The sequence below is a fragment of the Nannospalax galili genome, unplaced genomic scaffold (assembly GCF_000622305.1).
Source record: "Nannospalax galili isolate Female #2095 unplaced genomic scaffold, S.galili_v1.0 scaffold117, whole genome shotgun sequence".
In the NCBI taxonomy this organism is placed as follows: Eukaryota; Metazoa; Chordata; class Mammalia; order Rodentia; family Spalacidae; genus Nannospalax; species Nannospalax galili.
The window spans coordinates 1,212,994-1,320,917 of NW_008341422.1; the positions used below are offsets into that span (position 1 = coordinate 1,212,994).

Here is a 107,924-nt window from a genome sequence, read left to right on the forward strand (position 1 = left end):
AGGCTTTGGTTTCCCTCCCCACAGATCACTTCCCAGTGGAGGCACTGGTCTCCCTCCACACAGATCACTCTCCAGGGGAGGCTCTCCTCTCCTTCCCCATATACCATTTCCCAGGGGAGACTTTGATCTCTCTTTCTTTCTCTCCCTACAAGTCACTTGCAGACAGGTCAGTTTTAAATTTTATTACCAAGTATCTCTAGGCAGAGATAATGTTGAGGCAACACTAGGAAACAAACTAATATATAATTAAATTTATTAAGAACTTTCTGTGTGCCATGTTCTCTCTGCTTTACCGTTTTTCCCTCACTCAATGCTCATAACTCTTTAAGGTTAGCAGTGGTACTTTCCAAATAATTATTGGAATTATTAGTGCAGAATCTTTAGCACAGAACTTATGCAGATTATACTACTGGCTTATTGGCAGCACAGACTTATATCTGTGTTAGTATAAAAGTATCTTAAAAACTATATTACATGTAGTTTTATACTAAAACTATATATAAGTTTATCTGTATTAGTATAAAAGTATTAAGGTGCAGAAATTATTAGTACACACAATAGTATCTGGGCTGGAATGTAACTCAGTGGTAGAATGATCTCCTGGGGGGCAGGAGAGAAAGAGGGAGAAGGGGAGAGGGGAAGGATGGTAAATAGTATCAGAATAATTATAGTGCAGACAGTATTAGTACAGAAAACAGGATACATATGAGCATCATAGTATAGAAATTATATTATAGTATGGAAATTCGCAAGACTATATGAGACTGGCAAGATGGTAAAGGAGCTTTTGCAAAGCTGAAGACCTGAGTTCAATTCCTGAGATTTCCTGGAGGAAGAAAGAACCGACTCCTGTGAGCTGTCCTCATGTGTGTGCGTGACTCAAACACTCACACACAGAGACACACAGACAAATTAATAAATGTAATTAAAATTATTTTTTTTAAAAAGGAAAAGAGCCAGGCATGGTGGCACATGCCTTTAATCCCAGCACTCAAGAGGCAGAGGCAAGTGGATATCTGTGAGGTAGAGGCTAGCCTGGTCTACATAGGGAGTTCCAGGCCAGTTGGGGATATAGGGAGACCCTGTCTCAAGAAATCAACAAAACAAAAAAGGAAAAGACGATAGCATAGGTATTACTATTGGCTCTATTTCTTTTTCAGAAAACAGGCTTGCTTACAGAGTTTGAGCTGTTATCAAAATTTACAAAGTTAGGGGCCAGAGAGCCAGCTCAGTGGGTAAAGGCGCTTACTGCCAAGGTTTATGCTTTGAGTTCAGTCCTCAGAACCTACCTATAAATTGTCTTCTGACCTCCATCTGCACACTGTGGTACACACACACACACACACACACACACACACACACACACAAAATGAATTAATACAATAAGTGTAAAAAAAAAAGGTTAAAGAGTCAGCAACCTTCCCATCACATGAAATGAGTTACTTTTTAACCACAGCAGGGCATACCCATCCCTACATCCTTTAGGCACAGGGAGAATATGGGCCCTGGGACCATGAAGAACTGCAGTTCTGAAGGAGAAACACTCTAGGTCCTTTCTGGTAACCCAGAGCCTTTGGTGAAAATAGGTAAGTAATTGACCAGGGAAATGTTCATGCATCTTGTGTTAGGAAGAAAAGAAACACTAAAAAAGTTAGAAATGAGTTTGAGCTATGTTACTTTTGACCTAAACTCAAATAACAGGTGTTTCTATAGTCTAGATGTTTTTTAAATTTATTATTTATTTATTTATTAATTAATTAGAGTCCCTTGTTTTAGGAAGATCAGGTCTTCTTCAGCTAGCAGCAATCAGTTGCCAACATTCCTTTAGATAATATTGGGGTCTGCTGTTCATTTTCCCAGTTCTATGCTGGGTTACTGTCTGCCTGAGTTTGCACTGTGGAAGAGGGAGTGGAGAGATTGTAAGAGCCAGGGAGGATGGGCATGAACATATGGAAATAGAGTCCTACAAGCTCCTGGGAACCTGCTCATATGATTCTATGGCATAGGTGTTAGCATATACAAGTCCCATGCAAACCTGGGCAGCCTAGATTTTTATACTAGGCAATTTAGTTTCTTTTCTGGTGGCCTTCATAAAATATTTTAACAAAAGCAATTTAAGGGAGAAAGAGTTTATTTTGGCTCACAGTTCAAGGGCACAGACTATGATGGTGGGGGGGTCAAGGTGGCAGGAGCTTGAAGCAGCTGCTCACAGCACAGTCATAATCAAGAAGCAGAGAGTGATGGATGCATGCATGTTCAACTCATTTCTCCCTGCATAGGGAATGTTCCAGCCCTCAGTTAAGATGGGTCTTCACACATCAATTAATGTAATCAAGATAATCCCTGCAGGCATGCCTAAGGCCTATCCAGGTGATTCTAGATTCTGTCAAGTTGATAGTTGATGCCATCACACCATTCTTTTGGCTTTGACAGTTACACTGAGATATACTAGCTTTATGGTTGTTTTATCCAGGAATGAGGCCAAACTGCAGACTCAAGGGTCAGCAGGGTGGAACTGGATCACAGCACAGTCTGGGTTTCATGGGGAACAGCTACTGTTCTGGACACACCAGAAGTAGAGGCTTTTTAAGTGAGGAGCCCAGAGCTGCATAAAGAAGACTCAGGTGAACACTCACCCACAGCAGAAACAAAGATGCAAGTAGGCGTCTTTCCATGGATCCTACTGTAATTCCATAAAGAAAGGACAAGCAATTCAGAAGAAAGCGCGAACACAGAGTGCAAACAGAGCAAATGTTATCAATGGGAACCTCAAACTCAGTGCACATGTATCCACTTCTTCAGAGTAGGGGAAAGCCCAGCACTCTGGATGCCAAGGAAAGAGGACCAAGAGTTGGAGGCCAGTCTTGGCTGCATAGTGACTTCCAGGTCAGCCTGGGCTAGGCCTGAGACTTTGTCTCAAAACACAAAAATTAAAAAAATCCCATCCTTTTCCCCATGTGGGAACCTCTGCACCTAGAAAAACCAATTACTCCAATGTGCACATCTAGAGTGTGCCTTTCAAAATCGACTGCTGTTTTTGCTTGAGTGGCTGGAAAAAAATGTCAAGAGAGGATTCTGGAAGAGTCCCAGGAGAACCGGAAGTGTGCAGGAGAGGCCGGGAGGTCAGCCTCTGGGAGGGCTTCCACCTGGGGGTGGTTCTCTGCTCCCTGTGCATGGAGACCATGCTGGAAAAGGGACCAAGGCTTGTGATTGGAAAGGGCGACCCGGATCAGTTCGCTGGTGCTACGTCTGGCCCTGTTTTGGCCTTAGGGTGCCCAAGGATGTTGAAAAGGTGTGCTGGGAACAGAGAATACTCCAGGAAGCTTGGGCCTGTGATGCAGGTGTGCTTCATTGTGAAAGGAAAGCTGTTTCTTCTGGTCAGACTCCACGTTCCTCCCTTGGGGGTTGGTTTTCAGAGCGTTCCCAAGAAATAGTGCTACAGCCAGGGTCCTTATGGTACCTGCTCACAGCTTGGACAGGTGCAGGGATGCACCTGGGTATGGCGAGTTGGGCGAGGCAGACGGGAGACCTCAGGCCCCGCTAGACTTGCCTCCACTGGCCTTAAAGATTTATTTGTATTTTTATTTTTAACTATGTGTATACTACTTGGGTGAAGGTGCCCACAGATGCCAGAAGAGGGCATCAAATTCCCTGGAGCTGGAGTTACAGGCTGTTAGGAGCTACCCAAGGTGGGTGCCCAGGACTAAAGCCCGGTCCTCTGGAAAAGCAACAAGCGTTCTTAATAGCTGAACCCTGAGCCCTTTGCAGAGAAAATCAACCAAAAACTAAGAAATAAGGAAAACCAGGGAAACACACTTCCCTCATGTTTTAAACATATTACCTCGGTGAGGCTTGGAGGACCAGGTGCAGATCCAGAGAAGAGGGAGGAGTCCACCCACTCTGTGAGTTTGGTTACACTCACAGCTCTCTTGGGAGCCACTGCCCACCATACAAGACTAATCCAGTGATCTACCCAGGCTAGGCCCAAGACAGATGGTCTGGTGGGAAGCAATAGCTAAGGCAGGGTAAGAAGTCTGGGCACCAGCTAATTTGAATAGTCATTAAGCTGTGGGTTATAGGGGCTGTCCCTGATTATCAGGTAGTTGGCCCTGGGGCAAGTAGGATGGCTGTGTAGTGACCTGTGGGTGTGTGATAGCTCACTAATGGGCACAGTTGGGACTTAGCTGACCACTCATGAAGAGGAACTGAGTACTCTAGTTAGAGCCTCCAAACTGGATAAAAACAGCATAAAAAAATTGGTCAGGCATTTGGCACATACTGTTCGGGGTCCGAAGAATCCCCTAAATTGGCCACCCAGATACTGAGTCTCAGTAAAAAGAAGCGCTTTATTGAGGCCAACCGGCTGGGGACATAGACAGTCTCGGGAGCTGTACTGTGACCCTGAGCAGTGAAAACATGTGGCTTTTAAGCATGAAAACCACAAAAACCACAAAGCAGGGGATTTCTATAGAACCCACACACAGAAGAATCAGGAAAGGATTTGAACAATCTAAGGCTGATTTCCAGAGCTTTTACCTATACAGCCATTGGCTAGCTTACCTGGGGCAGAACGTTCTTTCTCTTCTGCCCCAGACCATTCCCATAGAAACCATAAACAGATGTACCAGGAAAGGGTTTGAAAATGGAGGGAATTTCCAGAGTCAGGCAGAGGGCAGCTTTTTTTCTCAGAGGCCAGGGAGGGGGTTCTGAGGGGCACTGTCCTTCAATACCTGTGATCCCAGTACTCAGGAGGAAGAGGCAGGAGGACAGAGTTCAAGGTCAGCTTCAGCAACATGGCAAGACCCTATTTCAAATAAAATAAACAGAGGCATTAATAGCACATTTCTTTTTTAAATTTTATTTATCATTTTTATTTTACTTGTATGAGTGTATTGCCTATATATATATGTAAGTGCACCCATGTCATGCAGTGCCCATGGAGGTCAGAAAAGGGCATCAGATCTGCTGGAACTGGAGTTATGGATGGTTGTCAGCTGCCATGTGGGTGCTGGGACCCAAACCCAGGTCCTCTGCAAGAGCAGTTGGCACTCTTAACTGCTGAGCCATCTCTCCAGCCCCTTTTTCTTTCTTTCTTTCTTTCTTTCTTTCTTTCTTTCTTTCTTTCTTTCTTTCTTTCTTTCCTTCCTTCCTTCCTTCCTTCTTTCTTTCCTTCTTTCTTTCTTTCTTTCCTTCCTTCTTTCCTTCCTTCCTTCTTTCTTTCTTTCTCTCCCTCTCTTTCTTTCTCTCTTTCTTTCTTCTTTTTTTTTTAAGGTGATATAAACCTGGGAAAAATGCATAAGTGTCCCTACATAAGCCTAAACTTACAGAGTTCTAACTTACTATCTGCTGTTCAATATTTTGACATGGAAGAGTTCTTTTTAAGCCTTTGGGAGCCGGCTGGTTCCATTGCCTTCACAAGCTATTTGCAAGTTCTTGGTAGCTCGGTTGCCCTTGAGTGACAGAGAATTCATCCACTTAGACCAGCCCTTCTGTACTTTGTGCTTACTAGAAACATCCAATACCAAAGATCAGGTTTTTTTTTTTTTTAATGTATGTGTATGTGTGTATATGTCTCTCTGTGTGTGTATGCTGCATGTATACAGGTGCCCATGAAGGACAGAAGAAGGTTCTGGAGTTACAGGTGGTTTTGAGCTGTCTGATGTGAGTGCTGAGAACTGCACTTTTTGTTCTTTCTTCTTTCTTTGTTTTTTCTTTTTGTATGTATGTGACTCACAAATGTGTGTGTGTGTGTGTGTGCGCGCGCGCATGCATGCACGCATCCATGTATGCTCAGGTAGAGGACAGAACAGGACATCTGTATCTTCCTCTATTGCTCTAAGTCTTCTCCCTTGAGACAGGGTCTTTCACTGAACTGGAAGTTTACAGTTTCAGCTAGGTTGACTGACCAATGGGTTCTAAGGATCTGCCTATCTTCATCCCTAATGCTGGGGTTACAGGTACTGGCTTTTTACGTGAATGCAGGAGATTTGAATTCAATCCTCATGCTTACAGAGAATGTACTCTTACCCCATGGAGCCATTTCGCCAACCCCCTTGCCTTCTTTTTTTTTTTCATTTCTGTGTCCCAGTTCATGGAATAGTACTACCCACAATCAGGCTGGGTCTTCCCACCTCACTTAACTCAACCTAGAAACTCCCTCCAAAATGCCCAGGGATGTGCCTCCTAGATCCTTTCAAGTTGACAATCAATATTAAGCATTAGAGAAAACAGCTCAGAAAGTGTGAGGGCATGCAGGCAGGACACAAAACAGAAAAGGAACAAAGATCAGTGACACTTGCATTAAGGACAGTCACCACTGTGTGCAACCAGGTTTCAGTCCTGCTGGGCCCCTACTGGGAAACCTTGTGCTACAAATTTCACCATCCCTTGGAAGAAGAGGAGACTGGGGCTTTTAGCCTCTGCCTTCTGTCCAGATTGGCTGAGAGTTGACCTGAGGGAGTCACCCACAGTTATGAGGCTGTGACTAAGCAACAGTGACAACAGACTTGTGTGCTGGAGAAGGTGCTCTAGCAGAGAAGTATAAAAAGCTGGGGTGTAGCCTGAACCACAGCAGAGATTGAACCCAGACATGGACTGAGGGTATCCAGGGCCAGGTAACAGCATCACTGGTTACAGTCCCTCCTGAGAGCTGCTGATAGCATCTTCATGTCCCTTTCCATCTCTCTCCCTAGCCGCCCTCCCTCCTCTTGAAGCAGATGAATAGTAGTTACCATATGCCGAGCACCAGGTTCCTATAAACCTTTTGAATCTGCATTATGATCCTGTGAAGCTGGTATGCCTTAGCTGTGATGCTTAGAAGAAGAATCATTTTAAGAGTGCTGGAATTGTGACTGGGCATGTGGCTCAACTGATACAGTGCTTGCTTGCCATGCACAAAGCCCTGGGGTCTATCTCCAGCACTGAATAAAATCTGGCATGGGGATGCACATCGTCAAACACCTGGGAGGTGGAGGCATGAGGATCAGAAGTTCAAGATCACTCTTGGCTTCATAATGAGTTTGAAGCTAGCCTGGGCTACATAAGACCCTGTGAAGAAAATGAAAATAAACGAGTGCTGGAACTGTGCTATTTTAAAATATCATTAATGCCAGAAATCCCATCTTTTGCAACTATTTGAACTTATGGTGAACATTTTTAGATACCAACTTAAAAATATATGAGGGGAACATGACTTTTCAAAATTGTTTTTTTGAGTAAGCAGCCAAAGACTTTCTAAGTTACCATCCTAGACTTCTGTCTGTCTTCATTGGGGGATATCCCCAGAATTGCTACTGAGTTTGGTGGGGGCTGGGCAGGGGGTTTGGTAAAACAGTTAAAACACTTTGGTGGTTTCCTTACAAGGAACCTGGGAAATAAATTTTAAAAAGGAAAATCAAAATGAGGAATGCTATAGATAGAAAATGCATTCAGCTCTGGAAAGATCCAGATGGATGGGTACTGAGTATCCAGGCTATGCCCGCCAGCACCAATGTTCTGATTCAGTCCTAACGGAGTCCGGATGCTGAGTCAGTGGCTCAGAGGCATCCCATCCATGTCATTGTGCTTGTTTGATTTTCGTAATGTTGCATTTTTAAACTCTTAAGTGTCAAATTACACTGTGGTCAGTAGTAGCTCCCCCTTGCCCTCCCAGAAGACTCATTGTACTTTACCGTAAAAACATGGGACAGTTTGTCAGGCTGACCAAAACATAATTGCATAAACTTCATCGTGTAAGTATACTGAGGGCACAAGATGAACCTCAAGGTCCTTCGAAGCCTGTGCTGATAGATGAGCTTCAGGGGGGCAGCAATAAACAGTGATAGTAGCAAACCTACTATATGGGGCTGGGGATGTAGCTCAGTTGGTAGAGTGTTTGCTTAGCACGACAAAGCCTTGTTCAACCTCTAGCACTATGTGAACTGGGCATGGTAGTTTGTAGGTATGTGTGTATGGAAGTCAGAGGTCAGCCTCAGTTGTCATTCCTTAGTCATTGTCCACTTTATTTTTTGAGATAGGGTCTCTCACTAGGACAGAAGGTTTGTAGATTACATTAGCCTGGCTAGGTAGGAAGCCCCAGGGATCCTCTGTCTCCATCTCCATAGTGCTGGAATTACAAATTCACAACACCACACCCAGCTTTTTATATGGGTGATAGGGATTGAACTCAGGTCCTCATGATTATGACAGGTATTTGCCAACTGAGCTATCTCCCCTCTTCTTCATATAGGAAGAACACACATATTTCTTTCTGGCATTTCATGGAATTGAAAGTGTGAGCAATGTAACTTACTGCTTTATTATTCTTTCATTGCTATCCAGTGGTTTCTTGCTTTTGTTTCCATTGAAAACAAATAAATAAGGGGCTGGAGAGATGGCTCAGTGGTTAAGAGCATTTGCTTTGGGTGGCCCACAACTGCGGGTAACTCCAGCTCCAGGGGATCCAATGCTCTCTTCTGGCCTCCTCAGATACCTGTCTGCATACATATCTGCATACACACAGACACAAACACAGAATTTAAAAATAATAAAAATAAATCTTAAAAACAAACATATAAGCAAACAAAGAAACAAATCTCTACCCAGCAAAACAAGAAATCTCTCAAGGGTAGGGGGCCTTGCCACTTAAATATGTTTTGGGTTTCATTATTCTATCCCTTCCCCCTTTGAGCTGACCTCAGAGAAATTGCCTTGTGTTTGCCTGATTGATTCATAGTTTACCTGAAATGATGGTCTAGGGACTCTGTTGCAGGATACAAATGGACGCTCATTCCTTAGGGACTGTCCACTAAGAGGCAGGGCAAACATGTTCCTGCTGGGAAATTGAGATGCAAAAGGCAATATAAGCAGGAAACACATTACTTACCTGCAGATTTTATGCTGATTGGTAGTTCCAAGAAGATGCCCTTGTAAGTTTATGTGACAAGGACAAAGTTTTACTTGCAGTGACCATGGTGACCCTATGTAGGTGGGGGGACAGCCTTCTGAAGGTTTATAATGCTCTGTCTTCCCTCCTGCGGCTGTGCAAATTAACTTCATTGTCTAATAAACTTAAAAAACTCTTAACTGTCTTACCTGAGTGAAGGTAAATAGTAAATGATAATTTTGGAGGCTCTCTTAAATGAGCACAGATGAGTTTAATGAAAAAAAAGAAAAGAAAAATCAACAGCCAAACAAACATATTTCATACTGAATAGCAATTGCATATTGTTGCATATGGAATGTCAATCTAGAGAGAATTTCTCCCTTTTTAAAAGATTTAAATTTTTATTTGTATTTATGTGTATTTATGTACGGGTGGGTACCCACAGAGACTTGAAGACGGCATTAAGCTGGAGTTGCAGGTGGTTTTGAACCATCTGACACAGGTGCTAGAAAGAGCAGCAAGAGCTGTCTCTTCAGCCCCAGATTTTCCCCTTTGTTTCTACTTTTTTTATTTTTATTTTTTTTGGTCTTTTTGAGACAGGGTCTCCCTGTAGCCCCAGCTGTCCTGGAACTCACTATTTGGACCAGGCTGGCCTTGAACTCACCGAGATCTGCCTGCCTCTGCCTCCCGAGTGCTGGGATTAAAGGTGTGTGACACCACGCCCGGCTCTACATTTTTTAAAAATCTCATTTCTTCCCAATGTATAACCAAATTGGTAAACACTCATAAATTCCCAAATAGCATGGCAAACTGAGTTTCTTTTATGGCACAAAATTCTAGATACTTCCCAGTGATTCCAAGGACCAGGGCTCCTAGACTAGAACCATAGTTTCTCATGAGGAGGCCAACAGGGTCTTACTGTGTTGTCCAGCCTACTCCACAACCCCTGGGCACAGCACTTCTCCTGCCTCAGCCTCCCAATTAACTGGTTGAACATACATGCCACCACTTCCTCCAAACCAAGGTGCTTGAAGTCTGAGCTCTGCCAAGTTCCAGTGGGCTAACTTCTCCAGGCCAGTATTTATCGAACTTTAGCATGTACATGAACCAGTGGGGACTCTCATCAAAATGCACATTACATTACGATTATGTTAGACCTGGTGTACAGACTGCTCTTGGGGGACAATAATCTAGAGACAACTGGTGCTCAATGGAAGGCCATCCCTGAGAGGAGAGCTTTGCTGCAGATGCTTGTGTGGCAGCAGATGGGTCAGGGGGTTACGGAAGACTTGGATGGCCTAGCTTTAAAGGCAAGACAAGCTGGGAAGAGGAGACTAGAGGAAAGGGCAGCCCTAAGCATAGGAAACAGCGCCTGACTGGGAGCTCTCCCTGGTGCTGTTTCCCAAGCCCGCATTCCTCTCTGGAGATGCACCCGACTGTCTGCTCTTTTGCCTGAAGTGGCAATCTAAATCCTCACTTGTATCAGTGGCCAGTTTGACCCTGCTGCCTGCCTATACCTTGTATTTGGCCTAAACCTCAAATCTTTGGTTATGCCTGCAATGAAGTATTAATTTGTTTTGTTAAGACAGAGTCTCATTATGTAGCCCAGGCTGGCCCAGAACTCTCTTTTTCCTACCTCAACCTTCTGAATGCTAGGATTACAGGCATGTGCCACCATGCCTGGCTCAAATTTGAACTTGTTAAGTCCTTACTTTGGAGATAGATTTTTCTAAACCTTCAAGTCTGTCTATGTATCTACACTTCAGTTTGGTGCCATTGACTATGTGATGGTTAGTTTCACTTGCCAACTTGATACAACCTAGAATAACCTGAGAAGAGAGTCTTGATGAAAGATTGCCTAGATCAGGTTGGCCTGTGGGTGTGTCTGTGATGAGATGGGAAGACTCAGCTTGCAAGTGGGCAGCACCATTCTCTAAGTTGGGGAAGAGTAGGAAAAACAAACCGAGCAGTAAACACACATGCTTGTTTTATTTCTCTGTTCTTAACTGTTCATGTGATGTGTTTGTTTTGAGACAGGTTTTCTCTATGTAACCCCTGGTTGGCCCAGAACTCACTTTGTAGACCAAGGTGGCCTTGAACTCACAGAGCTCCACCTGCCTCTGCCTCCCAGGTACTGGGTTCAGATGTGATGTGACTAGCTGTTTCAAATTTCTGTCATACTGATGTCCCTGCAGTAATGGACTGTAGTCTGGAACTGTGGGTAAAATAAGACCTTTCTCCTGTTAGTTGTGTTTTATCACAGCAACAGAAATGAAACTAGGACTTCAGAAAGAGAAAGTGAAGTTCAGAGTGGCCAATTTCATAAACAAAATACGGCAGAGGCACACAGTGTGTGCCTTAAACATAACGGGTAGACAACACATTCTTCTTATTGTTAGCAATATTGAGATGAAATTTACATAACATTAATCTTTTTTTTTTTTTTTGGTCTTTTGAGACAGGGTCTCCCTGTAGCCCCAGCTGTCCTGGAACTCACTATGTAGACCAGGCTGGCCTTGAACTCACAGAAATCTGCCTGCCTTTGCCTCCTGAGTGCTGGGATTAAAGGCGTGTGCCACCATGCCCGGCCCATAAAATTAATTTAATGGCATTTAATATGTTCACATTTCCACTGAGTTACAAGATATTTTTATTTATTTTGTGTGTGTGAGTGGCAGGGGTGAGGGTGGGGTGGCACACTGTGTGTGTCACAGTGTGTCTGTGGAGGTCAGAGAACAACTTTTTGGAATCAGTTCTCCCCTTTCACTGGGTGGGTCCCAGGAATAGAATTCAGGTTGTAAGGCTTGGCAGCAAGCACTTTAACCCTATTTCCAGCCCTTAATGCATATCTTTTGAAAGCTGTTTGAAGTTGAAGATCACTTGGGTAACTCATAAATGTCTGCCATTTGCTAAATTCACTAGAGAAATTAGTATCTCTTACATTTGTAAGTCATTTAACTGCATCCATGAATATTTCAAAATTTTGTTATTGCATTTGCTTATATTGTTATGTATTTATGGAATGCTTCCTATATACCAGCATATATTATATATACATATGTCTGTATACACACATATGTGCACCTTATGACAGCTTAATAAGATAAGCATTATTGTTGACTTTTGGCAGAAAAGAACATTGAATTTTGGAGGTTTTAATGAACTTTCCCAAGGACACATGGCTACCGCATCTAAGCTGAGGTTTAGTTGAAGCCATTATGACTTTAAAACTTGTCTCTTAATCATAACACAATAATGCATTATTTGAACACAGACTTATATGTGACATTTATGAATTATGGGTAAGTTAACCTCTCAGGAAGCAAAAATTGAATATATATATGTATATGCTCAAGATTAAATATTTGGAAACAAGAATGAGAAGAAGCTAACAAAATACCAGAGATGTTTACAGAACCATTCAAAAGTAAGAAGAGTTTTTGCTGAAAATGCATTTGTTTTGAGACCATGTCTTCCTATGTAACTCTTGCTGGCCTAGAATTCACTGTGTAGCTCAGGCTGGTCTCCGGCTTACCACAATTCTCCTGTCTCCACCCCCACTCCCAAGTGCTAAGATGACAGGCATGTGCTTCCATGCCTGGTTTCTGTTTACTGTTTTCTATTTAAAAACATAACAAAGTGAACTTCTTCTGAAGCTGCACCCTCGCTTTCTGGAGACCTTCCTATTTTCTGCTACTTTTGTCAAAGTGTCTAGATGGTGTTGTCTGTGCTGAACACATTCCCATTCATCTCCTGTATTTTTCTCAGCCCACTCGAGCAAAACCAGAGCCCCCAAGATCCACAGAAACAAATGAGCTCTGAGTTTCCAAATCCTTCACTCACTCACTCACTCACTCACTCTTGTGATCATATCTTCTGAAACTCCTCAGCAGCCTTTGACCCAGATGACCACTGGGTCACACCTTCATGGAAATTTCTTTGGCTTCTATGTCACCACACTGTGTGTGTGTGTGTGTGTGTGTGTGTGTGGTGTCCTCAGTGGGCCTGTAATTCACTATGTATCCAAGCTGGCCTCAATCGCCTGACCCTCTAGTCTCAGCCTCTACGTGCTGGGATTACAGGCATGCATCATCAAGCTGCCTTTGTTATCACACTCTTCATGTTTTTCTTTCAATGTATTCACATATGCCTACCTCTGAATCTCTTTTCTGATGATGGATTATTATCTTTTATTCTTTATCCTTTCCTTTCCTTTTTTAAAGCTCAAGATTGAATCCAGGTCCATATGCATGATATACACACCTTTGCCACAAAGCTATACCCCAATCTTTAGTTCTTGGTTCTTGATTCCTGAAACCTCATTCTCCTTTCTTTGCCCAAAGGGCTAGTTCTGAGCCCCACATATTTCTCCATGTCATGTCTTCCCTACATGATCACATCCAATCCCATGGCTTCAGGTTCCTCATGCAATAATGCCAATCAAAGGTTGACTTCTGTCCACCTCTTTTGGAAACCTCCAAGTTAGAACTAGCTGTCTGCTCCTTCTTTCTTCTTGGAAATGTGGTAGTTAATCTTGTCAGCTTGACCAGATTCAGCAACTTCACAGAAAAGCATCTATGTTTCCCAGGGGTTCTGGTTCCTCCAAGGGGTGGGGCCTGCTGCGGAGAATTGACTGTGGAGAGTTAGCAAGAAAAGGAGGGGCTGGGTAACCGGTAGCAGCCTGGTGTACTCAAGGACAGAATGGCCTGGCACTTACGGACCTGGGGTGAGACTGGTGGCCCCTGAGGCATGGGCGAAAGCTAGTGATGACTATGGCGGTGACGCAGAGCTGTGTGGTGCAGAGCTGAGCAGTGCAGAGCTAGTCACTGGGTGCTCATTTCTTTGTAAGTCACTCCCTGCCCCCACGATAATAATAAATGCACATAAAGATATGTTATATGGTTTGCCTGATAGTGCAAGAGACCCAGAGAGAACTCTGGCAACAGACTCTCTGGGTGTGTTTATGAGGGTCTTTCCTGAAAAGTTTAACTGAGGAGACTCACCTTTGATGTGAGCACCATCCTATGGGCTAGAGTGTGTGTGTGTGTGTGTGTGTGTGTGTGGTGATGTGGGTGTGAACATATGTGTGGAAGCAGATGTTTGGAAGCACAGAGTGTATGTAGAGGCCAGAGGACAACCTTGAATGTTGGTTCTCAGTGTCTTCCATCTTTTGTTTGAGACAGGGTCACCCATTGGCCTAGAACTTTTCCAAGGAGGCCAGGCTAGCTGGCCAGTGAGCTTTCAGAGATCTGTCTGTCTCCACCACTGTCCATCTCTCATCTCTTCATCACTGGATCACAAGCACACACCAGCCTTCTGAGAACCTGAGTTCTCAACTTCTGAGTTTTCAACTGAGCCATCTCCCCAGGCCTAGAACAATTCTCTCTCTCTCTCTCTCTCTCTCTCTCTCTCTCTCTCTCTGAGACTGCCTGCCTCTGCCTCCCAAGTGGTGGGATTAAAGGTGTGTGCCACCATGCTTGGCTCCAGAGCAATTCTTAATGCCAAGGGTTTGAAAAATATATATACAAGTGCACTTGGCTCATCTGTGACTAGTAGTCATGATGCACTGATTGGTTTAATAAATAATCATTTGTCACTATAATGAGAAAATGAAGGGAAGAGAAATATAAGCAGCAGCAGGCAGGCTACTACAAGGCAGGCTGAGCACCTTGTAGACAGCAAGATCCTGTTCATCCTCCCTAATCCTGAAAGACTAAGAAACATCAGTGTCAGCATGTCTGACTTTATGAACTAAGTACATGTATTTCTTTGATGCAAAAAATTTAAAAGAAAAAAATCTGGAGTTCTGAGGGAAATTCAGAGAGCATTTTAACAGAGCATGCTTTTGGTATTTGAAATTCCTCTGGCTGTTTATTTAAGAGCCCCCTCCTGCCTTTCTTCTTGGGACACAGTTTCTGTATTTCTATTTTGGGCACACTCAGAATGTGCAGGTAACCAACCATGATTCCTTCACTTCACAGTGGCACCCGGCAATGTCTTAAGAGGACTTTAAGACACTGATTTGAAAACTATTTTGCTCAAAAGAACATAAACCTCTGAGTACATAGCAAATTGTTCTAAATATATTTTAACAACTTCTTGACAAAAAGATATGGTTTTTACATCCGTTTTGGCCCATTAAAATAGAATCATCAAGGTTAAGTCCATTTTATTAATAAAAAAATAATTTTCCAGATACAAGGAACGTTCACCTAAAGAACGATTTTTCTCTGTGGAACAATAATAAGCATTTTATAGCAAAGAAAAAGACAAGTAATTTCATTTTAGTTAGCTTTTTATAAGCATTGCGAATACAAAGACAACTAATCCTTTCCTATAACTTAGATAATTACAGTAATTACCTGCTGAAGGTCTATTCTATGGGTTGCAATGCAGTGGATGTTGGAATTTAGAGTTGAAGACTGAGAATCAAATCTTGACTCTACCTTCAGTGACTGGGTGATCTGAGCAGGTCTTCTGTCCTTTGAGATTCAGTTCCTCATCTGCGGAGTGCCTGGACCAGGTGAAGTCCTCATGGAGCGCCTGGACCAGGCAAGGCCCTGTTTTAGGCATGAGGGACCCAGTAGTCACAGTGTAGTGTGCCATGTGGAGACTGCATTCCTGGAGGTGAAGGGTAAGAGTGAGGATAGAGAAGGGGAACGAGAGCCCATCAGAAGGGTTCTTTTACTACATTTATTTAGTGTATGTGTATGTGTGTGGACACAAATGCTGCACACGTTTGGCGGTCAGAGGACAACTTGTAGGACTAGTTTCTCTCCTTCCTTCCATCATGTAAGTCCTGAAAATTGAATTCAGGCCATCAGACTTGGCAGCAAGCATCTTTACCCACTGAGCCATCTTGCTGACTTTGCTGAACATTCCTTTCTATTTTTATTTTGTCTTTTTAAGGTAGGAGCTGACTTGGAACTCACCATGTAGACCCAGCGGGCCTTGATCTCACAGAGATTCTCCTGCCTATGCCTCTTGAGTTCTGGTATCAAAGGCAAGTGCCACTATGCCCCCCTCTTTTTAAAACAAGGTCTCATGTAGCCCAGGCTGGTCTTGAAGTCACTATGTAACCACAGATGACTTTCAACTCCTGATCCTTCTACCTCTATCTCCCCACAAAGTGCTGGGATTATAGGTAGGGACCTCCTACAATGCTTGGCTCAAGACTTCATGCCAAGCAGGGGATAATACATAGGCAGACAAAGAAATTTTAGGTGGTGGTCAAGAGCAAAGGTAAGATAAAAATAGCTGCATGGTATCGACTGGTTTGGAGCATGGCTATAGTTTAGAAAGGATGGTGAGGGTGGACTTGTTTCATAAGATGGTTGGTACTCAGATAACACCCAGATGACCTAAGACCAACTATGACAATTTAGACCCTAAAAGAATGGAATTTCAGGCAGAAGGGATGGCCAGGGAATAGAAGGGCCTGGCATATATTTGAAAAGGAAGAAGGTTGGTATGGCAGAAGTTTAGATAGAGGGAAGTAAGGCATACTAGATGTATTTATTTGTTTACTTGGTTGGTTGGTTTATTGAAACAGGGCCTTTAATTATCAATTAAATTTTCTTTTATGTATATGAGTGTTTTGCCTGCATGTATGTAAGTGCACCCATGTTGTGCAAGGCCATGGAGGCCAGAAGAGGTGTTGGATTTCTTGGAACTGGAGGTACAGACGCTTGTCAGCTGCCATATGGGTGCTGGGAACTGAACCCATGTCCTCTGCAAGAGTATCCAGTGCTCTTAACTGCTGAGCCATCTCTCCACCCCCTGAAACAGGGTCTTATGTAGCTCAGGATGGCCTCAAACTGACTATGTAGCCAAGGATGACCTTGAACTTCTGATTCTCCTGCCTCTAACTCCCAAATGCCAAGATTACAAGACTGTTCCACTGTACCTAACTTACTAGGTAGATTTAGAAGACAGTGTATGTTTTTGAAAACTACAGTAATAATTTTGGAAGCTGGGTATGGTGATACACATGTGTCATCCTACCACTAAGAAGGCTGAGGCAGGAGGATTGCTGAAAGGAGGCAGTCAGGTCAGTCTGGGTTCCATAGAGAGACCCTGTCTCAAAAAACTTAAAAAAATTAGTTTTCGTTTTGTTTGAGATAAGAAATTGCAAGATAGTTTAAGCAGAGGTTTGCATTTCAAATTTACAGAGAATTAGCAATAATTTTAGTCTGTGTCACTGAGACCTCCAAACAAGAATGCTTTGACTTCTAAGGACAAGAATCACCAAATTCTGTCTCCATAAATAAACTAAAGAAGATGAATCAGGTTTAATTAGACTTTGCTCCTCTGATTGGATTTGGGAGAAAATCAGTCAAGGGAAGCTAAACCCCAACTTCTGGTGTAGGAGATTTGCGTAGAGGTCTGAGTGAGGACCACGCCCACTTATGATGCGGAGGAGAGGGAAGGCAGGTGGAGGGGAACCTCAGAAGGCAGAGTCTGGGCCAGGGGGAGGCACTAGGGAGGCAGCCTATTTTCTTCTGATGATGTTTCGAAATCTTTCTGTTTATAAGAACAAGCCAAATACCTGAAGTCAGGGATGAATGATTGATAAGAATTGGTGAGAGCCACTGGCTCCATGGCCCCTGCTGGCCACATTCATCCTTGGAGATAATTCAGTTGGAGAAAGAATGACTTTAGCTGGCAGTGGGAATGGGGATGACAGGACAGTAACCATAACCAGTCCCACCTTCTCCTCAGCACCAAGTACATAAGCAACGTCCCTGTTTTTCAGTGCTGGGGATTGAACCCAGGGCCGTATGCATACTGGACATCTCCCTACTCCCACTCTGCCCCCTTTTTTGGAAAAAGAATCTTATGGTCTCCTATATTCCATGCTGACCTCAAACTGGGTGTATAGCTAAGGATGATCTTGAACTTCGGATCCTCCTTCCTCTACCTTCCTAGTGCTGGGATTGCAGGCAAGTATCAACATACCCAGTTTAAGCAGTGCTGGGATGAACCCAGAACTTTGTGCATGCGTTGTAAGCACTCTACCAAAAGAGCTGCAACCCCAACATTCTCCCACCCCCTTTTTTGATAGATTCTTTCCGTATAGCCCAAGCTGGCCTCGAATTCAAAACAAAGAAGCAATTCTCCTGCATAGACTCCCAAACACCTAACCTCCCTTCTGCTGGAGTCACAGGCATGTGCCACCATGCCCAACTCCTCTCTTCCTTGTTAAGGTACTTAATTTAACTGAATCATTTAGGTGGGGCAAGAAGTATTCAGATAAACAAGGCAGAACCCATTCTGTGACAATGCCACCCACTGCTTTTGGAAAAGACCTTGGAATTTGTTTTAGGTACAGCCCAAAGTGACCCAGGGTACCAGGCGTAGCACACATGTCTGGCAAGGACATTGATAAGTACAACAAGGAAAAGAGGTGGTTTGGGGTGTGGCTGACACCAGGATGTGTAGAATTGTTCCAAGGCAAGCAGCATCAGTAATAAGGGGAGTGAGTCAGGCAGACTAATTACCAAATTCTGTCTCTGTGTGTAAGATGTAATAGTTGAGCTAGTATTAGATAGAGACTGTCACACTGCTGACTAGGTCTTGGGAGAAAATAATAATATTAAATTTTTATGTTAGACACATTAAATAATATAGTATACATAGTGAAGATATCGTTCAAGGGTCTTTTGTGAATGGCTGTCTTTGATCTGCATTAGAGCCCAGTGAAGTAGAAATCACGTTATCCTCAGTTTGGAGATGAGGATTCTTAGTCAGAGGGAAACTAAACAACTCGCCTGAGCACAGACAGATAGTTACTGACACCTGCACAGCATGAGCTCCCTTAGGGGAAAGAAGAAAATGTCATCTTATAATTTATGTTTCCAAAAGGAAGAAAAAGCTCTTTTCTGGGTTCACCATGATCACTGCTTTGTACATGACTGAGGGTCATACACACTAAGGTAAACGCTCTACCAGCTGAACTACACCCCAGCCCACCATTCCTGCAGCCTGTCTGCATTGCCTAGGGAACCTGTCTGGCTCCTGAAGACAAGTAAAGTGCATTCAATATGGGGAGGGGGGACCTGAGGCCATTATAACTGAAATTTATCTTTTTAAGAGCAACTGTATGGTATTAATTTTATTTTGTTTTAAGTGCAAGGTTTTTATTGACTTTTTAAAAAATTTATTATTATTATTATTTTTTTATGTGTATGTATGTATTGCCTGCATGTAGGTAAGTGCACCTGTGTCATGCAATGCCACAGGATGTGGGTACTGGGATTTGAACCCAGGTCTTCTGCAAGAACAACCAGTGTTCTTAACCGCTGAACCATCTCTCCAGCTCCCTTTATTGCATTTTTTTTTTTAAAAAAAGGGTCTCATACAAGCCAGGCTGGTCTTGAACTTGCCATGTATTTGAAGCTGACCTTGAACTCCTGATCATCCTGCCTCCACCTCCTAAGTGCTGGGATCACAGGCTTGTGTCACCATGACTAGCTGGTATTGTCTATGATTCTATTCTCTCTCTCTCCTCCGCGACCTATTTGTCTGTTTTTTACTGGAGATTGCACCCATTGCTGTGCACACATTAGGCTCTAATATTGACTTATACCCCTAGCTAGCCCTATTAAGATTTTTATAAAGGGACTGTAGAGATAACTCAGTGACTAAGAGCACAGGCTACTCTTCCAGAGGACCTAGGTTTGGTTTCTAGCACCCATACGACAGCTAACAACTGTCCATAACTCCAGTTCTAGGGGATCTGATGCCCTTTTCTGGCATTCATGGGTATTGTGCACATGTGGCGCACTTACATGCAGGCAAAATACTTATATACATAACATAAAAATAAAGAAATAAAAAAGATTTTTATAAAGTGCATTCCTCCATATGCCTTTTGTTGGCAAGAATGCAACTTTCTTTTGAGACAAGATCTCCAATACCAAGACTGATTCTTGAATTCCCTATATAGCTGAGGATGACTTTGAACTCCTGATCCTCCTGCTTCCACCTCCCAGGTTCTGGGATTATAGGCATATGCCATGATGCCTCAAGTATATAGTGCTGGGGATGGAACCCAGGTCTTCATGCTCACTAAGGCAAACATTCTACCAACTGAGCTACCCCTCAGCTTATCATTCCTTTTTGTTATTGAGCAGAAGTTAATGCTGTCTCCCAGTTTTCCTACATATGAATATCACTGTCCACTGATGCACATCTTGGAAAAACAGCCAAAACAAAAGTGACAGACTGTGTGAGACCTCATTGCCTAGACTGGAACACATGACTGGTCCATGAACAGCACATCACCAGACTGGATTGAGCTGATGCAGTATCAAACCATCAGAATTTAGAGACTGTCAGTTCAGATGGTAGTTTTCTGAAAGCTATTGGAGGGAGGAAAAAGATTTTCCAAAATTGGTGTACAATGGAAATTTTTATAGCACTTCCTTGATACGGAATTGAATTTAGGATGAGTCCATTTTTTTGTGGACTTATTTTAGAATTTCTGGCCACAAACTCCAGGGGAGAAGTCTCTGTCTCAATAGTAAGTCATATTATGCTATCTTAAGTCTCAGTTATGTGTTATTTAAACACACCCTGAGGCTGAATCTGCCCTCTTTTGTACACCAGCAATTATGTAAGTTAAGACATAAATACCCCATGGAAGGATCTTCTCAATATTTTATGCTTTCTTGGCTGCTGGTGCTTCAGTTGTTGCTTTAAAAAAATCCTTGTGAGATGACTAGATACCAACAAATGCATACATAAAACATAAGTTTGATAGAGTTAATTAGCTTCCACATGAAAGGAAATCATTAGCAAAATAACTACTCAGTTGTAGTATATTCAAAAGTTAAAATCCATTATGTTTACATATAAAAGAGGAATAAAAGAGAATTCCTTAATTGTGAGATGTGAGATTTAAAAAATGAAAAAGAAGTTGGGCATGGTGGTGTGCGTATTTAAGCCCAGCACTCCGGAGGCAGAGGCAGGCAGATCTCTGCGAGTTTGAGGCCACCCTCATCTACATAGTGAGTTCCAGGCCAGCTGGTCCAAAGACAGCTTTTGGTACTCAATTTTCTCCTCCCACCATGTGGGTCGTAGGGATCAAACTCAGGTTGCCAGGCTGGGAGGCAAGTGCTTTTACCTTTGGAGCCATCTCACCAGCCCTAAATTAAAACAAAACAAAACAAAACAAAACAAAAAACCATTTACTTGGGCTGGAAAGATGGCCCAGTGGTTAAAGAACACTGACTGTTCTTACAGAAGACCTGGGTTCAAATCCCAGCACCTACATGGCAGCTGGCAACTGTCCATAACTCCAGTTCCAGAGGATCTGAAGGCCTCTTCTGACCTCCACGGGCACTGCACAACATGGGTGTACTTACCTACATTCAGGCAATACATGCATATACATAAAATGAAAATAATAAAATGTTTAAAAAATACATTTACTTATTTTGTGTATGTATGTGCACACACATTTGAACATATGTACATATGCCACAGTGTACACATGGAGGTTGGAGGACAGCTTTTGAGAATTGTTTGTCTCCTTCCACCACCCGACACGAGTCCTGGGGTTTGAACTCAGGTCTTTAGGCTTGGGGGCAAGTGCCTTTACCCATTGAGCCATCTCAGCAGTTCCCAGGATTGGCTCCTTTGACAAACTACTTTTAGCAACCTCTGCTAGCATAAAATAATTCTGGATAAATTGTGGTTTGAAAAAAAAATCCGTTTCCTGTAATGAGTTACAATAAAAGCAACTCTAGAAAAAAGGGCACTTGATTGTAGTTTATCTTCAGGGGTAGAAGGATGGAAAGAGACTAGGGCATGTTTAAATCACTGTGTATTAAATGTTATCCTCTTAGGATTCAAAACAAATGGCCTTAAAAAAAAAAGGAGGTCAGAAGTGGGAAGTAGAAGGCCCAATTTGAGACTGTTTTGAAATGTCAGGACTGGTATTGAGGCAAAGTTTTGCCTCAAGGTTTTGAAAAAAAATTAAATGAAAAGTTTTTATTTATTTATTATTGATTGATTGATTGATTGTTAGACAAGGTCTAAAAATCACTGTGTAGCCCAGACTGACCTTGAATTTGTGGTCTCTTACTTAAGACTCTTGACTGCTGCAATTGTAGGCATGTGCCACCATGCTTAACAAATGAATATTTTAAAATTTGGTATTTTATGTTAATTGGTAGACTTTTAATAAGGAAATTAATGCCAGCCTAAATAGAGGGGTGTATGCATGCTAGAGCCTCCCATTTTGCAGGAATTCCTCTTCCTTACCCTGGAGTGTGGAGGGGAGCTTGTGGTAAATAAAACTGTGCTTTGAGGGTCATCAGAAGCTGCAAGTTTCCTGTTCTATGGGGTTTCGCTTCAGGAATGTAAGGGCCCAGTGTTTTCTCCTTAGAATTCAAGAGTGGGAATCTTGAAGCCTTGACTACGAGGGTCTGGCAGGAAAGAGCAGTAGTAGGGCAGGGGTGGAGTGGGAAGGAGGGAGGGGAAATGAGATGGACAGGACTATCATGTGTGCACCAGAGAGGCACACTTTCCTGGGAAAGTAATCTGAGGGAACAGGTGAAGCATTTTGAGCCCATCTCTGGATTCATCATGATGGGCTCTGGGTTTGAATGAGTGACTTATGGTAACACCCTCATCCTTCCAGACATGTGATGAGTAATGTGCTTCAAATATGTGTGTGTGTGTGTTGTGTGTCTGTGTGGGGGTGCATGCAAGAGTGTGCAAGTGCATGTGGACCTCAAGTGTTCATCAGACCTATCTCTTTTAGATGGTCTCTCCTTGGCCTAGACCTCACCAAGTAAGCTAGGCTGGCTGACCAGTGAGTCCCAGTGTGCCTGTCTGCACCTCCCCAGCCCTGGGATTACAAATGCATACCAACCATCATGTCTGGCTATGTGGTGTGGTGTGGTGTGGTGTGGAGTGGTGTGTGTGTGTGTGTGTGTGTGTGTGTGTGGTGTCGGTTCTGGGGAACAGATGGGAACAGGCACCCATGCTTACAAAGCAAACACTTTATAGACTGAGCCATCACCTTATCTCCCACATATATATTTTAAATGGTGGAAGGTCCCCAGGAAACAGTGATACTGTGATTCATCTGCCAGAAGATTCCATTCAGTATGTATTTACAGAGTGCATATCACCCACCAGGTGATATGGAAAAAATAATCATCACGCTAAAGGAATGATGTTAGGTCAGATTTCCACAGGACAGGACTCAAGGCTATGATCCTTCTGGTGCCCATGGCGGTTTCACTCCTGTCTGAGTATTTGGTCAATGTGTGTCAGGATGCACTCTCCGTCTCTCCTCCCCTTCCTCCTCCATCTTCATCTTCTCCATTGTGTCTTAGAGCTAAGTGTAGTTTCTGGTACTTGGCAGGTATTCAATAAATTATCCTTGTGTGTGTGGTAGTTATTACTTTACAGGCGAGGAAACTGCAGAACACCAAAGAACACACACACACACACACACACACACACACACACACACGACTGCGGGAGCGAGGATTCCAAGACAGGTCTGAGTGATTCCACAGCCCACGTTCTTTCCAGCTTCCCCTGGACTGCGGGGCTCAGGTGGGTGGGGAGCCAGACAGGAGCACCTGCACTGGTAAGCGCGAGTCTCTACGCAAGAGCTCTGAACCAGACACAGTGAGGCGGGCAAAGGTGGGATCTCCCTCTCCGCTCAAACCTCGCCCACGGAGAGGAAGCAACGTCGTGAGTGGATCGGTGTCTACGTCCTGCTGAGAATCCAACATCGACGGGGGGGGGGGGAGGAGTTAAGACTCTGTGAGCAAGGCAGAGGGAGGGTGGAAGGAGGGACTGGGAAGGAAAGCGTTCTTCCTAGTGTGTCGCCCGGTGAGACGCGGTCCTCTGTCCCGGGTCCCGGATCCGTTTGGCACTGTCATTTCTGCAGAGCCACTTGACGACCCGAGGTCCCTTCACCTGCGCAGGTGGGGCGTCGGCACCGGCTGTTTTCCTGAAGGCGGTCGGATCGCATAACTTCTCCCCAGTTTGAGGTGGGGAGGGCACATAACTCTTTCCATGGGAAGCAGGCTTAGTACCCAAGGGATGCTAAGATCTTGGGAAGGGTGACGGACGGCGCTGTACCAGGATGGCCAGGACCTCAGTAGGCATCCTTTGGCACCGCGTCCAGGTCAGCCCTTCCAACAACAGGGCTGATTATCCAATAAGCGAAATCCCCACCCGCCAACTGCTGGCTGCGGGCTGGGTGGGAAGCAGCGGCGCCGAGGGAGGCTATTTCGGGTGTGGGAACGAGGAGGGAGGAGGGGCGCCGTCAGGCTGGGCGCGGGTGCGCGGGGAAAGCCTCCAGCTCGGGCTGCCACGGCAACCGCGTCCAGGCAACGCGCCCGGAAGCGGCTCCAGGCTGCGCGCGCCCTGCGGTGGGGGGAGCTACGAACCCGGGGCCGGGCCGCGCGCGGGGCCGGGCGGCAGGAGCGCGCTGATTGGACGGCGCTCCCCGCGGCGCGCGGACCCGCAGCCGGGTTCGCCCCGCACAGCCCGGCGCCAGCGACCACCGCACCCAGCCGCCCGCGAAGACATGGGCAGCCGCGGCGCGCCGGATCCCCGCGAGGGTGAGTCCCAGAGGGATGCCTTCCCGGGCGGGCTTTCTCCCAAGCAGAGGATGCTCCGGCAGGGATGGTAGGGACCATCGATGTGACCTTGGAGCAAGCACTTAATAATGGGCGTGCGGTTGGGGCGAGGGCGAGCTGCGCGGGGCTCGGTGACATGCTGGGGCCCAGAGGATTAACTGCATGCTGACGCTCAGGGCTGAAGTTGGTCACAGAGCACAAGTAGCATTGCATCTTCGCGGGGGCTGCATGCTTGCAGACAGGCAGAGGCCCCCGAGGGACTGTTTTGGAGCGAGCTGAGGGTGTGCAGAGTTTGCCAGGGATAGGGGCTAGTCAGTCATCCCATCACCCAGAGCTGAGTGACCTTGGGTGGGTTAGACATGCTGCTTCCCCGCTGCGGGCTCCGATTCTCACCTTCGAAAGGAAGGCTCTTTCCAGTTGTATAAGGCTGTTAGGCTTGTCCTGTGAGTGAGGAAGGGTCCCAAGTACGTCTCAGCAGGGGCTTGCGCGTGTGAGACTTAATCTTGTTTATTTGGCAAGGGGTTTCTAATGAACTGGCTCCCGAAGTGGCAAGACATGCTCTCATTTTACGGCAGATGATGGAGAGAACAGGCGCTGGTCCAGCGTGGCTTGTTAAAACGCACAGATTAAAATCCCTTCGGTGTTCTAAAGTCGTGAATAGAATCAGGGCGGAGGCTCGGGTGCTTCTTTCCTGTAGTTGATCTAATAGGAAACTTTGTGTTTGTACAGGTAAAATAAAAACCCAGTAGTGGCAGGCAGCCGCAAATTAAGTGAGTCATTTCTTCAATGTTCAGGAGCTCTGAGTGTGTGTGTGTGTGTGTGTGTGTGTGTGTGTGTGTGTGTGTGTGTGTGTGTGTGTGTGTGTGTGTGTGTGTGTGTGTGTGTGTGTGTGTGTTTTGTTTGCGTGTGCGCATGTGTGCACCTAGCTTGAAGTCTGCATGCCAGTGTTAGAGATTATTTCATAGGAATAACCAGAAGTAATGCTGGACAGATTTGAATCTGCTGGAGAATTTCTTCAAGTTAGGGGACAAACATTTGTAGTTGGGGGGCTGGTGAGATGGTTCAGCAGGTGAAGGTGTTTGTGGCCAACAGTTTGATGACCTGAGTTTGCCCCCTTGAATCCACATGGTGAAAGGCGAGAATTAACTCCCGAAAGTTGTCCTCTGACCTCCACAGGCACACCGTTGCACACACACTAAATAAATGACTGTAATAAAAAATAAAAGTTAGGCATTTGAAGGTAAACATGTTCTTTATCCTAAGATTTGCACGTGTGTGTAAGATATACATCTATTCTTAGCACTGGTATAGACAGGGAGGCCCTTTTCCATCTTCTCCATCCATAAACTTCCCCTTCCTCCATGAGGGAAGAGAAACGCTCAGTGTTCCTGTTCCAGGATCATAGAGCTGTCTCTGACTTCATGCTCCATGGATACTCTAATGTTCACTGGAATGTGATTTTATCTGTGTAAAAATGTGGGACGGGCAGCAGAGTGTTCAGTTAATAAGTGTCTGCAAGCTTATTTTACCTCAGGTCTCAGTACTCTTGAATGGTTTGCATGTTACAAATCTAATTAACATAAAGATAGAAAAATCCTTACTGTCCAAGAATTCAGCCTCCGAGCCTACAGCCCTTTAATGGACTATGTGTCCTTGCCCTTGGAACCTCCATCAGCAAATGATTCATTCTCCCGCCTCTGCCGGCCTCTAACCCAAGTGTCTATTCTGCCACTCACTGCCTCCTTGTTTGCATCCTGCAGCCATATGCCTGTTTTTTTTTTTTTTTTTTTTTGGTCCCTGAATCCATTTCTTTCTCTTCTTGCACCAGGCTTTGAACAAAACAACTTCCTTCAGAGCATTCCTTGCTGCGCTCTCCTGGAGAGAGCTGGGATGCCCTTCTCCTTGCTCCTTAGGGTTGTCTCTAAGTCATCAACCTATCACCATTCAAGTCTCTTAGAACAAATGCAGTACTGTCTGCTCAGCCCCAGGGCCAGTCGTCTTGTGTTTCTGCTTGGTTCCTCTGAAGCCTGGTGGCCCTACAGAATCACCTGGCACAATTTGAAAAACATGGCTAATTTAAACTTTCTCAAATATGGCAAATGAGAATCATCAGGGTAAGGTGAGACTAAAAAAAAAATAAAAAAATAAAAAATCCCTGTTTAAGAAACAAACTTTGGGCCAGTGAGATGGCTCAGTGAGTAAAGGCACCTGTTACTAAGCCTGGCAATCTGAGTTCAATCCCTTGAACCCACATGGTGGAAGAGAACTAACTCCTTGCAAGTTGTCCCCTGACCTTCACATGTACACAGTGGCATGTACACAGCACTTCCCACCCCACCCCTAAACGTACATGACAAATAATTGGTTAAAAAAAAAAAGACACTTAAAAAGAAGAACTGGATGAACTGTCGGGGAGAGAGGAAGAAGGGAGAAAGCAGAGCTCACTGAGTGGTGTGTACGCTGGGTGGTGTGCATGCTGGGTGGTGTGCATACTGGGTGGTGTGTGCGGTGTTCAAGGAGCCTGGGGAACCTCTATGCTTGAGGCTGTGAAAGAGTCATAAAGACTCTTGAGCAGCTAGTGTCCCTCTCATCTCTGCTTTGCCTCTTGCTGGTGACTTTGGGTTTATATCGAGGCTGTTCCATTTGCTGACCTTGAAGTTCCTCAACTTTGACACCTATGGCTCAGCTCACACATCCTCCATGTGCTGAGTCCTGAGAACTCCACTTTTAAGAACGAGGCCTTGGACATCTGCCTCCTTGATGGGTTCCTTCTGCCCTGTGTCTGGATGCATCCTTAGGTACTGGCCCTGTCATCCCTGCGGTTGCAATGCTTCAGCACATCCGCAGCTCCACTTCACCCTTGCAGGTTACCAGCTGTGGAACCTGCAATCCTTGGCCTTGACATGCTGACATCTCCCATTCTAGTCTCCAATCCCCAAATCACCCTCATTATCTGCATTTTCTTCTTCTGGCTTGCAAAACTATCCTGGTGAAAGTAACAGGGACCTTCAAACTGGTTCTGTTGCAAATTCATGATGGCTCTAATTTCATAAAGGTTTTGTGTTCCAAAAGAAAAGACTCCATCTTTTTTTTAACTCTGCTTCCACTTAGCGGCTGTGCCACTGCTCTCTAGTCCTTACATTCCAGGGTGATTCCCTTTCAGAAAGATGGAGGATGACCACGCTCTCCTTTACTACCCCCACCTCAGTGCAAATCCCTGCTGTGCCCTCCTTAGTGTCTCCAAATATTTTTTCTTCCCCTCGTCCTTTATTTTCTTGTTCTGAAAGTTCAAGAGCTTCTTCTTGTCCAGTTTAGCCCACATATATCCCACACTCTGTTTTTTCTAGACTCCATTCCTTCCTGTCTGCCCCCTCCCTCCTTTTGGAACTTATTCCATTTTTTGGGAGACAAGGTCTCTCTGTTGCCCAGCTGTCCTGGAACTCACTTTGTAGACCAGGCTGCTTTGATCTCAAGAGAGATCCGCCTGCCTCTGCCTCCTAAATGCTGGGATTAAGGTGTGCGCCACCACATCCACCAGGCCTTGTTCTAATTCTAATTTCCTTCTTGCCTATCTTTGCTCCTTCCTTCCTCTGGCCCAGCCCTCACTACACTCCAATATATATATTGGAATATACATATACATACATATATGTGTGTGTATATATATATATATATATTCAAGTCATCCTTCTTAAAAGAAATGGTGCAGGAGTCTCCATTCTGTCTACTAGAACCTTCTCTAGTGGAGGATGCCATGGCAATCACTAGCCACATGTGGTTAAGAGTTCACAAAATGTGGCTAGGATGACCGAGGACCTAAATTTTTATTCCTTCATGTATCTGTTTTTGAGACAGGGCCTTGCTGTGCAGCCTGCATTGTTCTTGATTTCACAGTCCTCCTGCCTTGGTGTCCTAAAGGCTGAGATTACAGGCATGTGCTATCTCACCTTGCTTGGAACTGAATTTTCAATTATCTGAATTTTTAAAAATTTTTATTTATTATTTTTATTTTATGTGTATGCATGTATTACCTGCATGTAGGTAAGTGTACCCATGTCGTGCAATGCCCACAGAGGGCAGAAGAGGCTCTCGGATCCCCTGGAAATGGAGTTATGGACAGTTGTTAGCTGCCATGTGGGTGCTGGGATTCGAACCTGGGTCTTCTGCAAAAACGGTTGGTGTTCTCAACCGCTGAGCCATACCTCCAGCCCCCTCAATTATCTGAATTTTAAATGAACTTTAAACTCAACTGCAGTAGCCACAGGGAACTGTTGGCTATTGTGTAGGGCAGTGCTGAATCCTGACCAGGTGCTGTGTTGAGCTCTGGGTTCTGAGCACTTACCTCTTGTGACTTCCCTCATCTTTCTGAGGAAGCTGCCTCCTCACAGGGCTCCCGCAGCGGTGTCCTGGCCTCGGATCTGAGCCTTCCCTCTGCCTCTGCTCCTTGATCCTTGCCCTGCTGCCCTCCTCCTGGGCCTTTTTTGCTGTCTTTGTGGCCCTAGCTCTCCAGGTCCCACTCGTTCTTCACTTGGCTCCTTTCTTCCTGGCCTCTGTGGGGATTCTGTGTTTGGTCTTTTCCTCTTCCTTGCCTGGTTTCCTCTCTCTTCTCCCTCCCAGCCTCCCCCCCCAGCCCCCCAGCTTAGAGTCTACCTCCCAGTGCCCCAGTGGGAGCTATGGTTCTCCCCATCTCTGTGAGACCAGCACTTCTTAATTCTGTTTTGTGGACAAAGAGACTGAAATAGAGGGACATTAGAATTTCAAGGCAGGGCTACTTAGGAGCAGAGCTGAGGAAGGAGACTGGGCCACGCCACCCCACCCCACCCCCAGCCCTATTTTCAATGCTTTTGCTCAGGCCACCTGACTCCCTCCTAACTCCATTCAGAATTTGATACTGCAAGACCTATTTTATCATCCTGACTTCCCTAATCATTTACTTCCCTTTTAAACTTTTTTATGTTAAACTAATTCAGATTTACAGAATGATTTAAAGAATAATTTGAATAATTCTGATATCTCTTTCAACCATACTCTATAAATAATAACTTTTTGCCACACTTACTTTATCTTTCTGTCACATTCTCCCACTCTGTCTTTGCATCTATTTGTGGATGTACATGAATACCCTCCTGTATGTGCATAGACATGCATGCAGGTTGTAACTTTTCCTGAACCATTTCAGAGCAATATCGATGTGCCTGTACTGTCCCAAATACCTAAGTGTACATTCCTTCTTAGAAAGGGTATTTTCTTATACAACAGTTGTCAAATCAGGAAATTAAGTTTGAATCATTGCTGTTATTTAATCTACAAACACTATTCAGGTACCCTGAGGAAAAGATCTTTTTAAAAGGCTTTTTTTGGTTCAGGATCCAATATAGGCTTTAAACATTCCATCTATTATTGTACATGTGCATGTGCTTTAGCACACATGAAGATCAGAGGACAGCTTTTGTAGAGTTAATTCTCTCCTTCGACCTTTAGGTGGGTTCTGGGGATTGAACTTAGGTCTCTAGGATTGCTTGTGTGCACAGGTACAGGTGCCACTGCTCTCCTGTGAAGGCCAGAGGACGACTGGCAGGAATCAGTTCTCTTTCCACCATGTGGTGCCCAGGGATTGAACTCTTGGTCCAGGCTTGGTGGCAAATGCCTTTACCTGCTGACGTATCTTTGATCTCACAGAGATCTGTCTCTGCCTCCTTGTGCCCAGAATGAGTGTGGAACCCTCAGACCCTTGCTGTAGCCCAGGAGCCAGGTGGCCATTGGCACAAATAGGATCTTATAGCAAAGTGGCGGATTGTTTGGGAAGGTCTTTCTTTTTTAGTCTCCTTTTCTCTCTTTTTTCCTTCCTTTCTTACTTTATTTCTGTGGTATGTATGTGGGTGTTTACATGTGTATGTGTGCACATATGTGTGCAGGTGTACACATGCATGTGGAGGCCAGAAGTTGACATTGGGTGTCTTTCTCAATTGTTCTCCACTTTATGTGTTGAGGCAGAATCTCTGAATTGAACCCAGAGTCACTGGTTCGGCAGTCTAGCTAGCCAGTTTGCTCTGGGGATCCCCTGTCTCTTCCATTCTCCCTAGGTTCTGGGTTACAGGTTGGCTGCTTTGTCACCTGCTCTTTATGAGCATGCTCAGGATCTGAACCCAGATCCTCATGTGTGCATAGCAAGCACTTTACTCACTGAAACATCTCCCAGTCCATCTTCTTTTTGCGGGGGGGATGGGTCTTCGTGTAGCCCAGGCTGGCCTCAAACTCACTATGTAGTTAAGGGTGACCCTGAACTTCTGATCTTCCTGTCTATAGCAGTTGAGTGCTGGGATTACAGTTGTGCCTCTCCATACCTAGTTTTCTGTGGTACTGGGAATAGAATCCAGGCCTTTGTTCATGCTAGGCAAGCACTCTACCAACTGAGCTACATCTCTAGTCCTTGAGAAGTGGAATCGGTGTTTTGCCCTGGTGAGCTCTTAATTCAGGATATATGACAAGACAAAGAGCATGTTTGATTGAAAAAAATGGAGAAACCCAACTGCATTAAAAATGGCCCATTTGGTTCTTCACACCCCAAATGAGCAGCAGAATGTGAGAGAAGAAATTTCTATTTCCTCCGTGGAGCCTGAGCCACCTGTTTCCTTCATTGTCTGGCTTCTCTCCCTCTTCTCCCTCTACCCTCCTCTCACCCCTCACTCATTCCCTGGTCTTCCCTACTTCCCAGCTCCTTACCCTCAAGACCTTGTTCCCTCTTCTCCCTAGCTTAATGGTTTTAGTTTTTGGCTCTTGGATGCAGGTTTTCTTTTCCTTTGGGAAAAGCAGCTAAGGTTAATGGAATGTTCAAACTCACTGACCAGTTCTGGTGTACGTAACTGAGCAACTCTGTGTTTAGAGAAGCCGTGGGATAAGACAGATACTGAAGAGATGCTGTTGGCAAGCTGATCTCCACATAGAGAGCTGGAGCTCTGAGCAATCAGAGCAAATCCCCACACACACAGACTGAGGTGGGTGCTGATGCAGAGTGTCTCTGTCAGGTTCCAGCCAAGCCTGGGGACACTGGGCTGGGGACAGTATGCCTCCATGGGACTTCTTGTGGTTCAAGAGGTACCTTAAGTTGTCAGCCCATTATCAGGGAGAGCAAGGCAGAGCAGGTCCATCATGCTGGACAAGAAGCACTCTGCTTTACTCTGGGACCCTCTTCACAACTGTCTTTTCAAAATTTGTATTCACATATATGAATTATACATAATACTGGATTTCGTTATGACATTTTCATGCATGCACATAATGTATTTTGATCATATTCACCCCCTCATTACCCTCTCTCCTGCTGACCCCCTTCCTCTTTCTAGATATTTTTGTGTCTTTTTTATTTCTCTCCCTCTCTTTCTCCCCTCCCTCCCTCCCTCCCTCCCTCCTTCCTTCCCTCCATCCTTCTTTCCTTCCTTTCTTCCTTTCTTTCTCTTTCTTGACCATATGAGTTTTATCAGGGTTGTATGAGTGAAGGTTTGTTTACAGGAGCATGGATACCTTACTGGTGGTTACACAACGAAGAAACTGCCTCTCCTGTCCCCACCAGCCCCCACCAACCATAGATCCTCAGAGAGAAGCAGGGCCTGGCGAGTGCCTCAGCTCTCCAGGACAGTTGTTGGCTGGCCCAATCTTGTACAGGTCTTATATAGCTATTCACAGCTGCTGTGACTTTAAGTGACTTTAAGAGTGTGACAGCCCACAGTTAAAACAGCCCCCAGGCTGTCATGTGATGAAGTCCTGCCCTACCATGTGGCCCTGGTCACATGACCTCCAGTGCCTACCTGCAGAATCAGCCATGAGCTTACAGCTTGGGGTCTGGCTGGGCCATGGGGTCCCTTTTTGGGCCCTGGTCTTGCTCTTGGCACTGGGGCTGTCCAACCTCCAGGTCAGAGCCCACAGAGTTTTAGACCCTGACTTTCAGGAAGAGTATTTTGATCAATATCTGGACCATTTCAACTTTGAGAATTTCAGCAACAAACCTTCAGTCAGCGGTTCCTATTGTCAGACAAATTCTGGAAGAAGGCTTGGGGCCCATCTTCTACACAGGGAATAAGGGGGACATCTGGGCCTCCGCCAACAACTCTGGCTTCATGGTGGAACTGGCTGCCCAGCAGGAGGCCTTGCTTATCTCTGCGGAGCACTGGTACTATGGAAAATCTCTTCCATTCGGAATACAGTCCACACAGCGTGGGTGTATACAGCTGATGACCATGGAGCAGGCACTGGCTGACTTTGCTGTGCTGCTCCGGGCCTTGCAGCAGGACCTTGGAGCCCAGGATGCCCCGTCCTTTGGAGAGAGTTATGGGGGGATGCTGAGCACCTACACGAGGATGAAGTACCCCCACCTGGTGGCTGGAGCGCTGACAGTCAGTGCACCTGTTGTAGCAGTTGTAGGCCTTGGCAACTCCTATCAATTCTTCCGGGATGTCACAGCAGACGTCTATGACCTGAGTCCTAAGTGTGCCCAGGCTATGCAGGATGCCTTCTGGCAAATCAAGGACTTCTTCCTCCAGGGAGCCTATGATACCATCAACCAGAATTTCGGCACCTGCCAGCCAGTTTCCAGCACCGGGGATCTGACTCAGCTTTTTGGGGTTTCTTGGAATGCATTTAATGTGCTGGCCATGATGGACTACCGATATCCTACGACTTCCTAGGGCACCATCCTGCCAACCCTGTTAGGGTGGGCTGTGAACGACTGCTGAGTGAGGACCAGAGGATCATGGGTCTGTGATCATTGGCAGGGTTGGTCTACAATTCCTCTGGCATGGAGCCCTATTATGACATCTACCATCTATACCAAAGTTGTGCTGACCCCACTAGCTGTGGCAATGGCTTTGACACTAAGGCCTGGGACTACCAGGCCTGCACTGAGATCAATTTGACGTTTGACAGCAATAATGTGACAGACATGTTCCCTGACCTCACGTTCACCAATGAGCTCTGCCAGCAGTACTGTCTGGATACATGGGGAGTGTGGACCCAGCCAGAACGGCTGCAGACCAGCTTTTGGGGTGGTGACCTCAAAGCTGCCAGCAACATTATCTTCTTCAATGATGACCTAGACCCCTGGGCAAGAGGTAGAATCTAGAGCAACTTGAGCTCATCAGTCATTGCTGTCACCATCCAGGGGGAGCACATCACCTAGACCTCAGAGCATCTAATCCAGAAGACCCAGCAGCTGTGGTGGAGGTACGCAAACTGGAGGCCACTTTCTTTCATGAGTGGGTAAAGGTAGCCAGATGGAAACAGTAGCCAACAGTGCCCTGAGGGCCTGGGCCTAAGAGCCAATACTCTTCCAGCTAAGACCAAGCAGGGCTCAGAGATCCCTTGTTTTATGTGAGCAGCTGTGGCCAGGCAGACTGCCCCGTGTCTGAGGGACTGTCCAGATCCATGGTGGCCTGCCTTAAGCAACAGGCTGGTAGATGGAAGGAGTTGGATAAATGTCTTGTTTCCAGGCCAAGAAAAAAAAAGAGTGTAACAGCCATGTCCTTCATCGTTTACAGAAGTCTGCATCCACACCCTTCCCCTCTTCTTCCACCCCTTACATTCTTTCCACCACTTCTTCTGAGATGTTCCTTAACCCTTGAGGGGGTAATAATGATGTCCCATTTATGAGTAGTCATTGAACAGCCAATTATTCTCAATGCTCAGCAGTTACAAGTGTCTGCATTCACTGCTGACCCACGCCTTTAATCTCAGCACTCGGGAGGCAGAGGCAGGCGGATCTTTGTGAGTTTGAGGCCAGCGTGGTCTACATAGTGAGTTCCAGGACAGCTGGGGCTACAAGGAGACCCTGTCTCAAAAAGACAAGACAAAGAAAAGAAAAAAAAGAAGCTTCTCTGACTGAAGCTGACGCCACACAGACTGGCCTGGTTGTTGGCTTTTGCCTGGACTCTCCTTTCCTGGCTCCTGGGATTTTCACAATTCTTCAACATAAAATCAGACAATTTTTGGAGAAAGAGGAAACTCATTTGCTTTTTACTGTTGCATGTTGTTGGCTCAGTAGTTAATTGATATCCGTTTATCTTACTTTATTTTGTGGTGCTGGGAATTGAACCCAAAGCCTCAGACATGCTAGGCAAGCATTCTACCATTGAGCTACACCCCCAGCCCCTTCGATCTTTTAGAAATGTAGTTTTCGGTGATAATGAAACCATCTATCCATATATCATCACCTCTTTCTGCTACGCCAGGAAAGCAACTGAGAATGTGTTGTCAGAAGCATCAAAAGGCCTGAGTGTTTGGTTGTTGAAGTGAAAGTCAGCCTCTAGGCTGGTAAACAGCAGAGATGGCGGGACCCGCAGGGTCCTCCATCTGGGTCACCTCCCCCACTGACTGGGGGCCAGCCCAGCCCCTTAGGGCTTGCGATGATGGCATCCTGTACGGATGGAGCTGCTGCAGGAGGGAAAGCAGAGATCTTACTGCTGGAGCTGAGTATGGCTTAAATAAAGAGCATGTTTGTGTGGGAGAGAATGTGTGGGGGCTGCTTTTTTGCATTATGGAATTCTTAAAATTATTTAACCGGGAAGATGTTATTCAGGAGCCTCTGGTGCTTTCAGCTTGTTTTTTGTTTATTTCAGATTTCTTTTCTCTCTCTCTCTCTTCTCCCTCTCTGTCTCTCTTTTTTTTTATTATCTGTGGCAGATCACAAAAGCCCTCCCCTCCGCTCTCTAAATAGTTTTAGTATTAGTGTGTTGAGCTGTAGATAAGAGGATCTCTCAAAAGGAGATTCCCTGGTTAGCCAGAGAAAGACGGTCCTGCCCCCGGAGTGCCAGGAAAAGGGCACAGGCTGGGGACCTGGGATTTCTTCCAAGGCCACACCAGTAACTTTATTGTTAGAAAGTCATGCAGGGTAGAAGCCCAAAGTCACGACCAGCCTTCTGCCTGCAGGAGTATAGAAGTCATGCCTTCCCTCCTGTGGGTGAACCCTCGTGCACTGGGGGTGTAGGTAGAGAGTTTACACCCGTTTTGAATAATATTTTTTCACTTCTTGCTGTTGCGCTTGGCAGATTCCCTTTTTAACATTTGGTGGTGTGCCTTGTCTAATGCTGGAAGAAAAGTTGCCAAATATAGCTGTTGATAAAAAGTAATATTAAGACACTTCTCTTTGGGTGTGGGTGCATGTATGCAGGAGCACACGGGTCCTCTGCAAGGTGACCTGAAGCTGTCTGCCAAACCCTCGGCTGGAGGGGCACCTCGAGTCAGCCACCAATACATCAGTTGGGCAGAACAGCTCAATAATTAAAATGCTGGGCCTTTCCCAGTTAGAGAATCAAAAGGCAAATGGACTCCTTTCTGAGCATCTGTGAAGAGACACGAAGCCTGGCATCATAGGGTATGTGGTTTCCTATAGGATGTGGTCTCTTTGGCCCCAGAGCAGTTCAGTTGAGAGGCATAATCTACGAACAGTTCAAATAACAGTAGGAGATTTAAATAGCATTTCAAAATAGCTGTTATTAATAGACAAGAACAAAACCAGTCTGTTTTCGCAGGGGTTCTCCTAAAAAGTGTTAGCATCATTTTGAGCTGTGGAGGGTAGGCTAAGGCAGTGTCAACTGACTGCTCTGTGGGCTCTCAGGGTTTGTTTGTGAATCCGACCCAACAGAGACCACTTGCTATATTGGCTGGAAGACCAGTAAAATGTTTTAAGCATTCTGGGCCTTTTTTTTTTTTTTTTGTCTGAGACAGGGTCTCATGTAGCTAAAGATGACCTTGAACTCTTGAGCCTCTTGCTTCCTCCTCCCGAGTGCTAGGATTACAGTTCTGTGCCATCACACTCAGTTTATGCTGTGCCAGGGATGGAACCAGAGCTTCTGCATGCTAGGTTAGCACTCAACCGAGCCGCATCCCCAACCCTCTGAAACACAATTTTATGAATCAAATACAATCACCCCTTACTTGTCTAACTCAACAAGTTCCCTTTGTGAATGTAACAGAGTTGAGGGAAATAAAACAAGTTGTTTGAAGTGATCACTCAGTTCCCGGAACTGAGGTTTTTGGAGTGCTATGTGGTAGAGCCCTAGTTCTGCTGTATCAGTGCCACATGCCTGATCCCCATGGGCGTAATCCAGGCCACAGCCACAGCTTTGATGACGACACCAGGCTCAAGCTTCATAATGTGCCCACAATGGAATAAGAGGAAGGTAAAAGCTGACAGCGCATTTGCTTTAATCGAGCCGTACTATCTTTTAAACCCAGAATGGGACTTTTTTCTGTCTCCAGAGCCTTAAGCCAACAGTTTCTACATACGTTGTTGTTTGTTGGCTCATTGTTTTATCTGAGAAGTGCTCACTGGAATTTTCGTAATGGTGAAAATAACAGTCTTATGAAAAGTATTCTGAAAATGAGAACAGAATAAAAATGTACTTGCTGGGGGCTGGAGAGCTGGCGCAGCGGTTAAGAGCACTGACTGCTCTTGCAGAGGACCCGGGTTCGATTCCCAACACCCATATGGTGGCTACAAACTGTCCTTGACTCCAGTTCCAGGGGAATCCGAAGCCCTCTTCTGATGTCTACGGCATTGCACGACACGGGTGCACTCACATACACGCAGGCAATACACTCACACACATAAAATAAAAATAATAAAATATTTTTAAAAATGTACTTGCTGCTACTAATTACATTTTGATATATTTCTTTCCATTGTTTTAAGATTTATTTATTCTTTTTTTTCCTGTGTATGAGAGTTTTGCCTGCAGGTATGCATATGTACCATGTGCACAAAATGCCTACAAATACCAGAAGAGGGCATTGGATCTCCCAGCACTGGAGTTACAGAAGGTTATGAGCTACTCATGGGTGCTGGGAACCAAACCCAGGTCCTCTACAAGAGCAGCAAGTGCTCCTGACCACCGAGCCATCTCTCCAGCCCCTCTTTCCACTGTTTTAAAGGACTACTATAGAGCAGAGTGAGATGGCACACACCTGTCATCCCAGAACTCAGCCAAGGCAAAGGATTGAGAACTCAAGACCAGCTTGGGCTACATTGCAAGTTCCAGGAAAGCCTGGACTAAATAATGAAATCTTGTCAAGAACAAACAGGCAAGATTACTATAATAATTCATCTAGTACTTGAATCTTTGACTTACCCTTTCCAAGATGGTAGAGGCATTTCTCATTTTGGGGGGAGATGTAGGATTGAGAGAATGTCAAGGTGTTACAGATAAATATTAGATACCTCTGACACTGGAGTTTCACATTTTGGTGTGAGGATGCACATGGCTTGTAGGCCACATAACATCTTGATGGCTCACAGGTTTCTCTAGGTCCACCTCACAACCGCCATGCTGTCTCTATCCCTGAATATGCTTGGTCAGGATATTTTTTTCCAGATACCAATCACCTAGTTTCCAAACTTCTGATCCTGGGGAGGCCAGGTGAGCTTCCCACTGAGAAGAAAACTGGATGCGATTCTTTGTGCTATCCTGTTGTCTGAGCCTTGTGGGGATTTAGGGAAAAGTCTGGCTGTTAGTGGTGGCCCTTCCTTGGACTGGTTAAGCTAGATATATTGGCTTTGGAAATAAGGCTTCCAAAGAGGCCTGAGTTTCGCAGTCCTCCTCCTCACACCAAATGAAATGATAGCCTAGATCCTAACCATCCACACCACAAAAACCACCCCAGTGATCTGGCATGGGAGGAGTAGAGTAGGGTGTGAGAGACAAAAGGAAGGGGGATATGGCTTCAAAGGTATTTCAAGTTGGAGGCTGGAGAGATGCTCAGTGGTTAAGAGCACTGGCTGTACTTGCAGAGGACCCAGGTTCAGCACCAAGCACTGACATAGTAGCTAATAATCATCCATAACCTCAGAGGATCCAGTGCCCTCTTCTGGCCTCTGTGGGCATTGCATGCACAAGGTGCACTTATATCCACATAGGCAAAGCACTCATACATATAAAATATAAATAAAAACAAATTTTAAGTAGTCTCAAGTTGGGACTGGGGATGTAGCCCAGCTGATAGAGTGCTTGCCTCGAATGCACGAAGCCCTGAGTTCAATCCCCTTGCCCTACATAAACCAGACATGGTAGCACACGCCTGTAATGCCAGCTAGTACTCAGAGGTGTAGCAAGAGGATCAGAAGTTCAAGGTTATCTTCAGCTACATAATGAGTTCAAGGCCAGCTTGGACTATATGAGACCCTGTCTCAAAACAAGCAGATGAACAAAACAAACAAACAAACAAACAAACCCCTCCCAAATAGCCTCAAATCTGTGAAAGTGTCCATGCATTGAAAAAGGACCCAGGGAGGTCAGATAGGCGAGGGAAGAAGGGCAGGTAATTATTGGTGTATGCACACAGCAGGACAGTGATTGACTAACCCTGGGGTCTCCTGTTCCAGACATCTGTGCCAGGCCAGGTTCAGGTCAATTTCTCATGATGGGGAGGGGGAGGAAGAGCAGGTAGGACACTGGTGGCAATGGCAGTGGCAATAGGTTTACAGGATCTTTAAAACTCCCAAGATAAGAGTGTCAGCGAGATGGCTCAATGGTTAAAGGCACTCACCTCCAAGCCTGATGATCTGAGTTCTATTCTTGAGATGCATGTGGTAGAAGGACAGAACCCTCTTTTGTAAGTGTGAGCATGCACACACATGCATAAATGTAAAAATAGCCCCCCCCCCCAATTCCCAAGTTAAAATAGCTCATTTTTTTGAGACAGGATTTTTTTGTGTAGCCCAGCTGGCCTGGAACTCTTTATGTAGACCAGGCTGATCTGGAAATCACAGAGATCTGCCTGTCTCTGTCTCCCCAGTGATGAGATTAAAGGTGTGTGCCACCATGCCTGGCCAAACATCTAACTTTTAACAGAAGTGTATTTAGTATGCTGCAAGGAAAGGCAGGCTAGGTAGTAGCAAAAAATCTAATTTTTTTCTTTCTGAGAGAGTCACATGTAACCCAGGCTGGCCTTGAACTTCTTTCTGCCTCCACATTCCAAGTGCTGAGACTACAGGTTATGTGTCATCATACTTGGTTAAGTGGTGCTGGGTGTCAAATCTAGGGCTTCATGCTTATTAAGCAAACACTCTACCAGCTGAACTATAGCCACAGCCCACAAATATCTACATATTCATGCCATCTACAGAGCAAAACTCTGGTTTTCAGATTCTGATTATGGTTTATTTATTTCTTACATTTATTGTTATTGTGGGGTACTTCACCAGAGAAGACAATTCAGACACAGAAAATTACCAAAAAAGAAAGCCTTTATTAGCAGGCCAGCAACTACACTGGGCATTCGAGTCCCAAGTGCAGTCCTGAGCCATCTTAAGGGCAAGCTTTTATACAGAAAAACCACATCTGGAGTGAAAAGTTTTAGTTTCTAAGCATTTCCATAGCTTAGGGGTGGACAGCCCCTCTAACAATCACTATTCTGCAAAAGCAAGCCAAGCATGAAACACAGAAGCCATAAATCTGCAGTTAGCAGGAGCAACGAGGAACATGCTAACTTGTTCTCTAGGCAACCAGAGGCCTGCTGATGGGTTTTCAAACTCATACCTTGGTGCAGCTGAGCCACACCTACCTGTTCCCACACCCTGGGCCAACTGCCTTTTAGTTTTCAGAGGCTAGATTCAGTCTGAACTCCAACTTGGTGTAGCTATGGTCAAGAAGGTGCCTTATCACATTGTTTACATTTATTTATTTATTTATTTATTTATTTATTTATTTATTTATGGGGGTGCATGCCTGACCTGAACTCACTATGTAGACCAGGCTGGCCTTGAACTCACAACGATCCACCTGCCTCTGCCTCCCAAGTGCTGGGACTAAAGGCATGCGCCACCACGCCCAGCTATTTATTTATTTTATTTATGGGTGGGAGTTGGTTCTATCCTTCTAGTTTGTGGGTACTAGGGATTGAACTTGGGTCATCAGAATTGGCAACAGGCACCTTAACCCACTAAACCAGTTCACTGACTCTGTGGTTTATATAATAGTACAATTTTTAAAAAATGAAGTCTTGTTATGTAGATCCTCCTGTTGCAGCCTCCAAAGTGCAGAGGCATGTTCCACCATGCTAATTTCATCGTGCTTGACTATTTTGGTGTTTTTCTATGGTTTTTGGTGAGTAAGTGGTGTGTGTGTGTGTGTGTGTGTGTGTGTGTGTGTGTGTGTGTTTTGAAACAGTGTCTCATGCACCCAGGCTGGCCTTGAACTCATTACATAACCAAGGATGACCTTGAACTCCTGATCTTCTCTTCTACCTCCTAAGTGCTAGGATTACAGGTGTGTACTACCACACTCAGCTTGTTTTTTTCTTAAACCTTAAAATTATAGTTATCATATAAATAATACCTCCATGGTTACTTCATGGTTTGTATAACCATTATTGTTAAAACAGCTATTAATATTCTGATAAATAGCTATGAATAGCTTTAATGAATGGCTGTTGTTATTCTAATTAACTGCTTTAATACTGGACACTTTACCTGTAGCCATTTATGGACATATTAGCATCTGGGGCTGGAGAGATTGTTCAGTGGTTAAGAACCTGTATTGCTCTTGAACAAAACCTGAGTTTGGTTCCTAGCACCCACATCAAGCAGCTCACAACTCCCTGTAATTCCAGCTGCAGGAGCTACAACCCCCTCTTCTGGACTCCTGCAGCACCTATACTCACACACGCACATACTTACCACACAGACACATACACATATACACATAATCTAAAATAAAATACAATTTTAAAATATTTTATGTATAGTTTTTATTATTTTTATGTGTATGACTGTATTGCCTGCATGTGTGTAAGTGCAGCCCTGATGTGCAATGCCTGTGGAGATCAGAAGAGGCTTTTGGATTCCCCTGGAACTGGAGTTGCAGACAGTTGTTAGCCACCATCTGGTTGCTGGGAATTGAACCCGGGTCCTCTGCAAGAGCAGCCAGTGCTCGTAACTGATGAGCCATCTCTCCAGCCCCAAAATATAATAAATGTTTAAAAGAAATATTTGCATCTAGTTAAGGTCACATACTAGGTATGGATAGAATGCTTTAAAGGTAGAGACGATGAAAATTATTGTTTTTCTTTTAGGATTTTTGTTCGTTTTGTTTGAGACAGGCTCTCTCTGTAGTCCCAGTTGGTCTGGAACTCACCATGTAGACTAGGTTGGCCTTTGTCTTACAGAGATCTGCCTGCTTCTGCTTCCTGAGTGCTGAGATTAAAGGCATGCTCCATCATGCCCAGCCTCTATTTTAATTTAATTTAGTTTAATTTTTATGTGTGTGTGTGTGTGTGTGTGTGTGTGTGTGTGTGTGTGTACATAAGCATAGGTGCCCACAGAGGCCAAAAGAGATCCCTTGGATCCAGAGTTGCAGGCAGTTGTAAGCCACCAGTGTGGGTACTGAAAACCAAACTCAGGTCCTCTGGAAGAGTAGAAAGTGCTCTTACCGCTGAGCCTTCTCCAGCCCCCAGGTTTTGTTGCCATGGAATTATAGTTTTGTGGGCCTAGGAACCTTCAGGCCAAGACTGTCCTTCGCATGCCCTGGAAACAGACAGTTGGGCTGGCCTTTGAATTCTTGATCTTTTTAATTTACTTACATATTTTTATTTTATGTGTATGAGTCTTTTGCCACTTTCATGCAATGCCTGGGGAGGCCAGGAGAGGGCATCAGATCCCCTGGAGTTATTAGCAGCCATGTGGATGCTGGGAGCTGAACCTGGGTCATCTGCAAGGGCGAACAGTGCTCCTAACTGCTGAGCCATCACTCCAGCCCATGAACTCTTTCTTGGTCTTTCCACAGTCTTCATTTATTTTAAGTGGGAACAAAGGCTAGGGATGTAGCTCAGTCGGTAGAGTGCTTACCTAGTAGGCACAAAGCCTTGAGTCTTAGTCCCAGTAACACAAAAACCGGGAATGGTGGCTCACACCTTTAACACTAGCACTGGGATGGTAGGGGCAGGGGAATTACAAGTTCAAGGTCATTCTCAGCTACATAAGGAGATGGAGACCAGCCTAGGATACATAAGATCCTGTCCCAAAGCAAAAAAATCAAAGGGGGAACAAGATCATAAATATTGATAAATATTAAGTTTTAAAGTAAAACATACATGTATCCAAAGCTTCTGTAATTCTGTGTGATCCCTCTATCTCCTGCTCAGAGTATTGGTGGTTTGGTTTGCTGTTGGTCATTTATGTATTCATCTTTTACATGGTATGGGCTTGGTGTATTATCCAGCATATTTTTAAACCTTTAAAAATGGCACCATAGGACTGGCGAGGGGGCTCAGTGGGTAAAGGTGCTTGCCGCCAAGTCTGACAATCCCTAGGACTTAAATGGTAAAAGTCCCATGTAGGAGTTACCAACTCCCACAAGCTGTCCTCTGACCTCCACTCACGCACCCCACCAAATACAAATAACGAAATAAATAAATGAAAGCACAGGCATCACGGTCTGCCTCCTTCAGCTTCATCCCACATCTTCCTGAGATTTACTCACATTGGGACTGGTGACTGGCTCAGCTGCTTCCAGTCCTGTCTGCTCATTCCTTATGTGACTATATCACAAGGCATTCAGCCAGTTTGCTACCTTAAGCATTCTCGCACATCACCTCATGAACAGCTGGGAGCTTCCTGAGCGTTCCCTAGCAGCGGGATTCCTGGGCCGTGTGGTTCGTGTCTTCAGCTTCACTAGATACTCGGCGCCGCTGTTCAGAGCTTGGTGCTGATTCCAGTCCCCTTCGGAGCCCCCTATTGCTCTGTATAGACTGTCAATAGTTAATCTTATTAGACTTTGTTTTACCAAGCGATGGGAAGAAACGGTATCTCTGTGGGAAATCAGACATTTTATAATTTGTTCTCATTGCAAGAGCAGAGCCAATGGTATGGGAAAAAAAACTAAAGTTTTTAACCTTTCTTCAATATTCTTATGTTTTCTCAAGGAAGTCTATGAGATGGCTTCACAGTTTGATTATCAAACAATTTCTCTCTTCCTAGGGAATAGCGCTACAATCTGTGTGGTTTGGTGTCTGAGTTGCAGCTGACCACAGCTGCCCCCTCAGCACAGGTGAGGCCAGTTGTGCGGTCTCTGGGTGTGCACTATCACAGGGCTGCCCACAGTGGAGGGGACAGGATTACATGGAGATGGACACAATTGTGGCTGGGGTTAGGGGGTGACCTCATGAGTCTGCCCACGGATGAGTGCCACGTTGAGCTCTCAGTGTCCTCATCCTGGCTAGATCCTCAGTACAGCAGTGCAGGCAGAGACGCTCAGGCTTCCCAAATTGGACTTACTTAAGGCCACTTCCCATCATGGCATCATTCCAGTACACAGTCACACTAATGAAAAGTAGCTGTCGGCTAGACTGTGGCTCTGTGCCAGTTCCTGCTTCTCTCCTTTAATGCACGTCTGAGAGGAAGCTCAGAGATGTACTTATGAGTACAGACCAGGACAAGGGAGGTGAGCAGTTGTCTTTTATCTGTATGTGTGTGTGCATGTGAGTTCATGTGTGTGTATGTGCATGCATGTGGAGGCCAGAGGGCAATGTCAGGAGCCTTCCCCAATTGCTCTCCACCTTATTCCTTGAGACGGGGTCTCTCACTGAAGCTGCGGCTCCCAGTTTGGCTAGGTTGGCTAGCCAGCAAGCTCCAGGGATCTGTTGGTTTGTCCCTCACTACTCCTACCCTGCCCCCTTGCCCAGTGCTGGGGTACAGCCTATGCCTGGCTTTTGCTAGGGATCCTATGGGTACTAGGGATCTGCACTCAAGTCTTCATGCTTACACAGCAGGCACTTTAATGACTGAACCATCTCCCCAGCCCCCGTGAACAGGTCATCTGAATGGCTAATGTCATTAGCCATGGCCAGGAGAGCTGCAACCATGTCCCTCCATTTTAGAGCTCTTCCTCTGCTCTGGGTTCTTAGGAGCTTGGAAACACTGATACATTTGTCTCTTTTTGTTGTCAAGAGTAGTGACAGCTATTCATAAGGCCCAAGCAAGGAGCCTTCCTTGAGACTAGGAGTTCATGATAATGTGGCAATATATGGAGAAAAAGAAATTTAAAACAGGAAGGGAGGAGGGAGGGAGGGAAGGGAGAAGTTAGGAATGAAGGCGTTAGGAAAGAAGAAAGGAAGGAAGGAAGAAAGAAGGAGAGGAGGAAGGAAGAAGTTAGAAAGGAAGGGTTACAGCTCAACGGTTTCTTTCTGCTTTTTTTTTAAGATTTAAAATATTTTTTGCATACGAGTGTTTGCCTACATGTATGTAAATGCATCTGTGCGTGCAGTTCCCATCAAGGCCAGAAGAGGGTGTTGGATCCCCTGGAACTAGAGTTACAGATGGTTGTTAGCTGCCATGTGGGAGATGGGAACCACACCTGCTTCCTCTGGAAGAGCAGTGCTCTTAACCTGAGCCATCTCTCCAGCCCTTTTTTGGTTTGTTTTGAGATGACATCTTACTATATATCTCAGGTTGGCTCGAAACTATGATCCTCCTGCCTCACTCAGCCTTCTAGTGGTGGGATTATAGGTATGTGGTACCACACCAGGGTTCATCACTTCTTGATCTTTTAGATCTCATTATCAAAGTCTCATCTTGAGTTTTGAAACTAGCTTGGGGGCTAGAGAGGAGGCTCAGCAGTTTAGAGCACTGGCTGCTATTGCAGAGGACCTGCGTTCAGTTCCCAGCACCCACATGGCAGTTCACAACTATCCATCATCCTCCAGGAGAGCCAATGTCCTCTTCTTGCTTCTGTGGGCATTGCATGCATGTGGTGCACCTACATACATGTAGGCAAAACACTTATACACATAAAAATAAATAAACAATTAAAGCATGATCATAGGCAGGATTTCTGTGTGAGTGTCCACCAGTGAAGAGCTGGTTAACTTTGTATTACCTCTAGCCTGTGGAATGCTGTTGTGTCACACTTTTCCTGGAGAGATGAGACAAATGTCTATTTAATCCAGATAGGGAACAGATAACAGACCAAAGCAAGGTTACCACAAAAGTCGGGCTTAGTGAGCCAATGAGCTTATCAGGGTTACTTACTGGACTATAGGTGAAGGATTACTTACAGGAGCAGAAATGGCTCAAGGGCCGCTGCATCAACCAAAGCTCACCCTAGAATGGGTGGTGGCTCAGGAGGCTGGAACCCTAGACATCACTGCAAGACTTGCAGGCAGCTCAGTAGGTTCCTGGAGAGCTTCTCTTATAGGCAGCTCAGCTTGTCTCTGTCCTCTTACTGCTTATATGACCTTGGGGAGTTAGGTGACCTGAAAACTGGGTGGTTTCAGGGATTTCCTGATACATCTGAATTGTTTGCCTCCAGAGTCTTAACAAATCTCCTTTAGAACTTCCTGGGCCTTAATGAGCTTTGAAAGAAATTGTTACCCAACAAATATGCAACCATTAAAATGATGTAGGAATGGGGGGATGTAGCTCAGTGGAAGAGTTCTGGCCTGGCATACACAAGGTTGGAGACTGGTCCTCAGCATAAAAAAAGTGTTGTGCATAGATAGATTGACATGGAAATATGTTCATAATATAGGGTCAGGACACTTAGGGTTCATTTCATAATTTTAAAAGGTAAATGTATGTATCTTACAGAGTGATTATTTTTCTTGCTTGTTTTGGTTTTTTGAGACAGGTGTAGCTATACAGAGCAGGATGGCCTTGAATCCTGAAGTATGTCCTTCCTCAGGCTCCGGAACCCTGGGATTTCAGGCATGTACTACCATGCCTGGCCTGAGAGTAAATTTTTAAAAGATGTAAATTGATAGAACATCCACAATTTTCAAGAGTCAAGTCTCACTTTATTCTTTTTTAAAAGACTGATTTAGTTTTTACTTGTTTTTCTTTTATATGTATGTGTTTTGCCTGCATCTAAGTGTGCCATGTGATACAGTGCCCAGAGGCCAGAAGAGGGCATCAGATCCCCTGGAACTGGAGTTAACCATCATGTGGGTGCTAGAAACTGAACCCGGGTCCTCTGCAAGAGCAGCTAGTGTTCTTAACAGCTGAGCTGTCTCTCCAGCTCCCAAGCTAGTATTTCAAAACTTAATTTGAGACTCTGATGATGCCACCTCTCCAGCCCCAAACCTGCACCACTCTAAGCACCCTTCTCCTGTCTTCCAGCACAGAAAGGTCAGACTGTAGTGTGGAAAGGAGAAGGAAATAAGGGAGACGAGACAGAGTAGGAAGACAGACAGTGAAATGGAGGCTAAGAGAAAGGCAAGTGTGGGATCAGCAGCTGGGAAAAAAAAAAAAAAAAGGTGAGACAGGAGGCTGGAGAAGGTAGAGAGCGCACTGCAGGAGAGAGGACAGGAAGGATGGTCATGCCTCACCAGGTCCGGTCCCCAGCTGTCTGGAGTCTTCAGTTCCCTGGTATCTGGCTGCGTCCACAGCTGAGATAGCTCTCCCCTGGTTGAGCTTGTGTCTGTCTGGCCATTCTCCACCTCACAGTCCCTTGAACTCAGCTTCCTGACCACCCTCCACAAGTCCCACCTCTTTTCCTCACCTTCAACTGCTCTGCACCCTCTCCTTCCTCTTTGTTTTGTTTGTCTTTTTGAGACAGGGTCTCCCTGTAGCCCCAGCTGTCTTGGAACTCACTATGTAGACCAGGCTGGCCTTGAACTCACAGAGATCTGCCTGCCTCTGCCTCCCAAGTGCTGGGACTACAGGCGTGTGCCACCATACCTGGCTCCTCTTTGTTTTTAACTAGAGAAAATAGTTTTTTGTTTGTTTTTTTTTTTAAAAAAAAAACTACCTCTCGGCTGGAGAGATGGCTCAGTGGTTAAGAGCCCTGGCTGTTCTTGGGTCCCAGTACTCACATGGTGGTTAACAACCATCCATAACTCCAGTTCCAGGGGAATCTGACACCCTCTTCTGGCCTCTGTGGGCATTGTATGGAATGGGTGAACTTACATACATGCAGGCATAACCCTCATACACATAAAATAAAAATAAAGTTTAAAAAAAAACACTACCAAATTCCAACCACTTAATTCATAAATCATTTGCCTATTTTAGAAATATTTGACACTAAGCATAACACTAACTTCATTTTTACATAATTGATATCCAATTTTCAGTAAAAATATCATTTTTTTCTGGCTAAATTGATCTGAGTTCAATACCCAGGACCTACTTGGTAAAAGGAGAGAACCGACTCCTGGAAGTTGTCCTCTGGCCTCCACATGTATGCTGCTGTGCACCACCCCATAAATAAACAAATAAATGTAGTAAAAAAAAATAATAAGGGGGCTGGAGGGCTGGCTCAGTGGTTAAGAGCACAGAGTGCTCTTGTAGAGGACCTGGGTTCAGTTCCCAGCACCTACATGGTGGCTAACCCCTGCTCTTATTCCAGTTCCGGGAGATCTGATACCCTCTTCTGGCCTTCATGGGCATTGTACACATGGTTACGGTCACATACATGCAGGTAAAACATTCATACACAATAAAATAAAAATAAATTTAAAAGATAAATATAAGAATTAGCACTAATGTCTCCTTTTGTCACTAAAATATTAAAAAAATTCTGGGGACAGTCCCCACAGACATGCCCACAGACCAACCCAATGTAGGTAATCCCTCACTGAGACGCTTTCTCACTGATTCTAGATTGTGACAAGTTAGCAATTTAACCGTCACATTGTCACCGCTTGTACTGGAACAGGTGCATATGGAGAGGAGTGACCAGACAGGAGGCTGGAGGAACAGGTTGGGCTGTAGCTGAGAATAGGTACAGAGCTCAGGTTGGAGGATCAGGAGCGAAGCTATGATGTCACCTCCCCATTCTCTCATCACTTCTTCCCTGGTGGGGCTGCTGTTCAGGGAGAATCAGCCACTCTCCTTTCGCTCCTCTTTTGTTACAGTTCATACAAGTGACCCCTTACCACACCATTTCTCTCTCTCTCTCTCTCTCTCTCTCTCTCTCTCTCTCCTCTGTCCATGCAAGTGCACGTGGAGGCCAGAGGACAGCTCTGTCTACCTTGTTTCTTTGTGCAGAGTCTCTCACTGCCCTGGAGCTTGCCAAGTAGGCTAGACTGACTGGCCACTGAGCCCCAGGGATCCACAGTTCCTGCCTCCCCAGTGCTGGGGTTTTAAGTGCTCACTACCACACCCAGCTTTTCTATGTGTTCTGGGGATCATGCATTTCCTGATGAGCTGTCTTGACAGACTCTCATCTCACTATTTTATGGTGAATTTAATTGTCCTCCTCTTGACAGAAGGGATTTTTTCCTTTGCCTTTTGTGATGTTTAGTGTTAATTGTCAACTTTACAGGATTTGAAATAACCTAGGAGACAAACCTCCAGGCACATCTGTGAGTGGTTATTTGGGCATATTTGTGAGGGGGCTGTATTGATTTTGTTAGTTGAGTAGGTTTGGGTCCTGGACTGTATAAAGAGGAGAAGGTGAACAGAGCACAAACATTCATGCGCTCTGCTTCCCAACTGTGGATGCAATGTGACCAGCTGCCTCACGCTCCTGCTGCTTTGCCTCCACCATGATGGGCCTTTGAGCCGAAATAAACCCTTTGTCCCTGTGTTGCCTTGACAAGGTATTTTATCACTGAGGTAGGAAAGGAAACCCAGATTCCTGGATAGTTTACGTGGCTACCTAATAGATGCTGAGTGTGTTTTGAGTTGGACTACTTTGTTGACCGATTATCTCAACAAAGCTACCTTAGAAACAGATATTCTGTGATTCGGAGTAGTGACATTTCCACACTGGCTTAATTCTACTCCATCTAAATGGTAGAAATTCTTATCTCTGACATCTAAGAACTTGTTGAGCATCATAGCTTGTTTGACATGAGTAACTTTTTTTCTTAAATGTTTAAATTTTGAAGTTCTTTGTCTAGGAAAGTGAAATGTTCAATTTTGGAAGTCTAAAAATAAAACCCTAGCAAAATGATGCCAAAACAATGATGTCAATCAGAAACGCTTTCCAAATCTAGCGTGGGAATGGGGGCCACCTGAGCATCAGAGCCAGGTTGCCAGGCACTCATTGTTTGAAGCCAATTAACAGTGGGATGGAGAGAGCTAAGTACTGAAATCTTTGTAAAACCCTCCACTTTTCTAATGAGTTGTGACAGTCAAATGTTCCACATATGTTAAATTCTGAATGAATAGTTATGTTTTATAATAAAGTTTTAATGAAGAGTATCCATCTGATTCTCCTGGTTTATAGCCTCCCCCAAATCAGCTCTCATTAAGCATGCATTGTTTTAAATTTAGATTCATTTAAGATAAGCAATCTTATTGCTTACTGAGATCAAATTCACTAAGGTGGTTTATTGCAATTTTCTACAGAGAAGTACAAGATTGAATAAATCTATTAAAGAAATTGCCTTCGGGGCTTAGGGTGCTACTCAGTGGCAGAGCACTTGTCTAGCATGTGCAAGGCACTGGGTTTCATTCACTGCAGAGAGGGGGCTGGGGGAATTTGTTTCTGGAAAAGTTATTTTTCAGGTTTGAGATGCAGTTGTGGAATGAGGAAATTTCTGGAAACTGTTTGACAGTCCTCCTTGCTCCCTCTTACAAGGATTAACAGTGTTCATTTCAGAAGTATTTTGATTTTGCAAGGCTCTTTCCTCCTTCTTGGGAAGCATTTTCTGTTCATTTCCTACTTAACATCCAAAGCATTTACTACGATAACCGATCATATCTTCGCAGCTCATGAGCCCCTGAGTATCTTAATCAGGTTTTGAGGTCCTTCAAGTTCTTGCTATAAATGGATCAATAATTTAGCACTTATTTTTTTCAACAGATATGAATTATTAAAAAGAAAATGGCACAGTGGAGCACTGCATTTCCTTCTCTTCCCACTGAAGAAAGGCATACTATATGGAAAATATGCATCTAAGGTACTCTTCTCCTTCCCACCAATCCCAGGAGGGCTGCTAGTGCTGTGAGGGTCATCCCTGAGGAAGCCTAAGACGGCTGCATTGTAAAAGAATTGTTTTGTTCAAGGGTAAGATAAGTGTTATCGTGTCCCCTCCCCTGCTACCATGGACCACTTCATAACTCCAAGAGGCAGAGATTTCACAGTGGCCCTGCAGTAGGCCTGAACTTCCTGCCAACAGTAAAATATCACAGTGGAGCTTGAGGCTAATGTCCCTGTTGACCCTTTGAAATCAGAAGCTGCACATCAGATGTGTGTGGGAAAACATGGACTCACAGAAATATATTGGTTCACAGAAATTATTGCACAGCCCCCATGATCTTAAGTACTTTCTAAATGAGCTGTCAGCTTTAAAGATGGGGTGATCTTATATCCACCATTCCTGGCTCATTTTGAAATATCAAATGGTCTTTTTAAAAAAGGCCTTAGTCCCAGACAGTCCTTTACAGGCAGAACAAAATCATGACTCCCTTGAGAAGATTCTAGTTCTCCTAAGCCCCAGCCTCCCCCAGTTGTATCCTGTGTGGCACATGTTCCTCAGTAATATAAGCACTGGAGTCTGTGCTCCAGAGGAAGGAAGCAGGTCCACAATTTGTATTTCCTTCTCTGCAGGAGTCTTAAATCTGGCTTGAAAAATGGTCTTTTCCCAATCAGTAACCTTGACAACATGGCTTCTTTCTGTAGGCGAGTGAGGACCATGCCCCGACACAGCCAGTCCCTCACCATGGCGCCCTACTCCTCTGTGAGCCTGGTGGAACAGCTGGAAGACAGGATCCTCTGCCATGAGAAAACCACGGCTGCACTGGTAGAACATGCCTTCCGCATCAAAGATGACATTGTCAGCAGTTTGCAGAAAATGCAGAACAAAGGAGGAGGTGACCGCTTGGCCAGGCTGTTCCTGGAGGAGCATATCAGAAACATAACTGCAATTGTCAAGCAACTGAATCGGGATATTGAGGTGAGATGTGCACAAGGCTAGACCACATGAGCCCCAACTCTCAAGCAGGAGTGCGTGTGTGTGTGTGTATGTCTGTGTGTGTGTCTATGTGCCCCAACTCTCAAGCAGGAGTGCGTGTGTGTGTGTGTATGTCTGTGTGTGTGTCTATGTGCCCCAACTCTCAAGCAGGAGTGCGCGTGTGTGTGTGTGTGTGTCTGTGTGCCCCAACTCTCAAGCAGGAGTGTGTGTGTGTGTGTGTGTCTGTGTGTGTGTGTGTGTGTGTGTGTGGTGTACGGGTGTGTGTGCCCATGGGTGGGTGCACTTATCCATGGTGGCATATATAGAGACCAGAGGTCAACTTTGTGTATCTTCCTCTGTCACTCTCCCCCGTCCTAGTTTCATTTCTGTTGCTGTGATAAAATGCCTAGATACCCAGACAAAAAGCAATGTAGGGGACAGAGGGTTTATTTCAGCTTACAGTTCCAGGTCACAGTCCATCACTGTGGGAAGTCTAGGCAGGAACTTCAAACGGCAGCTGGTCACAGCACATCCACAGTTGGGGGCAGAGAAATGAATTGCGAGCATGCTGCTTGCGTGCTGCTCATCGTGACTTCCTTCTTATCAGCTACCCACAATGGGCTGGGTCTTCCCACATCAATTAATTTAAGACTACCCCCCACAGATATGCCCACGGCCAAGCCAATGTAGACAACCCCTCACTGACACACTCTTCCTAGGTGATTCCAGGTTGTGTCAAGTTGACATTTAAAGCTAACCATCGTGCCGCCTTAGTTTTTGAGAAAGATGTGTCTCACTGAACCTGGAGCTCGTCCACCCAGAGGCTAGGTTTGCTGGCCAGCAAGTCTCAGGAATCTGTCTGTCCCTTCAGCACTGGAGTTACGCATGCATGCTACCACACATGTCTTTTACATGGGTACAGAGGACCTAAACTAGGGTTTTCATCTTTGCACAGCAAGCACTTTACCACTGAGCCATCTTACCAGCCATCCTACTTTTTGTGTCATAGTCTTTCTGTGTAGTCCAGGCTGGACTTGAACTTGCACCTTGCAGCAGTCCCCTGCCTCTGCTTCCTAAGCTCATATTCTAAGCAGACAGCTTGTGTAGTGCATTTATACCTGGGCTGTCTGTCTTGTCCATTTTTTAAAAAGATATTTTGAAACACAGTCTTAATATATCCCAGGCTTGCCTTAAACTCCCTATGTAAGCAAGGATGACTTTGAATCCATGCCTCTGCTTCCTAAGCTCATATTCTAAGCAGACAGCTTGTATAGTGCATTTATACCTGGGCTGTCTTGTCCATTTTTTAAAAAGATATTTTGAAACACAGTCTTAATGTATCCCAGGCTTGCCTTAAACTCCCTATGTAAGCAAGGATGACTTTGAATCCTGATCCTTTTACATCTACCTCCCAAGTGCTGGGATTACAGGTGTGTACCATCATGCACAATGTTATCCAGTGCTACACAAACACTCTACCAACTGAGCGACATTCCTAGTTCTAGGTTTGTTTTGAGATGGGGTCTCGTGCATCCCAGGATGCTTTCAAATTCACTATGCAACCAAGATTGAACCTCCTGTCTCTACCTTCCAAGTCCTGGCATTAAGAATGTGTACCTTTATGCTCTGTCTTGTCTATTCTTTAAAAAACATTGTGTGTGTGTGTGTGTGTATGTGTGTATACACATGGTGCATGTGTGGAGGTCAGAGGGCAACTTACATGAACTGGTTCTCTTCTACTTTGTGAGTCCTGGGGCTCGAACTCAAATCATCAGGCTTGGCAGCAAGCACCTTTATCCACTGAGTCATCTCGCCTGCCCTTCCTTGTCTATTCTTAATGATCACCAAGGAAACTGCACGAGTATCCTGGTTATAATAAACTTATTCTGGTACTTGATGGCAATGACTACCAGTGTTATTTGTGTTTAATCTAAATTTGCTTTGATGGTTATTAAATCATTTGTTTTGTTTGGCTCTCAATGGAGACGGAGATCTAGACAACAAGTTTCCCTGCAAAAGCCCTTGTCTTTGAAGACAGCTATTACATCAATTACTGGGTCAGCCTTTGCTGCTCCTCACTGAATGTTCCTAGGCCGTGATGATGATACAGCGTACAGTGTATTATCCAGGAAGCTCTGGCATTTGAAAGGCTTTGCAGACCCTTCTTTATTGCTCCGTTTTGTTCTGACATGGGTCTAATAAGGGCTCAATTTTGTCTATTTTTAGAATTTGTGAGTTTTCCTGCTAGTTTTTGAGGAACCACAGGAGCCAGAGGAACCATGCAATTATTTCAGAAAGCCCAAGATCCAGCAAGCAGGGCCTGGGCTTTCATTGCTGAACAACGTCAGTATCTTTCAGGTGTGCTTTCTAGCTACGTGAATAAAGACCACAAGTCTAGCTGGAGGGAAACCTTTGCTTCCTGTCTTGGGGATTGGGTCTTAACTATGGTCCCATTACCAGATTTGTATTTTTTTGTCTGTTTGTTTGTTTTGAGGCAAGGTCTCACATAGCCCAGGCTGGCCTTGAAGTTGCTACATAGCTGAGGGTGACCTTGAACTTCTGATTTTCCTGCTTCCACCTCCTGAGTACTGGGATGACAAGTGCTCACCACCACACCCAGTTTATGCAGTGCTAGAGATAGAACCCAGAGCTTTGTGCATGCTAAGCAAGCACTCTACCATCTGCGTTACGTCTCCAGCCTCTGGATTTGTATTTTTAAAGTAGCTTTATTGAATATTTAAACACCACAAAGTCTACCAACTACTGTACAATTAAATGATTTAAAGTAAATTTCTAGAATTATACGACCATTAACACTATTTACTTTTTTAAAATCACCATTCCACATACCAGAAAATATATAGGAACCTTATTCCCACCCTACCCTCAGGCAGTCATTCATATATGTTCTTTCTCTCTCTCTCTCCTTCCCTCCCTTCTGTCCTCCCTCCCTCCCCCTATCCCTCCCCCTTTCCCTTTTGAGATAGCATCTTATGTGGTCCAGGCTGGCCTCAAACTCATTATGTAGCTGAGAATGATCCTAAACTTCTGACCCTCCTTACTCCTCTTCCCAAGTATTGTGATTATAGGAGTACACCACCACACCTAGTTTGTGGGGTGCTAGAAATGGATCCAGGGCATGGTGCATGCTAGGCCAGCATGCTGCCCACTGAGCCACATCCCAGCCCTACTTTCTATCTTTATGTTTGTCTTTTCTGGATATTTCCCCAAACTGGAATCAAGGTGAAGGTTTCTGACTCTCTCAGATAATTTTCTTGAGGTTCAGCCATGTCCTCCCATGTCTGATACCTTCTTTATGTCTGAATACTCTTTCCGTTGTGTTTATAACCCATCCATTTATTGATGGACATTTAGAGTGGTTTCGGTTTTGGATTTATTTATTTTTGTTTTATGTGTTTGAATGGTTTTTCATGCATGTTTGTAAGTGTACCCATGTCATACAATGCCTGTAGAGGTCAGAAGAAAGTGTTGTATCCCTTGGAACTGGAATTATAGACAGTTGTTAGCTACTATGTGGGTTCTGGGAACTGCACCTGGGTCTTCTCCAAGAACAGCCAGTGCTCTTAATTGCTGAGCCATCTATCCAGCCATACTTTTATTCTCTCTCTCTCTCTCTCTCTCTCTCTCTCTCTCTCTCTCTCTCATCTCTCTCAGACATATGTGTGGGTGCCCACAGAGGCTAGTAGAAGATGTCAGATTCCCTGGAGCTGGATTTGCCTGATGTAGAAACTAAACTTAGAGAATAACTCCCCAATTCTCCTTTCCCAGCTCCTGGAAACCTCTATTCTAGTGTTGTGTGATTTACATATTTTATCTGCTTCATATAGTGGAATCATACATTTTTTTTAACGGTGACTTATTTCAGTTAGCATAATGTTGTCATAGAATAACATTGTAGTGCATTTCAGAACCCATTTTTAAATGAGTTTAAGTTTTTAAAGATTTTATTTATTTTTATTTTATATGTAGGAGGGTTTGCCTGTGTGTACATAAGTGCACCATGTGTGTGCATTGCCCATGGAGGCCAGAAGAGGGCATCACATCCCCTGAAACTTGAGTTAAGGATGAGTGTTAGCTACCATATGGGTGCTGGGAACTGAACCCAGTACTTTGCAAGAGCAGCCAGTGTTCTTAACCACTGAGCCATCTCTCCAGTTCCCAGTTTTTAAATATTTTTAACATTCATCTATTTGGTTTTGTGTGTGTGTGTGTGCAGGTGGAAGTCAGAGGATAGCTTGTGGAGGTTGGTTCTTTCCTTCCACCATGTGGGTCCCGGGGATGGACCTCAGGTCTGCAGGCTTGTTGGCACGTGCCTTTCTTTACTGAACCATTTCATTAGCCCTAAGTTGGGTTATTGAATTGAGCTACTCATCTTTTTCCTGGGAACTTTAATAAGTTCATTATATTATTTAGATACAAGTCCCTCATTAGATATGTGACCTTCAAGTATTTTCTTCTCACCCTGTGACTATCTTTTCGCTTTTCTAATGATGTCTTTTGAAGTATAAAATTGTCATTATTATTACTATTATTATTACTATTATTATTATTATTATTATTATTATTATTACTTTGTAGGGCTGGGGATCAAATCCAGAACCCTGGGCATGCTGGCCAAATATTCTACCACTGAACTATATCTACGCTCATTTTAATTTTAATGAAGTCCATTTATCCTTTTTTTTTTTAGTGGTCTGACTTAAGAACCATTTGCTTATTAACCCAAAGTTGCAAAAACTTCCTCCTGTGTTCTCTGACAAAGTTTAGTTTTCATATTTAAATTTGTTGCCCACTCTGAGTTAGCTTTTGTACATGTTTGAGGTGAGGTAAGGCTCTGCATCATTTTCTCGTTACCATGACATTTACTGAATAGAACTGGTAAGTTGTTTCTTTGCAAGTCCATTTCCCCTGACAGACTGAGCTTTTCAAACAAGTGGAAGCTAGTCTCATCTATCTTCCCATTGTCCAAGCACAATGTCAGGAGTCAAACGTGATGAATGCTGTCTGAACCCAGTTGTGCTGCTATGATATGATACCAGAGAGGGGTGGTTTATAAAGAACAGGGATTTGTTTCTCACAGCTCTGCAGGCTGGGAGGTCTAAGAGCAAGACCTGGGTGTACGGTATCTGGGGAAGGCCTTACTTGCCACCTCCTCACAGGGCAGGAGAGTGGACCACAGTGACTTCACTTCACAAATCTTTTTTTTCTTTTAATACATGCACATGTGTATATCTGGCTGTGTGTGTGCATGTGTGTGTTCATGTGTGAGGGGTTACATGCACATGGAGGCTAGAGCACAACCTTGGGTGCCATTGCTCAAGCACTATCCACTTTTTAACTTAATTTTTAAATTTTTAAAAAGATTCACTTTATTTTTAATTTATGTGTGTTTCTGTGTAGGTATGTACACATGAGTGCAGTATTCACAGAGGCCAGAGAGGGCATTGGATCCCCTGGACCTGGAGTTATAGGTCCAAACTTTGTGAGCTGTCCAAAGTGGGTACTGAAAACCAAACTGGAATCCTCAGCAAAAGCAGTGCATGATCTTAACCACTGATCCATCTCTCCAGCCCCTGTCTTTATTATTACATTACTTTCTCTCTCTCTCTCTCTCTCTCTCTCTCTCTCTCTCTCTTTCTCTCTCTTTCTCTCTGTGGTGTGATGGTATGTCTGTGGAGGACAGAGGACAACTTGGAGCCAGTTTTCTCCTTCCATCATGTGGGTCTAGGGATTGAACTCAGGTTCTCAGGCTTGGTGACAAGTGCTTTTACCTAGTGAGCCATGTCATCAGCCCCAACCTTGTTTTTTGAGACAAGGTTTCTCATTGGCCTAGAGCTAGACATAGGCTAAGTAGGTTGGCTAGTGAATCCCAGGGATCCTCCTGTCTCCAGTTCCCCATTGCTGTGATTACAAGCAGGCACCATCATGACCAGATTCTTTTATTCAGGTTCTGGGAACTGAACTCAAGTCCTCATGCTTGAGAGGCAAGCATTTCACTGACCGAGCCATTCTGCAGCTCTCACAAGTCCTTTTCATTAGGGTCAGGATCCATTCACAAGGGTGCTGTCCTTGTGATTCAGTCACCTCCCCACTTTCCCACCTCCTACCATTGCCACAACAGAGGGTGGGGGCGGATAGTAGAGGTTGAATTTCAACATGAATTTGGAAGGAGACATCATTATCACACACACACACATATATATATATATGTGTGTGCTTATTAAGTAGATAAATGCACAGTTTAGAATGTAACTATTTGTAGATTTGCTAGAAGAGACTCAAGGGCATCTGTGCAAAGAGTTTCTTTTTCAGATAGGTCCAGAAAAGTGACCCCAGATCTAAAGACCACCAGTTGCACTGTTGGACCCCAAATGGGCTCCTTTCCCTTTTCTTTATTGCCCATTGAAAGCTCTGAACTAGGCTTCCTTCATCCCTTCCTCTCTCTCTCTTTCTCTCTCTCTCCCCTCCCCCCTCCCTGTTTCCCTCCAACCCTTCCTTTTTGAGATAGGCTCTTTTGTAGCCCAGGCTGGCCTTGAGGTAGCTATACAGCAGAGGATAACCTTGAACTCATGATTTTCCTGACTCTGTTTCCCTAATGTGGGGATTACAGGTGTGTACCACCACACTTGGTTGTGTGATGATGGGACTCAAACCATTGATTCATATGTGTCATCTAGGGGATTGTAATATGCCCTCATAACCATCAGTTGTACAGCAGAGACCCTTTGTTTAACAAACTTGACTAGAGCATTAAAGATACAGGGTCCAAAGGTTATTGTACTATAAGGATTAAGAGGGGACCAGCCAGAGCAGTGATAAGAGTGGTAAGCCAAGGCAACCAGGAGAATAGGACTCAAACCAGTTTTGGGAACTTTTTCTGAGTTCTTCTCATTCTAAAAGACTCTTTTTGATCTGGGCCAGGGTGTCTTTAATCACACCGGAGTGGTTGGCATAAAAACATGTTTCTCCCAGAGCCATGCAGAGTCCACCTTCCTTGAGACAAAGCAAATTGAGGCCCCTTCTGTTTTGTAAGACTACTTCAGCTAGTGAGTTTACCTGTTGTTCTAAATAGGAGGCAGTGGCATGTAATCTCCTAATATCTTTATCAATCTGTTCACTCAAGATTCTCAAGTTTTGATTACTGGTGACCCAGGCTGCTGTTCCTATGGTGGCAGACGTCCCCGTTCCCACAAGGAGGGGAACTAAAATGGAGGCTGCCGTGGCACTTCATGGCCAAGAGAGACCCATACGATGTCTTCCAGCATCCCCTCCATAGTAATAAACCTGGGGCATGACATGTACCAGTACACAAAATTCCTGTCTCCCTGTGAAATACCCCGAGGTAGGGAGAAGTAGTCAAAGGATATTCTTTGGACATGAGCTCAAAGAATAGCCCCTGCCCCTTCAGATCCCCCAGGTGAAAGTAGTTTCCCAGGGGCATGAGGCAGTGTCATTTAGGGGCACTATTTTTAATTCCTCCCTTTTTGCAGTGGGGGAAAAACCTATGTAGTAGGGTGTTTGGGAATCCAGGTAGAGCCAGCAGTCTTTGCATCTCAGGGCTTGTGTTATTTAAATACTGGAAAGTAGCCTTCACAATATTTATAAGGGGCTCCTCCTCTAGAAGGGGAGGGAAATCTTCATCCCTCAGAGGCATTGTCCTCATAGTCGGGAGAGTGGTCAGGCTGGGGGCCCATTTAATCGGGGATTTTAAAGGAAGGGGAGCTGAATCTGGCTTAAGTTTTGTCAAGGTCCTATGGGTCAAGATGGTATGGGTTTTGGGAATTTCTGAATTGTAAATAGGGTTCCAGGGTCCATGCCAGATGCATAATCCCTCAGCCCCCACATGCAGCCAGTGTCCCATTTCTGATCCATAGTAAAGACATCTCATTGTTTTAGGGTTATGATAAGAGGGTTGCAAGTCTTGGGGACCGTACAATACCTATATTTTTACAATTGAATATTAATGTATGGATCTTGTCGTTTAAGTGGATACCATGTCGGGGCCCACGTCTCACAACCCCGGTAAGCACAGTAATAGCTTCCTTTGTCATCACAGTCAGTCCCGGTGTTTGCTGGGCATGCATAGAAGGAAGTTCCTAACGCTTTTTCCACATCTATGGTGCTGGTCCTACATCCAGTAGCAGATCTCTGTGCCATTGCTCCCCCATGACCACCCATTTGGTATCCCTCATGCTTTTGGGTGGCCTCTCTACCCAGTGTTGACCATAAAGAATATAGGTCAGTTTCAAACTGGGGAGCAATCTGAGGGTTAGGAGGCGTCACCTCCATAATAACCTTCCCATTCCTCATATCAGATAATTTCCAGACATAAGTCTGGGGCTGGTAGACTCTTTGAGGGGCCATCCCATAGGGTAGAGTCAACAGGAGCAGAGTTATAGCGACACCGGGGGAACAGGTGGATTGTCTTTTACCAATCAAAGTTTCAGGGGGTCTTCAGGGGTGATGTTGGACCTTCCATTTTTCTTGGTCAACCTGGGCAGGCTTGACGTGTGTGTGATGAAACCAGGTGCGCACACCTTCACTGCCATGGGAGTCGTCAGGATCACAGTGAATGGTCCTTTCCACCGAGGGGCCAATGTCTCCTTCTGATGTCATTTTACCCAGACAATGTCTCCAGGTCAATAAGGATGTGGAGTAGTTGGAGGCAGTTCGTGCACGTGCCAGATCAGGGGGTGGAGGTGCTCCTGTACAGCCTGCAATGTCCTAATAGACTGAAGGATTTCACGGTTAGATATTTCAGCCAACAGTTCTGACTTTAATCTTGGGACCAGGGGAGGGGGTCTTCTGAAAAGAATCTCATATTCCCTGGATATAGGGGGAGTTTCTAACCCTGAGGAGGGCAAAAGGGAGGAGAGTCACCCTCCCAAAAGGGAGGAGATTCTAAGGTTAATTTAGCCAAGGTCTCCTTAAGGGTCTGATTCATCCTCTCTACCTGTCCTGAACTCCAGGGATGGTATGCACAATGTAGTTTCCAATCTGTCCCCAGGGCCTTTGCTAAGGCCTGAATTACCTGAGAGATGAACGCTGGTCCATTGTCAGATCCTAACACCAGGGGCACACCAAACCTGGGAATGAGTTCATCCAGCAACTCTGGCAACTGTGGTTGCCATTTCCTTCTTGGTGGGAAAGGCTTCTACCCATCCTGAAAAAGTGTCTACAAAAACTACTAAATATTTATATCCAAACTGGCCTGGATTTACCTCAGTGAAATCTACCTCCCAGTGTACTCCGGGGCAGTCCCTCTTTCACATTTTCCTGGGGATTTATCATTTTTCAGGTAGGCATTAGTCATCTGGCATGCCATACAGCTGGAGGTGATGTCCTGTACGGTAGCTGTTGAAGAAGGAAACTGGAAGCGTCTGGTTAGTAATAACCTGATCTTTTCTTTTCCCCTGTGGGTTCCTTCATGAAGATGGCGAACTAGCATTTCCCCCAGGTGATGGGGGAGGATGACCTTGCCATCTGAAGTGTGTCTCCATCCTGAGGATACATACCCATTTGGAATTGTCTGGAAATATTTGTCATCTTCTGTGTATGAATGCTTTTCAGGTAACGTAGGATCTGACAGAGCTAGGAGAGCAGGTTTGGATGGGGATTCTGCTATTTCCTTGGAAACTTGATCCTCCTTTTGGTTTCCTCAGGCCTCAGGTGTGTTGTTCTTTTGGTGTCCTGGCCAATGACTGACTGCCACCCCTTTGGGTATCCATATGACCCTTAACAAATCAATGATCTCTTATTTGTGTTGAATAGTCTTTCCTTCTGATGTCAGGAGGCCTCTTTCTTGATAGATGGCCCCATGTACATGAACAGTGGCAAAAGCATATCTACTGTCAGTGTAAATGTTGACAGTCTTACCTTCTCCCAGTCTTAGGGCCCGAATCAAGGCTATCAGTTTAGCCTTTTGTGCAGAGGTTCCTTTGGGCAGGGCTTCTGCCCATAGGATGTCCTCCTGGGTGACTACTGCCGCCCCTGCATACCTGACTCCATCTTTCATGTAACTACTCCCATCTGTGTACATCACCAAGTCAAGGCTCTTCCATGGTATGTCGGTGAGATCAGGTTGGCTTCCCTGGACATGCTGTAGCAGTTCGGAGCAATCGTGATGCACAACTGTCTCAGACTCAGTCTTGGGGAGCAGGGATGCAGGGTTTAAGGCACTGGTCACTGCATATGTCAGGCAGGGCACATCTAGTAGGAAAGACTGGTAATGAGTTAATCTTGCATTCGTGAGCCAGTGATCAGGCGGTGCCCTCAGCACCCCTTCAATAGCGTGGGAGGTGGTCACAATCAGTTGTTGTCCCAAGGTGAGCTTATCAGCATCCTTAACTAGGACTGCAGTGGCCGCTATGATCTTCAAACAGGCTGGCCATCCAGCTGCTACTGAGTCTAATTTCTTTGAGAGGTAGGCCACCAAGTCTCTTCCAGGGTCCCAAAGTCTGAGCAAGTATGCCCTTTGCTACACCAAACCATTCATCTGCATAAAGGTAGAAGGGCCTCGAGACGTCAGGTAGGACTAGGGTTGGCGCAGAAATGAAGGCATGTTTTAGGTTGTCAAAGGCTTGTTGTTGTTCTTCTCCCCAGGAAAATGCTGAGGCCACCCCCCCCCGCCTTGTTACCTAGTATAGAGGCCTGGCCAGTTCTGCAAAATCAGGTATCCATAGGCAACAGTATCCAGCTAACCCCAGGAATTCTCTGACTTGTCTCTGACTTCAGGGAATGGGGATGTCCAGGATGGCCTTTTTTCTTGCAGAGGACAGCCTGTGCATACCCCCTTCCAATTGAAACCCCAGATACTGTACCTCCTCCTGGCAGACCTGTGCCTTTTTAGCCAACACCTTATACCCGAGGCATTGAAGTTCCTTCAACAAGTCTTTTGTAGCCTCTAGGCAAGAGGGGCAGTCAAAGGTGCTGAGAAGCAAATTGTCCATGTATTGTAGAAGAGAAACTTGGCGGCGGGCAGTTCAGAACCCTTGGAGGTCTTCATGCAAGGCCTCATCAAAGATGGTGAGAGAGTTCTTGAACCCTTGCAGAAGCCTGGTCCAGGTCAGTTGGCCACTGAACCCTTCTTCAGGATCTTGCCATTCAAAGGCAAAGATGGGAATACTGAAAAAAGCATCTTTCAAATCCAGGATGGTATAAATCATCCTGTCAGGGGCCAGGGAGCTCAGGAGGGTGTAAGGATTAGGCACAGTGGGGTGTTATGTCCATGACTCTCTTATTCACTCCTCTTAGATCCTGCATGGGTCTGTAGTCATTAGTCCCTGGTTTCTTCATGGGAAGAAGGGGAGTGTTCCAAGGGAATTGACAGGGGACTAAGATGCCAGATTCCTGCAGTCTTTTTAGGTGAACCTACATAGAGGCTCATGCTTCAAAGGATATTGGGTATTGTCATACCTGGACTGGGCTAGCAGTGGCTTCCAGAGAGACCATCATGGGTGGTCGGTGGGCTGAAAATCCTGGGGGGTTTCCCTTGGCCCAGACCTGAGGGATCTCCTGCATCAATTTAGCAGTTAGGGACCGCAGTTGGTCCAGAGGGGGCCCTTCATGAAGACAGTGTTCATCCTCAGCCCGCAAGGTGAGAACAAATCTGGTGGTCTCTATGTTTCCCTTATCTTTGTCAAAATGGATTGAGGCACTGAGTTTACTTAGCAAGTTCTGGCCCAGCAGAAGGTAGGGAGAGTCAGGGATGACCATGAAGGAATGTCGGACCCTCCTCGTGCCCAAGTCAACAGTCCCTTTGGTGGTCTAAGGGTAAGAACAGCCACCTGTGAACCCTTGAATAAAAGTTTGTCGTCCTGTCAGGGGCCCAAGGGGTCTCTTCAGAACTGAAAAGGTGGTTCCAGTATCGACCAGAAAGTCAATAGGCTTCCCGCCCACCTTCAGGGTTAGCCGGGGCTCAGGGAGGGGAGACGAACCCTGACCCCCCTCAATCTTTTAACTCAAGTACCTTTTGAGTTCCCTCGTGTTTCCAAGGACTATCTCTTATCCAACGTCCCATCTCCTTGCAATAGGCACATTGGTCTCTCTTTAGGGGGCCAGCTTGAGGGCCCAGTCCCCTCTGCCAATTCTGATCTCTGGTCAGATATCTTTGGGGAGAGGGTGTTCGCCCTCTCTTAGAGACATAAGCCCATGCCAGTTTTTGATTGTGACGTTCCTCATGTTCCTCCTGGGTTTCATGGTTATTGAAGACTTTTGGGGCGATTTCAAGCAATTCAGAGACTCTTGCCTTCAAAGCCTTCCAACTTTTGCAATTTCTTTTGGATATCAGGAGCAGACTGAGTCACGAAGGTGATGTTTATTGCTTGTTGATTCTCGGGTGCCTCTGGATCGATGGGAGTATAAGCCTGATAGGCTTCCATCAATCTCTCTAAGAACTGTGATGGGGGCTCTGTCTCTCCCTGCAAAACCTGACTGACTTTTGACAAATTTGTAGGCCTTTTAGCAGCAGCCTGGAGACCCCCCCATAAGAATCTGGTGATAGAGTCTGAGTGACTCCCTACCTGCAGGGTCTTTTAAGGAATCTTGGGCGAGCCCCCAAAATGTTTGGGGTCTGAAAAATTCCCTGAATTTACCACTCAGACACTGAGACTCAGGAGAACTTAACTGCTTTATTGAAACCGACCAGCTAGGGATGCAGGCAGGCTTGGGAGATACACTGCGACCCAGAGCTGTGGAAACTCAGGGCTTTTAAGCACAAAAACTGCAGAGCAGGGGATTTCTATAGAAACCATAAACAGATGTACCAGGAAAGGGTTCAAACAATATAGGGGATTTCCAGAGTCAGGCAGAGGGCAGCTCTTTCTCAGAGGACAGGGAGGGGGTCTGAGGGGCACTGTCCTTCATTAGGATCTATGACCTTGCCAGCCATGTGTATTCGGCTATGTTTACAGTAAGCACATGCAGACAGTTGGTCAGTTACTCATATGAACATACAGCAATGGTGACAGCATGCACAAGTCCTATGCAAGCTCAAATCAGAAAAATCCCAGCCTAGACATGGGGAAGTGGGTAAGAAATCCCAACCAAACCTATGGAACTTTTGACAGCTGATGACTGCTGGGAGACAGAGAGACATGTCCAACAGGGATGGGACTCCAGGTGGGCTCAGAGGATGAATCACACTGAAGGACATTTGGGCACACAAATCAGACTCTATATGTCATATTTCATATGAGAGTACATTCAATTGAGAAGAGGGCGATTGGGGGAGGCATGGAAAAGGGAGGGGATCTAAGTAGCAACAAACTGTATTGTATGAAAATCACAAAAATTCAATTAAAAAAAAGAAAAATGTTGAACAAATTACAGTGGAGTGAATTTTAAGTCACAATTTTGTGTTTTTCCACAACGTTTGAAACACATTTGTGTAATGGTTTTTCTTGCCTTACCCAGGCACCATTCTTTTCCATGTACTTGCATTTTTAGAGTATGAAAATCTTGCAAATGAAAAGATGATTTTCATTGTAGAGGTGGAAAATGGAATAAAACAGAATTTTGGCAGAAAATTTACTTTGGGTATCTGAGTGTTTGGTTTTTTGTCACTGGTAATAACTATGCATCACGTTGAAATAACAGCAAGGGAGTTTAGAAACTAGATTCCACCATGGACTCCAGTTACATAGATTTGTATATGTTATGAACCTAAGCATGCCCAAACCCATTCAAAACGAAGCTCAGTAAGACATTAGAATTACTGTGCTGTAGCCAAACTTCTTCAAAAGGGTGTGGTGGTACACACCTTTAATCTCAGCACTCAGGAGGCAGAGCAGATAGACCTCTGTGAGATCAAGGTCAGCCTGGTCTACATAGTGAATGCCAGGCCAGCTGAGGCTACAGGGAGACCCATTCTCAACAAAAAAAGGAAATCTTGACTGTATTAGTCAGTTTGGGCTGCTCTGACAAACTACCTCAGGCTGTATGGGCTCAAAGAACAGTTGCATTTCTTGCAGTACTAGAGAGTGAGAGGCTCAAGTTCCATGGCTCTATTTCTTGATTGGTGGATGGCCATCTCTTTGTATTCTCTCAAGACAGAGAGCAGAAGCAGCTCTTTTCTTTTTAATTTATTATTGTTAAATTTTTTTTTTTTTTGAGACAGGGCCTCCCTGTAGCCCCAGCTGACCTGGATTCACTATGGAGTCCAAGCTGGCTTTGAACCCACAGAGATCCACCTGCCTCTGCCTCCTAAGTGCTGGGATTAAAGGCGTGCACCACCACACCTGGCCCCTATTGTTAATTTTTTTTAAAGATGACTTTTTATAATATTTTTAATTTTATTTATTATTTTTATTTTATGTGTACACATGTATAGCCTGCATGTGGGTCCATGCAGCCATGTCATGCAATGCCTGTGAAGGACAGAAGAGACTGTTGGATCCCCTGGAACTAGAATTACGGACAGTTGTTAGCTGCCATGTGGGTGCTGGGATTTGAACCCAAGTCTTCTACAAGAACAGTCAGTGCCCTTATCGCTGAGCTCTCTCTCCAGCCCCTATTGTTAATTTTTAAACCAGTGACTCACATAGTCCACATTGTCCTCAGACTTTCAATATAGCTGATGATAACTTTGAACTTCTGATCTGCTTCCACTACTGAGTGCTGGGGTTATAGGCACGTGCTCCCATACTGAGTTTATGCAGTGCTGGGGATTGAACCCAGGGCTTCTTGTATGATAAGCAAGCATTCTACCCACTGAGTCCAGAAGCAAGCTCTTGGGTCCCTAACCCCTTTTTCATTAGTATGGTGCTGGGGATGGAACCCAGGCCTTGTTAGAAATCCATTTCAGAAGGCCTCTACCCCTATAAATTAAATACATTGCAAAAGCCTTCCTAACATCGGAGGTTAGGATTTCAATACGTGAATTTTAGGATGACACAAATGATAGAGAGGGAAAACTAAAAAGTACTAAAAGGAAACTCTGTTTATCAGCAATGTAAAATTGGGAGAATGATTATTACAAAAGATGGTAGTGGCATATTTAAGACAAAGAGAATATATGCAGATTATATTCAAAGGTGTGGCTGCTGTGTATGTGATTGGCTGTGTGTTAGATTTTTTTTCTGAATTTCTTCTGTAAATTGCCTGGCTTTTGTTGTTTTTATTATTGTTTTATACTTGCTTTTCTGTTGACTCTAAATTTTTACAGGATACTGTTCTATTAAGAATCGTGACTGCAGGCAACTTAGTTGTATTACAAAACTTCAACTGAAGGCAGTGTCACTATCCAGAGGTCACTCCGGCCTCCTGGTACAGCTAGAGAAATGGAGGCATGTTCATTTTGGTAACCATGCCTAGAGAAGTCTTGTGTGTCCCTGTCCTGTGGCTCTGAGCGTGGTTCAGACGGGATAAAAGGGTGAAATATATTATCATACCAATAATCTATATTGTCCCCAAGGCCAGAGCTGAGTTTTAATTGTCCCATTTTTAGTCCCTATCCGAGTGTTTAGCATACAGTAGAAACTCAATAAATGTTTCATCATTAAATGCTCCAGTGTCCTTGTCCCTTCCAGAAACCTGTAATTATTGCGCATGCTCTGTGAACAAATTCTAGTATGAAAGCAGGCCAGTGAAATGACTCAGTAGGTAAAGTCACTTGCTACCGAGCTTAACGACTTGAGTTCAGTACCCGGGACCCACATGGTAGAAGGGAGAACCAACTCCTACCAGTTGTTCTCTGATCCTTACACTTGTGCTGTGGCATAGGCACCCCAAAAATAATAAATGTAATTTCTTGGGTACCAGGACACAGTGAGCACTGGTAATGTTGAGTGTGAGTCTCTTTGTACTATCTCCCACCTGTGGTCTCTCTGTTAGCAGTTTACCTTGTGTAGAACATGTCATCAATTATTCCTCACTTTCCACAAATTCTCAGCATCATTATAAATAGAGGGGAGTTATAATATAGTCAGCCATGAACTATGTGGGTCTAGGTTATTCTTCCTGTCTTTGGTACAAGCAGCTGTTGCTCCCTGGAAGCCAAGCCCTGGTCAGCAGTCCACAGTCCTTTTCCTGGTAGTAAGCATACTTTGCCATGCCAGGCCGATGGCTGGGGGGAAGTAGTTTGGACTCCTCAGGTTCCTTTGAGGTTTAAGCTGTGTCTTTGACTGGTAGAGAACTGGGTAGTGGGATCTGCTGCCTGGCTGGTTGGACCTGCCTCATGTTGTCCTGCAACTTTGGGGCATTAGCTTTAACTGGGCTGCATTATGGGAAACTGAATTAAGCCCTCATAAGTGAATATAGAGTATACAGATTAATAATTTGCAAACGGACCACTGGACTTCAGTGATGAGTGCAGTGTTGGGCTTTACTGATGTGTCAAGGCCGAAGTTAGGCAGGGATGTTGACAGGCATTTGGACAGATAGGCAGGAACTTGGTTCACTGTGCACCCAACTCTGCTGGTGGGATGAAAGATTTGGTTTCTGGACTTCATGTGTTTATCAGACGTGGAAATTCCAGCATGCAGTTGAATGGGCTTCCTCTTGTGTCATTCTTGGCAGGAGGATTTGGGGGATTTTGACTCAACTGAAAAAAAAACAACAAAAAAACAGAGGTGGGACCTTGCTAGGCAAGTGCCCTACCACTGAGCTTCATCCTCAGCCCTCCAAATTCATGTTGTTGTAACTCTACCCTCTAGACTTGACTCTATAAGAGGATGAAGACAGCTGTAAATATTCATTCAGTCCCATTGATGCAGGGTTTTCAGTGCAAATTTTCTAAAAATTAAAAAAAAATTGAGAACAGTGTTGGCCTGGAACTTGCTAGGTAGACCAGATTGGCCTCAAACTCACAGAGATCCACCTGCCTCTGCCTCCTGGGTGTTGGGATTAAAGGCATGTACCACCACCCCGAGCCTACAAATTAAAATTTTAAATTAAAATTTTTTTATTATTTTAAAAAATTTTATGTGTATGAATGTATTGCCTGCATGTATGTGAATGCACCCATGCCGCGCAATGCCATGGAAGTCAGAAGAGGGCTTTGGATTCCCCTCGAACTGGAGTTAAGGATGGTTCATAGCCGACATGTGGGTGCTGAGAATTGAACCCGGGTCCTCTGCAAGAGCAGTCAGTGCTCTTAACTGCTGAGCCATCTCTCCAGTCCCTTAAATTAAAATTTTAAATGGTGTCCCCTTTGTCTTATATATATGTGTATATATGGGTCTTATGTAGCCCAGTCTGTCCCTTGAACTCACATGTAGCCAAAGATAATCTTTTTTAAACTTAATTTTACTTTTGAGAATTTCATACATGAGTATCATATTTGCATTATTTTTATCCCGTCTAGCTCCCCTCCAAACTCCTTCCACGCCACCTACTCCCTCTCAAGTTCTTGTCCTCTTCTTTGATTATTGTTACATATGCATACATACACACACACACACATATATATACATATACATATACATTAGTGCATTAAGTCCATTTATTGGTGCTTGTATGAATAGAGCTGCCCTCTTGGGATTAGATAACCTCTCGGGGAGCTAGTCCCTGGAGAAAACTGATCCTCCATCCCTCAGCATCCATTGATTGCCTGTAGCTCTTCATCTTGAGGTGGGTCCTCACGAAATTTCCTCCATCCACCTTGATATGCCAACTGGTTTTGTCCTTATGCAGATCTCATTGGACTACCACACTGTGGAGATGTCATTGGTATAGCTTCCCTACTGTGTCTAAAATGCATCAACTAGCAGCAGGTGTCTTGTCCTCTGGATCTTAGATTCTTTCCTCCTCCTCTTCTGCAATGTTCCCTGAGCCTTAGCTGTACAGGTTGCATTGTAGCTGTGTCACTGAAGGGCTGAGCACCTCACAGTCACTTATTCTCTGCATTTGTCCAGTTGTTGAGCTTTGCAGTAGTCTCCATCGGGCTGATTCAGAGCTGACCAGCAACAGGTTCTGGGACTAGTCTCAGAGGGGGAAATGGAGACAGAGTGGACCAGGTTCTGACTAGTCACTAGGGTGGCCTAGAGCATAGCGTGATCAGCACATACCAGGCTTAGTCTCCCTGAGGATGCTCTTGAGTGGGGATTAGTCTTCTTATCTCCATCTCTGCAGTGCTGGGATTCTAGGCATTCACAACTACATCTGTTTACATGGTGCTGGGGGCTGAATTTAAGGCGTCACGTATACTAGGCAAGCACTACCAACTGATCTGTACCACCAGCTGCTATCTCCTGCACATTTTAGCTTATCTGAGTTCATCTGTGAGAACCTGATTACCAATGTGAATATGATTGTCTTTGCACCTTCAACTTGGAAGACCAGGCCTAGACTACAGAGCTAAATTCATTGATAAATGACTCAGTTGGTCAAGGTGAACAAACACTGTTAGAGTTACTGGAACTATGTTGTTGTTTACCTGGGGATGCAAGACCTGGCCCTTAACCTTACTCCACACTCCGGTGGCTATTCTGTGGACGCTAAGTAACCATGGTAACACTAGCTTACATCAATATTCCCATAAGACAATGGGATGGAGAATTCTTGTGGTCTATGTAGAAAGGATGGTGATAAGAGAAGGGGATTCATTGGATGATAAGGAGAAAGCTGAGCTAAGGCAGAGGAGGTGCTCAGGGAGCCCGTACCTAAGAGTCCAGGTGTCAAGGCTGTATGCAGAAAAGAGCAGAGAAAGGACCAGCAGCCTGGGGTGCCATGAGCCAAGGAAAAGGGCCAGCTCAGGAGCCTCGAACACTTAGAATATGCAGTTTGAGGTTTACAGATAGAAGCCTTTATCTAGGACTAGCGAGACGCCTTAGTGAATAAAGTGCTTACCGCCAAGCCTCATTGCCAGGTTTGATCCCCAGGACCTACATGGTTGAAGGAGAGAACCCACTCCCACAACTTGGCCTCTGACCTCCACACATGCACCATGATACAGGTGTACCCACATACATACACATGCACAAAATAAATAGTTAATTTTTTTAAACAAAAAAATTTATTTATTGTTTTTATTTTATGTGTACGCGTGTATTGCCTGCATGTAGGTAAGTGCACCCATGTCGTGCAATGCCTGAGGAGGACAGAAGAGGCTGTCGGATCCTTTGGAACTGGAGTTATGGACAGTTGTTAGCTGCCATGTGGGTTCTGGGATTCGAACCCGGGTCTTCTGCAAGAACAACCAGTGTTCTTAACCGCTGAGCCAACTCTCCAGTCCCATAAATAGTTAATTTTTAAAAAGCCATTACATAGAGTTTGTTGTTTGAGTTGAGGGCCTTGTTATGTAGTCTAGGCTGGTCTCAAACTCACAATCCTCCTACCTCTGCTCCTGGCTTCATTAAGATAAAAGAGTCTAAACAATTCATTCATACTCTTGGAGCTAGGGATGTGTTCATGGATAAAACAGATACAAATCTTTCCCTTAGTGGAGCTAAGACTGATTTATGTTTCAAAAAGGATCATCTGGCTGCTGTGAGAAGAGGTTGGTAAACAAGAGAGCAGCCAGGAGATTAAGAAGGTAGCTCAGAGGCAGTCTGTCTGGGGCTCTGAGTTCAATTCTGGCACCAAAACAAGCGCGGGAGCAGGAAGAGTCTGGGAGCCCCTGCAGACCTCTGACAGCAGCTCGGCTGAAGGGAGTCCTGAAGGGAGACGCTGCAGACGTCAGGAGAAGTGGGTGGATTTGGAATTGTTTTGGAGGTAGAGATGACAGGTCCATCTATATGTTAGAGGTAGAGAGAAGAGTTGGAGAAGCAGACTTGTGGAGAGCGCTTTCATTCCTGGTGGTTCCTAAACAGCTTTAAGGGCCTGAAGGCCCTGGGGCATGGGCCGTCTCCTCCTGTGCATATAAATACCATTGAGAACACACGTGGGGGCTCCCTGTCCACCTGGCTTTGGGAAGGGGAGTGTCTTCAAAGATAGGCCAAAAAAACTTGAAGACTTGGGATGTGTTTTTTTCAAAGTGATTTTTCTCTTCATTGAATCATGTTCACTGTGTGGATTTGGCCATGTGCTTGACCACCGAGTAATCTTTCCTGCTGTGGTCATGCTTCCTAAAGGCATGCCTGATGCTCTGCATGTAGTGGGCAACCAAAAAACAGTTTCTTGAATTGACAATAAAAGACAGTTGACAATCTACTGAAGGATGTTGTTTTTCTGAAGTAAATGCATCATAGTGATAAACTGGTCCAAAATGGCAGTTTGGGGCTCTTTCTTGACTGTTTTTCTGTGGCTTTGTTCTAGAATTTCTTTAAATGATAAACTGTCTAATGAGTTATGTTTTCATGTAGCTTTTTTAGTAAAGTGGATACTGTGTTAAACTTAGACACAATTTTTTTTCTGTACTCCTCAAAGTACTTCTAATACAATGCTTTATTCAGCATGAGAATTCTAAAAGCTAAGTGGGCTTTTTATTTATTTCCTAGCATTAAAAAAGTCAAATTCTTTTTTTTATTATTATTATAAGAGTAATGTATGCTCCTTGTGGGAAATATAAAAAAGAAGAATCAACTATCACCTCACTACAGCGATGAATAAGCAAAATGGTCAACCTCTCCTATTTGACAAGCGTCTAGATGCACAGGGGGAAGCAGCCCATGCATTTGTTTTGGACTCTTCTTGCTTAATAGTAAGCTCTATACATGTCCCCTTGTTTTTAAAAACCCTCTGGGAAACTCCTCAGGTCTGCATAATGATGCAGTTTGTAAAATAGTTGGTGTGGGTATCACACTGTGAAGGCATCTTTGTGCAGCCATTTTGCTATTTAAAAATTTTTTTTGTATTTAAGATTACTTCTAAGAACCAGAGTCACTGCATCAAAAGACATGAACATTATGAATACAATTTGGCTACATTGCCAACTGTGCCTTTTGGATTTTATTTTTCAGAGACAGGGTCTTACTGTGCAGTTCTGGTTGGCCTGAAACTATGTAGACCAGGCTGGTCTCCAGTTCACAGAGATCCACCTCCCTGTGCCTCTGAGGGCTGGGATTAAAGGCATGCGCCACCATTCCTGACTCTTTTTGTAATTTTTGACGTACTTTTTAGTATTATAAATCAAAATATTTTATTTTGTTAAAAAAAGTATGTGTGTGTATGTACATGTTCCCATGTATGTATCCACATGATAGAATTATAGATACATGCCAGCAATCCAGGTTTGTGCAATTCTGGGAATCAAACCCAGGGTTTTGTACACGCTAGGCAAGCACTCGATCAACTGAGCTGCATCCCCAGCTCCCGTTGTATGGTTTTTATTTTCTGACTTCTTTGGTTATTAGAAAGATTGAAGGCGTCATTTATTTTAAACACCTTTTCTGTGAATTGCTTTCCATTTTCTTTACTTGCGGATTAAAAACCAACCCAAAGTAAGGCTGGCTCTTGTTTTCCCAGCATCACAAGCAGTGTCAGTCTGGGAGAGGTCTGTGCGTCTACCTTCAGCTGCTCCTGAGTTTTGGCCTTCTGGGGATGAGGTCTGGGACTTTGCTTGTGGAGTAGACATCCTGGGTTATACGTGTGCACCCCAAGGTATTTGAGCACTATGGCCTTATGTCTTATTATAAACAAAATAATCCCGTACAGAAAGCGTGTTTCTTCCTATTCACTGTATCTAATAGGTGTCGTTTCCTATTATGAAAGAGAGAACTTGCCAGCGCCTTTCATCAGTGGGAGAATGCCAGTGCCAGATTAGTCAGATCTGAAGTCTCCTTGCAGGAATATGCTCAGATGACTAACATTGTGTCATTCATAGGTAGCTGTAGCTAGTTTGCATTCTTCTTCATAGAGAAAGCTCATTCAGAAAAACACTGGGAACCACAGGAAAGGAGAGGGCTAGCAAGTCTAACTTTTGTTTTCTATTTTCTTTTTTTTTATTAAAATTTTTTTATTATTTTTATTTTATGTGTATGCGTGTATTACCTGTGTGTAGGTAAGTGCACCCATGTTGTGCAATGCCCATGGAGGACAGATCCCCTGGAACTGGAATTATGAACAGTTGTTAGTTGCCATATGGGTGCTGGGATTCGAACCCGAGTCTTCTGCAAGAACAGAACAGTGTTCTTAACTCACCACTGAGCCATCTCTCCAGACCTGTTTTTTTTTTTTTTTTTTTCTGGTCTTTTTGAGACAGGGTCTCCCTGTAGCCCCAGCTGTCCTGGAACTCTCTATGTAGACCAGGCTGGCTTTGAACTCACAGAGATCTGCCTGCCTCTGCTGGGATTAAAGGCATGTGCCACCACGCCTGGCTTCTGTTTTTGTTTTTTGAAACAACCAGTGTTCTTAACCGCTGAGCCATTTCTCCAGCCCTCCTAAGTTCTATTTTCAGTGGCCGTGTGTGTGTGTGTGTGTGTGTGTGTGTGTGTGTGTGTGTGTTATTCTATCCAGTGTAGCTTTTATCTGGTTTCCAGTAGGGAAAACACAAAATACTCATGTTCCTAATTTCTGCTTTTACTAGCAAGTTTGGTGATCCTTGCAAATGTATGGAAAAGGTGCAGTTCTCTGTATGTGCTGTACCTAAAAAAGAAAAAGGAAAGGCGGAAGGAAAGTAGTTGGGATAAAACAAAACATGGTGGGTAATCCCAACACTCAGGAACAGAGGCAGGTGGAGCTCTATGAGAGTGAGGCCAGTCTGGTGTACATAGCGAGTTGCAGGACAGCTAGGACTACAGGAGGAAGACCCTGTTACACACACACACACACACCACACACACACACACACACACACACACACACACCACTAAACCATAATTTGTTTATATAAGCAAATGTTCACTGTCGTGAATTAGGCTCCCCAGTTAATTTGCAAATGGGAATGCCACATAGACATGGCACAGGCTTATCTGATGAAGGAAATTCCTCAGCTGAGGTTTCCCAGGTGTGTTGACAACTGATGCTAACTATGACAGTAAGGCTCTGGGTTCGAGCCCCAGTAACACACACACACACACACACACACACACACACACAGACCTGGGAATGGTGGCATATGACACCTGTAACCTTAGCACCCTGGAGACTGAGGCAGGAAGATTCCCAGCTAGAGGCCAACCTGGGATAAGTACTTTTAGGAGACCTTGCCACAAAATAAAAACAAAACCAGAAAAACAAGTCCCCATATTGGTGCAGGAGGTACAGGAAGACGGTGGCTCAGTGCCTTCCTCCTTTCTAGTCCTAATGCCTGTGGTACCTTCTTGAGCATCTGAACTAGACAGACAACAGGGTGTGTCAGCAGAGCCCCAAGCTGGGACAGCCACATAATGAGGGCCTGGATCCCACCATTAGGGTTCAGAGGAGGAGCCAGGCTCCCTGCTTCTCTGCGTGTGGCTGAGCCAGTCTTCTACTCTATGAAGGAACTGAGGAGGCACATGAGGCTGTCTCTAGGTCAAGAGCTGAGCAGCACAGGCAGTAAGTGGGCTTCCTCCTGGGTCTCAGCTGGGACTGGTACTGGTCTCCAGCCCAGAGCTGCCTCCACTACCATCAGGAGCACCCACAGAAGCACTCCAATGAGCAGTTCCCATGACACACAAGGGACCCAGCAGCCAGAGGAGGAGAATAGTATGGGCCTTCCAACAGAGGAAACAGGTGGGCTGGGAATAACACAGTAACATGCACATTTTAGGGTATGCAAACACAGTATACAGTTACTGCCTTGAATTTAGATTTTTTAGTCAGTAGGTAGATTAGATGCAGTTAGTGGCTCACAGGACAAAGTAGGAGAAGCCCAGAGATGTGAGTCAATTCAGAGAGGAACTGTGAAGAAGGACAAGGCCTCAGAGGGACAGATCCAGGACCAGCACAGGAACGGCAGGAGTTCCAGGAGGGAGGGAGCCCAAGACAAGAAATACTGGCCACACAGGAGAAGAAATTAGACTTGAGCTGAAAAAAAGTTTGAAAAGTTCACCAAGTTCCAGGTAGGAATGTGTTTAAAAGGGGATGAGAGAGCTGGAGAGATGGCTCAGAGGTTGACACTTGCTGCTATTGCAGAAGACCCAGGTTCAGTTCCCAGCACCCATGTCAGGTGGCTTGCAATCACCTGTGACTCCAGCTCCAGGGGATCTGACCCTCTCTTCTGGCTTCCATGGGCACTTGCATGCATGTGCACATACCCACTCACACGTGGATACACATAATTAAAAGTAAAAATAAAATATTTTTTAAAAAGCTTTTTATTTTATGTGTATGAATGTATTGCCTGCATGTATGTGAGTGCACTCATGTCATGCAGTGCCACAGAGATCAGAAGAGGGTATCAGATTCCCCTGGAACTGCAGCTAAGGATGGTTCATAGCCGCCATGTGGGAGCTGGGAATCGAACCTGGGCCCTCTTACAAGAGCAGTCAGTGCTCTTAACTGCTGAGCCATCTCTCCAGCCCCAATAAAAATAAAATCTTTAAGAACAACTATTTAAAAAAAATTTTAGGGGCTTGGAGAGATGGCCCAGTGGTTAAAAGCACTGGCTGCTCTAGCAGAAGACCTAAATTTGGTTCCCAGCACCTACGTGGTGGATCACAACTATCTGTAACTTCAGTTCCAGGGTGCCTGACACCCTCTTCTGGCCTCCATGGGCACCAGACACACATGTGGTGCACATACATACATGCAGGCAAATGCTTGTGCACATAAAAAATACAATAAATCCTTAAGAAAACTTAAAAAAATTTTTTAAATTTTATGTGTGTGTGTATTGCCTGCATGTAAGTAAGTGCACCCACGTAGAGACATGTAATTAGATATACTCTGATAAAATTCCTGATTCCAAAAATGAAGGGAAAAAAAGTCTTTAAAATAGTCTAGGCACCAGAAGCCAATGTCTTAAAAAGAAAGATTTATTTTTAATACTTTGTGTGTGTGTGTGTGTGTGTGTGTGTGTATGCCACATGTATACAGGTGTCTATGGAGGCCAGAAGAGGGCATCAGATCCCTTGGAGCTAGAGTTAGTGCTGGGATCTGAACTCTGGTCCTCATGATAGAGCAGCAAGTGCACTGAACCACTGAGCCATCTCTCCAGCCCCCAAGGAGCCAATGTCTCTACTAGAGGAAGAAACATCAGAGTTTCCCAACAGCCTCAAGGTCCCTGAGAGGAGAGGCCTTCACCTTGGGAAATCTACCACTTGTCCTCTTATCCCTCACCCCTCTGAGGAATGATGCCTAGCCAACATGGCAGGCATTCAGACTCCTAGTTCAGGTCCTAGTTCCAGGCCTTGTTTACTGTAGCCTTCTGCATATTTCTTGGAAATTTTGTCATCAGTGAAATGGGAATGATAACAGCACCTCCTACAGAGGGCTCTGTGAGGGCTCAGCAAGTGAGATGCCCACTGCCTTTAACAGTTCAGTTAACACAAAGCAAGTGTTTGCCTCATTATTTCTAAAATACAGTAGCAATATTAGTATCAGTAAGATGAAAGTCTTAAATGCTCTAAAGAATAAAGGTCATTAGAGAACGGCAGCAAACACTTTTATCATAATTCATGTACAAAATAAAATGGCAGTGTATCTTACAATGGGAGAATTCAGAATTCCTCTTTCACAGCTGGAGAGATCCAGCACACAGGAATAAATAAGATCACACAAAAACAAATAATGTGAACTCATGGCAATACACAATGTTGAACATTTTATTCCCCAGATAGGAAATATATATCTTTGCAGGCTTATGGGATGTTTCAAAAAATCAGTCACGTGCCACAAAGTATATTCAAAATGTAAAATCTTGCAGATCTTTTTATCATAAGCCAATACAATGAAAATTAAATAGTAAAAACAACCACAGGGCCTGGTGTGGTGGTGCTCACATTTAATCCCAGCACCTTTACATAGCAAGTTCTAGGCCAGCCAAGGCTACATAATGAGACTTTGTCTCAAAAACAAAACAAAACATCCACAGGGCAGTGAAATGACTCACAGGGAAAAGAACACGCTGCCGAGCCTGAGAGCCTGAGTTCAATCCCAGGACCCACAACGTAGAAGGAGAGAATGGACTTCTGCAGTTGTACACACACACACACACACACACACACACACACCACACACATAACGCATGCATGCATGCACACACATGCATACATATAATAAGTAAATATACAAATGTAATAAGAATTTTTAAGAACAACTACAAAAACTTAACAGCCTAAAATGAAGACACACAGTTTTAATTCTGTTTTTATTTTTGGTTTTTGAGACAGAGTTTTGCAATGTAGCCTTGGCTGGCCTCAAACTCAAGATCTTCCTACCTCAGCTTCCGGAGTTCTGGGATTATAGGCCTGTGCTACCATGCCTGCCAACTCTTAATTAATTTTGAGTTATCCCTAGATAGATCAAATAAAAAATCAAAACTAAAATTAAAATAATTAAAATAAAATAACGGGGCCTGGGCATGCTGGTACATACCTGTATCCAGCACTGGGGAGGCTGAGGCAGGAGGATGGCAAGTTAAGAGACCAGCCTTGGTCACATAGTAAGATGCTGTCTCGAAAGACAAGTTGACTGTTAAAAAGAACTCTTTATGAAAAAACGAGTTACGCATTCATGTTCTCTCCCAAATTACGAAACTCTTCGTAGTCGTCCATGAATTTGCCAGTGACCCTGAGTGGGCTTTGTATTGCGCAGGTTCTCCAGGAGCAGATCCGGGCCAGGGACAACATCAGCTATGGAACTAATTCTGCCTTAAAGACGCTGGAAATGCGCCAGCTCTCTGGCTTAGGAGACCTCCGAGGAAGAGTAGCAAGGTAGGTGTGCCCGTTACTGTCCTCATTGCTGTGACCAAATACCTGGTAGAAGCAACTTCAGGAAGCAAGGGTTTCTTTTGGCTCACTCCGAGGGTTCGGCCCGTCATGGTGGGGAAGGCGTGGCGGCAGGAGCACGAGGCAGCTGTTCACATTGTCCACAGTCCGGAAGTGGAGAAAGGTGAATGCTCAGCTCTCTTTCATCTTTGTGTTCAGTCTGGGACCCCAGCCCATGGGACCCTGTTGCCCACACTTGGGTAAACCTCTCTGCAAATTCTCTCACAGCCATGCCCAGAGGTGGGACTCCTAGGTCATTCTAAATTTAGTCAAGTTGGCGGTCAAGATGAACCATCACAGCAAGCGTTCAAATGTTGGGCGCAGCTACTGAATTAGAATCTGGTTTTTAACAAGCTCCCTGGATTCCTGTGTGCATAGATGTTTGAGAAGCCTGGCACAGGGCTGTGCTCACTATTATTTTTAGCCCGCTGGGATGAGGTTGTTCAGATTATGTATGGGCCTCTTCTGCCCTCTGCTGCTATTGACAACAAAACGCCGAGTATGAAGCTGTAAGGGCGATTTGGAGCCAAGAGGCACTTCCAATCAGCCTGCATGTTCTGCACAGAGGAGCAGAGGAAGGCGTCCAGTACAGGGGCCCGCAGGGGCTAGGGCATCGTTAGAGCAGAGGGGCTGTGTTAGGTATATTTGTGCAGAAACCACAAATGTGCCTTGTATGCTAACAAGTGTACTGGAGCTTGCCAGGTAAAGATCAATTTAATAACAGGCTACAAGGGTTGAATGAAGGAAAGGGTAACTACTTTCCAACGGTTTTGTTTGTTATTGAGACAGTCTTGCTCTGCAGCCCCAGTAGTCTGCATTATGCTTCTCCCACCTTGGCCTCCCAAGAGCTGAGATTACAGGCCCGTTCCACCATGCCTTGCCCTTCTATCATTTTCTATTCTCATTAGGATGGACTCTAGTCTCCCTAGTGTGACCCTTGGTGATAGACACCTCCCAACCTCCTCACCTCTCCTTACCCTTGTCCTGTACCTTTTAGGCATGGCTGACCCTATGTGAATGCCCCAGTGGGCCCAGTCTCCTATCACTGTGCCTTGGTACATGCTGCTCTTGTACTGAGCACTTTTTCCTCCTTTTCCAGCTGATTGTCCATCTTTTTTTTAATTTTATGTGTATGAGTGTTTAGCCTGCACATATGTAAGTTTGCCACATATATGCAATGCCTGTGGAGGCCAGAAAAGAACATTGGATGCTCTAGAACTGGAGTTATGGATGGTTGCTAGCCACTTTATGGGTGCTGGGAACTGAACCCAGGCCCTCTGCAAGCAGACAGTGCTCTTAACCACTGAGCTACCTCTCCACCCCCTGGTTGTCCATCTTTAAAGTTCAGTTACCAGTGCACCATACTCTGGAGTCTCCTGACACCCCTACTTTGCAGAACTCCCCAGAACTGCAGCTCCATCCAGTCCCTCTGTCATCTTCCTTACTGTCTTGGAATAGGGATCCATTATCCATAGCCAAGTGTCTGGAACAGTCTGTGGAAAACAGTAAATACTCAACAAATGTTTGGATGAATAAATGAAGTAGAAATATCACTGATCTAGAAATAGGACTGAAAAATCTTGATTCTCTGTTTGTGGATATAGGTTTAAAAGAACCCCAAGTTCTGTGATGCCACTCAGAACAGCAGAAAGGACTTGAAAGCCACAGGGCAGAGCAGGACTTAAGGAGGATGCTGAGTGCCTTCGCAGCCACTGTTTTAGTCAAGAGTGTCTAGAGGAACAGAACCAAGAGAGTGAATATATGTATACATCTGGGTAGTCAAACAAGGCTGTCTGCACACTGGAGAGACTGAGAACCAGTAGGTGCTTGGTCCATGAGGCTGGACCTCAGCAGTCCCAATGCTAAGGGCCTGGGGATTCCTGGAGAAGTGCTCGCTGGTCTTCAGTGCATGCTGGAAATCTGAAAAAAGCTGGAGTCTGATGTCAGCAGAGGAATGTAGCAGGTGTGGCAGTGGCAACAGCGGCAGCAGCGGCAGTGTAGATGAGCTCACCAGTGAGACCTGAAGGCAATAAGGCAAAAGGCAAAGCTTTTAGTTGGGTTGCCACGGAAAGGTGCTGCCCACATTTTGGGTGGGTCTTCCCACTTCAAATAATCTGATCAAGAAAAATTCTTCACAGGTATGCCCAGCAGCTAGCTTCAGTCAAGTTGGCAGCCAAGATGAACCATCACAGCTGCTGTAGGTGCAGCAGGGGAAGGAGGGAGCATGCCACAAATAGTAGCTATTGTCACCTCAGCGGTGGTGTCTTTATGGCACCAGATCCATACAAAGTAGAGGAATTCTCTTGACATACCTTCTGGAATCTTCCATTTGTCTTCAGCTTCTAATCAACTTCTCTGCCCAACTTGTCCCTTCCCTGTTAAACACTTTTGTTCTAAAACCATCTGAAGAGTTTGTTATAAGCAGCAGATATTTTGGGTTTGTTTTGTGGCTATATCTGTCTCACTCTTGGAAAGCTAATGAGACTTTGTTGAAATGAATTCATGTGAGATGAGAACTCGTTGGCAAGGTTTGGACTTTCTTGAATCAATTACATAATTGTATTGAAGAAGTTTGAGCTTTTAAAGTGATAATACTGAATTACTAGGTTGGTACATCATTTCAGATTCAATTGTTCAGTTTTATGGCTGTCTTAATGTGTTAGTAGTAACAGGCCCTGGGTGGATCTAGGTCAGAAGAGCACAGGTAGATTCTCATTGGAGGTGAAGAACAGCCACCCCACTCAGCATAATGCATCTTAAATAGGACTTGGTCAGAGATTTTCCATTACTTTTGGAAGCAAGGCTCAAGTTTAGCTTTCTAACTCCTGATGCGATATTTGGTCCTGTATCTGGAACACTGTCTCCTCTTCTACAAAACTCAGTGGCCATGTCCTTTCTTCTGTGATGAGGGTGTGCCTGGTGGCAGAGTTTTAGAGGAGAAACGACCATGCACTGAGGCAGAAGTTCCCACCCACCTGCTAACTGGGATTTAGAGGAGGGTCTTCATGAATGGAACCCTTTTGGGGTTCCATTGGCCCAACAGAGACCACAATTCATATTCTCTCTCTCTTTCTCTCCCTCCCTCCCTCTCTCCTCTATTGCTCTTTATGAAGAGATTTAGTGAGATATAATTCACATATAAGTCACCTATTTAAAGTATATAATTCAGGAAGCTGGGGTGGCTCATTGGTTAAGAGCATATACTGCTTTTGCAGAGTACCAAAGTTCAGATCTGACACCCTTTTCTGACATCAGTAGGTACGCACACACACACACACACACACACACACACACACACACACACACATGGCATTCACACACATGATTAAAATTAAAACAAAATTTTTTTGGTCTTTTTGAGACAGGGTCTCCCTGTAGCCCCTATTTTTTAAAAAGATAGATAATGCATATTAATGAAACTGTAGAGAAACCTGAACCTCACACACTGCTGGTGCCAGTGTGACTGGCATGACCACTGTGCAGCGCTCTGGTACCGGTGTGATGGCATGACCACTGTGCAGCGCTCTGGTACCGGTGTGATGGCATGACCACTGTGGAAAGTGTCTAGCTGCTCCGCTTCTCCAAAGGTGAAATGTAAACTTACTGTTAACACTCAGCCATTCCACTCTGGGTCCATCTCCAAAAGAAATGAAAACTGGGCCATACAAAAACTCATAAGCAAATGCTCACAGCACTTACAACAGCCAAAAAGTTGAAACAATACAATTGATGTATAAACAAAATGTGTTATACAGTGAGATATTACTAACCCACAGAAGGATTGAAGTAAGTGCTGATGCACTTTACATGGATGGGCTCTGAAAATGCTATGCCAAGTATAAGGAGCTGGGCCTAAAGGACCATGTATGTTATGAGCATATGAGCCCATTTACAGGAAATATCCAGGAGAGGCAAATCCATTAGATACACAAAGTATTTTGTGGTCACTATGGATTGGGGGAGGCAGGTGACTGCAAATGGCTATGAGGTTTCTTCCTGAATAATATAAATGTTCTAAAATGAATTGTAATAGTTGCACAGTGAACGTACCAAAACCAACTGAATCATGTACTTTAAAGTATGTGCACATGTGAGTATAGTACCTGCAGAAGCCAAAAGAGGGCATTGGATCTCCTGGAGCTGGAATTATAGGCAGTTATGAGATGCCAGATGTGGGTGCTAGGAAACAAACTTAGGGGCTCCGGAAGAGCAGCAAGGCTCTTAATCTGACTTCTTCAACCTCTGTCTTTTTGTTGTTGTTGTTCTTTTTAAGACAGGGCCTCTTTGTAGTCCCAGCTGGCCTGGAACTATGTAGACCAGGCTAGCCTTGATCTCATAGAGATCCTCCTGCCTCTGCCTCCTGAGTGCTGGGACTAAAGGAGTGTGCCACTATGCCCAGCAGCCGTTGTTCATGCCTTTAAACTTTGGTAAGAACCTGTGTTGTTTGCTTGGACAGATGCGACGCCAGCATAGCCAGACTCTCTGCCGAGCATAAGACAACCTACGAGGGCCTCCAGCACTTGAACAAAGAACAGCAAGCTGCCAAGCTGATCTTGGAAACAAAAATCAAAGACGCAGAAGGACAGGTACAGCCTGGTGCAGACACCTTTTAAATGCAGGGAATTTGTTCTCAGCTAAGAATAACATGGTGTTGATATTTCTTGCAGGGTAACCAGCTGGTGCCCCCAGCGTGGGTTCATGCAAATCCTAAGCATCTCTTTTCTTCACTTCTTTCTTTCCTCTTTCTCACTGGAGTGGCCCTTCATGAATCTGGCAGCCAAATCACTGAGAGAGTTTTCGGCACAGTGCCAATTAAAGATTTTTTTCCCTTATTCATAAAAATTCATATATCCCAGAAATTCTAAACTCTACCTCCAAATCTACCTCTCACACTGGTAAATGATCCAACATTGCTTTGCAAGCTGCTCATCCTGGGCTTTGATTCAGGGAATCATTTCTTTAATGACTGGGAGTCACTGTGTGCGCTCACCTTCTTGTGGTCTTAATGTGAGATGCCCTTAGGGGGAAGCTGGAGGGCAAGTGCATGAACCTCAGAATATTCTACCTTGAAATTCAATGATTAACTTCCAAAGCCAAGCTCTTGGCATTTTGCAAGTGGGTTCTGTTTGCTGATGACTTACAAGTTTCCCTCCTAGGGCTTTTAATATCTGCCTCATTTACTGTCCTTCATTTAATGAGAGACTATTCTAGAAAAGTAGGGGCATCTGGGTATTTTACTGGATTAAAACTGGGATGGAGTGGTGAGATGGGGTGGATCAAGGAGGAGTTAGGGGAGGAGTTGGGGTGAATAGGATCAAAATACATGGTATGCATGTATAAAATTCCAAATAATTAATAAAAATATTTAAAAAATACCCCTTAACTCCCTCCAGCAAAGCTCTGAAACTAGTTAAATGAAAAACATAGGTATTATAAAACTTCAAATTGGAAAAAAAAGAATTAAAAGGCAGGCTTTTGCATTTCTGTTTGTTTTGTTTTTAAGAATAAGAGGGATTTTGCCTGGTGATGTAGGCCTCTAATCCCAGATACTTTGGAGACTGAAGCAGGAGGATCCCATATTCAAGTCTTGTCTGAGCTGTAGAGTGAGTTCAAGGCCAGCCCCAGCAACTTAGACACTGGCTCAAAACAAAAATAAAGACAATGAGCTGGCAAGATGGCTCAGTAAGTACAGGCACTTGCAACCAAGCCTCATGACTTGAGTTCAATACCCAGGAAACACATAGTGGAAGGAGAGAGAGAGAACTGACTTCTGAAAGTTGTCCTCTGACTTCCACACGTATGTGCCTCACTTCCATGGCACACGCACACATCTACACACATAATCACAAAATAGATAAATAAGTAAATGTTTAAAAAAGTGTTTTTTAAGGAAAGACAAAGCTAGGATGTAGCTCACAGGGAGACTACCTGCCTAGCACAGGCCTGAGTGTCAGTCCCTGCTACTGGAAAAGAAAAAAAGGACGAGTGAGAATGAACTTATAGAAGTCTATCAAAAGAAGACATACTTCATTTTCTGTTGTTCCAGATCTAATAGATCCAGATCTAATAGCAGGGTGTGACGGTGCACGTTTTTAATCCGAACACTTGGGAAGCAGAAGCAGGCAGATCTCTATGTGTTCGGCCAGCCAGTCTACACAGTGAGACCTTGTCTCAAAAACAAAAACAAAGAAAAAAACTCACAAGTCTTTAAGGAAGGGCTATTAAACATCATTTAACTTTTTGGAAATGTGACTATTTCATGCGGGACTAGTTTTACATTAAATTTTAGTCGGGGGGAAAAAGACCACAAGTAGGTAGTAGAGAAAGGAGCTGAGGGAGGTAGCCAGTAAAGGTAGCTGTGGCAGATGGTCTTCACCGGTGAGTTGACAAGAAGGTACATCTGGGACCTCCGTGGATTTCGTTAGCCATAGATATTCCGCTGTCTGTACTAGTGGCCACAGTGCTGGTGGAATTCAGAGTGATGACTGTACATCATGCCAGCTGGTGGAGGAGCCAGTCCCGAGCTGGGCCCGCTCGTTAGAGAGCTGTGAAGTTCGGCACTCGTGCGTGATGAAGATCTTGGCGGCATTCCCTGTCTTGATTTTTGATAACTGTAGAAGAAAAATGGAGGCAGGGGCTGGGGAAATGGCCCCTATTAAAGTATCTTCTGACACAAGCATCAAGAGCAGAGTTAAGATTCGAAGCACCCACTTAAAAGCTGAATGCTGTGGCGCATGTCTGTAACCCCAGTGCTGGGTGAGGTGGGGTGGAGACAGCAGCATCCCCAGAGCTCACTGGCCAGTCATTCTAGTCAAGAGGTGAGCTCCAGGTTCAGTGAGGAACTCTGTCTCAAAAATTAAAGTGGAGAGTGATCAAGAGAGATGCTTGACGTTAACCTCTGGCCTCCACAGGTGCAGTCACACTCACACAGACCCCACCCACAGCCACACTATAAAGAAAACACGTGTAAAGACAAAGGCAAGTTCCTTAATGAACTCAATACAGTGAGTCTTCTGTTGTTTGTTTGTTGAGACAGGGTCTCCCTGTAGCTCTAGCTGGCCTGAAACTTGCTATGTAAACCAGGCTGACTTCACTCTCACACAGATGCCTCTGCCTCCCAAGTGCTGGGACTAAAGGCATGCACCACCACGCCTGGCTAGTAAGGCAACTCTTAATGCCACTGACCAGCATAGAGCATATAAAATGTTTTCTGAAATGGCCTCTGAAGAAGTGCGCTGTGATGTTTTATAAGAGAATCTTCTTTTCTAGATTTCTCAGCTTTTGAACAGAGTAGATTTGTCCATATCAGAGCAGAGTACCAAACTGAAGATGTCCCACAGAGACAGCAACCACCAGCTTCAGCTTTTAGACACAAAGTAAGTCATCATCTAATAAAGTTTTAGTTGAAGTTCTCAGTTTAAGAAATTCACATTTTTTTCCTCTTGGATTACTTTTTAAATATAATATCTTTATTTTGGTTAATTTACTTTCGAATATTTATTTTTATTTATGTGTATGTGTGCACGTGTCTATGTTAGAATGTGTATGTGAGTGCAGGTGCCCACAGAGGCTAGAGGATCCCTAGGCCATTAGATCCCCTGGGGCTGGAGATGCAGGCAGTTGTAAATCATCCAACATAGTGCTGGGAATAAAACTTGGGTCTTCCACAAGAGCAGTTGCATGCACCAACCACTGAGCTATGTCTCTAGCCCCCCACTTTAAAAATCTTTATTTGTGTGTATACATGTATGTCTGTGTGTGGATATGTGCACATGAATGCAGTGCCTATGGAGACCAGAAGAGGGAGTCAGATCTCCTGGAGCTTGAGATACAGGTGGTTTTGAGCCACCTGATGTGGATACTGAGAGCCGAACTCGGGTCCTCTGGAAGAGCAGCAAACACTCTTAACTGCCAAGCCACCTCTCCAGCCCACCTCTTGGTTTTTATTTATCACACAAAGTGGAAACAATAATGAAAACTGAAACAAAAAGTTCCTGTGGGATGTGCTGTCTCCTTTCCGTCACAATTTTTTCTTTTAGTGTTTGGATGATAGTCTATCTCTTCACTCAGTGTGTATTTGGTTTATTTTTGTATGTATATGTATGTGGTATGTGTAGGGGGGGGAGGTGGGTGTGTCTGTGTGTGGGTGTGTGTTCGTATGGAGGTGAGGGTCAACGTTGGAGTTGGATGCCTTCTATCACCCTGCACTTCCATTTTTCAGGTAGATAGATGTTATATATATTCTATATTTTCATTACATGTTAATATGAATAAGAAAAAAAGTGATGAAGGGAGACAGCATGCATTGATAGTTATTTTAAGAAATCTGGAAAGGGAGGGGACTAGAAGAATGAAAGGTTGGGGTGGGGTTGCTTTCTATTTTCTTTTTGATTTTTTTTGAGACAGGGTCTTGAGTAGCCCAAGCTGGCCTCAAACTCACTATGTAGCCGAAGATGACCTTGAATTTCTGATCCTTTTGCCTCCTCTACCTCCCAAGTGCTGTAATTATAGGCATGCTCCCAGGATCCCTGGTTTGTTTCCTGCTGATTTAAATTCAGATATGTCTCTATGGGGCAAGAGAGAAAGCAAATGAGCTTCTAGTCCTGCGAGATTTAATAAATGAGGAGGAAAGGCCAAGGGAAGGAGAGGATTCTGGGAGAACAGGTGAGGGATGCTATGTTCTCTGAGCCAGGAGTGTCATGGACCCTAGAACTGCAAAGGTTAGCACCTGGCATGGCTGTGTCAGTCACTGTGTCACCTCAGAACCTGTGGTGACAGCTCCTCATGGGTAAGAGCACCATCAGGTGCTTTTCCATTGTGTGTTCCTGTTCCCCAGCTTCATGTTGCATAAAGGTATGTCCTTCTCATCGAGTGGAGTCTGATGTTTAATGTCACTTGAAACTGTTTTGCATCAGCTGCTTACATGCCTTTTCCTTTTTCTTCCCCTTTCTTCTTCCTTCCCTTCCCTTCCCTCCTTTCCTTCCTCCGTCTGTCCATCTGTCCCTCCCTCTGCACGGAGTTGGCTACAACAAGAGCAAGAAAGAATAGAGAAAGCGCTTTTACAGAAAATTGATCAGCTTTCCCTGGTTGTTAAGGAAAACAGTGTAGGTATTGATATTTGGCAATAACTTAGTGACTCTCAGTGGGGGGGTGTTTGACTAATTCCTAGGGACTTAGCACTAATTTGTTTGGTACTGCCTAAAACTGTTCAGTCGTTTCCTGCCTCTGGGTCCATTTCTCTGGTCCTCAGGCTGCTTCTCCTACCCCTTCCCCCTTTCTCTTTCTCTTCCCCTCCTTCTTTAGTTCTGGAACTCAAACCCAGGTCCTCATGTGCACTGCTAGTTTAATTTCTTTTCCTGTTGCTGTGGATAAAATACTGTGACAAGTGCAACTTAAGGGAGAAAGGATTTATTCTGGTTCACAGTTCAAAAGTACATTGTGTGGAGGAGTCGAGTCAGGAAGAGCTTGAAGCACCTGGTCTCGCACAAGTAGGAAGCAGAGAGGGATGAATGCATGCTGGTGCTCAGCTAGCTCTATCCATTTATACAGTCCAGGATTCCAGTCAAGGAGAAGTGCCACCCACCCTGGGTAGGTCTTCCCACCTCAATTAACACAATCAAGATAATCCTTCACAGGCATGCCCAGAGACCCATCTCCCAGGTGGTTCTGGATTCTGTCAAGTTGACAACACTAACCCTCACATCTGCTAATCCTGAACTTTACCACGGAACCATGCCCCTATTCCCTGTTCTTTGCATTTTCTACAAAGACCAGGGACCCATTAACTTGTTTGGTTCACAAAGGCTAAACTGAAAACTCCAGTTAAGATTACTTTAAGTCAAGAGCTTAATGACCCAAACTGTCTGTCATGCATTTCTAAATAAAGCATAAAATGACCCACTTGATCTTGGTTTGTTTTAATGTCACGACCTGGTTTAGCTCTCACCGGTAGCTGTACCCCTCCAGGCCCTTCCAATGCACTGTAACTATAGAACACATCCACGCTCCCACTGGGACAGAACAGATCCACCATTTTCTTCCCCTTCACTTCTGCACCCACCCCCATGTCTCACACAGCTAAGTTTGCAGCACTGCCAAAAAATATAGTAAGAAAGTCTTGCATTTATCATATTCAAAACCAGTATGCTCTGAAATCAGTACATGGCAGGCAAATTTTGTTGGTTTGGGTGATTAAGCAGACCGCCTCCCTCACCTTCTCTTTCCCTGCATTGCTTCCTCCCGTGGGGCTTTGACCCAACAGAAGTGGCTGGTGCAGTTTGTATGTCTGACTGCACCCTCCAGGTGCAGAGCTGTTGACTTGAAGGCTGCCCTGAGTACCATTGTGAGTGCTCTGTTATGCTGCAGCCCCTGAAGTCTTGGTGTTCACAGTCTGGGTCACTAAAGCCTGCAGACACAGAGTCTCAGAAAGTACAGGCATGCAAAGAAAAAATAATATTTCAGATGTTTGAATATTCCCCCATCATTTCCTCAGATTTCTCATTGTTTTACACTTTGATTCATCCCAACACATTTGTACACATCGGGGTCTTTGGTTTACTGTTTATCTTTTTATACATCGGCTTAATAGCTAACAGCAAACCCCAGGATAACGGTGGCTTTAATAAGATGGATGCTTAATTCTTTTTCATGTGAAACAACTCTGCCTGTGGGCTTTTAAGGACTGAAGCTTGGCAGTCCTCAGAATCTTTTTAGTTTAGCTTTTTGCTGACCTCAGAGAGTAGCCCTTGTCCTCACAAGTCAAGATGACTGCTAGAGCTCCAGCCATTGACTGAATTCTAGAATCAGAAGGAAAAGGGAAGAAATAATATAGTGACCGTAGTTTAACTTCTCCTGGAAACAGTTACCTACACTTGTTCTTGTATCTCATTGGCTAGACCTTAATCATATGACCATACCAAACTCGGGGGACAGAGGAAAATGTAGGTTTTACTTTGGGTGACCTTGCACTGAATTGAAAGTTAAGTAAGAAACAGTTGAGAACAGAGCAGCCAGCAAGCGGCCATGGGGATTCTCCTCCCCACGACAGTTCAGTGCTATGGCGGGTGTGAGGCAAGGCACACCTCTTCTTTGCTAAGAACCAAGTGTAATTCTTACACCCCAGGGGGCCAGTGAAAGGGATATGGAGAAGAAGCTCAGCCAGATGTCGGCCAGACTGGACAAGATCGAGGAGAGTCAGCGGGAGAATGTGGGAGGACAGAAGACGAAGCAGGAAGAGGAGAAGGTACACGGGCGAATCAGCAAGCTGGAGTTACAGATGACCGAAGACATGAAGGAAATGAAAGCTGAACTTAACGCTGGTAGGCTGAACCCTAAACAGCTCGCATGGCTTATTTAGCTAAAAAGCTATTCATGAAGGTTCCCCTGAAACTGTGTCCAACCTTCGCTAATGTTAGTAACAGCAGAAAGGTCCTTAGGTCCTTTTCTAAGTAGCTTTGCTGTGTTGAACTAAAATGATAGTTTGTCTTCTTGATGGATTGATTGTAGTGCTGGGAATTAAACTTAGGGCCTCCCATATGCTAGGCAAGCACTCTACCAGTGAGCTATATTCCCAGTCCTAAAATGCTAGTTCAATTACACGTATATAAAGAGCCCTCCGTGAGACACAGGCAAACAAAACTAAAATTGCTTGCAAATGAGGTACATTTCCTTTAGTGCCACCTGCTGATGCTTTTCTGTTTGTAAGCAAGGCAATGTAGCTCAGAAGTTAGCATGTCTTTGAGAACCTTTAAAAAAAAGATTTATGGGCATTTTGCCTGTATGTACGTGTGCCATTTGTGTGCAGTGCTCCAAGGGGCCAGAAGAGGGCATCGAGTCCCCTGGAGCTGAAGTTACCTATGATTGTTAGCTATGTGGATGCTGGGAACTGAACCTGGATCCTCTGCAAGAGCAGCCAGTGATCTCAACCACTAAGCCACGTCCCTAGGCTCTTCAAGAGTGATTCTTTCATGCTTGTTTACAGGGTATGTCAAAGCTGACTTTAATGTCTTAGGACTGTCATATAAGGGATTGTGGCTTTGTTTTCTGGTGCTGTGACAGACTGCTTGAGACTGTTCTGAAGTCTCAGAACAAGTGCAGTACCTACTTGTGCCAAAGGCTTTTTTTGCTCTGTCATAGCATAGTGAGGGCATTCCCTGGCAAGGAAGTAGGCATGAAAGACAGAGAAAAACCAGGCTAAATTTATCCTTTTGTCAGGATAAGAGGCCAGCAGTATCATGTAACCTAGTCATTTCCTGAAGGTCTTGCTTTTTAAAGATTTGTTTATTTTGACATGTTTCATTTGCATGTATGTAAGTGTACCATGTGTGTGCAATGCCCACAGAGCCCTGAGAAGGGCATTGGATCCCCTGGAACTGGAGTTACAGGTGGTTGTGAGTCACTACATAGGTGCTGGGATCCAAACCCACATCCTTCACAATAGCAGCAAGTGCTCTTAGCCACTGAACCATCTCTCTGGCCCCAGTCCAGCCTTTTAATGGTGTTATGATGGCAACTAAATTTCAGTGTACTTTTTGGAGTGGACATGCCAATCACAGCAGAGCAGTGAGACTTACACTCTGAGCTCATAAATACAGAGCTGAGATCATGAAGCTCAAACTGTCCAAAGACAGATTTTAACTCAGTATGAGGCAAAAATGTCTTTAACTTAAAGGATGCTGGTAGTTTTATGAAATCCAGAGCTTTTTGTGATTAGAAGTGTTTAGGAAGAGATGGACTGGCCTCTCTCAGAAAGGAGAAGATGGGCCAGGCATGGTGGCACATGTATACAATCCCAGTGCTTGAGAGGTAGAGGCAGAAGGATCAAGGGTTTCAAGTCAGACTCAGCTACACAGCAAGCACAAGGCCAATTTGACCACATGGGACCCTGTCTCAAGAACCAAAACACTAAAAAAAGGGGAGATATTCTTATGATGTGATTAGTAGGAACTTCCAGTTCCTTCCCACTCTGTTTCCATGAATTTTTCTCTGTGGTATTTATGTTGGTTACATGGAAATAAAAGGTAATAGTTATTCTAAGAATAACTTTTTTTTTTGCTACCTGCAAAAGTTTATTATTCTTTTATTTAAGTAGAAGTTACAATTAAATGCAGCCCTCACAGCGTTGGTGGCCACCTACACTGAGCCTAGGTAAGATTGGTCCCATCACCTTTCAGTCGTGGATTGGTGAGGAGCTACGCTTCCATGCTGAACTCCTGGCTACTGGTGGATTCTGGGGGAGGGGCAGTTGTTGACTTCATTTGTACTTTGCTGAGCTATCCAAGCTCCAATGGACAGTTCCAAACTCATGGTCACACAGATGACCCTGGTTAAACTCAGTAGGTCTTAACAAAACAATAACAAAGTCATGAATGTAGGAAGGGGACTTTTAGGAAGGCGGGGGAGTGATGGTGGTGAGGAACGTTAGAAAGGGGTTTATAATCTGAGTACACAGTACATATGTATGAAGTTGTCAAAGAACAAGTTCAGTAAAATTTAGAAGTGAAGGAAGGCTGGGGAGATGGTTCAGCAGTTAAAATCACCTGCTACTTTTGCTGAGGACCTGAGTTCCCAGTGCCCTCACAGGGCGGCTTACAATAGCTTATAACTGTAGCTCCAGAGGATCTGATGCCTCTAGCCTTGCAGGAGCCTGAACTTACATGCAGATAACTCTCTCAGGCACATAATTAAAATAAAACAAATCTTAAAAAAGAAAGAAATTGCAGTTAAACTAAGGCTAGCCTTGGCAAATTAACAAGACCTATCTTAAATTTTTTTATTTTTTTATTTATTTATTTATTTATTTATTTATTTATTTATTTATTTATTTATTTTGGTTCTCTGGACTATTAGAATATGGAGCTTGACTATTTCATTGTTGTTTAAGTTTATATAATTTCTGCAGTGCTTAAGAGGGGGGAGTTGAGACAGGGTCTCATGAAGCCTAGGCTGGCTATAAACTCACTGTGTACCTGAAGATAATCTTGAACTCCTGATCCCTCTGCCTCATCTTCCAAGTGCTGGGATTACAGATGCATACCAGCATGGTTTTGCTCCACTCTGGGGATTAAACCTAGATCCTCATGCATGCTAGGCAAGCACTCTACCAACTGAGCTATGTCCCCAGCCCCATTTCCTTAGTGATTTGATTGTCAATCAATTCAATGTGCTAGTGAAGAAATACATATGAGGGACTGAGAGATGGGTCCACTGTTGAGTGCATGCTGCAGGGCTGGAGAGATGAATGAGCAGTTAAGAGTGCTTGCTGTTCTTCCAAAGAACTTGAGTTCAGTCCCCAGCACCCATTTCAGATGACTCACAACTGCTTCAGTGGATCTGATGCCCTCTACTGGCTTCCACAGGCACTGCGCCCACATATACCGCCCCCCCCATGCATATACCCATAATTTAAAAGCTTATTATTATTATTTTTTTCGGTCTTTTTGAGACAGGGTTGACTCCCTGTAGCCTCAGCTGTCCTGGAATGTACTATGTAGACCAGGCTGGCCTTGAACTCACAGAGATCCGCCGGCTCTGTCTCCCGAGTGCTGGGATTAAAGGCGTGCGCCACCACTCCTGGCCTAAAAGCTTATTTTAAAAAGAGCACACACTGCTCTTCCAAAGGACCTGAGTTTGATTCCTATCACCCATGTTGGGACGTTCATAATCACAAGTAACCCCAGTTCCAGGGAATCCAGTGCACTCATGTGCACATACATAATTAAAATTAAAAAGCTAGGGCTGGAGAATTGGCTCAATGGTTAAGAGCACTGACTGCTCTTGCAGAAGACCTGGGTTCAATATGAACCGTCCTTAACTCCAGTTCCAGGGGAATCCGAAGCCCTCACCTCCGTGGCATTGTACGACACGGGTGCACTCACATACATGCAGGCAATATACTCATACATATAAAAATAAAAATACAAAAAATAAAAAGCTAAATCTAGTGGCTGGGTGTGATGGTGCACGCCTTTTAGGCCCCAGCACTCAGAAGGTGGAGGCAGGTGGATCTCTGTGAGATCCAGGCCAACTCAAAAAAAGAAAAGGCACGTGTGAACCTTTTAAAAGAGTGTAGTTTTAGTTTTTTTTTTTCTTTTTAGATAGGGTCTCCCTATAGCCCCAGCTGGCCAGGAATTCATTATGGAGATGTGGCTGGCCTCCATCTCACAGAGATCTGCCTGCTTCCGTTTCCTGAGTTGAGATTAAAGGCATGCACCACCCACCATGGCTGGCATAATGCATCCTTTTTAAAACATATTTCTTTCTTTAATGTGTATAAGTGTTTGCCTGCATTAGTATACATGTAGCACATGTGTGCAGTACCCACAGAGATCAGAAGAGGGTGTTAGATCTCATGGCACTGGAGTTACAGACAGTTGTGAGCTACCATATGGGTGCTAGGAACTGAACTGGATCCTCTGCAAGAGCAGCCCTGACTATATATTTCTTAATGGAAGATCATAAAATGCTTTAAAAAATACAATTTCTCTTACTGTGATGGTATTTTCAAGGGCATCTTCTTATGCATGTAAAATATTTATGTGCCTTTTCCAAATAAAAACTCATATTATAAAAGCATGCTGATTTATACCTTGTGATTTTATTGTTATATGCTCTCCTTTTCCATGCCAATAAAAATTTTGTTTTTTAAATTAAATTTTATTTCTTATTTATTTTCTGTGTGTGTATGTATGTGTTTGTATAGGTGCGCACATGCCACAGCACATGTGTGGAGGTCAGAGGACAATTTGCAGGAATCAGATCTGTCCTTCCACAATGTGGGTCCCAGGGATTGAACTCAAGTTGTCAGGCCTTTACCCGCTGCGCCATCTTAATAGTCCCAATAAAAACATGTTTAATGAGTAATCTTCATACTTTTTTCATGAATTATCACATCAAATTTTCTGAGAGAAAATAAGACTTAAAAAAAAGCACTTAAAAGTCAGCAGAGAAACAATAATATAAAATACTTCTTTGGTAGAGATGTGGGTTTTAGTTTTGCTTCTTTTAACTTTTTATTTTGAGATAATTTCTAATTTAGAAAAACTATAAGAATAGTCCAAAAGCTACATATTCTATATTCATTCTCTGTTAACATTTTGGAATTATACTTAAAAGTCTGTGTGGGTGGGTATGGGTGCATATTTCCCTCTGAATCGTTTGGAAGTCACAGGAATGATGATGTCTCTTCATTATTTCAGAGAAAAAGCCCTAAGCACAAGGGCATTCGCTTCCAGGCCGGCAAACAGTATTAACATCAACGAAATGTTTTCCAATAGCCAGTATTCAGCTTGTTTCTTTAGCAATAAACCTTTCCCAATCCACATTTTTTCCTCTTCTTTTTTCCTAATCAATTTTTTAAAAGCTTTATTTTATTTATGTGTGTCTGTGTTTATGTGAGTGACCATGGAGGCCATAAGTGAATTTGGATCCCTGGGAGTTTCAGGGGTTTATGAACTGCCCCATGTAGAGGCTAGGATCCGAATTCCCGTCTTCTGATAGAGCTCTTAACTACTGAGCCGCCTCTCCAGCCCTCAAATGTTTTTTTAAATGAAAAACTGTTCAGTTGTATACATTTAAAGTGTGTGTTTTGGCCTGGAGAGATGGTTCAGGGCTCAACAGGTACCTGATGTCACGTTCCCCCAGTGGTAGTGGGGTAAGCTCTGACCGGTAGGCTAAAGGGGCTTCCACCAGATGTCTCAGCTACAGTAATCCCCTTCCGTTTCCAGGGAAGAACTGTGGAATCCTGTTGCCCCCATCAAACTCCCCATGGAGTTTGAGTTTCTCTTGATGAATTTTTGTTGTTGTCTTTTGTTTGACAGAATTTCCCTCTTCCCAACCCACCTGGAAGTCACTTTGTGGGCCAGGTTGGCCTCTGAGGCTGGGATTAAAGGCACACACCACTTTCTTGATGAATTTTTTGAGAAGCAGTTGAGAAGTCACTGTTGCTATAGGATGTGACAAGGCATTGCTTTCAAACCATTAACGCTTGGCATTTCCTTCTCCCGTCCAGGGTTCACAGCCATCTATGAAAGCATAGGATCCCTCAGGCAAGCTCTGGAGGCCAAGATGAGACTGGACAAGGATCAGCTGCAGAAGCAGATCCAGCAGATGCAGAGGCCAGAAACTTCCATGTGAAGAAGGACAAGAGAAGGACCTAACAGAAGAAGAGCGCTTGCTAGGAGCCCAACACCGTTGCAGCCAGGCCGTGGCTGCGTGCTTGATCCTTCCACCTAGGACGTGCATGTCCAAGAAGTGTGTTCTCATGGGTCTAAATGTTTACCTTAGGTCTTGAAAACGCCCTATCTTTAAAACTATTTAATGCAGTTTTTACCACTTTATCTCACTTATCTAAATTCAGTTGTGCCCCCCCGGCCCAGATTTTGAAAGGCTTTTATCTTTCATTTTATGAATGAAAATAATTTATTTTCAATGCTTCATGCTCTAGCCAAGATGACTATTTTGAAAAAAATGTCATGGTAATTTTTTAAAGTTAAGAAATGAACAAGTTGTCACAGGAATGTAATTCACCTCACTTTAAATTAAGAGAATCTCCCACTAGGTTTAGCATTCAACTTTTGAGTCCATATCTGGATTTTGTTACCACTGTCTGTGCATTTTTGATGTTGGTTATCTTACTGTAAATCACTTGTCTTTTGTAGAGAAGAGAATAACATTTTGGGGGGAAAACTTGCCATTTATATGATGAAAATACTTTTAAAAAATTGATAACTGCCATATAGATTGCAAATTAAATGGAAGTTGACGACATTTATCTAGCTACTACAAGGCGCAATATTTCTATCCACCTAGATACCAGCTTTTACTACTTAAAGCTATTTTTTGGATTATCCACAGCCTGCATAGCGATAGCCATATATTTAATAATGGGATGGTGGTTAGCAGCCTGTTTATCTCCCACTGAATTGTTCATCAATCACAACAGAATGTGAGAAATTTTCAGACTTTACAATTTATCTAAATGTTTCCAAAATTGGAACCCAGTGCTGGGGTTTATAGACACTGATCATAACTGTATCTTTGTGCCTTGGTTTTTATCTGTCAGTGTACTGTCCCCTGTAAAAATTTTATCAGCAGATTAGAAGGCATGGTTAAGTATCAGGATTATGATGTAAAAATGGGATCCTGTGTATTTTTAAATGTCCTTGAAGATTTTGTCACTGTTCTGACATGCCTCATTCAGTATTATTAATGGAATAGATACTCATACTTTTTATGGACAAAGAATCAAATTGATACTACATTTATAATACTGTGAAGAAACTTCCAGCCTGAGCAACTTTATACACAATAGGTGTTTTATTTTCAGCTGCCACGTTTGATTGTTGGTATTGTTTGTCCACCTGTGTAACAACTGGCAGTCAGACGCGCCGTTCTAAACTGTGAGGGTGCCCAGAGAAAGAACAGGAATACTTTAAAAATTTCTACAACAACACCATTTTGTTTTTCTTTTTCATTTGCAAGGACTCAGGAAAATAAAAGCATTTTCTATTTTTAGAATCCATCACAATGAGACTCCTAACTGGCTGTTACTGTTTACCTGTGTAAGATATGCTGCTAAAGAACATAAAATTTTACTCTCAGTAGCTTGGCAGTTTTTATTTTAATTTGGACTCATGAGAGGTTATGGAAGGAATATGTATTCAACATGCATTCCTTTCCCCCACGCCCCCAATCTTTTCATCTCTCTATAGGAAGATATTTCCACTTAGGACGAGGTAACTGGTGTTTTGTAATCAGAAAGCATATTTCTTTTTATGAATGACTAGCCATGATTCATGGAGTGCTCTGTGTTTGAGCACAAGCCACAGGACAAAGGGCCCCACCCTCTCAGTGTCTCTTTCCTCTGGGGAACCTAAGGAGGAAGGATAAACACATCTCACACCTGGGAGGAAGAGACAGGGAACACCAGCTGACTCTGGTCTGGTGGTTGATGTGAGCTGGTGGCCCGGCTGCTGGTGCAGTCTCTCAGGTGCTCAAGATGTGGCATGTGTGTATGACAAGTTACTGCTGCAGAAACTCTCCACCCTGGCTGTTGATGGGGTCCCCCGGGAGAGTTTAAAAGCTACTGACACTGAGCAATCTCCAGATCATTTGTGTCAACACCCTGGGGTTTCAGTGTGCAGCTGGGGTGGCCAGCCGTCTAGCAAGAACCGTGGAGTACTGTTCTCGCCAAAGTTCAAAAGAGAATCAGCTTCCCTGTCTTTTCCTTTACCAGAAATTTGCAATAAAAAGAATAAAATTTCCAACTAAATGTAGCGTATGATTTTTAAATTTTTAATCAATTTATTTTGTTTTATGTGTATGAGGGTTTTACCTGCATGTATGCATGTGTGCCATATGTGTGCAGTGCATGTGGAGGTCAGTAGAGGGAGTCAGAGTCCCTGTAACTGGAGTTACAGATGGTTGTTAGTCACCATGTGGGTGCTGGGAACTGAAAAGCAGTCAGTTCTTGACTGTTGAGCCAGTTCTCCAGCCCCATGGCTTATGATTTTTAGATTTAAAAAGGCTTTTAGTGTGAGGTGCAAACTCAGGTCAAACGCCTTGGGAAAGGTATCTTTTTTCTTGGTCCCTATAGGACCATCATCACAGACTGGGCCACCCATGGGTACCAGGGTTTTGGGTCGTCTCTGTTTCTGGAGTTATACCAGTGGGCAGTTCCTGGGTATATGCTGTGGACCTGTGCTGAGACCTTCGTGTATGCTAACTCATTTCACTTTAAAAGTGCCTAGGTAAGAACTATTTGTTTCTCACATTTTACAGAGAAAATTGAGTTGCTAAGAAATGAAGCAACTTGCTTCCAATCCTACAGCTCATAAGTAGGATCCCTGATGCTGGTAGGCAGCTGGCTTACATATGATAGACTGCTGTCCCAGTGAGCCATCACTCAGAACCCTATCTCTGTATAACCTTACCACTCTGCCATTCTACTGCTCTTGGGTTTTGTTTTAAATTTTTGTATATTTATTATTTTTATTTTATGCATATAAGTATTTTTTTCCTACATGTATGTAGGTGCATCTGTGTCATGCAGTTCCCGTGGAGCCCAGAAGAAGGTATCAGATCCCTTGGAACTAGAGTTATGGATGATTGTTAGTCAACATTTAGGTGCTGGGAACAGAACCTGGGTCCTCTGCAAGAGAAGCCAGTGCTGACCCATCTCTTTAGCCCCCCATTTTTTGAAGTTGGCCCTGAACTCAGCATGTAGCTGAGAATGACCTTGAAATCCCAGCCCTCTTGCCTCTACCTCTCCAGTGCTAGGATTAGTCGTGAGCCTTACCTTTGCTTTCTTTTTAACTTACTTTTAAAAATTTTATTTATTTGTGTGTGTGTGTGTGTGTGTGTGTGTGTGTGTGTGTGTGCGCATGGCTGTAGAGGTCAGAGAATAATTTATGGGAGGCAGTTCTCTCCTTTTACATGTGGGTTCTAGAAGCTGAACCTGGTCTGCTGGTAGCAGACACCTTCACCCACTGAGTCACCTTGCTGACCCAACTTTGCTTTTTTATTTTTATTTGCTTATATGTGTGTGCCTGTGTGTGTTTTGATCGTGTGTGTGTGGGGGAGGGTGCCTTTGGAGACCAAAAGATGATTCTGGATCCCGTGGAGCTGGAGTTACAGGAAGTTGTAAGCTACCAAACACAGGTGCTGGGAAACAAGCTTGGGTCTTCTGGAAAGAGCAGCAAATGCTGTCAACCACTGGGCTGTCTTGCTGGCCCACCATTGCTTTTTTATTTCCCTCAACTGAGAGTACATAAAGGGGCTCCTTATCAACTTTCCTTGGGTCAGATTCTTCCTCCTCAGGTTGAATCAATGGGAATTTGGGAAGTATGATCTGCTGGTACCAGGGGCCTGGAGGACTACAGCCTTCCACAAGCATAGGCTGAGCCAGCAGTGGACTGTGGCTTTGAGAGGTGGGTGGTACTGAATGAAAACAGGGCAGACCAGGAAAGAAGCCTCCACCCAAAGTTTGATTATAGCACTAGGTTTTCATTCTTAAAAATAAAAAGGTCATAACTATCTGTGACATCGGAGGTAACTGGAGTGTCTCTGAAGCTCCCCATGTCGAGCTGTGTGACCTTGTCCTCTCTGAATCTTGTTTTATCAGCATCAGAATAGAGATGATGATTTTTTTTTTTTTTGGGTCTTTTTGAGACAGGGTCTCCCTGTAGCCCCAGCTGTCCTGGAACTCACAGAGATCCACCTGCCTCTGCCTCCTGAGTGCTGGGATTAAAGGCGTGGGCCATCACACCCAGCTGGTGAGATGATAATTTTAAGGAAAGCTAATTTATGACTTTCAGAATGCTGAGGTGTGGCTGGAGATCTATAGCTCAGTGGTGGAGCACATGCCCTAATTTTGATCCTCAGCACTAGAAAAAAAAAACCTCAGGCAATTAAATATCAAATAATGAGAAATGGGGCACAGAAAGGGGTGGGGGGAGTAACATATGGTGATGCAATATAGAAGGTACATGGGGCTCATTGTTTTGTTTCAAAGTGTTCCATTAGCTGCTGGGGCCACGCTAGGGTAGTGATAATAATCTCCAAAGAAAATGATAGCCCAGTCTCAGACACAGGAAAGTGGTAGTGTCTGAAGAGAAACTCAGACAGACCAGAATGGGGACAGCTCCTGAATGGGAAAGAGAGGCCAAAGCTAGTCAGTCTTACAACAGGCAGGGCATCCCCAGACCTGAGTCAGGGTCAAGACCCCATCCCCTAGAGGGACCAGCGCTGAGAAGGGTGGGACAGAGGTTGGATAGAGACTGGCCCCACCCAGGAAAGGCAAAGCCTGATATGGAGTCTGGGGGTACTGAGCCCAGAGTCGAAGTTAAACAATGACATCTATAACAGGCTGTGGTGCAGCCCAAACGGCCATCTGGTGCTTGAGGTATAACCTGGATGAGTCTGTGTATATAGACTGGACAGACACAATCACATGTGCTGGGTGCTGGTGTTCCCTCAACTCAGACTCCCACTGAATAGTGTCATAAATGGTATGGAATTAAACCAACAAAAATGTACAGCAGATCCTGTTTCCTACTCTGGTTAAGGTAGTGTCTCAGTTTGCTTTTCTGTTGCTGAGATAAAACACTGACCAAAACCAGCTTGGGCAAAGGGTTTATTTGATTTACACCTCCATGTCACAGTCCATCACTGAGGGATGTCAGAACAGGAACTCAAGCAGGGACCTAGAGGCAGAAACTGGAGCAGAGACCGTAGAGAAACTGGTTTGCTCTTGGCCTGGGTTCAGCCTGCTTTCCTATACAACCCAGGACCACCTGCCTAGGGGTGGCTTCATAATGGGCTGGGTGCACCTACAGCACTCAACAATCAAGAAAATGCCTCACAGACAGGGCCACAGGCCAATCTGAGAGAGGAAATCCCCCAATAGAGGTTCCCTCTTCCCAGGTGTGTCCAATTGACACACCAGCCATGACACCTTCCTATCAATTTTGTGAGATAAGAAGTGGATCCTTCTATCCAAAGAAGCAAAAGCAGGGGGCTCAAAGTGATGTGTGGGCGTCTATGTTTATAACAGCACCCACAGTATCTGGAAGGTCCCTCACCGAAGAAGAAACTCAATATGGTATATACCTAAAATAAAATGTTCTCTAGACCCCAAATAGAAAGGGGACTCTAACACATGGCATAAACTTGCGACCATTATGCTCAAACCTGTCACAAAAGCATACATATTGTGTGATCCCACTTCTGTGAGGTTCCTAGGGCAGTCCAGTTCATAGAACAGTGAGTTTTGAGATCACTTCTGGAACCGGGGAAGGAGAGGTAGGGAGTTAGTGTTCCGTGACTGTGGAGGCTCAGGAGCAGAAAGTGAGAAAGTTCTGGAGTTGGACTGTGGTTGTATAACATGGCAAATGTTCTTTTTTATTAAAAATACTTATTTTATTATTTTTAATTATGTATCAGTATATGTCTCTGTATATGTATAAGTCTTTGTATATGTGCATGTGTATGTATGAAGGTACCTGTGGAGGCCAGAAGAGGGAGTTGGATTCCCTGGAACTGGAGTTATGGCAGTTGTGGGCCACCCAACTTGAATACCAGGACCTGAACCCTAGTTTCCTGTAAGGGCAGTATGTGCTCTTAACCACTGAGCCATCTTTCCAGCCCTTGCAAATGTTCTTTTTAAAATGAGTTTTTAGGGGTTTGCTCTTGCAAAGGACCCAAGTTTGAGTCCCAGCACCCACACGGTGGCTAACAACCATCCATAACTCCAGTTCCAGGGAATCCAAAGCCTTCTTCTGACCTCCTCAGGCATTGTATGACATGAGTGCACTTACATACATGCAGTCAACACACTCATATATGTAAAATAAAATAAAAATAATAAATAAAAAATGCTTTTAAAATAATTTCTAAAATTTATTTTTATTTTAAATTACGTGTGTCTATGCATGGTTATTGCAAGTGAGTGCAGGTGTCTGAGGAAGCAGAGGTATCAGGTTCCCCAGGACCTGGAATTACAGGCAGTTGTGAGCTGCCTGACAAAGTTGCTGGGAATTGAACCCAGATCAGCTAGAAGAGCAGCACCCACTCTTAACCATGAGCCATCTCTCCAGCCCCTCTGCAAATATTCTTAGTACCACTTTAACTGTGTACTTACACTGACAAATATTCACACAAATAAACGTATTTAAAAATTTAAACATAGTTAACATGGTACATATTACATATACCTTACCATAACAACAACAAAAAGCACTGGGCTCCTCAGCCCTTAGCTGAGGCTTCTAATAAAGGCTGTGGTTCTGGTACTTTCTCTACAGCATCTTGAGGACACTGAGCCTGGGGTACCCAGTGTGTCTTGGCCATATTTCTGACCCACAGAAACCATGTGATAATGAATACTTGTTAAGTAGGGCTTGATGGGCACATGCCACTTTAAACATTTATTTATTTATTGGTTTGGATTTGTTTGAGATTTGCTTGTTTTTTTTTTTTAATCTTTTTTTTAATTGATTTTTTTTTTGTATTTCATACAGAACATCCCAAACAATCTTGTTCATCTTTATACCCGCATCCCAAATGGCACCCTCCCATAACACCCCCCAACACACACACACTGGAGCCCATATACTCTGTCATCCCTGTTACTGTCCACTGTGTTGGCAGTGTTTTTTGAGACAGAGCCCCACTGATAGTCCAGGCTGGCTCATTCAGCTTCCTGAGTGCTGAGATTACCAGTGTGTACCATCATTCCTCACTTTATGGGGCACTACAGGTTGAACTCAGGACTTCATGCTGGGCGAGCAGTATACCAAATGAGTTATACCCTCAGTCCTTGTGTTGATTTTTAGTTTTTAGACAGATTCTCTATGTAGCTCAGGCTGATCTTGAACTTGTGATTCTGCCTCAGCTTTCCGCTGCTGTTTAGAGAACAGACAATAGGCATGGTCTTCTAATCTCAGCATTCAGAGGCCAGGACAGGATACAAGTTCAAGTCTAGCTTACACTCCATAGTGAGATACTGTCTCAACAACAACAGCAACAACAAAATAGGGGCAAGAACTCACAGGTGAAAAGAAACCTTTATGTTGTTGATGGGATTGTAAATTAGTTCACCCCCTGTGGAAACTGGTATGGAAAACAAACACACAAAAAGAACTTCCATATACATGCAGTCACACCATTCCTGGGTGTGGAAGCAGTCAGAGTCAACTTGTAATAGAAATTGCTGTACATCCATGTTTATGACAGCACTAGTCACAATAGCTGAGTCATGGAAGCAGCCCAGGGGTCTACAATGGAGTTTTCTTTGGTCATAAAGAAGAATGAAATGATGCTATCTGCAGGGAAGTGGATGAGACTGAAGATGATTATGTTAAGCATAGTCAGTCAGACTCAGAAAGACAAATATCACCTGTTTCCTCTTATATGCAGATTCTGAATTTTTAGAAGACTTTAAAGTAGAAAGGGTAAAAGTATTTGGGGAGAAGACACTAGAGCTAGAGAGATGGGGCAGCAGTTAAGAGCACTGGCTGCTCTTGTAGAGGACCTGGTTTCAGTTCCCATCACCCACAAGGCAGCTGACAATGGTCTTTAATTCTAGTTACAGGGGATCTGACGCCCTCTTCTGGCCTCCACAGGCATTGCATGCATGTGGTGCGCACATATATGCAAATTTTTACTCATACACATAAAATAAAAAGAAAGGCTGTGTGTGATGGCACACGCCTTTAATCCCAGCACTCAGGAGGCAGAGGCAGGCCGATCTCTGTGAGTTCAAGGCCAGCCTGGTCTACATAGTGAGTTCCAGGACAGCTGGGGCTACAGGAAGACCCTGTCTCAAAAAGACAAAAGAAAGAAAGAAAGAATAAAAGAAAAAAGAAAGAAAGAAAGAAGAAAGAAAGGGGGTGAGTTCAGCAAAGAGGTGAAGGGGTGATAGGAAAATATGATCAAAGTGTACATCTATGAAAATTTCGTAATACTCATTATTTTGTACAGGTGATGGATACTAACCACAAAAATGCTTTAACAGGGCAGCCCTCAGGGATTCGCTGAGCTTTGCTGCCCCCACGTGGCTGGAATGGAAATTTCTTTCTTTTCTTTTTTTTAAGAATATTTAACTTTTTTTTTTTTTTTAAATCTTAACCATGAAAGGAAGAAAACAAGAATATACATTATCTTAACAGCAAAACAGTTACTTCTATATCCATATTTTATATATTATATATGTATATATACATCTAGCACAGTGTATATGCTCATTAGTGGGGAATGGAGTGATTCCACTAATGGAATGGAGGAAATTTCTTTCTTTTAAAAAATACTTTATTATTTTTATTTTATGTGTATAAGTGTATTGCATGCATGTGTGTGAGTGCACCCGTGTCGTTCAATGCCCACGAAGGTCAGAAGAAGGCATTGAATCCCCTGAAACTAGAGTTATTATTGACAGTTGTTAGCTGCCATGTGGATGCTGGGAATCGAACCTGGGTCCTCTGCAAAATCGGCCAGTGCTCTTAACCTCTGAACCATCTCTCCAACCCGTGAAATGGAAATTTCTAGGGTCTCTGATTCAGAAGCAAGGGGCCTGGGATCATTAGCGGGCTCAACTCCCATTTTCCCTAACAACAAACTAGCAGAAGTCAGAAGTGGGCTTTCAGGAGGGCAATGCAGGGCAGCAAAGGAAGCAGGCTGAAGCTAGATTACTCTGTACTTAGTACCAACTCTGCAGACTAACAGTTCTGCCCTGAATGAGTTTTCAGTTTAGCCAGAGGTGGGTGGTATAGGAAATAAAGAAGCCTGTGAATACCAGGCAGGCAGGCAGGCAGGCAAGCAACATGTGTTTTGGAAAAAAAACAAGCAGGAGTTTGGGAAAGAGGGTGCTGGAAGGCCCCCGTGAGAGTGTGTTTCATTAACATTCAAATCAATGGAATGAGGTTGATAACAGCAATTATAATGTATAGATGAGAGAATTTACTTCCTACCGGCCCACTGCCTCTAAGAGGAGGCTGGGCACACTGTCCACATTTCTCCACACAGCACTAGGTCACCTTGCAACAGATGGCCTATAGCTGGAGTTACAAGTAGTTCTGCGCCTCCTGATGCAGTGCTTGGAATCTAACCCTGGTCTTCCACAGGAGTGGAAGCACCGAGCCGTCTTTGTAGCCCCTTTCTCTTCATCCTTGGGGCAGTGCTGCCAAAGATCTCGTCCACCTGCTGCTTCTCTGTCAGGCACTGTAGCAGCACTTTCTGTTGACTACAGCCTCTTCACCTCCACATACACACGCCTGCCCAAAACAAATAACAAGTAAAAAATTTGAAAAACTAGAAAAGGGCTCATGAGAGGGAAGAAGAGATCTTAAGTGGGGGGATTTATGTGACATGAAAGCAGAGGTGGGGATCATCTGGGAAAAGACAGGGACCAGCCAGAAGGAGACAAGGGGCATGAGAGAGGGTGCTGGGGGCGACAGAAGGATTAGAACAATTACAATGATACTTGTATAAAAATGCCATAATGAAACCTATAACTTTGTATGCTAAGTAAAAAAATAATAATAATTGCAAGTACATGTTACTTTATGCGTTGCTAGGACAGAATATTTGACAAAAAAACTTAAGGAAGAAGGAAAGAAGGGTTTATTTTGGCTCCCAGTTCAAGGACACAGCCCATCATGGAGACAGGAGCTTGAGGCTACTGATCATATGCATCCTCTGTCAGGAAGTGGAGAGAGATGAATGCTGGTGCTCAGCATCTTTCTCCTTTAAAAAATATTTTATTTATTATTTTTATTTTATGTGTATGAATGAATTGCCTGCATGTATGTATGTAAGTGCACCTGCATCATGGGAGGTCTGAGGAGGGCATCAGATCCTCTGGAACTGGAGTTAGAGACAGTTATTAGCTGCCCTGTGGGTGCTGGGAACGAACTCTGGTCCTCTGCAAGAGCAGTTGGTGCTCTTAACCACTGAGTCATCTCTCCAGCCCAATCATTTTCTCCTTTTTATTTAGTCCAGGACTTCATCCCATGGAATAGTACCACCCACAATTAAGATGGGTCTTCCTACCTCAATTAAGAAAATCTAGAAACTCCCTCATATATGTTATATCCCGGATTCCAAAAAAAAAAAAAATCACCAACACCACTTAACTGAAAGTAGCAAGATAAAGTTTTATTATGGCTGACCGGGATGTCTACGTCTAGAATAGAAGCAGCCTCGAACACCAGTCAGCCAGAATATTTATAGGAATACAGAAAGCAGAACAAGTGGGCCAATCGAGTTTATACAACACAGCAAAATTTGAACATAGCAAACTTCGAATTTACCAATCAACTATCGGTCATTGTGCAGACACGAGCTTGGGTAAGCTGGGTAAGCGAAGCAGGTTTAGATAAGTGGCCTAAATTACAATACCTTTGTGGCATGCGGTCAGGCCCTTTCTTGGAATTCAAAGTTGCTTCTCCCTCCTAGGTATTTTTCATAAGTAGGGTAAAGGGCACTTCTGAAATGGCTCCTTTGGGCAAAATGTACTAACTGAGGTTAGTTTAGCTGAGATAGTTCATTCCCCACTCCTTTTGGAGAATAATCAAATCTTTGATACTGATCTAGTTTGAAGGGAGTCGTATTGACTCCGTATCATCATGAGTTTATTATCCAGGATTTTACAGTAAAGTTAATAGAACCATCGCTACTGGTTCTGTTAGTGAGGCTAACCAGGGACCCAAAGTTTCCTAGTAGATGCCTTGTATCTTTTAGCTCTGTAGGTGTGATTTACATAAAACCAGTACGAATACCTCTTAGTGGTAATTTGTAAGAAATTGTATGAAACAGGGAGCAAGCATCAAAATAACATAATCATGGGGCTATTGATATTGTAACATTTCCCCTCTGAAGAGGTAACCCCAAAATCTTTGGGGGATAAGAGCTCACAAATACTTTTAACATTTTTTGGCCTTTGGGACAGAGTACTTTGCTAAAAGGCCCAAGGACATTTTGACTTTTAGCCAAGAAAGAAACCGGCTGCTTTTGTTTGGGGCCTTTTTACCCTAGCTGCCTAGCCAATTTCTATCTCCTATTATCATATCACCCTCTGAAGAGGCTTACCTAAATTTCCAATAGGGAATTGGACGCAGACCACTCTGGCTTCTCCCATGCTGAACAGGGATGCAGGGTGAGGCAATTGGGGTACCCCTTCAGTGGGTCTATCTAAAAGACTCCCAAATTGCATAACTCTTAACTATAGGGAGAAAAACAAGGTCTTTGACCAATGCCTGGGAGATATGACAGAGAAGTAAAGGCAAGAATAGTTAGCATTACAAGTGTTAGACAGGGAACCAGAAAAAAATCACAACAGGGAAAATTTCAAATGTCCGTTGGAATTTCTTGATGAGAGCTTCCAAAACCATCCCTCTATTAGGTTCCTCCTCATTTTTCTTTTGTCTGCCAAGGCTGGACTCTAGAATGATGGAGTCAGGATTTGCTTTCAGTTATTTTGATAACTGTTGGAGTGGTTAGAATCAGTGTCAGTTCCCTCAGGGAGAGAAAATAAATTTAGCCATCATTTTAGAACAATAGTAGCTGCAGGTGGGCACTACAGTGTTGGAGACCAAGAATTGAAGTCTTACACCTGAGCAGCATTTTCTTGTTAAGAATAAAATCATTACTGAGAAATAATTGTCTAAATAACATTTTACCTGGACTTAAGTCTAATGTCTGGGAAATGAAATCCTTTGGACTCTTAAAGAAATATACTGATGACTTTAATTTTTGGTTAAACTTTCCTTTTGGGTGTTTAAGACCATACAGTTGACCCAAATAAACCAGTTTATTTTTATTTTTAAGGTCATTTGAGGATCTGTTCCTCAGGGGTCACATGGGCTTGGGGGGAGCCTCTGGCTCCCCAGGCTTTTATTTTACCAGTTTCGTCCATGTGAAGATAAGTCAAGAGGTCCTGCTTGACGTGGGCTTTGCTTGGAAGCATGGAGGAAATGTTTCCTCCGTGTTGACGCTCCTCTTTGCAGACTGGAAACTGGTTCAAGTCCATCTCGTGGGGTCTCCATGGCCTCCCTGAACAAGAGGACAGGTAACTCACCACAGTTACAGGACATATCAAGAGATTACCATAGTCCCCTGGGACACTGTCAACCTTCCAGGGCAAGGAACAAAACTCTCCCTTAAGCCCCTTTGTCCAGATTAGTATGGGCCTTTAAGTATGGTTACTAACCATCCAAGAAGGTCAATTGCACCAGCCTGGCATCTTTAATTACTGTGTAATATATAGATAAAGCTTGAACAAAACCCAAACATTCTCAATAAACATTGACTGGAAGAGATTTATCATTGACTAGAAGAGGTTAACTAGGCACAGACCAGGAACGGGACCTTAAAACAAGAATT

The 107,924-nt window shown here is 44.3% G+C and overlaps 1 protein-coding gene and 1 pseudogene across 1 annotated transcript; both read left to right on the plus strand.

Moving 5' to 3' along the window:
- Window positions 1-24,301: 24,301 nt before the first annotated feature.
- Fam81a (family with sequence similarity 81 member A) lies at window positions 24,302-97,312 on the plus strand. Its single transcript, XM_008836885.2, has 9 exons — window positions 24,302-24,459; window positions 50,211-50,307; window positions 51,030-51,303; window positions 77,875-77,993; window positions 82,504-82,633; window positions 85,317-85,423; window positions 87,055-87,151; window positions 89,170-89,365; window positions 95,056-97,312. The coding sequence occupies exons 2-9, from the start codon at window positions 50,288-50,290 to the stop codon at window positions 95,178-95,180; spliced, it is 1,068 nt and encodes a 355-aa protein (XP_008835107.1). The 5' UTR covers window positions 24,302-24,459; window positions 50,211-50,287; the 3' UTR covers window positions 95,181-97,312.
- LOC103737166 lies at window positions 32,297-33,756 on the plus strand (annotated as a pseudogene).
- Window positions 97,313-107,924: the final 10,612 nt, after the last annotated feature.

Bases quoted from the DNA above. Each gene is read 5' to 3' on its own strand.
- Fam81a (XM_008836885.2), top strand. From the start codon at position 50,288: ATGGAAAATATGCATCTAAG. The intron at 77,994-82,503 runs GTAGGTGTGCCC...TTGCTTGGACAG, and splicing joins CTCCGAGGAAGAGTAGCAAG to ATGCGACGCCAGCATAGCCA. The intron at 87,152-89,169 runs GTAGGTATTGAT...CTTACACCCCAG, and splicing joins TGGTTGTTAAGGAAAACAGT to GGGGCCAGTGAAAGGGATAT.